General features: G+C 44.8%; 3 protein-coding genes across 4 annotated transcripts; 1 reads left to right on the top strand and 2 right to left on the bottom strand.

The window, feature by feature from the left end:
- On the bottom strand, positions 11,396–24,495 carry C13H20orf202 (chromosome 13 C20orf202 homolog). Its single transcript, XM_013968716.2, has 3 exons — positions 24,422–24,495; positions 14,256–14,430; positions 11,396–12,271 (listed from the first exon to the last, which is right to left on the bottom strand). Exons 1-3 carry the CDS (start codon positions 24,493–24,495, stop codon positions 12,038–12,040), a joined length of 483 nt encoding a protein of 160 aa, XP_013824170.2. The 3' UTR covers positions 11,396–12,037.
- TMEM74B (transmembrane protein 74B) lies at positions 25,576–30,605 on the top strand. The gene is made up of 2 exons (XM_018056895.1): positions 25,576–25,626; positions 29,444–30,605. Exon 2 carries the CDS (start codon positions 29,485–29,487, stop codon positions 30,184–30,186), a length of 702 nt encoding a protein of 233 aa, XP_017912384.1. The 5' UTR covers positions 25,576–25,626; positions 29,444–29,484; the 3' UTR covers positions 30,187–30,605.
- Positions 40,778–83,288, bottom strand: PSMF1 (proteasome inhibitor subunit 1). 2 transcript variants are annotated; one of them, XM_005688330.3, is made up of 7 exons: positions 82,995–83,288; positions 77,791–77,943; positions 76,176–76,258; positions 73,440–73,622; positions 46,033–46,086; positions 44,677–44,835; positions 40,778–44,148 (listed from the first exon to the last, which is right to left on the bottom strand). In XM_005688330.3, the coding sequence occupies exons 1-7, from the start codon at positions 83,121–83,123 to the stop codon at positions 44,097–44,099; spliced, it is 813 nt and encodes a 270-aa protein (XP_005688387.1). In that variant the 5' UTR covers positions 83,124–83,288; the 3' UTR covers positions 40,778–44,096. The 2 variants fall into 2 exon arrangements, with proteins under 2 accessions (XP_005688387.1, XP_005688388.1); XM_005688331.3 differs by lacking the exons at positions 40,778–44,148; positions 44,677–44,835; positions 46,033–46,086 and adding an exon at positions 51,438–52,224.

Raw genomic sequence — 144,179 nt, forward strand, 5'->3', positions numbered from 1 at the left:
CCACAGTGAATCTTCAGTTTCAGGGTCCTTGCTTGCCTGGGCCCCTCCAAGGTCCTGGGAGAACATAGCAATATGTTCAGCAGGGTATATGTTTTTATAAACATTGCAGAAGTAAGATATTTAACTATAATCCCTTAAGATCATTGTCTTTCAGTTCTCCCTCTGTCATAATATATTGCTCCAATGCAGTACTGGAAGGGTGCAGCTAAGGCAGAGCTGAGTTAGGTGTACATTAATTTAGACTCAGAGGTGTTACAGACTGAATGTCGTGTCCCCCGAAATTCATATGTTGAAATCCTAATCTCCTATGTGATAGTATTGAGAGATGGGGCACTTGGGAGGTAATTAGGTCATGAGGGCTCCATGTTGATGGGTTAATAATGTGGGATTAGTTCCCTTATAAAGGAAACCTTTCAACCTTTCTGCCATGTGAGGACACAACGAGAAGGCAGCTGTCTATGGAATAGGAAACAGGTTCTCATCAGACACTAAGTCTGCTGGCAACTCGATCCTGGACTTTCCAGCCTCCAGAACTGAGAGAAACAAATGTTTGTTGTTTAGCCACCCAGTCTGTGGCAGTTTGTCGTAGTGGCCCAAACAGATGAAGACAAGAACCATTTATATGGTTCGCAGTCCCTTTCATCTGCAGTTGGGTCACTGCTGTCCATCCCAGTGTAGGAATGGCTTCCAGGAATACTCCTATCGTCCCCTGTGCCAACTCGCCCTGCACTGTGACAGGAAGGCGGAGGGCCACAGGTTATAGTAGTGCCCAGCATCAGGGGTGTGTACCTAATGGGTGAGGAAGAGATTTGAAACACACAGTACCAGAGCTGGTCTATAGAAAATTCTGTTGATCATCAGATGTATTAAACTATATGCAGAGGATTTGGTTCCTAGCAAAGCCTGGTTAGGAAATGGCAACCCACTCCAGGAGTCACTTGCCTCCCTTGGGCCCATTTAAGATCATTGTCTTTCAAATTTCCTTCTGTCATAATATATTGCGCCTGGGAATTCCATGCGCAGAGGAGCCCAGTGGGGGTCCCAAAGAGTCGGACATGACTAAGCAGACACGCATGCATGCAAAGTCCAGGCAGTGTATCTGGCAGTGCAGCTTATACAATTATAAATGTCCTGCATGTTTTTTCCTCCTTTCTAATAGAAATGGAATGAGCTAAAAGATATCAAGTCCTGTGTTTGTAGGGATATGGAGAACTGTAAACAGCAAGCATAATATGTCTATGAGGAAATTTGAGTGTTTCATAATCTCATTGTGTTGGGTTATGCCTCACTTAACATTTTTGTCCTAGCAGTGTCTTACAAATGAAGTGACCTGTAGATCATAACAAAAGTGGTAGAGTAGGTCCTCCATATCCACAGGTTCTGCATCCATGGATTCAATCAACCTCAGCAAAATATTTGAAAAAAAATTCCAGAAATTTCCAAAAGCTAACAGCCATTCAGTGACAACTATTTACATAGCATTTACATTGTGTTAGATGCTATAAGTAATCTAGAGATTATTTAAAATATGGGGGTGTGTGAGTAGGTTATATGCAAATACTATGTCCCTTTACATAAAGGACCTGAGCATCTGTGGATTTTGGTATCTGCAGGGGAATAATTGCCCTGCAGATTGTTGTTCTTTAGTCGCTAAGTCGTGTCCAACTCTTTTGCGACCCCATGGACTGTACCTACTGGGCTCCTCTGTCCATGGGATTTCCCAGTGGGTTGCTATTTCCCCCGCAGATACCAAAGAGTATCTGTAATTCATTAAGAGGAATAGATACATTTCAAATCAAAGTAATGAATAGACTTGATTGTGCTAATCTAATTAATTAAAAGAAGAGAATTATAGGACTTCCTTAGTGGTACAGGGGATAGGAATCTGCCTCTGCCAATGCAGGGGAAACGGGCTCAATCCCTGTCTGGGAAGATTCCACATGGGTGAGACAAATTGCATGCCGAGAAGCAGCTAGGCCTGTGCACCACAACGACTGAGCCCACATACTGCAACCACTGAAGCTCATGTGCCTAAAACCTGTGCTCCACAAAAAGAGAAGCCACTGCAATGAGAAGGCTGCACACGGCCACAAACAGTAGCCCCTGCTTGGCACAGCTAGAGAAAGCCTGAGCACAGCAACGAAGACCCAGCGCAACCGGTTTAAAAAAAAAAAAGTGAATTATAGAAATACTTGGGGAAAGATTTGGGGAAAGATTCAAATTTCTCACTTATTTGACATGAAATACTGACATGGATGAAGATAATGTGGAATTCATATTATGCCACCACATGGGGATGCTGACAATAAAACTAGTTAATGGACTGTCAACTCAAAAAGTATTTAAGCTCAGTCACTATAAAAAGACTTATGTCTGTGTTTCCATTGCTGCCTTGCAAATGGCAATACTATCTTTCTAGGTTCCACACACATGCGTTAATATGCAGCATTTGACTCTCTTTCAGACTTACTTCACTCTCTGCAGTAGGTTCTAGGTTCATCTACCTCATTAGGACCGACTCAAATGCATTCATTTTTATAGCTGCAGGACAGCAGTGGAGACACAGACACAGAGAACAGATTTATGGACATAGTGTGGGAAGGAGAGGGTGAGACAAATTACAAGAATAGCATGAAAACATATACATGCCATATGTCAAATAGATAGCCACTGGGGATTTGCTGTGTGACACGTGGAGCTTAACCCATGCTCCTGACAACCTAGAGAGGTGGAATGGGGTGGGAGATGGGAGGGAGGCTCACGAGGGAGGGGACCTATGTATGCACGTGTGCATGCAAGTTTTTTTCAGTCATGTCCAGCTCTTTGCAACCCTTATGGACTGTAGCCTGCCAGGCTTCTCCCTCCATGGGATTCTCTAGGCAAGAATACTGGAGTGGGCTGCCGTACACTCTTCCAGGGGATCTTCCTGACCCAGGGATGGACCTTCAGCTCTTACTTGTCTCCTGCATTGGCAGCGGGTTCTCTGCCACTAGTGCCACCTGGGGCAGCCCCGACATATGTATACCTGTGGCCGATTCATGTTGATGTATGGCAGAAACCAGCACAATATTGTAAAGCAATTATCCTCCAATAAAAAAATTTTTTAAAGAGTTACAGCTCATGCATTAATGTTAAAGAAATTTAGAAGTTTTTTCTAATTTGACAATAATCCTAGGAACTTACATGGCATTAAGCTTTCCAACTTAGAGAAAATTGTTAAAACTACCCACCAAAAAAGTTAATCCTATAAAGACTGAATTGTTGTCTTTATTTATAGAAATTAATCATTATCTTATGACTATATGGTCAAAGAATATATAGAAAAAAGTTACAGAGGTATATTATGGCAGCTAATTGATTAAAATATTATGCTATATTTCCAGAGTTTATGATTTTATAATTTGCGTCAGTTTTTAAAATTTCATCATTTGCTGTTATTTCTTCCATGGTTATAAAAGAAAAACCCCCCTCTTTAATGTAATGCTGCGCTTATGACTTTTTATTCTTTTTCTTTACTCAAAGAATACCCTAAATTTTATAAGCTTCAGGCCATGTAAAACCTGTCTCTGTCCCTACCTAGACCTGTGTTCTTGCTCCCTATGTGGTAGCCATATATTAAATCCTTTCTGTGCCCATTGCTTGGGAAAGCACCTGGCACACCAGAAAACTACTTGTAGATAAATGAATGAAATTGGAATGCGAGCATGTCGACTGTAGGAAAACATGAATTTTATCCATTTAATTTTTTCCCTACATTCCCACATCCAGAACAGTGTCTGACACAGAGCAGATGCACCATAAGTATTTTTCTATTAAAAAAAAATTATTTATTTATTAAAAAGTATTTCTTTCTTTATTTGGCTGTGCTGGGTCATGGCTGTGACACTTGGGATCTTCAGCTGTGGCATGTGGGATCTAGATCCCTGACCAGGGATTGAACCCCGGCCCCTGCATTGGGAGTGCTAAGTCTTAGCCACTGGACCACCAGGGAAGTCCTTTCAATTTACTTATTTTTAATTGAAGGATAATTGCTTTAAGTATTGTGTTGGTTTCTACCAAATACAGTAAGTATTCTTTTAAATTAGTCCAGACCTGTTACCTGTTTTATTGCAGATAATGCTTCTTTTCCTTGTCTCTGGTTATTCCATTTACAAAGCACTTCCCCAAGGTCTCCCACAGCTCTGACAGGTGTCATTTTCATTTCAGAGTTAAGGTTCAGAGGAGGAGAAGTAACCTGCCACAGGTCATTCAGTCAGCGGCAGAGCTGAACCTAGATCTCCGCGCCGGAAAGCCTCGGTGTCCCCTCCCAGTATAACCCGTTCCACAGTAAGAAAACAGTGAAGGCAGTCCCACCACGCAGAGCAGGCTGGTTAACCGAAGAGTTACTCCACATGGACACCAGGTGGCGCCCATCCACCGAATAAGTCCTTTAGTCCTTGATAAGGAACGCAAAGAAAAAAAAAAAAAAAAGATCAGAAACCAAAGTTTGAACCACCAGTTTCATTTGCTTTCAACTGCCCGGCTTTTCCTTCATTGACCACCCGCTCTTTGGGTCTCAGCTTCCTTTCTGTCAAATGGGAATATCAACAGGTACTTCCTAGCCAGGTGATATGCAATGGTGCCCATGCATAGCTCATGTTCAATAAGCATGTGTCCTCGTTCTTCCGACAGGGCCTGTGGTAATCCCCGGCTGTACAAAATTCTTTTTAGCCGTGCACTTGGGCAGAGAATGGTTTCCAGTAGGAATGAGAAGGAAATTCCCTTTTGTTGATCCTCTACTGTGCTAGATGGAAAAGTGGCCCCTACATCCTAATCCCTGGAACCCATTAATGTTACTTTACATATCATATCTCCATTTTAGGAATGTAGGGCTTGGGTTTCAGTGGAACTAAGTGGCCCCAAATAACACATTGAGTAAATCTCAGATCTACCTTCTACCTGAGCAGAGCTCTGAGGGTGTCTTCGCCAAGGTGATTAATTTAAGGATCTTGAGATGAGGGATTATCCTGGATTATCAGGTGAGTGCTAAATGTAATCGCACATATCCTCAGTAAGGGGAAGGCAGAGAGAGATTGTTCACACACAGAGCAGAAGGCAGAGGTGTAGCTTCAAGCCCAAGAATGCCTGCAGCCACCAGAAGCCAGACAAGGTCGGGAACAGATTCTCCCCCAGAACTTCCACAGGGAGTGCAGTCTGGCACACATCTTGGTTTTGGTCCAGTGAAACAGGAGCGGGACTGTGACCAGGGGGCAGAGGAAGGGCAGAATTCCCATCTTATGAACTGGGTTCATGATTTGCTGGGAGTAAGAAAGGGGCTGCACTCCTGGGGGCACCCCGACTCTGGGTCTGCTCACCAACCATGGTGATTCCAGAGGGTGTTGTCTAAAGATGTCTTTGAGTTCCTTTCACACACACACACACACACAGACTGTCTTTCCTCAGACTCTGCCAGAAGGAGTGGCAGGGGAGAGGGGGACCCATGAACCCAAGATCTCTGCATCCTCTTTCCCACGGAACCCCTCCCTCCACTTCGTCTGATAGGAAGAGCACCATTGTGTTGTGGGTCAGAGTTCTGCTTAGGCAGAAGGTAGATCTGAGATTTACTCAATGTGTTACTTGGGGCCACTTAGTTCCACTGAAACCCAAGCCCTACGTTCCTAAAATGGAGATATGATTGACCCTTGCAGAGCTGCTGAGTGGGTTCAGGGCCACATCTTTACACTGTTTCGTATGGTGCTGGTAGAGTAGATGACTGATAATGAAAATGAAGAGCTTACATGGCATATATACAGCCCTTATTAGAAGACAGGCATGGCTGTAAACATTTTACACGTGTTAGCTCACTTTCACAACAACCTCAGAAGGTAGGTATATTGTCATTCCCATTCTATACATGATGAAACTGAAGCACAGAGAATTTAATGACTTGCCCAAGGGCACATCATTAGTAAGTGGAGTGCTGGAATTTGAGCGCTGGCAGTGAGGCTCCAGGCTGTACGGAGCCACTACACTGTCCTGAGCTAAAAAATGGTAGCTGTTATTATTTATTTTAATAGCTCAGATTGATGTGCCAGGACCATGCTGATTCACTGCATTTGCTCAATAGGTATGTGAGGTAATTAACTGTTGTGTCCGCACTTTCAGAGGAGCAAATGGAGGCAAGAAAAGTTATGTTATTTGCTTAAGGGCATAGGACTAATATATAGCAGACCTGGGATTCAAATCCAGGCATGCTGGTGTCACGGCCCTTACTCAATTACTGCATTATACTTCCCGTATATTGACAATGATGATGAAGGGGAGGAGGTAGAAGAAGAAGAGGCAGAGGAGAGAACAAACCTACCTTATACTAACCTGCTATGATGCGCTCAGATGTCAAAGGTTGAGCTGATCCAACAGATTCCCTTTCTATAGACTTCAATGTAGAGAAATAGCAGGACCATGAAATCTTTAGCAATGGAAGTGGATAAACAAAAAAAGGCAGAAAGAAATCCGGAAAGTAAAGCCCAAACATAGTTAAAGGAAGCCAAAGCCAGGAAGTGGGACAGATGGCAGAACAGCCCCTGGCCCTGGGTTCTCAGCCTTCCCTTGAGGGTTTGGGGCTGGTGGACACTCAGTTCCCCAACCCCAATTCAGAGGCTCCTTTCAGCAGGCCTAGGTGAGCCTGGGTGTCCCTGTTCCTAGAGTGCACCCTAGGAGCTTCTGGGGGATGATGGAGACTGATGAGGACCCACTCTGATGCGGTGAGGAAGCCAGTTGTTGAGAGAGAATAGAGAGTGTGTTTGTCACAGTGGTGCTTGCCAGACTGTCATCCACACCTCACATTTCCCAGCCAACTCCCTCCCCTGGCTGGGACACACCATGTGACTAATTCTAGCCAAGGGGCTATGGGCAAAAGGGACACGTGTCACCACCTGGTTAAAATGTGGAAGAGACAGTGTGTGACTCTCCAAATGCATCTTCCCTGCTGTAGCATCTGATGACATCGCAGATGATGGCTGGGTCCCTGAGCATGAGCACCTTCCCTGACACACACACCCTGCCCCCTACTGGAGTGTAGGACATGTAGTGTGAGCCAGGGAGGGACCATGGTTGGGTTGAGATTTTGAGATCTCAAGGTTGGTTTGTCATAGCAGCAGAACTGAACACACCTCTTAGGAACACGCTGAATGAAACACAGCAATGTTGGAGTGACACACGAACTCTTGTAGACCCAGACCTACCCTTCACCTCCTAGAGTTCCTCCTGTTGGGTTTTGATGAGATTCTGCTTATCATTCTGCCTGAGTTTATAATAAGCCCCACCTAGTCCTTGCAGCTGGTATACCACACTGGAAACCTATCCAGTCTTACACAGAGTGGTGGCTTTAAAGCACGTGTGCAAGTTTTTGATGCTCTTCCCATCAAGACATGGTCTAATTCTCTTCCCCTTGCATGTAAGCTGGGCTTGGTGCCTGGCTTCTCCTGCAAAGGATACAATGGACGTGACACTGTATGACCTCCAAGGCTGGGTCATCAAGGCTATTCAGCTTCCTCTTGACTCTTCAGATGCTCGTTCTTGGCACCAGCCACTATGCTATGAGGTAGCCCAGGCCACATGGAGTGTGCAGGGGTAGGTGTTCCAGCTGACAGTCTCAGCTAAGATCAGGTAACAGCCCACATCCACTGCCAGACATGTGAATAAGCCTTTGGGATGAATCAAGCTGGACACCATATGACTGCAGCCGCTTGAAGAGACCAAAAACAAGAGCTCCCCACCTGAGCCCAGTCCATCCCCAGAACCATGGGAAGTGTGATTTATTGCAATGATGAATGGTTGTTGCAATAATAAAATGATGCTGTTTTCAGTTTGGGAACATTTTGTTACACACCAGTATATAGCCAGAACACACTCTGCAAGATTTTCACACCTGGCCCAGGGCTGGATGCTAGTGGCAAGTAAAGACGAGCCTCTGATGCTTTCTGGTGAAATCACAGTGTGAGCCCTGAACTGCCTGTCCTGACAATAAGTATCACATCTTGTACTGTTGTTCTGCTCCTAATTTTTTAGCTTCTGACCTTGTCAGTCCTTTTCCCGTCTGTGCCCCCTTCTCTCCTCACCCTTGGATGCGAGGCTTGGGTGTATAGTCCTGTTTTGCTGCCTCAGCAGAGAAAACCCTAGATTTTCCTTCATGATCACGATCCCCAGGCTCTCTCTGGTGTGCACTGGCTGGCTTGGACAAACATGATCTGTAACCCTGACCTCTGGGAACCCACACTGAGGATGTCGTTTCCACTCCAATCCCCTTGTCCCCCAGCATCTGGGCTCAGTCTGAGTTTTTTCTGACCTGGGATCAGAAATTGAACATTGGTTCCGGAGCTGGGAATCTCAAAAACAACAAATACCCCAGGAGAGGGGAGGGCTTATCTTCCCAGATTAGTAGATAGGGGATTGGCAGATGGTTTTGGTTTGAGGGCCCAGCTGTGGGAAGATGGGAGAGGCAAAAGGGGCTAGTGGTTGGCATTGGGCATGGGAAGCAAATGTCATTGTTACTTTGAATGGTCAGGCAGATATTTCTCTTGATGATGGTTGCTAACAAGCTTGTCTATTTGTAATAGTCATAGTTTCACAAATCAATTTGTGATTATACAGTAATAATAATGTTATCATTTATTAGCCTTTACAATGCCAAGTGCTGTGTAAGGTGGGTTATATGCATTCTATTATACAATTATGTATATTAATCCCATGAGCTAGATACTATTTTTATCCCTCCTTTTATAAATGCGATAATTGAGTCTCAGAGAGGTTGAGTAACTCATCTAAGATCAAAAAGTAAGTAAATGGTGGAGCTGGAAATAAACTCAGGTTAACAACTATGTAAGTAGGAACATGCAAGTTAAGGTCACAATGTAACATCATTTTGCACTCAGTATATTGGCAAAAATTAAGAAGATTGATAATACCAATTGTTGGCAAGAATATGGAGCAACAGGAGCCCTTGGACACAGCTTGTGGGAGTGTAAGCGAATGCCCCACTTTGGAAAATGCATTTCCTGTAAACTTGAGTATTCACATACCTCCAGTTCAACTCTTTGCTGTATAGGTATCTGTCGCTTTTCTAAAGTTCACTTGACGCCATTTCACTTTTATGAGAGATCTACATTTGTAACTGTTTTTGTGAATTGAAAGAAAGCCCAAGTTGATTTTCACTTTTACAAAAATGAGTGAAAAGTGAAACTGATGTTCAGTGTTTGATCTGGGGCGAGCTGTTACAGAGGCAGCAAACACCCTGGGGAGGGACAGCAGGGGGCAGGGGTGACTGAGGCCACCAAGCTCCTTCCCCAAGAATTTCCCCAGAAATTGCACTTCTCCAGAAACTGCACTCAGCATCTCTGCACCAGGCCACCATAGCTTTGGTCTGGCTTTGACCTGAGTCTGTGCTTTATCTCAGTTTATCTCATTTTGTGCCTCTGTTAGCAAGATCTGTCTTAAGGTAACTGTTTTTTCACTTTACACAGTTTCAGCTTGTGAGATGTTTCATAGGAACACTTAACTTTTGGATAGCGGGGGAAACCTGTATATCCTAGGGGCACTGTGCTTATGTACATGAACAGACATGATCTCAAAGCATCGGTAATGATAGCCCAAAGTTGAAAACTGTGTCAGTCAGAGACAGGCAGGAGACAGAAACCACCCTAGTTATTTTAACAGAGAGAATTTAATATAGAGAATTGCTAACCAAGTATAAAGTTGTTAACTGGATGACCAAAAGGTTATAAAAAGATCTCTAAGATAGAATGAAAGCAGCATTTGCAGGAAGCATCTACCATACCCAGGCCTGAAGGAACAAAGAGAAGAGGCTGAGATGATCAAAACTGAAAAACATAAAGCAGAAGACGTGCAGTACTCCACTTCAGGTATCTGAGAAAGGAGGTGTGCTCAGCTGGGGCTCGAGTCTTGGAAAGAAGGGTGGGGCCAGGAGGGCAGGAACGCAGACTTCAGGGGAGGAGATTCTGGCTGGAGCTCTTGGCTCTGAAGTTGGGGTAAGTGTCCCATGGAGCTGAACCTAGAGAAGGGGTTGCTGACTGGTGCCACAGAAGGAATTGCTGCTGTGAGGTGAAGGAGCATTGCTGGGTGATGCTCATGGGAGCAGGAAGGCCACCAGAGAAGCTAAAGAGCAGAGGGATGGAGAAGCAAGTCTTTTCTCCCTCCTCCAGCCCTGCGGTGTCCCTCTAGCTCACCCTGCTTATTGGCAAAGTCTAACCAGCTCCAGCCCCAGCATTACAGAGCAGGTAATTTTAAAATTTATTTATTTTTTAACTGTGGCAAAATAGAACATAAGATAAATATCATTTTAACCATTTTAAGGTGTATAGTGGCATCAAGTACAGTCATGCTGTTATACCACCATCACCGTCATCCATCCACAGAACTTCTGTCATTTGGTAACACTGAAGCATGGCAACCCTTAAATGACTCCCTGCTCCCCAACTCCTGACAACCAGAACTACCTTCTGTCTCCATGAATTTGACTAGGTATCTCGTGTGAGTAGAATCATACTATATTTGTCCTTTTGAGACTGGCTTATTTCACTTAGCATTATGTCTTCAAGTTTCACCTGTGTTATAGCAGTGCTGAAATTCCTTCCATTCTAAGGCTGACTAATGTTCCATTGTATGTATGTGCCACATTTCGTTTATGCATTCAGTCATTGATAGAGTACAATTTTTCGTACCATCAAATACTGTATAGAAACAGCCCCAGGTTAGTCTGACTATAGACATTATATATATAATACAACCCTCCCCCACCGTTTGCCTCTTTATGCAATGGGTTTACTTTTTCACAGCCATTAAGAACAATATCCTAACAACATGCCAGAAGATTTTCAAAAACAAAAAAAGACTGAGGATAATTGGACTTAACACCAGGACTTTATTTTCACCTGTTGCATTTTAAAGTCTTTCTTATAGGCAGGTATAATTTTTCAAAGTTATGACTCCATCCCATACAATTGAGGGTTCTGCCACATCATACATCTTGTTGCCTGCCAAACAGGGTTGGCGTTGCTAACCCTGAATGAGGGAAAAACAATTATTTTTCTTGATTTCTCTTCTTTGTTTCTTTGACCATCTGGACCGTTTTGGTTGCAAATGAGGGGAACCCTGCTCAAATTAGCTTAAGCAAAAACAAACTGGTGCCTGAGTTCATAGGTGGTAGTGGTGGAATTTTCTGGTTTTTTGCTCTGGATAGACAACAGGAGTAACTCACAGAACTAGAGTCTGAAACCAGGGACTAAAGAGAGCCAGCACCCTTCTGGCCTGCCTGTCTCTTGAATGACCCTCTCTCTGCTTCTCTTTGATCAGCCTCTTTCTTTCCTAGTGCAGGCAGGTCTCTGTCACCTCACAGTAATCCTGGCCACTGGCAGCCCCAGCTTTGCAACTTCAGAAGAACAAGTATCAAGAGGGTAATGCCAGAGAAGGTTTGTGATTGGCTCTGTGGAGTCGCATGGGCTACCCATTGGGCCAATCATGTTGTTAGGGTGACGATGAACTGTAATTGGCCAAGCCTGGTCACATGCTGATCCCTATGGCCAGGGTGGTTGTAGGGCCTGTTGCTTTCAGATAAAGGGAAATAAAAGGCCTGAAAACAACCAGCAAGTCACTACATGGGGTTCTGTTTTTCACCATGGCAACACTGGATAAACACCCTGGCACACTGAGTTCTTTCTTTGTTTTAATAACCACCTTGTGAGAAATTCCCAAGAATAGGATTACTACCATGGTGCTGGCTGGAAGCCATATAACATGTTTCTGTTTCCCAAATGTATTCACATCTCTTAGCTTATTTTTGAAATACTGCTAAGTGACAGGAGAGGAAAGAGTGACACAGAGAAGCTGAGTGACAGTTCCAGGGACATAGAGTGAATGAGGGCATGGGTAAATCCAGAGCCTGGACTTCCTGACTCCCATTCCAGTGCTCTCTTTCAACAGCATCACAGTCAAAGTTTAGACTGGTTGGGGGAGGGTTAAAGTCAAGGTCGTCTCCCGCCTGTTAAGGGAGGGAACTTCGTCTGCTGTCTACCCCTTGAAGGAGATGGGCCGGGCGCCTGGAGGGAAAGGGTTGGCGGGCCCTGCCTTCAGAGCCTGCTCGAGCTCTGATGGGGGAGGTCCCGCTACTCGACCTGGCATCCTCCCAGGGGACACTCTCTGCGCGGAGCTCCTCCAGGACGCTGTGCAGGTGCCTCAGTGTAAGCAGGAGTCTCTGGTCTTGGTCCTGCATCTCAGCCTAGGAGAGAGAAGGAGCATGTGAGGCAGCGGCCAGAGCACTGGACATTTCCCAGAAAGACGTCTCCTTCACTGCCTAATCGGAGACAAGCCCACAGCCTCACAGAAGCCATGTTTTCACCGAAGCCTCCATTTCTTCATCTGCAAAGTGGAAAGGAAATTACTTGCCTTCCAAGGATCTCTCCCTTGTTTTAGCTCCCAGCAGGACTTTGGGGGCTTTATGATTCCAGAACTGGAGGAGGAGCACCAGACTTTCTTCCGTGGTAGTTGTTGGTGCTACTGATTTGTTCTCTCAGCTGCGTAGGGTGACGGACATGCTTCCCTGACAGTCAGCTGGGGCTCCTTGGCTGGGCTACAGAGGGGAGTCCTTGTGGAGTCATGCAAATTCCCAGTGACAGAGGTTAAAGCAAGCTTGACTGGGAACCTTACCAGTCAGGGACCAGTAAGTGCAGACTCAAAACTCATCTCTTGGCATCATGAGGAGGTGGGGGTTCATCTGGGCCTGGGAGGCCCCTCTACCTACAGGTCATTCCCCCTACCCCCACCTGTTCTTCCTCTTCATGGGTAGGAGAGAAGTACTTTATCAAATGAAAATCAGCACTTTGAGTTCAGATACTAAGCAGTCTTAATGTGGGGGTGCAGTGTTTAGGGGAGCACAAGGAGGGAGCAGCACACAGCCTATAATAAGCTGTAGCTCCTGCCACTGGAGTCCCCTGGACCCATGAGGATCCCTGCTGGGCCGGCCCCTCCCACCAAGCTGGGACAGGGCTGGGTCCCAGCTGGTCTGTTGCCTGGCAACCCAGGCAGGTCATTTTTGGACAATCCTTTCTGTCCCTGCATCCCACCCTCCCCCCAGCCAGAAGTAGAAGCTCACGTTTTTTTGTTCTATTTTTTAGTTTTTTAAGTTGTTGAATTGATCAGTCTCTTTTTAATGGCCCTCTTCTTCCTCTTCAGGATGATAAATTCTCCTAGGGTTGAAACTGGCGTTTTGAGATACAGACCTTGGGTGCCCTCTGGGGTTCCCCCAAACCACCTCCTTCTCTCTCTTGGCTAGTGTCCCCACATACTATGGGGGCATCCTTCTATTTTGGGGCTTGGAAGAAACATCGCAAGGAGAGATGTAAGACCTGGCTTCTTGAGCAGTTACTGAGGGACCAGGTAACGCTGTTTATAAGTTCAGGAGAGTTAGTGACCCACAGCGTGGACATTTCAGACAGGAAATGGGAGAGAGGAGTGAGTGGGGTGGATAAACTTCTCTCGGGCAGGGTGTAGATCCTCCTCCAGGCAGAGAATCCCACAGTGAGGAGAACCAGCTGCCAAGAGGGCTGCTGGCCTCTTTAGGACTTCTTTGTAAGTGGCATCCAGTTGGGTAAGACAAGGCATCTGCTGGAATAGTACTGGCCTTTGCCCCTGCACCTCTTCCCCTCACTCTCACCCCTCTGGGCTTGCACCGCCACATAAGCAGGAATGCTCCAGTGTTTGTGCAAGTGTCTGCTTTCTAGAAGGCCCTGGCTAAGACAGCTCTGGTGTACTCCATTTCCAGCTGAGCCGGGACTGTAAGGGCCAGGGTAGATGTGCCAAGCAAGCACGAAGTGAATTATACCATCTCCTCACCAAATTCTCACAATAACCCTTGTGATGTTAGTACGATTGTCATCCCCCTTTTACAACAAGGAGACTAAAGTTCAAAGCCATTTGCTAGAGGCCACAAGCCACAGAGCTGGGCACATACCAGATTCAGTGTAATTCTAAAACCCGTCTGGCAAGCGCTGCACCCAGAGCCTCCTATGTAGGCCACGACCTACTTATCCCAGCGCCTGGGGTGGCAACAGTGCACTGTGTGGCTCATCCCAGATGGGAGCCTGTGGGGCCCACACCCCAGCCTGCAGCTCTGCCCCACCCAGGGGGCACCTGGGAGGTAGGAACAGGGGACCTCGGAAGACATGGGGTGACGGTGTAAGGTACAAAGAAGTACAAAGCCTTACCAGCTCCTTTCTCAGCCACTCCAGGGTCTGCCCGAGACTCGAGGTTGGCTCCTCTGTTGTTTTCATCTCAGCTCCTCGGGAGAAACCTTGATGCGGAACAGCTCTGCTTATGGTCCTGAGGGACCTTAGACTTGGACAGTCCGGTTCTCTCCTTCGGGCCAGGATCGGGGTCTGGCTAAGTCACTGAGGATGGAGTTAATGAGAGCAGGAAGTGGCTCACGTTGAAAAATGTAGTTTTTTTTTTTTTTAAAGGGCTTCAGTACTTTGAACAGAGCAAGGAGGGAGGGAGGAGGAGGGAGATCATTGAGCTACAGGTGTCTCAGTGCCTGTGGGCTCCAGAATCCAAATCTGATGCCCACAGGATCACAGAAGCTTTAAAAGACAAAATTAATAATTATTGTGGAAATAGGTGTCCATACTTTTTGGCCATATTGTTTTCTGAGGGCCTGTTTTGTTCTAAATTATACATATATATGTATATATACACACACATACATATATATATATATAGATAAATAAAATCTCATTTGGGGGGGATACCACATCTGTGTCCCCGTCACCTTCCTCCCTCCCTTACCCATCTGTTGAGTCCATAGATAAGGGAAATGCTCATTTTCCAGAAGAAAGAAAGTCCCCTTTCTTCTGGATGCCCACACACCCCATTTCTAGCAAATGAGATCAAAACAGAAATTTGCTGTTAGGAAAATGTTACCTACCTGATAAGGAAAAATGTCAATGGTGCTCCTCCTTTACTCTTAATTTCTTCTACTTCCTTCTGCCTTGAATGTGGATGCGATGCCTGGAGCTACAGTAGCCATCTTGCAACCCTTAGATAAAGGCTCAAAAAACTGTAGAGGCACTGAAATCACTCAGTCACAGAATCACCAGTAGCATCTGCCTGTTTTATGAGAAGAACTCCAATTTTTAACTGGGCAAACACAGTCCTAATGGATACCCGTGAAGTGGGTATTCTTTAATTTTCCCTTTCAGCATATACTTATGAGTGCCTTCTGCTGCCGCAGCAGCTTAGTTGCTTCAGTTGTGTCTGACTCTGTGCGACCCCATGAACTGCAGCGTGCCAGACTCCTCTGTCCATGGGATTCTCTAGGCAAGAGTACTAGAGTGGGTTGCGTTCCCTTCTCCAGGGGATCTTCCTCACTCAGGGATTGAACCCAGGTCTCCTGCATGGCAGGAGCCACCAGGGAAGCCCTATTGAATGCCTACTGTGTGCCAAATTCTGCTGTAGGCAGATAGAGGAACAGAGCCCAAAATCAGAGAGAAAAAGGCTCTTCTTTCCTGGAGCTGACATCCTAATTGATGGAAACAACCAGGATCAAGTTAATATTATGCTGCCAGTGAATAGGATCTATTCTCACACAGGCTTTAATTTTATTCTATCCACTTGAGCTAGGAACTCCAAACTAAGAATTAACATAGTGATCACAGATAAGAAGCTGAGGTGACCAGAAAAACAAACTCAACCCATTTGGGAGGGACTTGCCTTCAACCTGGGCTACACGAGTTGTTCATAGATAAAGCCCCACTGAAGATGAACGCATAGTCCCAGATTACAAACACACAAGGAAATCATCCACCATAAGTGAGAGTCAGCAGGATTAGACCTCACTTCCCCAAGAATTTCACATAAGATAACAAAACAGTATTTTGACAAGAATTAAAACCATACAAAAGAATTTTAAAACCTAAGAAAAAAGACACTATTTAAAAAGGGGTATTAAAAAAAAAACTAAATAGAATTAATAGAAGTGAAAATTATGGGAACTATTTATAAGTTAAAGAAAAATCATGTTTATTCAAGTGTAGTTCCAAAAGATGGTTAGGGTGGGGGTACAGGACATAGGGAGGCAGACTGACACTCAGTAGGAGGAAAGGGTTGCTAAGAATTCTTCCAAGAAGTGGGCACTCAGTCAGTGGCACGTGAAAGCATAGCCCAGACAATCAAGGAAGCTGGAAAGGGGCTCCACTGGCTCTGAGATGAGACCTGAAGCATCCTTCCAAGTGTGACACTGACTGGGCAGGAAAGGGGGCTAGGCCACTGTATAAAAAACCAGGACACCTGGGTTCTAAGCCCGGGTTCTATCAAATTTTCTATGTGAGCTTGAGCCTCATAGTTTCCATTTTAAGCATAAGGGGGCTCAAAATAGTTACAAAAATGAGTTGTAAGAAACATCACATTTCTCATACCCTGCAGTTTACAGCTTGAGATGCATTCTGACTGCCACACACAGAGAAAATTTTATGGGTAATTTCTCCTAGCTGAGCTGTTACTCTTCAGAACCCAAGAGGATCCAAGAAACTCTTGTTTGCCACATTCACACCCCTTCTGAACACAGAGGCCAGAAATGATTGCTTCCAGGCAGGTCACCAGGCTTTGTGGCACTGGACCCTGTAATTATGGGACAGCTGCCTGGATTAGAAATGGGTGTCCCAAACCAAGGCATTTACCTGCGGACTGGACAGGAGGGAGATCCTTGGCTCATGGGTGATGGTGTAAAAGCAGTCATGTTCTGGGTGATGACCACATGATCCAATCAGGCCGTCTCTCAGAGAATTAGAATTTGATACAGTAAGTAGGGTTGGGTTGTCTCACAAGAATATTATGTAACAAAACTCTCCAAAACTCCATACCTTTAAACAGCACTTGTTTATTTTTGCTCTTGAGTTTGTGGTGTGGCTGGGGTGGGCTACACTGGGATTCAGATCTGCAGACCTGAGCCTGTGCCCTGGGTCCCTTGTCCTCCTCCTGGAATCATCAGGCTACTGGGGCAAGTTCTTCTCTTGGCAATGGCAGAGGATAAGAGAGCAGGTGGAATCGTGTGAGGCCTCTGAAGACTTAGGCTCTGAAAATCACACTGTCACTTTTGCTGTGTAAGCAAAGTGAGCCACACAGCCAAGCTCCAAATTAAGAGTATATTCTACCTATGAAGAGGTCGTGCCACATGTGTGGTAGAGTTAGGGAGGTATGACGAAGTGGAGGTGGGATTCTCTTCCAGAAGGAAGTTAGTTCAGAAAAGGGGCCACAGGCCCCAAGGGGCCCAATGAATTGGCAGCAGCAAGAGACCAGGGAGGACTAAAGAGACTTGAAGGGCAATTGAGGACAACCAACATTTATTGATCTCTGACACCAGACCAAACATCATGATGAGCCCTTGACAACACAACCCCATTTCATCCTCAGAACCTTATAACTGCCGTTTCCAAACTGAGAGCCAGGGCCCCCAGAGGCACTGCAGAAAGGTCAGAGACACTGCAAAATATTTTAAAATTTTGAGGGAAGCACGATAATATCTGTTGGATACTGGACAAACTACTATTATTAAGTTGTGTGAACCTAATGTAACAAACTACCGTTAGACATTTCTTTGGGCCTGGGGCACTGTGCAAAAATTACAGAGATGCCAATGATGCCGTGAGCTGAGAATGTTCGGGAACCTCTGCCTACGAGGTGAGTACCCTTGTTATCTGCATTTTATAGTTGATTAGAAAGTGAAAGTGAAGTCTCTCAGTCGTGTGTTATCTGTGTTTTATAGTTGATTTCTGCTAAGTCACTTCAGTCGTGTCTGACTCTGTGCGACCCCATAGACAGCAGCCCACCAGGCTCCCCCATCCCTGGGATTGTCCAGGCAAGAACACTGGAGTGGGTTGCCATTTCCTTCTCCAATGCATGAAAGTGAAAGTGAAAGTGAAGTCGCTCAGTCGTGTCCGACTCCTAGCGACCCCATGGACTGCAGCCTACCAGGCCCCTCCACCCATGGGATTCTCCAGGCAAGAGTACTGGAGTGGGGTACCATTGCCTTCTCCATTATAGTTGATTAAGAACCTATTATTAACCCCGTTTTACAGGTGAGGAAACTAAAGCTCAGAGAGGCATAGATTTTCCTAGGGTTACTCTGGCAAGTAGGCAACAGGATTGGAATTAGAATTCTCCTTGATCTGTGTGGGAGAGTCTTGCCTGTTGTGTTGCAGGGGTGGAGAGTCAGTAGGGGCTCGGGTTAGGCATCTGCTGCCGTGCTGGGCAGCCCAGTGGGCTCTGTGCCCAACACAGGAGTCGTGTTGATAGGAGTGCTTGGCAGTTAGAGCCTCTAATGCTCTGACCTTGACTTCTAGTGCCAACACCGAATTACCCTGGGAAGCCATGTCTTGTGGTTAACTTGTTTTGATGCACTTTCATTTATTTTTAATCCCTCTCTCATGCTCCTGGCTCAGAAGACATTTTATTTCATAGGCTTGGAAAGGCTTGGCACGTGGGGAGAAAAGGATATGGAGCCAGGAGGCCTAGAAAGGAAAGAACTTCAACTCCTCAGCGAGGGAAAATGTCCTCACCAGTTATCAAAGCCAGAATGGCCATCCACACATCATCCATGGGCAGCTGGTGACATGGCTTCCATGTGCCAGACCCTGCCCTGTACACCGGGAGCATAGCGGTGAGTAAGAAAGACCTCACATCTGACCTCACAGGACTCATGATCCAAGTAGCAAGAGAGTTCACTAGCAATCAAGTGGTTCAAAAGTCACACCACAAGCCTGGCATAGTTATGTGAATGAATGAATGAAAAAATGTGCAGATGAAGAAACCACGGCTCAAATGGAGATGTGAGTTACCCAAGCAAGTCAGCAGCTCGGGCAAAATTGCAGGTTGTTCCTCTGTATCCTTTCACACATGGCAAAAGTCTATTCCTAGACGCCCTTGCAGGGAAGTGTGGTCAGATGATTAAGTCCTGGTCAGTGGGATATGAATGGAAATGATGTGTGCAATTTCTGGGCTGTGCTCTGTAAAGGAGGGAGGAGGGTTCCTGCCCCTCCCCTGTTCCTCCTTCTGCTAACTGGAATATAATCGCAAGGACTAGAAATGGAGCAGCCATCTTGGACCATCAGGTGGAGGATGGCAGAGCAACAGCATAAAAAGAACCAGGGTCTCTAGTGACTGTGAAGCCACTGTGTCAGCCTTAACCACTGTGAATACTTTTAAATGAAAGAGAAATGAGCTCTGTTTTTTTTTACAGGAATTATCATTTTGGGTCTCCTTATTATAGGAGTCAAACCAATATCCTAAAAATATAGCCGCAGAGCTAGTGAGAGAAAGCAGGTTCCTTGATTTTCCCTACTCAGGTCCTTTCTATATATTTCATTCTCTTCCAAGTGTTTTCTTGTTTGTGACCTAATCTGCTCCTCACAACAGCTCTGTGAAGTCCATAGCAGGGAGAGGACTTCTGTGACGCTCGCTAGGCAGACAGGGAACCCACGATGCAAGAGTAGTAGCTGAGACACATGGGCAGAGTTATTTCCATCTCTTCGATGGGGCAAGTGGGCTCGGTGATGTCACTGATCTGTGCTTCTATGTCTGACTCCTAATCTAAGGCCCTATCCACCCTTGAGGTGGTCCGTCATTTATCCTGGGCACCTTAGCCCTCATTCCCACTTTGTGAAATATGAATGAGGTGGAAGTTTAGCAGAGAGAAGCTTCCACATTGTGAAAGCCCTTTAACCCACCTTTCCTGCCATGCAAGCACATGCTATTACAGCGGCCAGCGGGAGCATGGGGATGGAAGACCAGTTGACTTGAGGAGTCCCGACACCACCTCTTCCTCTGTGTTGTTTATCACCTTCCAGCAGGCCTTCCCTTCAAGCCTGACAGCAAGGCTGGTAATCCAAGCATTTGTCTGATGCCTGAGCCCTTATGCTGTGTTCACGGGTCCTGAACACACGCCCTGCACCTCTTGAGTCCTATAGCAAATGCTGCCAGGGCCCCACCATATCCCCCTGATATTCCTCTTCTCCATATGCGCAGGGCTTCCGACTGCAAAGCACATCTGACTCTCTGCTTAAGGAACATGCTTGACCTGGGCAGAGGACAGTGCTGGCAAATAGGTGTTATAGATAAATATCTTGCCTCCCTTGGCTCCCGGGTGGAACAAGACTCAGTCCAGCAGGACTGAGTCCCCAGCGTCAGCGGCAGCCATGTGCTCATCAGTGTTCCGGCAGTACACTGGAAGCCTTCCCTTCCATGTCTAACTCGCCTGCTCCTCTACTGTGCTTCCTGGACCACCTCCCAGATAGACCACTTGCCCTAAAATTCTTGTCTTGGGTTTGCTTCTCGGGGAACTCAACCTACGACAGGTCCCATCCACGTATGCCCTGTACACAGCCCTGTGTACCTCTTCTGTGCGTGAGCGTCCTGTATAGAATATATGAATATCCTATCCCTCCTGCCGTGTACACAGGCCCCCTGTGTACATGTATCCTACACACACCTGTCACATGCCCAGGTACCCAAGTCACAGCTCTGTGTCCACTTATATCAGGGAAGGAAGGCATTTGATCCTGATGAGGTGGTGGAGACTGAGAAAGCAGCGTGGAATGGTGGGAAAAGTGTAATTTCTCGGCCCCAACTAGCTTTGAGTGTGACTCTGAGGCAAGCTGCCCAGTTGATTTGAACCCCAATTCCCTCCTCCAGTGGATGAGTAGGAGGTAAAACTGAAAGTGGTGGGGAGAATAGGCATGCAGTCAGTCAGCCTCGGGACTTTGAGGTCCTCAAATCCATCTGGAAGTCAGAGGCCCTTGGTCTGGTTGTACTTCTGTTAATACTATCCCTCAGGGTGGCCACAGAGCACTCTCTTCTGTCTTTGGCACTCAGTTTTCTTAGACATAAAAAAGGGGATTGGGATTCCCCTGGCTTTTTAGCTATTAGAACTTGGTGCTTTCACCATGGTGTCCTGGGTTCAGTCCCTGGACAGGGAACTAAGATCCTGCAAACCATGAGGTGCAACCAGAAAAAAAAAGGTGGGGGGGAGGCGGTCAGGGGGAATAACAACAGCTCAGGAATTTTGCACATGCTCTGAAAATTATGACAGAACTCAGAACTGTGGTTATCAACACTGAGTCGGGGTCTGGATTTGAACCCCAGAAACATCGTAAACCGGTTGTATGACCTTGGGCAAGTTATTAATCATTCTTGCCTCCACTTCCTCATCTTAAAATAGAGAAAATAATAGCACCAGTGATCCATGCCTCTCAGTATTCATACACTTATGTAGACCTCCCCACCCTTGACTCTGGGCTGGCCTGTGAGCTTCCCTAAAGCAACAGAATGCAGCAGACGTGACATTGTGCCAATTTCTATGATTAACATCTTATATTAGTATGATAAGTTTGTTACAATTAATGAACTGATATTGATCTATTATTATTAGCTAAAGTCCATATTTTATTCAGATTTCCTTAGTATTTGCCTAATGCTCTTTTTTTCTGTTCCAGGATCTCATCCAGGACACCATATTATGTTTAGTCATCATACGTCTTTAAGGCTCCTCTAGGCTGTAACAGTTTCTCAAGACTCTTTGTGTTTGATGACCTTGACAGTTTTGAGGCCAGGTACTTCGTAAAACGTCCCTGTAAATGTTGGGATTTGTCTGATGTTTATCTCATGGTTAGACGGGGGTTATGAGTTTGAAGAGAGAGATCACAGAAGTAAATGGCCACTCTGATCACATCATATCCAGGATACCTACGATCAACATAATTTGACTGCTGAGGCTGACCTTGTTCACTTGGCCAAGGTAATCAGGTTTGTCAGTTTCTCCTTTTCAAAGTTATTTTCCACCCACACTTCCACATTGTACTCTCGGAAAGTCACTCTGCTCAGCCCACGTTTAAGGATTGGGGAGTTACGCACAGATAATAGAGAACAAACTAGTGGTTACCAAGAGGGAGAGGGGCAATACAGGAGTAAAGGACTGGGATATACAAACTTTTGTGTGTAAGATAGGCTACAAGGATGTACTGCACAAACTGAGGGAATATAGTCAATATTTCTTAATAACTATAAATGGAAAGTAATGTTTACAAATTTTATTTAAAAAATCTCTACATAGAATTCTTAAAAAAGAATTGGGAGTTATATTGCTCTTCCTTGAGGATGGAGTATTTGGAATTCTTCATCAGATTTATCTTTCCCCCATTTTTGCATGTATCATATTTTAGGTTAAAATTCAGTATTACTTTATTTATTTATTTTTGATCAGATTTTTCCAAGTTTGGCTGTTAGGAGCTCTTTCAGTCAACTCCTATGTCTTTTGACATACCCCCATCATTTTGTGTGTGTGTGTGTGTGTGTGTGTGTGTGTGTGTGTGTTGTTGGTTCCTTCTTTATTTTATGGCACTATTAGATGCTCCAGGCTTGTCTTGTATGTTTTCGGCTCCAGTCCTAGCATCAAACATTTTCCCCTGGTTCCCTTTATTGGAGAGGGGTATTAGAAACCAAGATTTGGGCAGTAGATGTGCTTGTTACTATGTAGTATCATGCAGCCAGGTCCTCTTAGCTGGTAGAGAAAGGAAATACAGTGGGTACTAACTTGTGTGTATACACAGTCACAGCTGTATATAAAATGTATCGTAAGTATGTAATCATCTGTATCAATATTATGCTAAACATGAATTTATACTAATATCTCCAACTCAAATCCATTACCATATGGATCATTGGAGGCTCCTCCTCGGGGTCATATTTTATCATTGCAGTGTTGCCAGGTAACGTAGTGACATACGTTTATCTGTTTCTAAGGAAACAGAGCTAGACAGTTAACCAAAGGTCAAATTCTCACACAGAAGAGGAAAAGTTTTCATTAACCCTTTATTCACATTGATCAATGACTCCCCACTGCTTTGGGGACAAAGAACCAACTGCTTGGCTTACAAGTATTTGCAGTGACCTGGCTTACTGATAGTCCAGCCTCATCTCCCATGTTGCTTATTGAGCCCTTCAGGGCAACCATCCTGTCCTCCATCAAGCCACCACACTCCCTTCTACCCCAGAGCCTTTGCCCATGCCATTCCCTCTGCTGGGCCTCATTTCCTTGCTGTCTTTTACCTGGCTGTCTCCTATTCATCTTTCCAGTCTCAGCTCAGCCCTCAATTCTGCAGGAGAAGCTGGAGCCATCCTGTCTCCCAAACAAGGTCAGCAACTTGCTGAAAGCTTGCAGAGTACCTTTTCTTTGTGGCAATGTTACCTTTGCTTATCCTTTCCTCTCACTAGAATAAGAACTTCTAGAAGGTAGGATGGGGATGGAGTTGTCTTGATTAATCAGTAGATAATAGGAGCTCAATAAATGCTCATTTTCTCCATTCTTTATTTGTTAAACGTTTATCAAAGGCCCCCTTTGTGTTGGCTCCTTTTCTAGCATCTGGGGATACAGCAAGAGGGAATAAGGCAAAGCCTCTGCCTCCTAACATTTATATTTTAGTGGTGATGACAATAAGGAAAGAAATAAGCAAATGTCAGAAGCTGATAAATGCTGTGGAGAAAAATTCAGAGTTAAGGAGTAATGGGTGCTGGGGTACTGCTAATCTTAAAAAGATGCCGTGGGAAGTTGTCTCTGAGAAGGTGACATTTGAGCAAGATGTGAAGGATATGAGGGCACATTCTGGGGGGTCTCAGGAAGAAGAGTGTCCCAGGCAGAAGAAACAGCAAAGGCAAAGGCTGAGGAAGGAAACTGTGAGCACTTTATAGGGAGTACTTCATCTGGTCCCATTACCCTTCAGTTCAGTTCAGTTCAGTTCACTTCAGTCGCTCAGTCATGCTTGATTCTTTGCGACCCCATGGACTGCAGCACGCCAGGCTTCCCTGTCCATCACCAATTTTCGGAGCTTGCTCAAACTCATGTCCATCGAGTCGGACATGGTGGGATGTTTTATAGGGAATATGTCGTCTAATCCCATTACCCTTACTGAGTCCATTACACAGATGAGGAAATAGCTCCAAGAGGGCCCCCTTCACACAAGAGTGCTGGAGCTGGGATTCCCTTGGGAGCCTGGTGCCACAGACAGCTCTCTTCTGAAGTCTCCCAACAATTGGCCTTTTCTGGTGGCTCAGATGGTAAAGAATCTGCCTGCAATGCAGGAGACCCAGCTTCAATCCCTGGGTCAGGAAGATTCCCTGGAGAAGGGAATAGCAACCACTCAGGTATTCTTGCCTGGAAAATCCCAAAGCTACCGTCCTTGGGGTTACGAAGGGTCGGATTTGACTGAGCAACTTAACAACAACAGGCCATGCCTCTGGAAGGCAGGAAGAGACTGAAGCCCTCCCACTCCTCCCAGCACTGGAAGTCCTGCCCAGGTCTCCATCATCCTAGCCTTAAAGGCCTGGGCACCTGGCTTCTGGGGCCACCTCTGTGTCCAAAGGATGGCACAGGCCTTTGGAGCAGGACAGGTCCAGCTCTACCATGACGCGGCTGAGGACTCAGGACCGTGCCTCTACTTCCGGACGGTTTACCTCTGCTGACCCCTCCAAAGCTCCTGGAGTCTGCATTTTCCTGATCCCACTGGCAGAGGCGAACATGGAGGCTCAGAGAGGTGGGAGGATTCCACCTGAGGCCACCAGAGTGAGCTGGTCACAGAGACTTCCAGTAAGCCGATGATCTTCAGTTCCAACTCCTCTCTGGGCTTGGCCTGGGCTCCCAAAGAAGGAGTGTCTCCTTAACTTTAGTGCACTAGGCATTTCACTTAATTGAAGTGAAGTGAAATTTAATTCACCTTAGTCTGAGCCCCAGAAGGAAAGAAACGGTGAAATGTGTCCCACTACCACCTGTCCACCCACTGCCACGCTGGGCTCTGGGAGCGTCGGTCTGGGGCCCTGGCCTCCAGGACCTACCAGTCTGAGGAAGGAGGCTGGCATTCAGTGAAAAGTACAACTCCCAGAGATAAGGACAATAATGCAGGCCAAGAGAACACAGCTGGAAGGGCCCCTGGGGCGAGGGAGCCTGTGGGGTTGCCGGGTGAGCTTCCCAGGGGTGGGGGCACTACAGGGGTTGGTTCATCAGAAGCTTTCTTTCCGCCTTCAGGTGGCGCCCTCGAGTCACGGAGCCGCACGCGCCGGAGAAGAGCATCCCGCCCTAAGGACCTCGGAGAGGACCCCGAGTCCCTCCAGCGGGCTGCGTGTGTGGGAGGGGCTGAGAAGCGGAGTAAGCGTGGGGACCCGGCGCAGTAGGGACTCCCCAGACGAGGGGCGAGGCCAGCGGCCGAGGGAGGGGTCTTCTTCAACACCCACCCCGCGCCCCGCCCCTGCGCCCGGGCCGGCTGGAGGCTTCGGTTCTGGGTACCCAGGTGCTGGGAAACCAGACCTGCCCCAAGGGGAAGCGGAGGAGGATGGAGCCGCGTCCCCCCACCCTCGCCCCAGTCTGTTACCGGCCTCCCAGTGCCTCCCGGAGCTGACTCCCGGCGCCCTCGCCGGCCGCGGGCGGAGCTCGAGCCGCGGCGCTCGGCGATCCCCGGCTCCCGCCCCTTCCCCGCGCCTCCCTCCCCGGAGCCTCCCTGGCGGTCCCAGCCGCCGCCGTACGGCCCCGCGAGGCGCGAGCAGGTACGTGCGCCTCGGCCGCGGCTCCGGGCCGGGCCCGGCTAGGAAGGGGGCGGGAGCCGAGGGCGAGAAGAGGAGGCGGCGGCCGGGCCCGCTCTCCCCCTGAGCTGCGCCGCAGCACCAACACCGGCTGCTGGAAGAAGGCGGGCGGGCGCCCGGGGAGGACGCGCCCTCCGCGTTGCCCGGAGGCGGCTCGGCGCCCTTGCCTTCCGCGTGGGGAGGTGGGGAGGTGAGGAGGGAGGATCGGCACAGGTAGGCACGCCAAGAGGGAACTGCTGCGGGCAGCGGGAGGCCGAGGACCCGAGGCGGAGAGGGGCGGCCGAGGAGAGCTAGCCTGACCTCGCGGCCGGGCCGAAGGACACGCGGCGAGGGAACCTGGGCGCACGCGGGTCCTCGCAGATCCCGGCTTCCCTGGGCCGCCTGGCCGCCTGGCTCCCGGCGCCGCTCGGCCCGGTCCGGCCTGGCCCGGCCCAACGGCGTTTGTGGTCAAGGGCAGGAGCAGGGGGGTGTGAGCTGCGGGATGGCGGGCGCGTGGGTACAGCGGGCAGCCGGGGTGCTGGAGCTTTCTGCTCGGAACTTTGGGTATCACAGCGTGGACGTATCTGAGCGCCCGAGGCTTTGTGTACAACTCGTGCGTGTGTCTGTCGACTGGGTTTTGTGAAGCTTACCCACGCCCGCTGTGCGTCTGTTTTCCCCGCGTGTTAGTGCACGCCACTGCGCGAGGTGCTGGACTTGGGCGGATCTTGGTGGATCTTAGCAGTTCTGAGAGTAGTAAACTCGTGTGTGTGTGTGTGTGTGTGTGTGTGTGACCAACTCTATCATTTCTTGGGGCGCGTGTGTGTGTCTGTGTGTGTGTGACCAGCTTTGTCCTTTCTTGGGGTGTGGATACCAATGTGGTGTATGGATCTCTGGTTATATTGTGTGGCTTCCAGTGTCTGTGGATGCTGCATATGGAAAAGGCCCCTGGGGGTCTGAGTGTGGGACCAAGGTGTACCTTTCAGGTCCTGTTGGGCTGCAAATGACATTGGAGTGTAACTGGTACAGCTGTGGGGTGTGAGCGGTGGACAACCAGCATCATTGTCAGCTTGTCTGTTTCTGCTTATGTTTTGAGTAATTGGGCATGCCCTTGTAACTGGTAGATATCTCTGAACCTGTGTGTCAGAGACATAGTAACTCTGTGTAAGAAGGAATCTTCTTTTCCTCCACTCTCTTCCTAACTCTGCTGGCATCCTAAGGAAAAAGTTTTGGCTTCCTGCCAGGTGAAAGAGCCCTACTCCAAGAATCTGAGTGTCCTTGGTTTCTTCTGGGATGTGGAGGCATCAATATGCTGGTCTGGGAAGAGAGTTCCTGGGCTCCTCCAGGGGCTGAGTTCTAGAGAAGATGCTGAAGATCTGGGTAGGGGACCACTTCTGGACACCAACTGGGCAGGAGTGGTCACTGCCAGTCCCTGTTACTGGCTGGGCACTCAGGAAAATGCGTTTGGTGCCAAAAGTAAAAAAAAGAAAAGCCAATGAACACACCTCTCCTCTTGGTTTACTGGAAAGTGGGAGCAGTTTGGCCAGAGCCTGTCCGGGAATAGGACTCCCCATCCTGTTGTGTGGGAAGGATTGTCTGCCTGAGCAGGTTGTGAAACCATTCCTGAGGACTGGCTGTGTTCCAAGCCTTGTTCAGGGGGCTGTGGACCCAGACGTATCCCTGACCTCAAGCTGCTCATGGTTGCTGTTCAACAGTGGCATAAAGTAGAGAGTCTACAAGTGTGGCCTGGAAGACCAGGGAAGGATGGCCAGATGATGCCACTGGCATGAGAGTGTGTGGGTTTTTAGGCTTTTAGGTGATAACAGTTCTTGGGGAACCTGTATTCAGCTCCTGACCCCCACATGTATGCCATAGGATCTTGGCTACATTTTGTAAAATGGAGATAGTAACACCTGCTCATGGGGCTTAGCAGGGCCCAGCAGAGAGTGTAGGTGCTCAGTAAACATTTTTAAAATTGGAACTCAGGCAGAAGGGACGTGGTGATCGAGATGGGTTGTAAGTGGAAACAGGCTTTGTACTCAGATGAAAGGCCCTGTGTGTGCTAAGAGGAGGTGTCTGATGCAAGTCCATGTTGGATGGAAGATCAGAAAGATCGAAAAACGTGCCTTCCCGCAGAGGCTCTTTGAATTTCATTCATTCATTCATTTCATTCATTTTCACTCCGTTCATTTGCTCATATCCTCTCTCTTTCCCACATACACACACACTGAACCAGGGAACTTTGGAGAATAAACTTGGGCACAGGGAAGCAGAGAAAGGTCTAGAATCCTGTGTTTGTGTGTGTAGACACCGTAGGGCATGTAAGGCAATCTGCATCTGGGGGTCTCTGTGCTGTGTGTGGACTTGGGTCTGGGATGTCTGTACCCACAGGGTGTGGGTGTGCCTGGGGACATGGTGGTCAGGAGTTTTACATGCCGGGGGGCCTGCTGGGGGCATACCAGAGCTGCTGGAGGGAGACTCCATCATCAGCTCCCGCTGTGTGGCTGTGAGGGAAAGAGGGCTGGGGTCGTCAGGTTCATCCATTTTGCAAGAGAAGCCAGGCATCTAAGGTTTAAAGTGTAGAATCTTTTGCTTTTTATATATTGGCAACTGCTTCACCAAAAAAAAAAAAAAACAAACAAAAAAACACCAGACCAGAAACATGAAAAAGCAAAACTCCTATGAGCCAAACATGGCCCATGGCCTGTAAGCTGGTTTCCTTTGGCACGTGTGCTGTCTGTGTGGGCAGGTGCTCAGGTACTTGGGTGGGATGTCTGTTCTGTGAGCAGAGAGCCCGCTTCCCTGCCCTTTCCCAGCTCCCCTTCTGCCACCCTCATCCAGGTCCTCCCATCTCTATTTATATAAAGGCATTTGGCCTTGACCTCAGTCATGGCTCTCAAATATGCTCTTCCTTCCTCTTTGCCCTCTCAGCCTCTATGCTTCCGCTACTCTACTGGGTTCTTCTCTGGACCCCTGGCCTCCAACTGTCCTCCTTCCCATCCTGACTGTCCTCCATGCAGCAGCCAGAGAGAGCTTTCCGAAACCCAGGGGGATGTTAACCCTCCCAGCCCCAACGCCTTGCCTCCCTGGCTCCTTGGCTTGGTTTTCAGAAAATTTAGAAAGCTAGTCCCAGCTGACCTCCAAGGCAACCCCTCTTCCTCTCCAAAATGCCCTTGTCCCGTCTTGCTGCTGGGGGATTTCCCACTTATCCTCTGAGATTTGGCTCAAATGCTACCAACTCCTAGAAGCTACCCTAACTTTCTCCTCTTTGTTCTTACAACCACCTTCATCTCCCCTTCCCCTGCCCCCAGATATCCTCATTTCATCACAACAGTGTCCATTAATTGAACTGGTGGGGGCCTTACATACTTTATTCTATGAAACAGAATCCTTACATCAACCCTATGAGGGAAGCATTTTGCTTATTCCCACTTAGCAGATCACAAAATTGAGTCTGGAAAGATCACCTCACTTGCCCAAGCTCAAGTGGTGATGCTGGGATTAGAACCTGATATCTACCCTATTGAAATTCCCTCCATCATAGTAATAGCTCATTGCCAGTACTTACTGAGAATTTACTATTCTGAGGACTTTAGTGGATTATCTCAATCCTCACATCAGCCCTTTTAAGTAGGAAGTAGTACTATTGCTGTCATTCAATAAACAGGGAAGCTGAGGCCCAGAGAGGATACGGGCATTGCCCAAAACCCACATGCCTAGTAGCAGGCCTTGTGTGATGTCTGGGGCCCGCAGGCTGTCAGTAGTAGAGGCTTGCTAAATTCCACTCTTCTGTTTTCTCTTCTAGCTACCAAGGGGCCAAGGGATGAGCTGGGGTCCGCCTTCCCAATGGCATCTCCTCCTGGTCTGGAACTGAAGACACTGAGCAATGGTCCCCAGGCTCCAAGGAGACCTGCATCTCTGGGTCCAGCAGCCTCACCCAGGGAGGGTGTGGAGAATGCCTGCTTCTCTTCAGAGGAACACGAGACCCATTTCCAGGACCCTGGGGATGCCAGACCAGGCCACTCCCCCAGCCCTCCTGGGGGCCTTGGCCCCTTGCAGCCCCGACCCCAGAGAGACGACGCGTCCCTGCATTCAGAAGAGGGGCCAGGCCTGGAGCCCGTGAGCCGCCCTGTGGATTACGGCTTCATCTCTGCTCTGGTTTTCCTGGTGAGCGGGATCCTCCTGGTAGTGACTGCATATGCCATCCCCCGCGAGGCTCGCGTGAACCCGGACACGGTGTCAGCGCGGGAGATGGAACGGCTGGAGATGTACTATGCGCGCCTGGGCTCGCACTTGGACAAGTGCATCATTGCAGGCTTGGGGCTGCTCACGGTGGGCGGCATGCTCTTGTCCGTGCTGCTGACGGTCTCCCTGTGCAAGGGCGAGCTGTACCGCCGGCCCGCCTTCGCCCCAGGCAGGGGCTCCAGGAAGACCTACGGCTCTATCAACCTGCGCATGAGACAGCTCCATGGGGACGGGGGCCAGGCCCTGGTGGAGAACGAGGTTGTCCAGGTCTCAGAGACCAGCCACGCTCTCCAGGGGTCTTAAGTAAGAGCCCACTCTGTCTGGCTGCTTCAGCTTCGGGGTGACCAGGCCCCCAAGGCTGGGGTTTTGGACCGAGCTCCACCGAGGGCCCTGTGGAAGGAGTCGTGGGTGCAGAAAGGGGAGCTTGGGGCCTGGTCCAGGCTTCACTTAGGAGAGCGGCCCCTCCGTCTGTTTTGTAGCCTGAGGTTTTGCATAAGGTTTTGTTTGAAGGATGGCTTCTGCTGCTAAAAATACAAAAGTCTGGAAACCGCTGCCCTTGGAGGATGAGGTTTCTTGGCATTTCTGTGGATTGAGAGCTGTTTGAAAGGCTGCCCATCCTGTTCCCCGTGCCTTGGGGAATTCCGGGAACTCTGCTGTCCTCATCAGCCACCTATGGGTGTTGGGTGACCTCGGAAGGACCCCTTGCAGCCCTGACTGTTGAAGGTGGGAGGTGGATTCATGATGAGGGGAGAAGTCATCCCTGGGATGACCTCTCCTCTCTAGGCCTCAGTCCCCCTGACTGTGATGTGAGAGGGGTGGCCCCTCCAGTTCTGCCCTAGGAATTCCCGTCTGGAACAGGAGCCCAGTGTCTGCATGTGGCCACTCCTTCCGGGGAGGAGAGTGTCAGCGTGTGCTGACCATTCTCCGTGCCATTTTTCTGACCAGGGCTGCCACCACTTACACAGTCAGCATCTCCCACGGTCCTTCTAAAGGAGCCCTTAAGTCCTCAGGTTAGGCTGGGCTAAATACAGTTTGTGACAGCCTGGTTTTGGTCTTGGTATCGAATTACCTGCAGTGACTAGCACAAGTTTTACAGTCATGTGCGCAGTTTTCACTAACTCCCTGGACAAGGGGCAGGGGGTCTTTCAAATAAGAAAGGGTGAGGGCTTTGCTATATTTCTGTGGACACAGTGTGGGCCTTCATTACCGCCCCTTCCCCAATAGTATGTCTCTTAGGCATCACCTTATGCTGGGAATGGGAAAGAAACTTTTTTTTTTAATGTTGAATTTGTAACCTTCCTTTCCCAACACCCCTAAGCAGCAAAGTGCAGCCCCAATTTACCTGGGGAAGAAATCAGGTACGCATTCTGGTGGCCTGGAAATTCTAGCCATCTTAATCACCGTTTGTTCTGTTTCTCTTAGTCAAATGTTTTCTAGGCTCCACCTAGACTGTCTTTAAACTACTGACAAGGAAAGGAAGTGGGTCCTAGTGGGCAAGGAGATAAAGGTGTTTGAGGACTAGGGGAGGGCATCATTCATTCTGAAAGGCTCTAGAGGGCTTTGAGAATATATACCTTCTAGGTCACTGGTTTGAAGACTCTAACGGGGTCATTTCAGTGAGCCCCCAAACCCCTGCAGGTTCTGTGTATTCCATCTCAGTTGGCCATGTGGGTTGCTCATCCTGATTCTTGGGGATGGGAGAGTGGGGTGGGCATGAGGCTAGAGCAGCCCTGACTATCTGTAACCTGAGCCCTCAGTCCGGTGAGCTGAACATCTGGATGGTGTAACATTATCGCTTCTATGACGGATCAAATATCTGCTCTGCTGGCAGGATTTTCCAGGAGCAGGGGGCTGAGGGAGGGCTAGAGAGGACAAAGGCTATGCATCTTGGCCTGTCAGATTCTGTTTCTGCTGTTCAAGAGGTGTGGTTTGAAAAGGACAAAGCCTCGAGATAGTGAAAGATTCACAAGTCAAGGCTCCAAGCGAGGAGTGGATGCACAAAGTGACAGGAGCCACGCTAGGTAGATGAGCTGAACATCCCAAATGATGGGCTCAGGCCTTTCAAATCTATAATGATAATAATAAAAATATCAATCCAAGCCAAATAGATTATTGTGACAGTGGGGGACTCTTTTTGAGACTAAACCTGTTGAATGGATACATCCAGGACCGTCACTTCCTATCAGTTTAAATGCCGTGAATTGTGTTTAGGGAGTAAATCTGTTAGAAAGTTAAATTCCAGGAACCTCAGGTTTTCTCTAAGCCAGAGAAGCCTGCTTTGCATCCTCATGCACTCTTTAGAAAATGTGTAAAATGGATGGAGGCAGTCATTTCTTTGTCAATGAGTTAAGGAAACTTAAGTGATGCCAAAAACATTTCCCCAAGATTGCAGCTGAGATGGCCCAGCCAGTGGATCAGAAACGGGGTCAGGAGGGAGCAGGGTGTAGGATGCTGAGAACTCTCTTTGCAGGTTTTTTTTGGTTGTAGCTACGAAGTGGCCCCTGGGGACCCTGTGGTGGCTGGAAGGTGCCCACCTGTAGGAACTGCATCTCCTACTTGAGAAGCTACTAGGGTCCCCAGACCTTGCTTTTCCTGGTATATGAGAACAGATACTGATTTTGGAGTCAGTAAAACCTGGGCTTCAGGGTCTACCATTTCCTGGCTGTGTGACCTTGAGCAAGGTATTGTACCTCTCTAAGTATCCTGAGTACTGTTGTCACTGTGAAGTGGGAGGAATGAAAGTTCATCCTCGGCCTCTCTTCAGAGAGAGGGAGGTTGGGAAAAATCAGAGATAAGCTGCAGGCCTGAGTGTATGAGGTTGTCTCCATGATCACTCTCCTTCCTCACCCTGGTTGGAGATGACTGGATTAGGCCTAAAACTTCAGAGTCAACCCTTCTGACTTTCTTCTCTCACCTCCCACCCTACTGATCAGCAGATTTCATTGGTTCCATCTCTGGAATCTGAGTCCTCAGTCGCAACTGCCCAGTCCAGGTTGCTCATTTGATTCCTCTCCTGCCCACTCTCCACCTCACCTCTTGTTCCACTCTGCAGCAAGGAGGATCCTTGTTGTTCAGTCTCTCAGTTGTGTCTGACTTGTTGTGACCCCATTGACTGCAGCACTCCAGGCTTCCCTGTCCTTCACCATCTCCTGGAGTTTGCTCAGACTCATATCTGTTGAGTCGGTGATGCCATCCAACCATCTCATCTGCTGTCATCCCCTTTCCTCCTGCCATCAATCTTTCCTAGCATCAGGGTCTTTTCCATTGAGTTGGCTCTTTTCATCAGGTGACCTGAGTGATGGAACTTCAGCTTCAGCATCAGTCCTTCCAGTGAATATTCAGGGTTGATTTCCTTTCAGATTGACTGGTTTGATCTACTTTGAGGGTCCTCTTCAAAAGTTAATTAAGTCAGGTTGCTCCTGCTCCAAACTGTCCTATGGCTCCCTCTTACTCTAGGCAAAAGCTACCATTCTCGCCAGTCAAGGATGCATTTACAAGGCCTCTCACTTGTGCAAGCTCCTTCCAAGGCCCTAAATCACAGTTATTTATAATTCTGATTTTTCCAAAAAGGATGACTCCCTAAATTTCATAGGCTTCAGGTCTAACCCTCATGGTGGCCTATGAAAGCACTACACAGTCTGGCCCCTGTGCTGCTCTGACCTTCTGTCCCATCCTAGCCTCTGCTCACTCCACTGCAGCTAGGCTCACTCCCTGCGGGCACATGCCCACCTCAGGGCCTTTGCACTTGCTGCTCCTTCTGCCTGGAAGGCAACCCTTCCCTGTGGGCCTTTGGGCGAATCATCCCACCTCTCTGGTGCTCCAGAGAGAGACTGGAAACATTCGCAACCAATCACCTTCTCTGGGGACTGAGGGGATCAGGAAACACAGAAGAGGGCTTTTCAAAGTTAAGACAGTGGTGCTGAGTCTAGAGAGTTTTGGAGGGGCAAGAGGAGGGAAAGGAAAGGAGGCATTATGAAGCCGCAGGAGGCAGGTTCTGTCTAAGGGATCTGTCTTGGAGGAAAGGGGAGCATCACTGGCACTGACAGAGTTAAGGAGATGCCCTCGGGTTGGGTATGTTGGTTTCTCCCAAAAGACTGGGCTCCTCCTGATATCCATGAGGAGGTGAGTTTCAGCTAAGGGAAGGAGAAGCTTGTTGAGATCTTGCCTGGGTTGGAATGGTAGGGAGCTCCTTGTCAGTGGAGGTATGTTAGCATTTACTGGTCGGGTGTTGGGTGTCTTCAGGGAGAAACATAGTGGAATTTGGGTAGGATTAGTCTTGAGGCTTCCAACCCCCTCTCCTTGGAGGAGAACCTGCGCCCCCGTGGCCAGAGCCTGGCTAAAGACAGTAGCAATGTTGGTCTTGCTGCATCCTCTTTTCTTTGGTCCCAACACCCTCTCCCCCAGATCAACCCTCTTCCTAGGTTGGGTTGGGTCCTGGAGCAGATGGGCAGGCCCAAGAGATATGTATGGTACAGAGGGTAGCAGGATTACTGCCTTCCTCCTCCCAGGGGACCAAGTCCTTCTGAGCTTTCTCCCTACTCCAGTCTTAGAGAGACTGGGGGGCAGAAGCCCTTATGGAGGGATGTCACTGAGGACCACCCATCACTTGAAGCATAAGGGCACTGGCTCTGGAGTCTGATTGCCTGGAGGCTTGTGTGCATGTGTGCCCAGTCGCTCAACCTTGTCCAGCTCTTGGTGACCCCATGACCTGTAGCCGGGCAAGAATCCTGGAGTGGGTTTCCATTTCCTGCTCCAGGAGATCTTCCTGACCCAGGACTTGAACCATGTCTCCTGCATTGCAGGTGGATTCTTTTACCGCTGAGCCACCAGGGAAGCCCGCCTGGATGCTTAGCTGATGCCTGATACCCCTGAGCCACAGTTTCCTCATCTGTTAAATGAAAGCACCTTCCCCATAAGGCATAGTGAGCAGTAAATGAGATATCCATAAAGCACTGAACATAAAGCCCGGCACTTAGTAATTCATTCAATAATGTTAACTATTCATTTGCTTGTTCATTCACACCTAATCTGTATTCTTCCCTGGGGGAGGTCCTATGGCCCCACGTGGACCCTGCCCTTGAGCTGGTCACAGATTGTCTGGAGAAACAGGACAGTGCACAGGGAGCTGTGTATTTGTGGCCAGGGGTGGAGAGTGCTGGCAGAGGAGGGATCCGATTAAGTTGAGATCAAGCCAACTTAATCTCCGGGTTCTGGGGGAAGGTTAGTGAGTGGAACGATCTTCTGGCAGGAAAGCTGGCCCCAGAGGAGCAGGGAGGACAGGGGAAGAAGGTGCCTGCCATGCCAACCTCTTCCTGGGTGGCAGGCATCTGAGACAATAATGACTTAGGGTAAAGGGTACTCAGGAAAGGCCATCTCTCTCCCCTTCCTGATTCTTCATTTCATCCCATCTCTCCCTATCTTCCTCTTTTTTTTTTTAAATTCTTCTGTGTTTACACCTCCTTTCACTAAAGCCATTCCTGGGGGTTACACCCACAGGTGTGTTACTACTATTGCTGACTCACCTGCCAGCCATCTGACTCTCCTCTTGAGAGTGTCTTCCCTCCTGTATCAAAGATGAAAGCAGGGGCCCAAATGCAAATGTCCATAGAGTTTGGCAGGTGACATTCACTAATAAAGCAGGTGGCAATCTACAGCAGTGGCAGGATTAAAGGGGTGTCTGTTTCAGCTGATTGGCTGTTGCCCTGATGGATGGGCTCAGGGTTTTCAGAGCTCCTGATTTTTCAAGAGCAGCTGGACATCTGGACATTTGCATGGGTAAAAAGGATTATCCCACTGCCTGAGAATTCTGACAGGCCAGAACTGAGGACAAAGGAGTGTCCAATGAGATGCCACCTGCTAGGGTCAGTCATCCACCCCCTCCTTGGCCCAGGGCTTACCAAGTCACTCAGAGAGATGGGGGCACCCTCAAGAAGCACTCTAGACTATCTCCCAGTTGGAGGCTCACTGAAATACAGTGCCTGCAGACCACTTGAGTGTTTCTCATCTAAGAGTCTTCATTCTTTCACAAAGGACTTATGTACCATTCTGTGCTAGGTTTTGAGGTATAGCACCAAACAGATGAAAGAAGTAAGGAGAGTATTCTTGAGTGGGCTTGACAAGTATATTCTGGGGCTCAGAATTAGTGTGAATGCGGAGATGAGGTCTGCTTCTGACCTGGAGAATTTCTGATGTGGGAGACCCATGGGAACAGCCCACGCTGGCTTGAAGGGTAGTGGGACTCAGGGAGGAAGAAGGGCAGCCCTGCAATCCCTCCCAGTGTTCTGAGGCTCTTGAAGGCAGGTGGAGGACCCTAGTGTTCCAGGGCTCCAAGAGTTGATGTATGCAGGTGAGGGGAGGCTGGAGCTGTGGGATGGTGCAGGTGGCTATGCAGCCCAGGATATTACCTCAAGGAGCAGATGGGCTGAGAACCTCTTATGGACTGAGAGAGACCCTCACTACTGAGAATCCTGGGTAAAGTTCTCAACGGCACCCCCCACCCCAATTTTGCATGTTGTCTACCAAAGACTCTAGCATCAAAAAGCAAAACCCCAATATGAATTAGAGTAAGAGTACCCCCCCCCACCCCATCACCATGGCTAGTGAAGAGACTCTTCATTTTTCTCCCTTCCTCCTCCCATCCCACCACAGAGGAGCAGCAAGTGTTCAAAAGAGGTCAGAGGAGAGACCTCTTGGAACTGGATGTAAGTTTAAATAGGACTGGACTGAGTTTGAAAATCAAAGTGACCATTCAGCTTTTGGTTGGATACTAGATGTTGAGATGAGAAAGGGGGATCTGACAGAGGTTAGTTGGATAAAACAAAACACTTCAAGTTTCTACATTTCAGTGAACCCATTATGTATTATACACATTAGACGATCAAATTTTAAATGAAATACAGTGTTCTTTCTGTGCCAGGCACTCTTCTAAGTCTTTGCATCTGCTAGTTCATTTAAACCTCACAACCATCTTGGAGAGTGGGTGCTATCATTAATTCCCTTTTACAGATGAGTAAGCTGAGGCACAGGCAGGCAAAGTGACTTTCCCAAGGTCAAAAACTAGTAAATAGCAGACTCAACTATGATAGTGTGCAGGCCAGCCAGGGCAGGTTTGCAGATCTGGGCTGTAGGCTGCCACTGAGGCTTGTCGTTTAGGTGCCAAGTGGGAAGCTCTGGGTGGGGTAAGAGGGGACAGTTGGGGCAGCAGCAAACTTGGACAGGCCCATGTCCTACTTAAATCATGGAATCTCATAGGTCAGCGGGATCTTTGAGGATCCTTAGAAGATCAAGTCCACCTTTACCCCCATTTTACTACTGGGGAAAACCAAGGGGAGAAGTGGGACTTGCCCAGGGGCCCCATGGCTCAGGCCCCCTCTCTTCTTCTTAGGGTTCTCATGTGAATTTATGTCATAGACATCAAGAAGCCTAGAGGATGACGCTGTGCTCCTGTGGTTCTAATCTGGAGAGGGGGAGGGCAGGGCTCCATCTTGTAGGCATAATACCTAGGATCATCCTTCCTGGGATGCCTGCCTGTCCCAGAGGAGGGCCATCCTGGACTGGGGAGCAGTCGACACTGGCCTACCCTGGCCCAAAGGCTTCCTCTGGCAGCTGTGCCTAGGTGGGCGCTGACCAGGGTGCTGATCCTGCATGGCCCCTTTCTCTTACAGCCTGGCTGAGGGGAGCAAAGGAAGAGGGAGGGACAATTTTTGGGGGTCATATTTTTGTCACTCAAAGAGACCAACATGACTGTTGGGGGTAATGTTTGATACGCAAGTTTGGGGCTAGGATTTCTTTGTGGTCTTTGTGGCAGAGTGGGGGTCACTCAACTGCTCTGGATATGCTTTTTCATCTGTCCAATGGGGAGACTAGCTCCTAACCTACCAAAGTCAAAAGGCTGGGGTGAGCATCATTTGGGGTCAGATGACAGAGCCCTGCACGGAGCCCAAGGCCAGAACTAGGCCAGTGAAGCCTCTCAGGAGGTCACCCTGACAGGCTTTGGGGCCTGTTCCTTCCTCTGTGGGATGGGGGTTGGGCTGGGTGCTTTCAGGTGCTGTGGCTGTAGGTGGAAGTGCTCAGAGACAGAGACTTTGCAATAGGTCTGACCTCGGAGTCTTGGGCCATCTTGGGAATTATGCAGCATTGTTCCTTTCTCATATCAGTCCTGACTTGTTTTCCGGCTTCAGGAGTGGATTTTGTCCATGCTCCTCCTCTGGACAAGATGTGGGGTCTAGGTATAGCAGTTCTACTAAAAAGAGCACCAGTTTTAGAACTAGGCTGTCTCGGGTCCTCATCACGGCTCTGCCACCCCTGACGGAACAAGCCCAGCACCACTTCGACTAAGCTGCTACCAGTGTTTACCTTGGGAATAGCCAGGTGTACTACACGAGACTAGGAGGAGTTTGGCACACTGAAGCCATCAGATAGTTATTCTCTTCATTGAATAGCAGCCCAAGGTTTCCTTCCTCTTGTTCATGAAGTGAAAGTCATTCAGTCATGTCTGACTCTTTGTAACCCCATGGACTGTAGCCTACCAGGCTCCTCTGTCCTTGGAATTATCCAGGCCAGAATATTGGAGTGGGTAGCTGCTCCCTTCTCCAGGGGATCTTCCCAACCCAGGAACTGAATCCAAGTCTCCTGCATTGCAGGTGGATTCTTTACCATCTGAGCCACCAGGGAAGCTCTCTTGTCCATGAACCCCCAGTCTTATCTACTCATATGGCTTCAGTAATGATAGCTGGTACCCACGGAGCTCCTGCTATCTGTTTGTAAGACACATTATTTGGTTGGGTCCTGCAACAATCCTGAAGGTAGATGTGATGCTCATTTTGCAGATAAAGACACACACCAGCAAAGGGAGGACTGGGAGTCATAACTACTCCTGCTTGATTCCAAGAACCCTGCTTGCCTTCTTGAGCAAATTACTGAAACTTCCCAAACCCTCTTTTTCTGGCCTGGAAAAAATGGGGATAGTATTTCCTTATATTAGATATGATGTATGCTATTTTACAAGGGTACACCCATATTTTTAAACATATGAAAAAAAAACACATTTTGAGTGATATAGGAGAAAGGAATGGAGAGGTTACAGGGGGTAACACAGAACAGTTAAAACGAGGAGGTGGTTGTATTAGTCATAGTACGTCATCAACCAAGACTGACAATTCTTTTCACCTGCTATCCAGGTAAAGGGAGAAGATATAAGGTTTGTACACTAGAGAGTTTCAGACTTTAAAGTGCACACAAACCACTTGGACAACTTGATAAAGTGCAGATTCTCATTTAATAGGCCTGGGTGGGGCCCGAGATTCCACATTTCTAACAAGTTTCTAGGTGATGCTGCTGGTTTGAGTAGCAAGGATGTGTATAGCCTTCCCTTCCTTTCTCAGGAATTCTCAAACAGGTCGGCCAGATGAATCACCTGAGGAACTTACAAAAAATGGACTTAAGGGCCCTTCCCTAGTGATCTGGATCCAGGTCTGGGTTGGGGCCCAAGATGTACTGTGTCCTTCAGGCAAGCATTTCAGGAGACTGGGAGGCTTGGGCAAGCTGGAGAAGCCTGGCTGTGGTGCTCATCTCTATCAAGGCCCGTGCTATAGGGATGTTAATACCCAGGAGACTGGCTTGTCAGACCTCTGTCCCAAACGTGCCTTCCTGGGACAGGCAGGAAAAGGGAAAAAGACCATTTCCCAGGCTCCTTTGCAGCTATGGTTTAAAAGTTGATGTAGGTTCCGACTATCAGATGCATGCAACCAAGCCTTGCACTTGGAACTGAGGTGAGAGGAAGTCGGGGAGGGGGGTCAAGGTGGCAGTACAAGGTGCATTTACTTTCTGGCACAGACCCAGGCAGTTGCTGGGTGGCTCTGGAGTTTCCTGATCCCCAGATCAAGACAATGATGCGATCTTGCTGCTGCTGCATCCAAACCTTCTTGTTTCAAAAAGCTAAAGTAGTTTCTGTTTCCTGCAGCCCTCCCTGTCTCTCCTCTTTCAGAACCCCGTCACCCAACACTCACCTTATGTGGCTAGTATGGAACCTGGCCTTTCCCACGGTCACCCAACGTCCGAGGCTGGGCCTTCCACCTCGTACCTGCCACCTAGCCCTGCCACTAGCGGGGCAAACCTCATGTTCAAACCCCTGTCAGGGCTGCTCTCTGCACCCTAGTATCCTTGGTCGCCTAGGTCTTGCCACTCCTCTATAGCCACCATCCTCACTGCCTGCCACACTCCTACTTGTGACCTAGCCTCTGGGTGAGGCTCAGGGCTCAGCACAGCTGGAGACTTAGGGTAGCCCAAGGACAAACGGGCTGGGGGCTTGGATGCCTGCCTTTGAATCTCTCTTTTGGTGCAAAAAGTCAACAGCGGGCCTTAAGAATGTAAGTTTTATATCAGACAAAGCTGAGGGTATTTATGTGAGGGATCTTTCATCTCCTTGGTGGTGGGACCTGTCTCATTGGAACTGCCCAAAGCAGTCAAGAGTACACGGTGACAGACAGTAACTGCTCCACAGGCTCTAAGTTTTCTTCTGTGAAGAGGCAAGGATCAGTAATAGAATGTCATTAATGAGTAGAAAAGGAAGCTATGAAGGAATCTGGATTTCAAAGAATGAGGTTCTTACAGGGCTTGCTACCTGATTTCTAACTGCATGTCAACAGGTACTAGCCATCCAGCACAGCAATATAAAATGTTTTGAACAGAATATCTGCTTGGAGTCAGGGTCTTGAGACCAGTGACCACCATGGAGGCTGACAGCTCACGACGAGCAGATAAATGCAATGCAGGGAAAAACACAGCTAGCTCTAAGAATCAGGAACAACACGAGGCAAGGAAGAAGAGATGGGGATGAGGAGACTGCCAGAGATGGTACACGTGGTCTGTGTCACTTCAAAAAACAAAGATTTAGAACTAGATGTTTATTTTACTTGTAAGCCGCTGGGTCAATACAAATTATTTCAAAACAAGCAAAAGTGGTACCATGAATCTCACCAGACCTGGAAAGGTCGTGGTAACTTCCCTACAGACAGGACCTTTCTCCTAAATCACATCCAGCCCTGAAACTTCCCCAAAAGTCAAAATGTAACTCCTCTGCGTCTCACCAGTCAGTCACCCCCAGGTGGCTATCACCAAAGCCAGAGTCTGCGGCCTCTGTCTTGTTTGACTTAGGTCAGAATTCCTTGTTTTTTTTTTAAAATAGAGGACACCACCACAATGAGATACCATTTCACACCCACTAGGATGCCTACACACAAGAAGACTAACAAGTACTGGCGAGGAGATGGGAGGAGCCAGGCCCCTTACACTCTGCTAATGGGAATGTCAATGGCACAGTCACTTTGGGAAACAGTCTGGCAGTTCCTCAAAAATTAAACATAGAGTTACCGTATGATCCCATAATTCCACTTCAAGAGAACGGAAAACATATGACCAAACAAAAACTTGTACATAAATGTTCATAGCAGCCTTATTCATAATAGCCATGAAGTTGGAACAACCTGTCCATCAACTGATAAATGGATAAGGGAAATGTGGAATATTATTCAGCCATTAAAAAAATGAATTACTGATACGCGCTACAGCACGGATGGACCCTGCAAACATTAACGGAAAGAAACCAAACGTGAAAGACCACATATTGTGTGATTCTATGTGTAAGGACTGTCCACAATAGGCCTATCTTTAGAGACAGAAAGAGACGAGTGGTTACTTGGGGCTGGGAGAAGGGAATGGAGAGTGACTGTTCATGGGTATGAGGTTTCTTTTTTGGATGATGAAATGTGCAGAACTCAGATATGGTGATGGATGCACAACACTGTGAATGTACTAAAAACACTGAATTGTACACTTTAAAATACATGGACTTTATGCATATGTGAACTGTATCTCAATAAAGCTGTTATTTTTAAAAAGGAGGAACAGGTTATTAAGCGCTGGTATTTCTAGGTTCCACAAAACATACACCTGAATCAATCCCTCTGGCTGCTTGGTGATTACTCATGGCTGGAAGGAGGGAAGTGGCCTAGATACACAACATGTACTGACAGGCTGACTCGGGAGTTCCTAAAGGTCCCATTCACCTCCCCACACATAACTAAGGCACAGTCTGCATTCCTCAGTGTCCTTGATGCAAGGCGTCCCACTCAAAAAATGACTGATTCTGCAGATGAATCACTGAAGTTTCTGTTTTCAGAAAACAGTATTATGCTTGACTGTCCTTTCCACTTTCACTATTAGAAAATCTAAGTGGTGAATTTATTGTTTTAATCTTGTCCTTTCCCTGAATCAGGGTCCTAAAAGTTATCCACTTCCCCTGCTTGTCTGATGTTCCTTTAAATGCTTCTTTTTATAATAAAGGATGCTTTTATGAGCAATCTGCCTCAAGTTCTTTTGGTAGAAGGTATGATCCAGCTTCCAAACAAAAACATCTCACCCATTTGCTGGCTCTTGGGGAAGATGTTCATTGATGACTGCATTGGCAGCTCTGCCTGACCTCTGGGTCTTTTTCCAGAGCAGAGCTGTTCTAAAAGCTTTACAGTGGTCTTTTACTAAATCAGTGCTTGAAACGCAGCCTGCCAGAAATGCCCAGGAAGCCCTAGCCTCCCCAGCTCCACCCAGGTGGCATCTTGGATTGACCCTGCGCATATATGCCTGTCTAGTTTACTTGTAACCCACTCTTGGGCACAGCAGACAGGCACTTCCAGGCTATATAGCACGTTAGCAGATGCCTTAGGAAGGCTCTGGTAGCTCTCTGCTGCTGCTGCTGCTGTTGCTGCTGCTGCTACGTCGCTTCAGTCATGTCTGAATCTGTGTGACCCCATAGACGGCAGCCCACCAGGCTCCCCTGTCCCTCCTCTGCCCACAAATAAATACTATCTCCTAATTTAGAGAAAGGAATCCAAGGAGCTGAAAAATGAAAGGCACCACCCATGGCTGAAATGGTAGCGGTGGAGTGAAAATGACTAGTGCCTTCATCTCTTGCCTCTGAGTCTGGTGCTCTAGGGTGCTCTTTCCAATCCAGCACATGGGTTCATCACTGACCACGTCTGTCAGGCCTCGGGCTGAAAAGGATCCGGAGAACACCAAAGGTCAGGTGGGCCTGGACACAGGGTACAGGCTTCCAGAGGCTGGGGCTCCCCGGGGGTGGAATGCCTTCCTGGGTTGTTTCCTGTATCACCAACTCCTCCATTCACCCTTCTCACACACTGGCTTCCAGAGGCCAGGCTCCCTGCTTGTCCCTAAGTCCAGCACTGCGCTGCTATGCTCATGTCGGGGCCTCACGGTGGGCGAGAGGCACAGAGTTGGAGACTCTGTAGGTAAGCACTACACAAAGCCTTTACCCTTCACTCTTTACCTTTTGCCCCAGTTACTAGGGATCATCGTGCATAGAAGCCGACACCAGGATGTCTTATAGCAAGAAAGGCACCTCGGATTTTGCAGGTGGGCACAATGGCCCTGGGAGGGGAAGGGACTTGCATAGGTCACTCAGTTAAGTTAGCGGTAAAAAAGAGATTAGCCTTTAGGTCTGCCCTGTTTATTCCTCTGTTCGTAGGCGGCCACTGCCCAGGCACGACAGACCCAGAGGACAGGCTCAGACAAGCAGAGCTGGAACGTCTTGCCCTTTCCAGAGATGCAGTCGTTCTGCAGTGCGCCTGGCCTTGTGGAGGTCATCCCTGCGGCCTATGGGGGTTCCAGCCACTCATTTTCATCCATGCAGCCAGACCATCTCAGTGGTATCAGGAGCGAGAGCAAGTCACGAAAAGAAGATGCCTAAGAGAATCCTTTAGCCCCTCAAAGATCCAAACTCTCAAGTCTCATACATGGAAGGAGTTGTGCAGTAAAGAAGAGTGGGAGACCGGCAACATGATTTCTGTATTGACATTTGGTTCTTAATAATAACATCCAAAATGGGTTCTGTTCTTATAGTGATGCAGCTGGAACTGCATCGGGTCAAGGGCATATGTTGCCGGAGTCTCCCCTGGGAAGCGGAGAGGAGCTGGTGGTGAGACACACACTGATTTCTCTTTGGGACCTATATGCAGCCGGGTGGAGAACTGCAGCAGGTGCCCTGGCTCTGGTAGGGGGTGGGGAGGCAATCCCAGCCGGCCTGCAAACACATGGACAGAGTCCTTTGTCCCCAGCCCGCAAGAAAATGGGTGCTGATGGGGCCCGCGATGGCAGCTCCAGGACAGTGGAGGGAAGGCTGGGACGTTACATTCTTGAGGCCTTCACAGGTACATGTCATCGTAGCCCGGTGGGGGCAGGTGGTCTGGGTTAGGTCTGGAATGGAAAGAAGGGCTGGTGAGTTGGGGTGATGAAGTGTCAGGGGCACACAGGTAGACAGGATCCTGCATGGAGGGAGCCTGCCTCCAGAATGATGTGGTGGTTTGTGGAGTTAAAGACCATGTGCTCTAGAGTTGGCCTGAATTCTGATTTTCCCATGTTGGACAAGTTACTTCATCACTACAGGCCTCAATTTCTGTCTCTGTGAAATATCTATCCATAAGTGCTGACATAAGAATTCACCGAGTTCCTGGCACATACAAGATGTCCAGTAAATGTGAATAGCAACCCCTCCTCTGAGTCCTCCTGGAGGGAAGCTGGGGAAGGGAGACACTGAGGAATGGGAAGCTCATGGAAGGCTTCAGGGAGCACCAGGCAGGGGCCTGGAGGAGGCTCCACTCTCTTGGTGGCAAGGCCTGGGACTACTGGCAATTCTGCGCTTGGTGTCAGATGCCTTTATCCCTGTAATGCTGAGCTGAGCCGCTATTGGGTCCTACCTCTCAGCATCCCTGAGTGAATACCTACCCAGATGGGCTGGTCCCAATGGGTCCAAAGGGGTCAAAGCGTGCTCCTGGGGGCACAGCGCCTGGAGGAAGCCGGTTTGGGAGTCCTGATGACGGGTCAATAAGTGCTCTTGGGAAGCCAGATCTCAGGGGATCCACAATCATGCCACCTCTCCGACACCTGAGGCAAGAAGGAATGATGGGTGAGCAGGTGTGGCAAGCAGCTGTTGGAGAAGAAGTGAAGGTGATGAGAATGTAGGTAAAAATGATTTGGATACCAACTCTGGATGGCTCACGCAGACGTGCGTGGATGGTTGCCTGAGTGCCAGCAGGAAGTGGGCAAGAGCAAGAACACACAAAAAGAGCAAGAACACACCTTTTCTGGCCATCATGGCCTGCGCTTTCAGCTCTACAAGCTCCAGGACCCCTGCCATGCCCTGCAGCCAAGGAAGGGGGCGCGATTTGATCAAGAACATGTGCCAGAACTTGTCAAGGCGAATGCAGAACCAACACAAGGCTCTTCCAGGCACAGCTTTAGGTCTAAGGGCTAATGAATTGAGACAATTTATAACACTAGCTTTTTGTGTGTGTGTGGTTTTCTTGAAGGGTCTCTGGGCATTCTATGACTTGATTGTCCAAGTCTGACTCTTGACAGTACCCATCCCTCATGGAGTTCTATGGATCTGACCTTATGGCTCAAACTAGGATGAATAAGAAGGTGATGTTACCCCAAACTTTGAGGTCAAAGTTTGAGCTTAACTTCAGCTCAAGCAGAAGTATTAAGTTAAAAAGTTAAGTTAAGCTTAATTGTTCAAGCTTAAGACTTACTTTCCCCACTGTCTAAAAATGAAACACTCAAGTTGGGGACACCCTTTGCAGCAGAGCTTAAAATCTAGAAGCACTGAGCAAAGACAGTGCAGTGCATAGCTGAGGCTATAACTCTGTTGGGGACTTCACAAGAACTACCCCAGAGTCTAGTGGGGATCAGTGACCCTCCCTTATCAAGTGCGGTCATGACCTCTGAAGAGCCCGCAACTGACCTCAGGTCTGTAACCCACTAGTGTGTTTTCCAGTCTTCACCTGATAGACTCCCCTCCCCCCCCCGGGGGTATCGTCCCACCAGGGCAAGCGGGGCCAGAAAACAACAGTGGAACTGCCCACTGGGCTTGCTCAGTTGCTCCCAACATTCAGAGCCCTCTTGCACTGCTCCAGGCATGGCAGAGCAGAACAGTGGCAGTGCTTCCTCAGCCACTCGGCAACAAATGCCTCCTTCACCCCAAAGGAAGACTGACAGAAAGTTCTAAAATTGGAAGATGAGCTGGGGCTGAAAGGCCACGAGACCAAGTCGTGTTGCTGCCACCTCCCCAGCAGTACTCACCCAAAGGGGTCTAGGTCCTCTCCCCCGACAGCAAACGGGCCCAGGGGATCACACCTGAAACAAACAAGGGACAATTACTGAAAGTCGCAGAGCAGCTTGGCGCCTGGGCTCCCAGAGGTCCAAAGCTGATGTCTGTGGGGACACATATGTACTTCCAGGCATGGAGGTGGGGAAGTCCCTGCCTAAGACCATAATACAAGGGGTATTTCAACGTGGTCCTTGGCATAGACTAACACTGAAAACATTACATATCACAGTAACGTGAAAAGAGCTGGACACAAAGCTAGAAACACGGAGGATTCCTAATGATGTAGAAAGATAAAAATATGAACAGTGGGAAACACATACATTTTATTTTATTCAAACCTTTCTCAGGTTCCTAAAGTCTGTACAAAGAATTAAGAACATTTAGACCAGAAAAATACTATTCTAATCCCAAACCAAAAGCTCAAATTTAAAAGCTTTCCAAGGATGGAGTGAGATGGGTGCTCATATACAGCTAGAACTGTTTCTCAACCTTTTTCTCATTATGGCCTCTGCATGAAATGTTAAAAGCAGATACTGTATATCAGTTTATGCACTGGAAACCACTGGATAGCCACAAAATTTCTAAGGTTTTTTCCACCCCCCACCAAGAACCAATTTTTCCCCACACTGAGACTGCAGGAGCCAGAAGCATAAATTAGTGCATGCTTTGTGGAAACCAAGTTTATACTAATACACACACACAGACATATACACACACAGACACAATGTAACTGCCTCTCAAGAGCCTTTTGTATCTTTACATTTCATGGTCTGATAATGTTATGCCTAGGTATCCATCATAAGGGATTCCATGTGGCTCAATGGTCAAGAATCTGTGGCCAATGTACGAGGATGGGGAAGATCCCCTAGAGAAGGAAATGGCAACCCACTCCAGTATTCTCGTCTGGGAAATCCCAGGACAGAGGAGTCTGGTGGGCTACAGGCCATGGGGTCACAAAAGAGTCACACATGGCTTAGTGACTCAACAACAAATCCATCTTAAAGAAATTCAAATATCGTCATACAGACTTTAACCAAGGGCACTGGATTGGTCACAAATGGGGACCAGTCAGGTAGATCGTGGAGCCATGGGAACAAATGTTCTTAGAATGTTTAAAAATGATGTGGAAAAGTGTTTATGTTCTAGCGTTCTAGTGTAGAGAAAAGGGGATTGTCAATAGCCTAGGAAAAATGTGTGTGTGTATAACAAAAAACAAGAAAGAAGCATAACTGAAAATAAAAACAGTGACAGTTATACCTGGGTGACACTTCCTCTTTATACTTTCCTACTTTTTCTATGAAGGATCTGGCTATGGATATAATGAAACAAAAAAGATCTGGTATTTGAAAGTATGCTTTGGAATCTACTTGGAGCCCTGGCAAGCAATACAAACCTGACAGTTCTGGGGCATGGCAGACCTCAGAAAAGCTTTGTAAATAGCAGTTAATCGAAGCTTATAGTAAGAAGCCATTAATTAAAGACCTGGGAAAAAATCCAAAAGTAGGTGCTTCTCCAGTCAGTTCTACCAATGAGCTGGAAAAGACATAGTGATTAGGCAGACATGGTTTCCAAGGGAAGCAATTTTTCCTGATGGAGGTTATTGTTTCCAAGCCATGGTTGATGGAGCTGGCAGTCAAACTTTCAGGTGGCCTCCCAATAACTTGCCTCACTGGTGAGACCAGGTGGTGCGGAGGGCAGGAAGCATTTTATCTGTCTCCACAAGCTGCCCCCTTACAGAGAGCAAACAGAACCAACTGTAACAATGACTTGGAGAAATGAGCCTTGATGCCTCCTGCAACATGGAGCCATCTCTATTTTTCTCTCTGAGGCCACAGAGCGTGAGGAGAGAAGAAATAACAACAGATAAGAAAGGCAGTTGCCAAGCCAACCCCAACAATTTGGGTACTTCAAATGGTCATGGTATATCCCTTAGGCTCGTACTCAACATAGTCTAACTGCAACACAAGCACCCTTCTGTGAGCTCTTCATATATACACCCAGAATCTATTATAAAATAGTCTCAGTCCTGAATGTGCTGAATGAGGCTCTCAGGATTAAAAAAAAAAAAAAGGTAATTTTGGTACAGTCTCTAGAATCAAGTCCCTAAAACTTCATCTGGTAATCAACTGAAGGAGAGTGTGAGTATGCTAAGTCACCTCAGCCACCTTTGACTCTTAGCTTGCCAGGCTCCTCTGTCCATGGGATTTTCCAGGCAGGAATACTGGAGTGGGGCGCATGCCCTCTTCTAGGGGATCTTCCTGACCCAGGGACTGAACCCACGTCTCTTATGTCTTCTGCACCAGCAGGCAGGCTCTTAAAGCTGAGCCACCTGGGAAACCCCTGACGGAGAATGCTGGTACGCTAAATGCTATAGGCACATCTGCCTGGCTGGGCCCACGGGACTGTCTAATGGGATTTGGGGGTGATCCTGACCACACATAATTTCCTCATTCTCTCCTTTGGTCTTAGATAAAAACAACTTGGCTCTCTTGGGCACACAAATCCTGCTGATGCCATTCTTGTGGCTGAGGTGGTCTAGTTAATAGAAAAAACCTCGGGACCCTAGGTGCGGGGCTGCCTGGCTGGTTGGCAGGAATCTGTCACAAAATCTTTGCACCTCAGTCTTTAAAAATGTAAAATCTAAGCAGTAAAGTCACAGGGTCTGCTGTGATGGTGAAACGTTGTATTGGACATGAACAGATTTGTTGACAGGAAAAGCCTGGAAGAATGGAATAACAGCAGCTGCTGATATTTACTGACAGCTTGCTTTGTGTCAGGCACCATGCTAAATTTAGTTTTTAAGATTTAATTCTGTGAATAGGTAATGCCTTCACCAGTTTCAAAATTCAAGACAATACATAGATTGAATTCAAAATTCAAAGGCTACATAGATCCATAATCTTGTGCTGAATGTGTTTTTGAATTCAGAATTTTTCATATTTTAGAAATATGTGTATACCAAACATGATTATGTAGCACCCTGTAAACAAAACCCTAAAATTTCTGCAAAATGAATAAGAATTCACATAAACTGAATATATAAGGAACTTCATGCCACTTCAGGTCACGTTGTGCTACCAAAAAAGGTTTGGCACTAATCTTATGAAAAAAACAAAACAAAACAGCAACACTTTTTTTCAGTGCTCTTTTGATTTCAGAGCTGTAGATAAAAGATTCTGGACCTGTACAAGTTAAAAAAAAATACCTCCCTCTTAGCCCTGTCCTCCAGCCTACCAGGTCTTCCCACAGACAACTACTAACATCAGCTTCTTGTATGTCCTTCCAAAGATACTTTGCATATATGAGCAAATATGCATCTCCTCTACTTTTCAAACAGATGGATGTGCAGAGTTCTTTATATACATTACCTTATTTCATCTTTGTAACAGCCCTCTGAGGCCATATACTTATTTTACAAATGAGGAAACTGAGGCTCAAAGTAGCAAGTGTTTTTACACAAGCCACATAGGTATAAGTAGCCAAGAATGTAAATTTTACACCAGGTTTGCCCAACTTCAAAAGCCATGTTCCTTTAATTGGTATGTTGAGACCATTTACATTTAATGTGATATGTTTATATTTAGGTCTGCCATTTACACTATTGCTTTTCCAATTGTTCCCTTTTTTCTTTCTTCTGTTTTCTCTCTTCATAATTCAACAGAAGGGGTAAAGAGTGGAAACAGTGACAGATTTTATTTTCTTGGGCTCCAAAATCACTGCGGATGGTGACTGCAGTCATGAAATTAAAAGACACTTGCTCCTTAGAAGGAAAGCTATGAAAACCTAGACAATGTATTAAAAAGCAGAGACAATACTGTACACTTACAAAGATCCACAGAGTTAAAATTATGGTTTTTCCATTAGTCATGAACAGATGTGAGAGTTGGACCATAAAGGCTAAGCACCAAAGAATTTATGCTTGTGAACTGTGGTGTCGGAGAAGACTCTTAAGAATCCCTTGGACTGCAAGGAGATCAAAACTGTCAATCCTAAAGGAAATCAACCCTGAATATTCATTGGAACGACAGATACTGAAGTTGAAGCTCCAATACTTTGGCTATCTGATGGGAAGAGCCAACTCTTTGGAAGAAACTCTGATGCTAGGAAAGATTGACGATGAGGATGACAGAGGATGAAATGGTTGGATGGCATCACTGACTCAATGCACAAGAGTTTGGGCAAACCCCAGGAGATAGTCGAGGACATGGGAGCCTGGCATGGCGAGGTCCATGGGGTTGCAAAGAGTCGGACACAACTTAGTGACTGAACAACAACAAATTAAACATATTCTAATTCTCTTGAACTAGAGAACAGCCTATTATAGTTATCTAAATATTTACTATTTTTATTGCTCTTCCTTTGTTCCTGATGTTCCAAGTTTCTATTTGATTTCCCTTCCTTTTTGTCTGAAGAACCTTCATTAGCAATTTCCTCTGAGAAAATCTGTTGACTATGAATTCTCTTAGTATCCTTTATACTAAGAATATCTTAAAATCCTTCAGAAGTAAGATGATGTATTTGTTGGATATAGAATTCTTGTTCTGACACTTCTTTTTTTCTCCATTTAATGATCAACTTATTTCTGGTTTTCTGATGAGAAATCCACAATCATTCAAAGTCTTTTTTAAAAAATATACATTTATTTATTTTAATTGGAGGTTACTTTACAATATTCTATTGGTTTTGCCATACATCATCATGAATCCGCCAGAGGTATATACGTGTTCCCCATCCTGAACCCCGCTCCCTCCTCCCTCCCCATACCATCCCTCTGGGTCATCCCAGTGCACCAGCCCCAAGCATCCAGTATCATGCATCGAACTTGGACTGGTGATTTGTTTCATATATGACATTATACATGTTTCAATGCCATTCTCCCAAATCATCCCACCCTCTCCCTCTCCCACAGAGTCCAAAAGACTGTTCTATACATCTGTGTCTCTTTTGCAAATTCTTATTCCACTATAAGCAACACATGTTTCTCTCTAGTTGCTTTCATGACTTTTTTTTCATTTTTAGCAATGTGATTATGTATGAGCATGAACTTCTTCGGGTTTATCCTGTTTAAGATTTGCTGAGCTTTTAAAATCTGTACGTTTATGTCTTTTGCCAAATCTGGGAGTTTTTAGCCATTATTTTCTTCAAATAATTTTTCTGTACTACACTCTTTCTCTTCTCCTTCTAAGACTCTCATGGTCCCAGTGTTAGATCTTTTATAATTGTTTCAGGTTTCTGAAACTGTTTAAAACATTTTTTCTCTCTGTTGTTCAGATAGGATAATTTCTATTGATCTATTTCCATACTTAATATTTCCTCTGTTTTCTCTACCTTGCTACTGATTCATCCAGTGAAGTTATTTTGATTATTGTATTTTTCATTTCTAAAATTCCCATTTGGTTATTCGTTGAATCTTGTTTTCAAGCTGAGATCTTCTATCATTCCATTTGTTTCAAGACTATTTGCCCTTACTTCTCTGAGCATTTTGTAACAGCTGCTTTATCTGTCAGCTAATTATTCCAACATTTGTGTCACCTTGGAATACTGGCGTCTGTTTTGTCTTTTTATGAGCTGAAATTTTCTTGATTCTTTGTAGTCCCCAACATTTTTAATATTTTGTTATGAGGTTTTAGGAGAATCCTGATATTGTTGTCTTAGCAGGCAATCAACCAGCTGGGTTTGGGATTCAAGCTCAGGTTTCAATGTCAGTTCTGTTTGCAAAGCCTTTGTAGTGCTATCTAGTTCTGTACCACATATGTGCTATCCAGTGGTCAGTCTGAGACCTGGCAGTGGGCAATACTACAGTTCTGTTCCCAAAGTTTTTGGTGTGCTATTTAAGAATCACATCCACTTAAGTACATTGTGCAGAGAAGGCCTGGAGTCCACAAACTTTACCGAGTTGCCTTCTGAACCCTTCCCTTTCTATGATCTATCACCTTGGTGGACAAGGAAATGGCAACCCACTCCAGTATTCTTGCTTGGAGAATTCCATGGACAGAGGAGTCCATGGGGTCACAAAGAGTCGGACACGACTGAGCGACTAACATATCTCCTTGGTACCTTCTAGGTCCTCGGGGCTTTTCTTTTGGTCCTCTGGCCAGAAAGCTGGGGCACTACTTACCTTGCTCTGCCATGTACCTCCCCTGACAGTGCCTATGTCCACATACCTGTATCAAGTGGAGGAAGAACAAAGAGAGGATAAAAAGCAGCAGTGGTTCACTTCATACTCTTGAAACAAGTCTTATTGGAAAGGAAGGGTCTTTTCCTTCAGTTTTAAGTGTTTTTGGACTGTCACATGTTGGGAATTTTTGGAAAAAAGGAAGAAAATACCTGGGAGATTTTCTTCCCACCCTCTCTAAGCACTAGACCCCATTCTCAGTACTTTAGCCAGAATGGAGAACTCTCCTGGAGTGCTTTCTTTCCATGCCAAGATCTAATTCTTCGTTTTGGGCTTCCTTGAGGCCAGTTTATTGGTATTTCGGCCTTTGATCTTCTCTCCCAATGTACCTGCTACTATTTTTCAGCATCCTCAAATAACTGCTCCATGCATTCTGTATAGCTGCAATCAATGGGAAAGTCAGGATGGAGTGTGCTTACTCCAGGACCAGAAGTTTCCAAACCCAGGCTTTTAACTGGTACATACCAGTTGTCTGCTTACCATACCAATATATTTGCTTTGAACACAGCTGCTGGTCTGCACTCATTGGTGACTACTGTGACTACCAGGCGTGAACACAAAGCTCTCCATCTGCACATCACACTTCTCTGGGAGTGCCGGCTGTGTTTTCACAGTACTTCCGGCAGTAGTTACCTGAAGATTTCTCGCCCCTGACCTCTGATTTGGTTTTCATGGCATTGTTTGAACCACCTAAGCCAGTTCTGTTCAAGTTGTTATGTGCACCTGAATCGGAGGGTGAATCCTGCTAAAATGCAGGTTTTAATTCAGAAGATCAGGAATGGGATTTGAGATGCTTCATTTTGTAAAAGCTCCCATGTGATCTGACATTGCTGGTCTGGGGACCTCAAATAGCTAGGCTGCTTCCCAGTGAGGATACAAGTTCAGCTGGGGAATCATGGTGATCGAGGTTTATGTACTTTGTCCTGCCAAATGTGGAAACTCAGGACTGGGAGATGCTGATAACTGTAGATAAGAACGTGTGTACAAGTAGAGCACCAGCTATGTGTTCTGAGCAAGCAGAGCACCACACCTTTCCCTTTCCTAATCCCAAGGATATTCTATGAGTTCAAAGGTGAATGGGAGATTGAGAATGGTTGGAAAATACTGCATTTAGGCTATGTGAACTAGATGGGCAAACAGTGGAAACAGTGTCAGACTTTATGGACTCCAAAATCACTGCAGATGGTGACTGCAGCCATGAAATTAAGACACTTACTCCTTGGAAGGAAAGTTATGACCAACCTAGACAGCATATTCAAAACCAGAGACATTACTTTGCCAACAAAGGTCTGTCTAGTCAAGGCTATGGTTTTTCCAGTGGTCATGTATGGATGTGAGAGTTGGACTGTGAAGAAAGCTGAGCGTCAAAGAATTGATGCTTTTGAACTGTGGTGTTGGAGATGACTCTTGAGAGTCCCTTGGACTGCAAGGAGATCCAACCAGTCCATTCTAAAGGAGATCAGTCCTGGGTGTTCTCTGGAAGGAATGATGCTAAAGCTGAAACTCCAATACTTTGGCCACCTCATGTGAAAGAGTTGACTCATTGGAAAAGACTCTGATGCTGGGAGGGACTGGGGGCAGGAGGAGAAGGGGACGACAGAGGATGAGATGGCTGGATGGCATCACTGACTCGATGGACGTGAGTTTGCGCGACAGAGTTGGTGATGGACAGGGAGGCCTGGTGTGCTGCAATTCATGGGGTCACAAAGAGTTGGACACGACTGAGTGACTGAACTGAAGAAAGATTTTTAAAAGAAAAATATGCATATTTCATACTAAAAATTGTAAGAAAAATGTTACCCATCATCTGACTCTAACACAATGATTATTTTTGCTTTTTCTTCCTAGTCTTCTTATGAGCATATTTTTATATGCTTACATGAAAATTGTAAGTACAATTATATCTGTTTTCCTCCATTTGCATCCTATATTTCTCATGTTGTTTGTCCTTGCTACTAAAATTTTTAATGACCAAACAATATTCACTGAAGTGAAGAAAATCTTTAAAATTCTTCTAATGTAGGCATTAGTATTGCTTCTGGTGTGTGTAATTATAAATAATGCTGTAGTTAGTAACTTTCATGTTCATGTTTTTTCCATGTTAGAAAAAAGTTAACTGTTATCCTTCGCCCATCCGACCAGTGTATGATGGGAACAGACAATTCGTTTCTCTGGATAAGAGACAGAAAGCACTTGTACCCAGGAGCTTCCACTATACCCAATTTAGATGATTTAGAAGGTGAGATCTGGGTCCTTTAAGTAGAAGAGATTTAGACAATATTTTCAGGCTGAGCTGACACAGTAATGGCACAAGAGTCCTCAGAACTCTAGGGAAGGGGTATTGTATTTTGCGTTTGGTAAAAATGGCCCCTTCTCAATCTTCCATAACTTATTAATCCCCAGAATCTGTGTGTGTGATAAGAAATCACCCCTACATTTGTTTTATGGCACAGAGGTCCTCAGAAATGGGGGATTATCTGGGTGGGCTAATCTAATCATATGGACCTTTGAAAGCAGAGAACTTTCTCTGGCTGGTGGCAGAAGAAAAGGTGGAAGGGAAGACTTGAAGCATGAGAACAATCTGGCACACTGCTGTTGGCTTTAACTATGCAGGCAGCCATGTGAGGAGAAATGCAAGAAGTTTAAGGAGATGAGAGAGAGGTCTCCAGTCAACAGCCAGCAAGGAATGAAGTAACAACAAAAACTGAAATTGGGTTCAGTTAAGTTTACAAATGTTATAAGGATGATGCCTTTCTAAATAATTTAAAAGAAAAAGGAGACTAACTCCAGCAATGAAAAGGATAGGCAAATGACATCAAAATAGAGGGAGCATGCTAATTAATACCATTTAGGAAGGCAACTGGGCAATGTGTATCAAAATCTTTAAAAAGAGGCTTAGTCCTTCAGCTCAGTTGAGTTCTGACTCAATCGTGTCTGACTCCTTGCAACCCCATGGACTGCAGCATACCAGGCTTCCCTGGCCATCACCATCTCCTGGAGTTTGCTCAAACTCATGTCCATCTAATTGGTGATGCCATCCAACCATCTCATGTTCTGTTGTCCCCTTCTCCCACCTTCAATCTTTCCCAGCATCAGGGTCTTTTCCAGTGAGTCAGCTCTTCCCATCAGGTGGCCAAAGTATTGGAGTTTCAGCTTCAACATCAGTCCTTCCAATGAACACTCAGGACTGATTTCCTTTAGGATGGACTGGTTGGATCTCCTTGCAGTCCAAGGGACTCTCAAGAGTCTTCTCCAGCACCACAATTCAAAAGCATCAATTATTTGGCACTCAGCTTTCATTATAGTCCAACTCTCACATCCATACGTGACTACTGGAAAAACCATAGCTTTGACTAGATGGACCTTTGTTGGCAAAGTGATGTCTCTGCTTTTTAATATGCTGTCTAAGTTGGGTCACAGTTTTTCTTCCAAGGAGCAAGTGTCTTTTAATTTCATAGCTGCAGTCACAATCTGCAGTGATTTTGGAGCTCCAAAATATAAAGTCTGTCACTGTTTCCACTGTTTCCATGGAATGGGACTGCATGCCATGATCTTCGTTTTTTGAATGTTGAGTTTTAAGCCAACTTTTTCACTCTCGTCTTTCACTTTCATCAAAAGGCTCTTTAGTTCTTCTTCACTTTCTGCCATAAGGGTGGTATCATCTGCATATCTGAGGTTATTGATGTTTCTCCCAGCCATCTTCATTCCAGCTTGTGCTTCATCTAGCCAAGCATTTCGCATGATGTACTCTGCATATAAATTAAATAAGCAAGGTGACAATATATAGCCTTGATGCACTCCTTTTCCAATTTGGAACCAGTCTGCTGTTCCATGTCCAGTTTAACTGTTACTTCTTGACCTGCATACAGACGTCTCAGGAGGCAGGTCAGGTGGTCTGGTATTCCCATCTCTTGAAGACTTTTCCACAGTTTGTTGTCATCCACACAGTCAAAGGCTTTGGCATGGTCAATAAAGCAGATGTTTTTCTGGAATTCTGTTGCTTTTTCGATGATCCAACGGATGTTGGCAATCTGATCTCTGGTTCCTCTGGTTTTTCTAAATCCATCTTGAACCTCTGGAAGTTCAAGGTTCATGCACTGTTGAAACCTGGCTTGGAGAATTTTGAGCATTACTTGGCTAGCATGTGAAATGAGTGCAATTGTGCAGTAGGTTGAACATTCTTAGGCACTGCCTTTCTTTGGGATGAAAACTGACCTTTTCCAGTCCTGTGGCCACTGCTGAGTTTTCCAAATTTGCTGGCATATTGAGTGCAGCACTTTCACAGCATCATCTTTTAGGATTTGAAATAGCTCAACTGGAATTCCATCACCTACACTAGCTTTGTTCATAGTGATGTTTCCTAAGGCCCACTTAACTTCACATTCCAGGATGTCTGGCTCTAGGTGAGTGATCACACCATTGTGGTTATCTTGGTCATGAAGATCTGTTTTGTATAGTTCTTCTGTGTATTCTGGGACTTCCCTGGCGGCTTAGATGGTAAAGCATCTGCCTACAATGTAGGAGACCTGAGTTCGATCCCTGGGTCGGGAAGATCCTTTGGAGAAGGGAATGGCAGCCCACTCCAGTACTCTTGCCTGGAAAATCCCATGGACGGAGGAGCTGGGAGGCTACAGTCCATGGGGTCACAAACAATTGGACATGACTTAACGACTTCACTATCACTTTCTGTGTATTCTTGCCACCTCTTCTTAATATCTTCTACTTCTGTTAGATCCATATCATTTCTATCCTTTAGCGTGCCCATCTTTGCATGAAATGTTCCCTTGGTATCTCTAATTTTCTTGAAGAGATCTCTAGTATTTCCCGTTCTATTGTTTTCCTCTATTTCTTTGCATTGATCACTGAGGAAGGCTTTCTTATATCTCCTTGCTATTCTTTGGAACTCTGCATTCAGATGGGTGTATCTTTCCTTTTCTCCTTTGCCTTTAGCTTCCCTTCTTTTCTCAGATATTTGTAAGGCCTCCTCAAATAACCATTTTGCCTTTCTGCATTTCTTTTTCTTGGGGATGGTATTGATCCCTGTCTCCTGTACAATGTCATGAATCTCTGTCCATAGTTCTTCAGGCAGTCTGTCTATCAGATCTAATCCCTTGAATCTATTTGTCACTTCCACTGTATAATCATAAGGGATGTGATTTAGGTCATGCCTGAATGGTCTAGAGGTCTTCCCTACTTTCTTCAATTTCAGTCTGAATTTGGCAATAAGGAGTTCATGATCTGAGCAATAGCCAGCTCTTGGTCTTGTTTTTGTTGACTGCATAGAGTTCTCTATCTTTGGCTGCAAAGAATATAATCAATCTGGTTTCAGTATTGACCATCTGGTGATGTCCATGTGTAGAGTCATCTCTTGTGTTGTTGGAAGAGGGTGCTTGCTAAGACCAGTGCATTCTCTTAGCAAAACTCTGTTAGCCTTTGCCCTGCTTCATTCTGTACTCCAAGGCCAAATTTGCCTGTTATTCCAGGCATCTCTTGACTTCCTACTTTTGCGTTCTAGTCCCCTATGATGAAAAGGACATCTTTTTTTGGTATCAGTTCCAGAAGGTCTTTTAGGTCTTCATAGAACCATTCATGTTCAGCTTCTTCAGCCTTACTGGTTGGGGCATAGACTTGGATTACTATGATATTGAATGGTTTGCCTTGGAAATGAACAAGAGATCATTCTGTCATTTCTGAGATTGCACTCAAGTACTGCCTTCTGGACTCTTTTGTTGATAATGAGGGATACTCCATTTCTTCTAAGGGATTCTTGACCACAGTAGTAGATATAACCATCATCTGAATTAAGTTCTCCCATTCCAGTCCATTTTAATTCTCTGATTCCGAAAATGTCAATGTTCATTCTTGCCATCTCCTGTTTGACCACTTCCAATTTGCCTTGATTCATGGACCTAACATTCCAGGTTCCTATGCAATATTGCTCTTTACAGGTTAGTCCTTAATGTAGTTAATTCTACTGCTGGGAATGCATGCTAAGAAAATTCAGAGCTGTGTTCTAAGTTGCATGAAAAACATGTTCCATAAAGCTATGGTAGCCTCAAATTAGAAATGACTTAGGCTAAAAAAAAGCCTCCTTGCATCATCCTGGTTTTTTCTTCCCATCATTAAGCAACCCATAAGCAAGTCCTGTAAAGTGTACTTCTAAATATATCCTAGATTATCCTTGTATCTGCCACCATCTACCACCATTATTTCTTGCCAGAGTGACTGTGTCAGCTCCTTACCTGATCTTATTTTTTCTATTCTTGTTCCTCTCTAATCCATTCTCTACAAAGGAGCCAGAGAAATTTAAAAAAAAAAAAAAAAAGGAAATGATATCAAGTCTCTCTCTTGCTAAACACACCTAGTGGCTTCCCACTGCTCCTGACTTTGACCCCAAGGTTCTACACAAACTGTCCTGTGCTTATCTCTACAGAGTCATCTCCTATCCCCATATCTCACCATGTTCCAACCATACCAGCTTTCTCTTTGTTCTTGGAATAATTCAAGCCAAGATAGTTTCTTCTGAAGCAATGGCTGATATAAGTGTCAAAAGGAGAAAATACTAAGGGCTGAATCCCATACCAATATTTATGAGCTGTTTCTTTGGGCAAGTTGATTAACCTGTGTCTGCTTTTTTTTTTCCAAAAAAATGGGATAACAAGAGCAGGTACCTCTCATTCTCTTGCTAATGAAGATTAAGAGAGACTATATTCTATACTTAGTGTAATAATAGCTTGGCACACAGTAAAGGCTTAATAAATATTAACTATGTAAGTTGACTTCCCTGGTGGCTCAGACGGTAATGCATCTGTCTATAATGCGGGAGACCCAGGTTCGATCCCTGGGTTGGGAAGATCCCCTGGAGAAGGAAATGGCAATCCACTCCAGGACTACTGCCTGGAAAATCCCATGGACAGGGGAGCCTGGTAGGCTACAGCCCATGGGGTCGCAAAGAGTTGGACACGACTGAGCGACTTCACTTCGATGTAAGTTGACATTCTAAGTGGGATTCCCTGGGCGGGGGAGGGGAATGGTTAAAAAGGTCCCAAATGAATCACTTTCTATCCAAAACATTTTGATGGCTCCCATTACCCCAGGATCAAAACCAGCTCCTTAGCACATAAGGTCCCTTGTGATGTGGTTCCCACATTCACCTATTCTCCCTTCACACACCAACACAAGTAATACATAACCCCTTGGTCACTCCCCTGCCTACACACACACACACACACACACAATGACAAGATGATTTCATAGCCCCATTTGTATCCATTTTTCTCGTGGCCACAAATACCAACTACTCCCAGTACTATAGAACTTTTATTAGTCCCTTAAAATTTAGTTCATCATGCATTATCTCAGTGAAGCCCTTCCTTCTATATCCTGTCCCAACTCAACCCTTCAGAATAATCACCCTTCTGTGAGCTTCAACAGACCTGAGACATACTTCTTTAATTGTTTTAGAAACACTTACGGTCTGGAATAAAAAGAGCAATCAGCCCTAATCAACTGTGAACTCCTTGAAGGTTGAGTCCCTATCCAATACTCTATTATTATAACACAACTTCTGTTCATGAATGACTGTGGTCAAGTTACTTACACATGAACATCAGTTTCACGTAAACTGTAAAAGGGGGGTAGCCCTTACCAATCTCATGGGGTTGAGAGAATTAAATAAGAGAATATGGATGAAATGCCTAGCAATTTCTGTAATAGTTGGCACTCTATATAGCAGTCATATAAATATTACTGAACCAGCTTTGCCATCCATGGGGGGAAAAAACCAAAAGGATCAAGATTACTTCCATTACAATGAAAAGAATGAGGGCAACTATTATTGTATCACAAGTAATGGAAAATGAAAATTATTAAGGTGGCACAGGTAGGGGATAATTCTTTTCCAAATATGGTGCTAGATCAACTGGATATCAATATGGTAAAACATGTATCTATCTCACAATACACATAAAAGTAATTTCAAATGGATTATCTTAATATAAAAGGTAAAACAACAAAGCTTCTAGAGTATATAAGAAATTCTACATGACCAGAGATAGGGCAAAATTTTCTCAAACAGGTCAAAAAAGCACCACATATAAAGGGAAGGTATTGATAAATCGAATTACATAAAATATTAAGAATGTTTTAATTAAAACAAACACCCTTAACAGAGTGCAAAGGCAAGCTACAGAAGGAAGACACTTGTAGTACATATGTCTGACAAAGGACTAAATCCAGACTATATAAGCAATGTCTACAAATCATAAGACGACAAGACAATCCAACAGAAAAACAAGCAAAAGATTTGAATAGACTCTTCACAAAAGAGTAAATTCATATGGGCTTGTAAACATTAAAAAAAAAAAGATATTAAAAATGTGGTCCATGGACCCCTGGTGGGTTCCTGAGACACTTCAGAGGGTCCATGAAGTCAAAACTATTTAATCTTAAAAACTATCTGCTTTCTTCACTGTGTTGATATTTTTACTAATGGTACAAAAGCAACGATGAGGACTTCCCTGGTGGTCCAGTGGTTGAGAATCCACATGTCTGTGCAGGGGACAGGGGTTCAATCCCTGATCTAGGAAGATTCCACATCCCTCAGGGCAACTAAACCCGTATGCTTCAACTCCTGAGCCTGTATGCCACAACCACTGAAGCCTACACACTCTAGAGCCCGTACTCTGCAACAAGAGATGCCACTGCAATGAGAAGCCTGTGCATAGCAAGGAAGAGCAGACCTCGCCACAACTAGAGAAAGCCCACTCGCAGCAACTAAAACCCAGTGCAGCCAAAAATAAACAAAAACACAAAATCAAAAGCATCAGTGAGTAGGAGTCATGGTAATCTGACTCACCAGCCACTCCAACTACACCCACCCCATCCATTTTCCCATCAAAATGTCCTTAAAGAAGTGGTAAAAAATTACCAAGGGTTCTAAAGTCTCAATCTTTGAGTACACTTCTTTTTAATATTCTGTGTGATGAAACAGGAAATATTCATAAAGCACTTTTGCTGCATGTAGAAATACAATGGCTGTCTCAAAGAGAAACTTGTGCAGCTAAGCTGCTAGTTAAAGTAGCCATTTTTTTCATGGAAAACTATTTTTACATAAAATGGCAAACCAATGTTATTCAGATTGAGCTACACAGTAGACACTTTCCTGAAAACCATGGAACCTGTTACTTCAAGGAAAATAACTGATAGTATATGTTGCCAATGATAAAATTCAAGCTTTCAAGAAAATTTGCAATTTGGAATTTGTTTTTACCACTAGGAGAAGGAAATTGCAACCTACTCCAGTGTTCTTGCCTGGAGAATCCCATAGACAGAGGAGTCTGGCAGGCTACAGTTCGTGGGGTGGCAAGAGTTGGACATGACTTAGCGACTAAACCACCACAACCATTCATCACTAACTTGATGGGTTCCCCATACAGATGCTGAGATTAGTAATACTCATGAATATGATTGTTTAGATATTGTGTAATAAAATGTGTCAATGTTTAGTGGATCAGCACATACCAGTGAACCAGCATTTTCCAAACAACCAATACATGATCTTCCAACAGCATGCACTGGTAAAAGATCCATTAAAAGGGCATGATAGACCAGTGGATTTTAATGTAATAACATACAAAAAGTTCACTGATATGAATTCAAATTTTACACTGGAACTAACCCTTTGTGAAAATTAATGAAGAGAAACCTAACTAAAATAGAATGAGGAGGCCACAAGGGAGAGCTTTCAAGTAGGTATCGCTGGACATCAGCAAAGACTCCAGCAAGAAAAGAGTATCTTCCATTTCCTGCAGGAAGTAACACTATCTTACTACTTTCAGTGGAGGAAGAAAGACTTCCTCAGTGCTGGTAATAGCTCAGCTAATGAGAGAGTGGCACAACTCAGCCAATGGAAAGCCATCACACTGTAAACTTCCAGTTTCTTCCAACAGACTTCTGATTTATAACAGCCCCGTGGAAGTGACAATTAGATTTAAGAGACTAGATCTGATAGACAGAGTGCCTGATGAACTTTGGACGGAGGTTCGTGACATTGCACAGGAGACAGGGATCAAGACCATCCCTAAGAAAAAGAAATGCAAAAAGGCAAAATGGCTGTCTGAGGAGGCTTTACAAATAGCTGTGAAAAGAAGACAAGCCAAAAGCAAAGGAGAAAAAGAAAGATATACCCATTTGAGTGCAGAGTTCCAAAAAATAGCAAGGAGAGATAAGAAAGCATTCCAGTGATCAGTGCAAAGAAATGGAGGAAAAGAAAAGAATGGGAAAGACCAGAGATCTCTTCAAGAAAATTAGAGATACCAAGGGAACATTTCATGCAAAGATGGGCTCGATAAAGGACAGAAATGGTATGAACCTAACAGAAGCAGAAGATATTAAGAAGAAGTGGCAAGAATACACAGAAGAATTGTACAAAAAAGATCTTTGTGACCCAGACAATCACAATGGTGTGATCACTCACCTAGAGCCAGACATCCTGGAATGTGAAGTCAAGAGGGCCTTAGGAAGCATCACTATGAGCAAACCTAGTGGAGGTGATGGAATTCCAGTGGACCTACTTTAAATCCTAAAAGATGATGCTGTGAAAGTGCTGCACTCAACATGCCAGAAAATCTGGAAAACTCAGTAGTGGCCACAGGACTGGAAAAGGTCAGTTTTCATTCTAATCCCAAAGAAAGGCAATGCCAAAGAATGCTCAAACTACCACACAACTGCACTCATCGCACACGCTAGTAACGTAATGCTCAAAATTTTCTCCAATCCAGGATTCAACACTATGTGAACCATGAACTTCCAGATGTTCAAGCTGGTTTTAGAAAAGGCAGAGGAACCAGAAATAAAACTGCCAACATCCGCCCGATCATCAAAAAACCAACAGAATTCAAGAAAAACATCTATTTCTGCTTAATTGACTATGCCAAAGCCTTTGACTGTGCAGATCACAACAAACTGTGGAAAATTCTTCAAGAGATGGGAATATCAGACCACCTGACCTGCCTCTTGAGAAATCTGTATGCAGGTCAAGAAGTAACAGTTAGAACTGGACATGGAACAACAGACTGGTTCCAAATAGGAAAAGGAGAAGGCTGTATATTGTTACTCTGCTTATTTAACTTCTGTGCAGAGTACATCATGAAAAATGCTGGGCTGGATGAAGCACAAGCTGGAATCAAGATTGCCGGGAGAAATATCAATAACCTCAGATATGCAGATGACACCACCATTATGGCAGAAAGCAAAGAAGAACTAAAGAGCCTCTTGATGAAAGTGAAAAGAGGAGAGTGAAAAAGTTGGCTTAAAGCTCAACATTCGAAAAACTAAGATCGTGGCATCCGGTCCTATCACTTCATGGCAAGTAGATGAGGAAACAGTGTAAACAGTGGCAGACTTTATTTTTGGGGGCTCCAAAATCACTGAAGATGGTGACTGCAGCCATGAAATTAAAAGATGCTTACTCCTTGGAAGAAAAGCGATGACCAACCTAGACAACACATTAAAAAGCAGAGATATTACTTTGCCAAAAAAGGTCTGTCTAATCAAGGCTATGGTTCTTCCAGTAGTCATGCATGGATGTGAGAGTTTGACTGTAAAGAAAGCTGAGCACCGAAGAATTGATTCTTTTGAACTGTGGTGCTGGAGACGACTCTTGAGAGTCCCTTGGACTGCAAGGAGATCCAACCAGTCCATCCTAAAGGAAATCAGTCCTGAGTGTTCAATGGAAGGACTGATGTTGAAGCTGAAACTCCAATACTTTGGCTACCTGATAGGAAGAGCTAACTCACTGGAAAAGACCCTGATGCTGGGAAAGACTGAAGGCGGTTGAAGGGGACAACAGAACATGAGATGGTTGGATGGCATCACCGACTCAATGGACATGAGTTTGGGTAAACTCCAGGAGTTAGGGATGGACAGGGAGACCTGGCGTACTGCAGTCCATGGGATCTCAAAGAGTTCAACACAACTGAACGACTAAACTGAACTACCAACTTCCCCTTATTCTCTATAAATGGGTCTGCCAGGTGGCTCAGCGGTAAAGAATTTGCCTTCAAAGCAGGAGACCCGGGTTCGATCCTTGGGTCAGGAAGATCCCCTGAAGAAGGGAATGGCTACCCACTCCAGTATTCTTGCCTGGAGAATTCCACGAACAGCAAAGCCTGGCAGGCTATGGTTCATGGGGTCACAAAAAGTCGGACACAACTGAGCAATTAACACTTTCACTTATTGTTTTAGGTTAACACCTTAAAGAAACTATCACTTACCAAATTTTGGTGTAATACAAAATAGAAGATGCACAATTATTTGAAAATTACTAAACTACTCCTCTCTTTTCCAACAACTTGTCTATGTTAAGGCTTAAACATAATCAGCTACAGACTAAATGCAGAAGCAGAAATGAGGATCTAGCTGACTTCTAGCCAGATGTTAAGAAGATCTGCAACAATGAAAACAATGCACTCTTCTCACTAAGTTTTTGATTTGGAAAGTATTTTCATAAAATTTGTTATTTAAGTTAACACACAAGAGGTTTATTATTTTTAGTGAATAAATGTATATTTAAATTTTAATTTATAATTAAAATAGTTTGGCTATAATTTATAATATAGTAAATACTGACAGATATAACTCAAACAAACAGATCTTTTGGGTTCCTAAGTAATTTGGGGGCATGCAAGGGAGTTCCTGAGACAAAAAAATTTGAGATCTGCCAGCATAGGAAATGTAACTTCAGGAAATAAAATTTTATTATACAGATGTTCATAGTTTAGTATTTAAAACAAAAAATTGGACATTTTTCAAATACCCAATGGAGACGAGGCATAGTATAGCATATATCAGCAGAACAAAATATCAGATACTAAAAAAAATACGTTTATTACTTTAGTAAATAAAACAAAATTTAAAAAAATGTGGAACACAAATATTGGGAATATTTTAAAAATATGTAAAGATACAGACTGATTGGGATTAAAAAATGAATTTTGAATGACATAAGAGCTTTATATGCAAGGGTTTAGGTTTAGCAAAGCTGGTTAAACACAGGAAAAATTGATTTTTCAAAACAGAGAACAAGATTTGGGGCATACAGTTTCCTGACTGAGGACAGATGGAGCAAAGGGAAATGGGTTAGAATCATAATGACAACAAAAAAAGTTAGGCTTAGAGTAAAAAAAAATTTCCCTCACAGATGGGCTGTTTTCAGTAATTCTTCCCAAGAGATCTCAGCAGAACAGACCTACTTTGCATCCTCAATTCTCCATTGTAATGGAATGTCGTCTCCCTCTATGCCAGCATCACACCAGCAAACCAGTATCCTCTGACAAGCTCTGGACACACGTGTCACCACACACTTACTGAAGCAAGACATCTCAACTTCAGTTTGGATTTGGAGGTTTCCAGGTGTGGGATAGGCAACATGGTACGGAAGCTGAGGGTGAGACACAAAACTGTATGCTATACAAGGGGGCAGAGGCTGTTGTTTCCTGCTCAGAACATAACACAAGGCTGTTCAGTGATAGGGTTAATTAACATCCTGCAGCAGTCCTCTGCTGACCCATTCTTCCCCTTCTTCCTGCCCTCAGGCCCTACCCTTAAATCTGGCATTCGTGGAAAAAAACAAAAAGGTGACAGTGTGAGTGCCTAGCTGCCCAACACATGGCAGTGATGGGGCTCTCACAAAGAAGTTGTCTTTATAGCCATCTGCGCTGTCAGTGGAAGGCAGCTTGCAATGGGTGGGCGTGGAGGCAGAAGGGGACTACAGAGCCAAGATCTGTCAATTCCCTAGTGGCTGACAAAAAGCCTCCTAAACATTCGCCTCCCCTTCCAGTTCAGTGTCCTGGTCCTGGAAGCGTAGCTTGCTTGAGAAAGATCTCACTGGTGGGAGAGGTAGGGGATACATTTTTCTCCATAATCAGTGTGCAGTCACTACACTGAACTTGTACACAAACCGATTACATGAACTAAAATGGAAGCATGCAATGTGGAAAGCATAAGCTTCTGAGTCCCACGTAGAGGCAAAGTCCAGTCCTCACCATCTTGGTTAGAATATTCTGGCAAGCTATGCTGCCTCTCCTCATCCATTGTCTCCCTCTCTGTAAAAGCAGGGATGCCACTGATTTCTACGTAGGACTGTCTGGAAGGTGAGCAACCATCAACGAAAACACTTGTGATGGCAGTCAACACATGGTGGACAGCCAAGAAATAGCAGTTTTTCCTACCCTAGGTTAAGCGGTGGCTACCATAAGGAACGTGTCCTCATGATGGAAACAATGTCCATAGAGGTCCTGGGCTTAAATGCAGTTGCCCAGCACACCCTCTGCGTCAACATTCTCACACCTAAGTGGCTCTACAAGCATCAAATCCTTTTCTCAGAGGAGTAGGCTATGTTATTTTAAAAACAATAAAAGAAGGTTCTCTCTTCTAGGGGACCATCTAGTCATTACACCTTCAGTATTGTTCTCATCTCTGCTTGCTACCTGAATAAGATCCATGGAGTATTTCTTGAACATCTACTATATTCTGAGCAATGAGCTCAATATGACATCTATCATCATATTCCTGAGACAAGTACAATAATTCCCAAGTTGCTCATGAGAAAACCAAGGCTAACTGTCCTCACTGAGACATGCAAAGCTACAAGGCCAGGGTTTGAAGCCAGCTGATCAAGCTGCAAAGCCTGTACTCCTAACTGCCATATGATACTCTCTCCTTGACAGGGGAGGTGGGTGAGGTGGCAGAAAGAAGGGAAAGAAGTCCCGCCTGCTAAAAGTGGTACACAGGAGTGATAAGCCTTGGCCCTCCGCCTCATCCCTTCCAATCCACCATGATCCTTAGCAAGGACACCACCACCCTCTATCAGTATTCTTCTAATGATTTCCAACTGTCCACTGGGGAGATTCAGGTACATCAGGTACACCTGGCATCAGGGTCCTTGCAAAACCTAGTCTTATCCTTCAGAGCTGTTATATCCCAGGTTTCTGACATGAACTCTTTCTCAAACCAAAATTCAAAGACAACTGCATGCTTTCAGATCTTGATGCCACTGGACTGCTGGTCTCAGAGCCTGGAACAACCTCCCCAGAAAGGAATCTGAGGAAATAATCCAGACACATGAAAAGGAAAAATGAAAAGGAGCCTGAGGAAAACTTCTCCTCTTCCCTATGAACACACAGCTCAGGCAGCAACCCTCAAGAAGCCTTTCCTAGGCCACCAATGGAGGATCTCTGTGCTAATCCCTGATAACCTGGCAGTTATATAAACTCTTATTCACCTGTCTCCCATACCAGAGGGACAGCACACGCCTCAAAAGTACGGGCCCAGGCCCAGGGATCTCTGAACCCAGAGGGAAACATTTGCTGGATAGAGAACTCATCAAAAATGTGCAAGATATAGGTCCAGGTGATAGAGATACAAAGGGTTGAAAAAGGAGGGTAAAGGGGATATGCACTTAAAAAACACCAATAATCTTGGAATTAGAGAAATATAACCACATGGTATGGACCTAACAGAAGCAGAAGATGTTAAGAAGAGGTAGCAAGAATACACAGAAGAACTATACAAAAGAGATCTTCACGACCCAGATAATCACGATGGTGTGATCACTCACCTAGAGCCAGACATCCTGGAATGGAAAGTCAAGTGGGCCTTAGGAAGCATCACTACAAACAAAGCTAGTGGAGGTGATGGAATTCCAGTGGACCTACTTCAAATCCTAAAAGATGATGTCATGAAAGTGTTACACTCAATATGCCAGCAAAGTTGGAAAACTCAGCAGTGGTCACAGGACTGGCAAAGGTCAGTTTTCATTCCATTCCCAAAGAAAGGCAATGCTGAAGAATGCTCAAACTACCACACAATTGCACTCATCTCACACGTCAGCAAAGTAATGCTCAAAATCCTCCAAGCCAGGCTTCAACAGTACATGAACCAAGAACTTCCATGGGTTCAAGCTGGTTTTAGAAAAGGCAGAGGAACCAGAGATCAAATTGCCAATATCCACTGGATCATCAAAAAAGCAAGAGAGTTCCAGAAAAACATCTATTTCTGCTTTATTGACTATGCGAAAGCCTTTGACTGTGTGGATCACAACAAACTGAAAAATTCTTCAAGAGATGGGAATACCAGACCACTTGACCTGCGTCTTGATAAATCTGTATGCAGGTCAAGAAGCAACGGTTAGAACTGGACATGGAACAACAGACTGGTTCCAAATAGGGAAAGGAGAAGGCTGTATATTGTTACTCTGCTTATTTAACTTCTGTGCAGAGTACATCATGAAAAATGCTGGAAGAAATGAAGCACAAGCTGGAATCAAGATTGCTGGGAGAAACATCAATAACCTCAGATATGCAGATGACACCACCGTTATGGCAGAAAGCAAAGAAGAACTAAAGAGCCTCTTGATGAAAGTGAAAGAGGAGAGTGAAAAGTTGGCTTAAACCTCAACATTCAGAAAACTAAGATCACGGCATCTGGTCCTATCACTTCATGGCAAATAGATGGGGAAACAGTGGAAACAGGGACAGACTTTCGTTTTTTGGGCTCCAAAATCACTGCAGATGGTGATCTCAGCCATGAAATTAAAAAAGACACTTGCTCCTTGGAAGAAAAGTTATGACCAACCTAGACTGTTTATTAAAAAGCAGAGACATTACTTTGTCCGTCTAGTCAAAGCTATGGTTTTTCCAGCAGTTATGGATGGATGTGAGAGTTGGACTATAAAGAAAGCTGAACACCAAAGAATTGATGCTTTTGAACTTTGGTGTTGGAGAAGACTCTTGAGAGTCCCTTGGATTGCAAGGAGATCCAACCAGTCCATCCTAAAGGAAATCAGTCCTGAATGTTCATTGGAAGGACTGATGCTGAAGCTGAAATTCCAATACTTTGGCCACCTGGTGCAAAGAGCTGACCCATTGGAAAAGACCCTGATGCTGGGAAAGATTGAAGGCGGGAGAAGGGGATGAGAGCATGAGATGGTTGGATGGCATCACCGACTCAATGGACATGAGTTTGGGTAAACTCTGGGAGTTGGTGATGGACAGGGAGGCCTGGCGTGCTTCAGTCCATGGAGTCGCAAAGAGTCAGACACGACTGAGCGACTGAACTGAACTGAACTGAACTGCATGGTAGTATCTTCAAGGATGGGGTGAATGCCAGTGCTAGCGGGCCAGGAGTTTTAGCCAACCAAAAAGAACATGAAGAGCAGGATGGGGCAGGGCTGGCTCTGTCTGCAGCAGGCCTGTGCTTGGCTGGCACTATTCCCAGACTCTATCCCCACCTTCTAGGCGTAGAACAATGCCTACATATTTCCAAATGCCTTTCGCAGCATTAAAATGCAGAGACATCACTGCTGACAAAGGTCTTTACAGTCAAAGCTATGGTTTTTCCAGTAGTCATGTATGGACCTGAGAGCTGGACCATAAAGAAAACTGAGTACCAAAGAACGGATATTTTCAAATCATAGTGCCAGAGAAAAGACTCTTGAGGGTCCCTTGATTGCAAGGACATTAAAACAGTCAATCCTAAAGGAAATCAATCCTGATTATTCACTGGAAGGACTGTTGCTGAAGCTCCAATACTTTGACCACCTGATATGAAGAGTCAACTCACTAGAAAAGACCTTGATACTGGCAAAGACTGAAGGCAAAAAAAGGAGGTGATGGCAGAGGATGTGATGGTTAGACAGCATCACCGACTCAATGGACATGAATTTGAGCAAACCCCAGGAGATAGTGGAGAACAGAGAAGCCTGGCATGGTGTAGTCCATGGGGTCACAAAGAGTCAGACACAACTCAAATGACTGAACAACAACAACATTGTTCTATTGACCTATGAGTCTGTCCATCTAATGTAGCTATATAATAAGCCTGAATACGGGGTATAGTGATCTTTATTTATTTTCAAAATTATTTTTAACTACTCCAAACTCCTTTGCCTTTCCATATAAATTATGGAATAATCTTGCTCTATCTTCAGAAGTTTTTGTTGGGATTTTGATAGGAATTGCATTAAACTACTGTATCAATTTGTGGAGTATTTGACATCTTTGGTGCAGTGGCAAAGAATCCACCTGCCAATGCAGGAGACACAAGAGATGTGGTTTCAATCCCCAGGTCGAGAAGATCCTCTGGAGTAGAAAATGGCAATCCACTCCAGTATTCTTACCTGGAAAATTCCATAGATGGAAGAGCCTGGAGGGCTACAATCCATGGGGTGGCAAAGAGTCGGACACGACTGAGCCACTAACACACAGAGTGTATCAATTTGTGGAGTATTTGACACTTTTACTGTGTTGTCTTCCATTCAGGAACATGTGATGTTTCTCCATTTATTTAGGTCTTCTTTGATTACAGTTTTCAGCATAAAAATCTGAAATGTTTTGTTAGATTTACACCTAAGTATTTTTTCAGTAGTTCTAAATGGTGGCCTGTGCTGTGCTTCAGCTGTGTCCGACTCTGCGACCCTATGGACTGCAGCCCCGCCAGGCTCCTCTGTCCACAGGGATTCTCCAGGCAAGAGTACTGGAGTGGGTTGCCATGCCCTCCTCCAGGGAATCTTCTAAACCCAGGGATCAAGCCCAGGTCTCCTACACTGTAGGTGGATTCTTTACCAGCTGAGCTAAAAGCTATTATATTGTATCTTAAACGTCTATTTCCATGTGTTTATTGCTAATACAGTGAAACATAGTTGACTTTTGGATACTGAGCTGGTATCCTACAACCTTACTAGGCTCAGAGTATTCTTTTTCTGGTAGATTCCTTGAGATTTTCCATGTAGACCATTATGTCAACTATGAATGTAAACTTTTATTTCTTCCTTTCTTATCTGCATGCCTTTTCTTTTTCTTGTCTTAATGTGGTGGCAACACTTTCAGTACTATGCTAAGTAAGACTTGTGAGAGAGGATATCCTTGCCTTGTTTCTTAGGGGGAAAGACTTCAGTTACTAATTTTAAATAAATTCCTTTTGCTAGTATAATGTTGGTCTCAAAAAATATTGTTTAGGGTATTATCAAACCACTCTCCAGTTGAAGGGAAAATACAAAATCTCAATCATGGGCTATTACTATCAGTTCTCTTATAGTCTGATCCTAGGAGCCTTATTTCGATTGCTATATATTCATGCTTCCAAATAAGACAAAGCTAGGACCTTTTAAAATTTTTTTGCAGCTTTACTGAGATATTTCATGTACCACAAAATTCGGCCAGTTAACATAGTGGTTTTTAGATTTTACAGAAAGTGCAACTACTCTAATTTTTGAATATTTTCTGCACCCTAAAAAAACACCCTGTACTCATCAGCAGTCATTCCCCATTCACGCTCTTTAATCCTTCCATCTCACCTCCTGGCAACCAAATAATCTATTTTCTGTTTCTGTGGATCTGCCTATTGTTGACATTTCACATAAATGGCTTTTTGCACTTAGCACAATGTTTTCAAGGTTCATATATGATGTAATGTGTATCAGTATCAGTACTTCATTTTCTATTGCTGAAATATTTCCCTGTATGCATATATCACATTTATCCATTCATCAGCTGATGGACATTTAGGTTGTTTCCACTTTTAGGCTATTATGAGTAACGCTGCTATGAACATTCTTGTACAAAAGTTCTACATGAAGACGTGCACAAACCAGTAGTTTATCATGGTAGTTTTGATTTCCGTTTTTTTCACATGTTTATGGGCCACCTGTACACCTTCCTTGAGGAAATGTCTATTCAAATCCTTTAACATTTTTGAAATTGGGTTGTCTTTTTATTACTGAAATGTAAAGTTCTCTACGTATCTACGTGTCTCTAGATACAAGTCTCTTGTCAGATATATGATTTGTAAATGCTGTCAAATTCAAGATAACCCCACATACAAGTGCATATCTTTTCTGGTTAATTATGCTCAGGCATCTACACAATGAAACAAACATTATCTTATCATTATTTACTATTTATTTCTCATTTATATTATATTTAATACTACCCCTTTTGAAATTGTGCATTTGGTAAGTTAGATTATCTATGAACTCCATTTTCAGAGAGTAAAGGAGATTTCAGAGAATATTTGTTTTGATATGGGAAGTAAATCTGAGAGAACTGAGAATTACTATCCACTTAATAAGATCTAAAAGTCTTCCCCAATTTGCCTGCTGTCTAGGGCTTATCCTTCAACCTTGTCAACATATTCTGGTTACGTCACAGCAGAGCACTGGGCTAGAGTGAGGACACCTGAACCCCCAGCTCCGGCTCTCTTTATTACTGGCTGGTGACCTTAGGCAAGTCATCTTAAATAAGGGGTTTAGATCAGACAAGCTGTTCCCAACCTTTCAAGACTTTTTATCAATTTCCACTCTGCCCACAGAAACCAGTATTTCCAAAAACTGTCAAAGAGACTTGCCAATTACTATTTATTATAGTAATAGAGTTCCCATTTAATTAATCAAAGGTATACAACTGTAACACAGTAGTATTAACAATGGCAGTTAATACTTATTGAGTGCTTATTATGGCTGCACAGTGAGCCCTCTCTTTCAACCCTGCCAAGCCCACCACTACTACCGTACTGTGGACTCCAAATTGGGAAGTGCCATCTCAGCTAGAGACTACGGCATCCCTGCTCCTTGTCTTCTCTCAGAGCAGAAGTCTCCAGTCTTAAATACTGCCATCCTAATCTGCAAAGATCTTAGATGTGACTTGTTCAGACCTCATGCTGTTTTGGAAAAGTTTTCACATTGTCAAAGAGATTGGGGGCTACAAAGAGGTAAAATGTAAAGAAAGGGAACACTGAGACAACATCCCCTCCAGGAACCTCCAGTAATTCTGCATCTTTGCATTTTGCCCCAAAGCCTGATTCAGAGTCCTGTACAAACAGCTCTGGAATGAATAACTGAACCAGCTGGGCAGCAACTCTGGAGTACTACACACATGCCTCAGAGGCACTGACCCTTTGGGGAGTGAGAGGCTCTGTGCAGCCTCTAAAATAAAGATGCAGGCAGCCTTAAGATACTGGGGTGACTAGCAGCAGTATAAGAACTCACTGCTCCACTCAGATCTCCACTTCCTATCTCCAAATACCAAGACTCTTGACAATTCTGTTGAAGAGATTTGGGGGGTCCAGAGAGGGGTCAAGCAGCAGGATAGTCATGGATAGAAGCCTTCTAGAGAAGCTGGGGCTGCCCTCTGTGGGCTGTGCACTCACCAGGTAGGCTGTCGGCTGGTATGTGGGTGTTGTGGTTGAATCCGGAGTGGGTCCACCTCTCTGGCAGTGGCAGGGGGAAACTCCCGGTGGGGACTTAGATTGGCTTTTTCCCACTGCTCATGAATAGGTGTAATAATCCCAGACACAATACGAGACCGAAGTTCCTCGCTGTTCTTGTAGACCCTGAAGAAAGGAGACGAGGCGTCAGCTGCTTTCTGCTGGTTGGCAACCCTGCGCACAGTATTTTGGTGGTGGTGGCGGCGGTGGTGGTGGCAGCGGCGACAATGGCGGCGACGGCCCTGATAGCGTTTGGACTGTTCGCAAGGGTGGGAACAGGCCGCCCGGCGGACCTGGGTAAGGGGGGCAATGGCCCGGCGTTGTCTCCGCGATTTGGGCCTAAGCTTCTTAGGCATCTGAGTTGCCCCTTTTCGTTTACCACCCCATTAGAAAGAGGTGAGGGTGTAGGGGCACAGGGCCTTGACTCCTCTGGGCCCACCCCACCCCACCCTGCCCTCAGCCTCATTGTGTGTTCATCACATGTCATGGGAAGAGTCATGGAAGGCAAAGGCTCCAATGGGAAGGATAACCAGGTTCCTGGTCCAAGTAGGCAGGGCTCTGGGGCTTAATGCCCAATCCTGTCACTAACTCAGGGGCCTTGGAAGGCTGTTCTAGGCCTCTTTTTCTCTGTCTGTGAAAGAAAAGCAATGTGAGCTATCACTGAAGTGTTAAGGCAGGCTGAGGTAGCAGGGAGTGAGCAGGACTCTATGGAGTTCCTAAAAATCTGTCATTTTAAAATGAGTCATATCCTGAGTCAAAAAACAAATCTTATAAACCAGGGACACAGAAAATAGACTAGTGGTTGCCAGTGGGAGGGTGGAAGAGGACCACACTGGGAGTTTGGGATTAGCAGATGCAAAGAATGAATAAACAAGAAGGGCCTACTGTGTAGCACAGGGAACTACATTCAATGCCTTGTGATAAACCGTAACGGAAAAGAATATGATACAGAATGTCTACATTGTATAACTGAGTCACTCTGCTATACAGCAATAATCAACACAATACTGTATATCAACTATATTTCAACAAAAAATAAATTAAGAAAAAAGTAAACTTCATAAATGTAAATCAAAATCTGAAGGAAATCAGACATCTTTACTGGAGAGAAAGGTGGCAGATACTGTCATAATCAAGCGACCAAACTGAACAAAATCTACAAGACAGATGTCATGAGCCTGACATGAAACACTTAGAAGAACATAGCCTCACTTACATAGAATTCTTGTTGAAAATGTCCAACCTGAATCAAATGATAAGGAAACAATCTGAATGTTCTATACAACAACTAACCTCAAGTCTTCAAAAATAGCAATGCTAAGAAAAATAAAAGTCTAGGAAACTTCTAGATTAAAGGTAATTGAAAAAACATGAAAATAAACACAATGTGTGATATTTGGCTGGGTTAAAAAAAAAAAAACACCTCAACTTGAAAACTAAAAGACTACCCAGAAAGGACACTACTTGGATGATTGCAGAAACCTGGACACTGACTTTGTACAAAATGACATTAATCTATCAAAACTAAGTTTCCCGAGTGTGATAACTGCCTTACGGTTATACACGAGGATGTCTACATAAGAACAAGGAGATACATGCTGAAATATTTAGGGCTTAAGGTTCATAAAGTCTGGAAATAATTCTCAGATGGCTCAAGAACAAAAAAGCATACAGAAGTAAGTAAATGCAGCAAAACATTAAAAACTGGTCAACGTAGGCAGTGGGTATATGGGTGTTCACTGTATTTTTTTGCAAACCCTCTTTTCTGAGGGGTTGCAAATTTCGAAATTAAAAGTCAAGATAATGAAAAGACAAGTTAGACTCCAAGAAAATATTTGCAAAACACATATAAGATTAATGACTGTTATCCAAAGTATAAAAGAACTCCTAAAACTCAACCTTAAGAAAGCAACTCAATTAAAAAATGGATCAAAGACCTGATCAGATACCTCACCAAAGAAAATGCAAAGACAACAAAAAAGCATATAAAAAGATATTCAACATCATATATCACCAGGGAACTGCAAATGAAAACAAAATAAGATACCGCTACACAGCTGTTAGAACAGCCAAAATCTCAAACACTGACAAGGAAGCAGACCAACAGGAACTCTCGTTTACTGTTGGTAGGAAAGCAGAATAGTATAGCTACTAAGGAAGATAGTGCAGCAGTTTCTTACAAAAGTAAACATACCCCAACACCACCAAGAAGGGAATCTGGGTGATAATGTGTGTTAGCACAGGTTCTCAACCATAACAAATGCACCACTCTGTTGCAGGATGCTGAGAGTGCGGGGCAAGAGGGAGGTCCCAGGGAACTCACTACACTTAGTGCTCAATTTTGCTGTGAACCTAAAACTGCTGTAAAAAATAAAGCCCATTAAAACAAAAAACTGGGGAATGGAGTGTACCAGAGTAGGTATACTTTATCCTAAGAGGTCACTGGCCTGGCCCCATCTCTACCCTGCAGACTTGTGGTCTATTGATTGCATCATTTTATTTCATAGGGCATTTTCCACATGAATCTTCTCTTAAAATAAATTAAAAACAGAAAGAACAGAGTGCCCAGGAGAGAAGGATCCTTCCGTTAACCTTCCTCCATTCTCTAGTCCATTCCTTATGTTTGGCCATTGGTTCTCTCTTCTTTTTTCCCAGGCAAAAGCCATCGCTTAGAAATACCTGTGGAAGTCAACCAGATGTTCTGAATCGATATAATCATTCAAGTTCAGGGTCAAATCTGACACTTGCTGTGAGCCATGTTCCTAGAAAAATGAAAACAGAAAATAAGAGACTGGGGTATTTCTGGTCTAATGAATGAGTAAGTGGGTGACTGGGGGGAGAAGAACAATTTTATATCCAACCTAAAGAAACACACATGGGCACCAAGAGACATATACAGGGACCGTTTGTAACAGATGAAATACACGTTGAGCATTTGGGGACAACTCTTGATTTAGGAATAATGCCTTTCTGAGGCAGAGCCCAGAAATACCTCCTTCCCAAGCTCTTTTGCAGCTTAAAATCAAACATGTGAATGCAGTCCCAAACAGATGCACAACTTCAACTTGGTGGTGAGTAACATGGATAAACAGGCTGAGGAAGGAGCAGACATCTTGCCATTATGGGCAGCAGCAGAGACACAGGGGCTACAACATCAGTGGCTCATGAGAAGGGGGCCCCTGGGTTGGCAGCCAGCCAGTACCTAATGCCCTGGGCTGACGGCAGCAGCACTGGTTTCCACAGCATGGTTTGGAGCAATGCCCTGGAAGCTCAGCCTTCGAACTGCCTCCCCAGCCCTTCTGACAACTCAGTTATCCCAGTTCTTTTAATAAACCCGACTATTCAAATGAACCTAAAGGGAGTCCGTTGTTTCAAACTAAGAACCTTGAGTGATATACGATGTAAGTGATCATCAAAAGGAAGAGGGGTAAATAAATTATTGTATTATGGAATACTACATCGTGGTTAAAATGAATAAGGCATAGTCATTTGCATTGCCATGTAAAGACCTTCAAGACATATCAAGGTAAAAATGCAAAGTGCAGAACACTACAGACTGCCTGATATCTTTATACGAATCCAGACAACCAGGCCAAATTTAGAGAGTCACTGCCCTCAGGGTGCTTACAGCGCATGTTATATAGACTACAGAACATTCTGCTATAGTGGCAGAATACAAAATATTACACCAAAGCAGAAAAGTAATTAACTAATTGCAAACCGTGTCAAGTACCAGGCAGGAAAATAAAATGACCAAGCAGAGGCATAATTTAGATCTTTCTGACAGACAAGAGGAAGCAGTCAGGACTGACTGAACTTTCTGAGTAAGTGAAAAGAAAACAAGAGGGAGTCAGTCAGGCTAAAGGGCTGTACCTGTGTGAGGCAGCAAAGGTGGAGAGGAAGAGCTTTCCAGGAGGGAAACCGAGAAGGATAAAGGCTTCGAGGCAGCAGAAAGCTGTGAGCCATGAACGTCTAAAGAACTAACAGCAGTCCCCCAGGGCTCCAGTAAGCTTTTTTTGTTTTCTCCCAAGTTGTCTCTGAATGAATCTACCTTAATTTACTTCACTGTTCCTTTGTGATGGCAAGCACTTCCTTTTACAATAATAAGGAGTAGGAGTAGACATCTTTGAACACAAAGCATTTCTACATTTAGGGTCCTGGCCTCAGAATAAAGTTCCAGAAGTAGGATCACTAGGTAAAGGCTTCACATACACCAAGGGCTCTTAAATGGGTTTCAAAAAGGCGATCCCAAGGTCCATTCCCAACATCAGATTCTTTGTGACTACAGTCTCACCAGCACATTGATGATCATGCTGTTCTCCACGGTGACAGCCTTCACGAGGAGCTTTCTGGACCCATCCTTGGACTCATACCGGAGGACATACAGGTCTTTATTACTGTTCCATTCCACTGGCAGCAGTTCTGATTTCTTATCACTGGGACCCGGCTGAGAAGACACCAGAGAGGAGAAAGATCATGACTTCAGATCTGAAAAAAGGAAATTACAGATAACCTAATCCTGTTCCCTCACTTTACAGATGAGGACATGGAGGTCGGGAGAAGTAAAACGTCCAAGGTCCAACAGCAAGTGAGAGATCTGTGGTCTCTGGACTCCAGCTCCAGTGTTTCTCCCTCACTGCTGACTGCCTTTGTGACACAGCACTGGAACCTGTTAAGAAGCTACAGTCTTGGTTGAATAATTTCCTCTCCATCTCCCTGCCAAGAATAAAGCCAGTCATCTCAAGGAATACCGTGAAATTCTAAAGACAGTGTCTCTCAAAGTTTGGAATTTCGGCCAACTGCAAAGGCATCATGAAAGTAGTGACTAAAAATAGATTCTAATGACACCTCTCCAGACTACTGTAGTGGTTTAACAAAAATTATGAACAACTTTCATACAAACACAAAATCTAGCATATGTACAAGATAAAAAAAGAATTATAAAATGGACAACTAGGTATCTACAACCAGCTGAAGACAAAGAACATGGCTTGAGTAGTGTACCCCTAATGAATCTCCCTCCTCTTCCCTTGTGGGTAGTCACTAGTCTGTATTTTTAAAAATTTCCTTACTTTTCCTTAGAGTTATGTTACTATATACAAATCCGAAAAATAAGTTGTTTCAAGTGTTTTTGAATTTTATCTAAATGGCATCATTTTTGTCATTTTCATTCAATACTGTTTTGAGAGTTATCCGTAACTATAGTTGACGCACAGTGCGTTCCATTGCTACGTAGTTCACAGCCACATCACTGCATGAACACGCTGCAAGTTACACTCACTTGATGGATATGCGGGGTGTTTCCAACTTATTTGTTATGCTATTAAAAATAACGCTGCTATGAACATTCTTGTACACAGAGTAGCTCACACATCCAGTAACATAGAAATGAACTTCTATAAAATATATCTAGGGGAAGAACGTTTAATTTATAAGATAAAGTCAAACTGTTTCCCAAAGTATGGATTTACACTCTCATGAGCAATGTATCAAAGTTCTTGTCTCAAGTGGTCAGCAACATTGCTACTGTCCAAGTTAAAATATTTTTGCCAACCAAATGGATGTAAAAATGCATCACTGGGAGTTGTGATGTCCTCCTTTCTTAAAAGAAAAACAAACAAACCCGAGGACTTTCCTTTTACACACTAATGTTTGTGACACAGTTCTCAAACTATTTCTATAGAAAAACCCAAAACCTGATTTCCAGGTGGGAAAATATTTCTTAAACAAGGTCCACAAAAGAAAAAAAATGCTATCTTTGACACTGCTCATAATTTAAAGCTTCCGATCAATAACCGCTACTACTAACGAAGTGAACAGGCAGCCACAGGCTAGGATGAGCTATGTGCCGTGGCTGCAAATGAAAAGGAATGAATAACTAGTACAAAAAGGGAATGCCTGAAAAATGAACAATAAAAATTGGCAATTCACTTGAAAACCTGGCAAAAGGTCAGAGCAGCTAACCCTGTATAAAGGGCTGTTCAACTTGACTAGCGTTCAGAGATACCAGGATCCACCCATCCGACTGCTGTTATCCATTTTTCTATTTTTTGCCAGGCGTTTGTGTGGGTGTAAGCAGAATGGCAACCTCTAAGTCCTGCTGGAGACTGTTGACATTCACACAACCCCCTCTGGAGAGCAATTTGGTAATATTTAGTGCCATCAGATAAGCCAATTACCCCATGACCCAAAACCTCCACTCTTAAAAGAAATTCTGTACACAGAGGCACAGGGAATATGACAAGGGCTTGATGGGGTCACCAAAGCGGAGGCAAATTGCACAATATGCCTACAGTACAGCAGTGAGAAGAAACAACTAGATCTAATTGCAGTATTATAGGTAAAAATAAACAACATGACAAAGAAACTTTTTTAAAAAATGAGATTTACAGCTGGGTAGCACTTATGTAAAAAGAATAATTAAAACACATAAAAAAAAACCCTCCATATTATTTTCATGGATGTATATGTCTATAGCTAAACACAGAGCAAGTGGACTGGGAAGATCTGTATTCATGAGACTATAGTGGGAAGGAGTGGGACCAAAGATGAAAAACAACAACAAAACACAAATGTCTAGGAACACAAACCTCACAGGTATCAAGGACAACAGGAAGCCAAGAATCGAGACTGTGGGCCTCTCCTCTCTGGTAACCTCTAGGCCTCAGAAATCAAGAGGAAAGCAGTGCCGAGCAAAATTCAAGATGTTGCAACTGGCCTGGTTTCAAAACTGGCTGAATGACAAGGAAACTCACAGGCCTGAAGCAGGGAAATGAAAGTGATAGAAAACAAAAGTGAAACTTATCAGCCAACTCCGCTTAAGAAAGAGAAATTATCCCCTCACCCCTAGCTGTGTAAATTTCCTGTAACACGTGTAGTGTCCCGGATTTATGGTTTACTTTGGAAGCCAAGAATTTGATAATATGACTTGTCTTTGTTGTATCAAGGGCCTCTGAATTTATATTTATACTCTCCATGTACAGCATTCAACCCACCAGAATTTCTTCTTGGAATATATATAACTGGGCCTGCTCACTGCCCCGTAACATCTGGCTTCCAGAGCAAGAGACACTACTGGGGTCTGGCGGGGCTGATACCTCTCACTGCAGCAGAACCAGTGTTCCCCAGATCAGTGCCTGCCCTGATACGGGAAAACAGGTGGGACTGAAAAGAGACTGGCCTTGGTGATATCAAATCAAACATGGCATTCAACTGCCTTCTAGACCAGGACATCAATATCAGACCTCCCAAAGAGCTACAACTGGAAAGTAGCCAAAGTACATAGTTGTGTAGTTTAACTGGCTTGGATGAAAACAATCTAAGAGCTAAGAGGGGGCTATGGCAACCCACTCCAGTATTCTTGCCTGGGGTATCCCATGGACAGAGCGGCCCAGCAGGCTACAGTCCATGGGGTAGCTGAGTCGGACATGACTTAACAACTAAACAACAAGAGGGAGCTGAGACTTGCCCAAGGTCATGGTAAGTCAGGTGCAGAGCTGGGTTTGGCATTCAGAGCTCCTGGTTGCCTGTGTTATGGCTAAAGATGCCCACCTCACAAAGTAAAAATAGCTGTCCCCTTAGGCAAAATCCTGGGGCTGGAAGTATTCTTTAATGGAGGTGAGTCCATCCCAGCATCCCTGGGCTAAAATGCGTCTCAAAAAGATCATTTCAGGCATTTTTCTCTTTTGTCATAATCTTGAGATTCCCACAACAAAACACTAAATCCTCGAACTCAAGCCTATGGCCATCTCTATTCCCTGGCCACCTAAACCACCTGACAGAGCTATAAAGTTCTTACGAGGTGTGGTGCTGACTTCAAGAGAGAAATCCAAACTCAATACTAAATTTTTGATTGAAAATGCATTGTTCTTCTAATCAAGTTTTATGTACACAATTTTCCTGAACCAGAGAATATAGAACCAAAGAGAAAAGGAGACAATTTAGCTTTCTATTTAACTGTCAACATAGTAAATGATCAAGTACACAATTTTAGGACATTCCTCTCTCTCTTATCACCCCTAGAAGGGTGGGAAGCAGGAGGCTGCTGCTTCAGACAAACATTCTCTGAACTTTGCAAACACTGCTGGTCTCAGCTGAGTCTGCTGGCCCCATGCTGGAAAACTAAAACCTCTCTTGAACAAACTAATAGGAAAGATGCTCCTCCAAAAGGCTTCTACTCTGAATGAAAGTAAACACAGAAGTGAGAGGAGGACAAGCACAACCTGAGCCCCAGAAGCATTTAAGGGCAGAGAGAAGCAGAAATACACCATGCTCTAGTGTGCAACACAAACACCCATCCCCCAGGGGCACATGCTTGACCTAACACTGGGGTGGACAGATGGACAGTGGGCAATGCTTTCCAGAGCCCCATCTGCACTCTCCTGGGGCCTCCCCCAAGAGGTCTGGAGCCTGCAACTTTTTCTGTTTTGCATAAACTCAACATGTGGCAAGGTAAACAGTGTGCACCTCTGAGATTCAGTCAGGGATCTTTTTTTTAGACCAAATCATGTTCTTTCTTAAAACCTGGAAGCCTGGAGTACACGACAGGGGAAAGGTGGCGGTTAAGAGCAGGCAATGATCCACACGGACTGAGGTCTCTAAGCTGTCAAAGTGTCTCCGCTGACAGGATTTGTGCAGGAAGGTGTCCAAGTCAGTGCTCACAGGAAGCTGATGTGTACTATGACAGTGCGAGGGAGAGTCGCAGGGAAGGGGCAGGGAAGATGGGAGAATGCTACAGCAAAGAATCAAGTGAGGCAGGCTGGCCCCAGCAGTCCTGGGGCTCTGTGGGGCCTGCAACAAGGCCCCCAGCTGTAAGAGGCAGAGTCTGAGAATGAGCAGGAGAGGCTGCTACTGTAGGGACAGCTATGGTGAAGGAAAGTTTACTTGGCCTTCACACCCAGGATGCATGTGGGTGCATGTTGGGGAGGCAGTTGTTGGCCTGGAGCCTGAGTTCAAGACGACAACGGTGAGTGGGCAGCACGGGGCCCTGCAGTATAGAGTGAAGGGTGTCGAGCCCTCTGCTCTTGACTGGAGCTGAGTCCAAGCGCTCCCCTATACTGGTGTCCCTCTATATGGCGCTTGGATCCAGGTGAACGCTCCAGTACAGTAGGAGGGTGGTACTGAATACAGCCCTCTCCCCACCCAGCTGCTTGTGAAGGAGTTCGGTGGGGTTCGGGTAGGTGAGGAGTGCTCAAGGGAGCTCATTATCCCTGTCTCGGTGCCAGAGGGCGCAGTCTCAGCCTGGGAGAACGCCAGCGGGTGCTGGAGGGGGTTTCTGACCAAGGGTTTTCAAATCATGTTGTGCCAGCTAGAATGCAACAGTAGAGCACCTCCCTGAGCCGCAGACTACAGGTACCAAAGGTGTCATGAGCGTCAGGGCCCGGACCTGCGAAGGGGGAAGGTCGGGCACTCTGGACCAGGCCTCTGGTCTCCGGATTCGGGCAGAAGACGCCTCCCGCCTCCACAACGGTCCCATGCCACCCTGGCTCCGTGGCGTACCTGGTCGCCGGCACCCAAGCCGTAGTAGCCGTGCGTGACCACCTCCCAGTGCAGGAAGCAGACAAGCGCGTCCTGCGCGCAGGTGATGGCCGGCGCAGCCGACGCGAACAGTACCTCCAAGCCAGCCATGGGCGACCCTGGCTTCTGCGGGCGGAGAAAAGGAGGAAGAAAGTGCGGTGAGCCGACAGGGCCCTCACAATACTCCTGACTCTTCGCTACTCCGCAGGTTGTGGTCTAATGTCAACCTGCGCGACCAAAATGGAGACACCCAGGGGCGGAGGTGTGGCCACCGGAAGTAACTTCCAACTCCCGCGCTCCCTTACGAGAGCGCCCGGCTGGAAACAGAAGGAAGACACTTAAAGGTTCCGCCAGGCAGAACATGGGCAGGGCAGGACCCCTGGGAGCGAGGTCTTTCAAAGCTGGGATCTCCATCTTCTCTGTAGGTGGTAGGTGTGCTATACGTAGGTTGTGGCATCGTTGAAGAGAGGCTACCTTTGTTTTGAGTCACAGACTTCTGCAAAATAGGGTGGGCGTATGCTGGTAGGAGAAGAGATTACGAAATAAGATTAAAACATATTCGTAGAAATAGTCGGCACTTAATGCAGTGCTTGCTCCATGGAACGTTATTGTAAATGTTTTACTTGTATTAATTTATTTAATCCTCAAGACTCAACCCTATAAAGTTGGTATTTGATAGCTCCATTTGGCAAATGGGTAAACAGACACATGGGGCTTCCCAGGTGGCTCAGTGGTGAAGAATCTGCCTACCAAGCAGGAGAGGCAGGTTCTATCCCTCGGTCCGGAATATTCCCTGGAGAAGGAAATGGTAACCCACTCCAGTATTCTTGCCTGGGAAATCCTATGGACACAGGTGTCTGGTAGGCTACAGTCCATGGGTTCGCAAAAGAGTAGAACACAATTTAGGGACTACACAACAGAAACAAACACACACAGAAGAGTGTATTTGACCAAGATGAGTGAACAGTAGAGATGGTACTGCAATCTAGCAGTCTGGCTCGTTGGATATTAATTATTTATTGTGTGCTGGATCCTGGGTGAAAAACTTCATATCACTCTATCAAATGTTTTATGAAATATGTTCCATTATCATTCCCATTTTGCAAATTTAGCTCAGATGGAAAAGAATCTGCCTGCAATGCGGGAGGCCTGGGTTCCATCCCTGGGTTGGGAATGTCCCCTGGAGAAAGGAATGGCAACCCACTCCAGTGTTCCTGCCTGAAAAATCCCATGGACAGAGGAGCCTGGCGAGCCACAGTCCACCGGGGTCTCAAAGAGTTGGACACAACTGAGAGACTAACACTTTGATTTTTCACTTGGAGAATGGAACCTGCTTCCCCCAAGAAGATGCAACAGCTGACTGCAGAGCTGATCTACTTCCAAATGTCAGTCATTTATTTGACTGTCTTCTTCCTGATTTGTACCACTTACTGTTTTTACTCAGATAAATTTAGTTTTCCGGTCCCAGTCACCACCCTCCTGCAAGCCACCATCATCCCCCACTTGAATGTCTGCACCAACCACTAAATTGCCTTACTCCATCTCTGACTCCTGAAAGTCTGTTCTGTACTCTGCAACTAGAGATCCTGTTAGAATACACAGCAGATCACATCTCTCCTCTGCTTGAAACCTCCTGGGATTCCCATCACACTCAAAAGAAAAGTAAGTCCTTCCCCTTGGTCTGCAGGAACCATCATCTGGTCTGCGTTCCCCACCCTCACCTCTCTCTCAGACATTAACTCCTTCAACTCCCCTCTCATCCTCTGCACTGCTGACTGTAGTAACCTTGACTTCCCTCACCTTTCACACCCACATCTGATCCGACTTCACCCTCAGAATGTATTCTGAATCTAATCCCTTCCTCCCACCTCCACTGCCTCCCCCTGGACTGCTCTTTCCCCAAACAGCTACATGGTTTATGCCTTCATTTTAGGTGACTCCTTCCCTCACCTCCTCTCAGCCTCAGCAGAGGGCTTCCCTGACATCCCAGCTAAATAACATCCTATCTTAACCCCTTTATTGTTCAGTCACTCAGTCATATCTGACTCTTTGCAACCCCATGGACTGAAACATGCCAGGCTTCCCTGTCCATCACCATCTCTTGGAGCTTGCTGAAACTCATGTCCATTAAGTTGGTGATGCCATCCAACCGTCTCGTCCTCTGTTGTCCCCTTCTCCTCCTGCCTTCTATCTTTTCCAGCATCAAAGTCTTTTCCAATGAGTCAGCTCTTCATATCAGGTGGCCAAAATACTGGAGCTTTAGCTTCAGCACCAGTTCTTCCAATGAATATTCAGGGTTGATTTCCTTTAGAATTGACTGGTTTGATCTCCTTGCAGTCCAAGGGACACTTAAGTCTTCTTCAATACCACAGTTGGATAGCATCGATTGTTTGGCATTCAGCCATCTTTATGGTCCAACTCTCACATCCATTCATGACTACTGGAAAAACCATAGCTTTGACTATACAGACCTTTGTCAGCAAAGTAATGTCTCTGCTTCTTAATATGCTGTCTAGTTTTGTCATAGCTTTATCTTAATCCCTTACCTTGCTGTCTTTCCTGCAAAGCATTAATCATAACCTGACACTATGCTAAATATTTATTTCCTTAATAATTTGACTACTGGCTTACCACTAAACTGTGACAAGGGAGAAGGGACCACGTCTGTCTAGTGCACAGGTGTACTTTAATGCTTCCCTGGTTCAATATATACTTATTGTAATGAATGAATGAATGAATGGTGAATGAATGAAATATTGGCCTGGGCTCAGCCCAGTGGGGCCAATTTCACCCTTTTGAAATCCACTACCCATTTTGTTAGCTGGCCCAGTACTTCTCCAAATTTTGTGTTCTTGGGGTTCCCCTGGGATGCCCAGGTTCTTGAATCCCATTTGCAGAGATTCTGGTTGAACATGTCTGAGGCAGAGAGCAGGTAGGTCAAACACACATTGGGTGGTGCTAAAATCACTGCAGATGGTGATTGCAGCCATGAAAGTAAAAGACGCTTACTCCTTGGAAGGAAAGTTATGACCAACCTAGATAGCATGTCGAAAAGCAGAGACATTACTTTGCCAACAAAGGTCCATCTAGTCAAGGGTATGGTTTTTCCAGTAGTCATGTATGGATGTGAGAGTTGGACTGTGAAGAAAGCTGAGCACTGAAGAATTGATGCTTTTGAACTGTGGTGTTGGAAAACACTCTCGAGAGTCCCTTGGACTGCAAGGAGATCCAGCCAGTCCATTCTAAAGGAGATCTGCCCTGGGATTTCTTTGGAAGGAATGATGCTAAAGCTGAAACTTCAGTACTTTGGCCACTTCATTCAAAGAGTTGACTCATTGGAAAAGACTGATGCTGGGAGGGATTTGGGGCAGGAGGAGAAGGGGACAACAGAGGATGAGATGGCTGGATGGCATCACCGACTCGATGGACGTGAGTCTGAGTGAACTCCGGGAGATGGTGATGGACAGGGAGGCCTGGCGCGCTGCAGTTCATGGGGTCGTGAAGAGTCGGACATGACTGAGTGACTGAGCTGAACTGAACTGAAAGCTGATGACCACGGAACTCCTGACGTGTATTGGCGGTGCTGCCAGTGACGTAAGCTACTTGCCCTCTGCACTGAGAAAGTTTGCACTTGCAAGCTTCCTACTTTTGCTTACTGTATCCCTTCTGCAGTGTCCTTCCCCATTACTGAAAATTCTCACCTATTCATTCATTCACTGATTCACAAAACCTCCATAGGCTGGATCACCATGAATAGTGATGGAAGCTGTGCACTGCACAAAAGTAGCAGCCCCATTCCTAAGTGTCTACTATGAGTCAGGCCCAGATAACCAAGCCTTAATTCCTGCCTTTATGGAGCTCACTGTCTAGTGGTTAAAAAAATGGCAGAGATAACCCAGTGTGAAAACTACCATGAGAGGGACACTTGGAGGACTGTACCAGGCAGCTGGTACTGTGTGATTGGCTGGTCACTGTTGCATGAGTAAGACCTTCCCCCATCTCCTCTGCTCACAGTCAGTTACTCTCTGAGGTAGCCTCAGTGGGGTGCCGAAGGGTGGGCATGGACAGTGAGATCTATTATGTTCAGTGGGGAAGAGAATTTTATCACTGAAGTTGGTTAGAGTGACTGGTTCATGGTGATAAGAAAAGTAGACTGCTTGTTGGTCCATTATATTACTGCTTTCAAGTGTTTTAAAGGCAAAGTCCCCACCACCTCCACCATTGCCTGAACCTGGGCAGGTGGCTCCCCTTCGTTTGGCCATTGCTTTGCATACAATTGGTTACAGCTCACAGAAGTTTGTTTCCTTGTGATACATCATCCCTGTTAGCATGGGTTCCTGCAGAAGCCAGCCTGAGATGAGGATTTGAGTGGTTTATTGGGGAGCTGATTCCAGGAAATAGCAGTTAGGGAGTAGAGAAGTGAGACAGGGAATGGAAGGGAGCCAATGTATGTTATGTGCTCATGCCAGAATGCTACCTATGGGCACCTGAAGCTCAGTCCTGCCAGGCAACTCTGGGAAGCAGTGTAGGACATGTCTCAGAGTTGTTTCAGTTGAAGGCGAGGCAACCGGAGTGTTTTGTTCACTCACTCCGGTCTGCCACAGTTCAAGGTCTGTGGGCCAGCAGCCAGCATGGAGTAGGCACTAGCATCTGGATACCGAAAGAATGAAGTGAGCTCTGTCTCTTGCACTAGGCTCGGAATCCCTTGAGACCAGAATTGTCTTCCATTCACACTGGATCCTGGGGTCCTCCAGGGTCCTCCATGAATGGGAGCAAATGGGGGAATCCTCTGGGGCTGAAGGTTGTCTGTGCCATGCCCCCAGTCCATCTAGCGTTCTGTGGACTTACCGCCATCAACAAGAGTCTCAGTTGTCTCTGTGAGGCTTATGAGTGGCTGAGGAGGAAGGCTGGTAGAAGGTGCCTCCCTGGCTGGGCCCCCACTGCCTGGGTTGTTCAGAGTCCATGCCAGAGATCAGGACCCAGGATGATGGAAGAACATGGCAAGCTGATGCACCCACCAGTTCTTGGTTGCCAAGTGACAGCAATGTGCATATTCCAAGTTCCTTGGAAACTATCTCCCTGGAAACTGTGAAAAAGTGAGCTGAGAAGCAGGATCCAGATGAACAGTGAGGTGGAATCATTCACCACTGGAATCCTGCCCTTTTAGCCTAACATCAGTCCAACCACTACCCCTCCTCCAGGAAGCCCTCCACAATTGATACAATTCATTAGTATCTGATCTTCCCATTTGTCTTGTCAATGGGGTGCCCAGCATATTTGACACCCAGAGGCGATAATTTTTTAAGAATATATGTATTATATAATTTTAATATAACTGTTAGTTTTTTGAAAGTTTTTTATTGTGGTAAAATATATATAACAAAATTTAGTTATCTTAATGATTTAGAAGTATATGGTTCAGTGGTATTAAATACATACATACGGTTGTGCAATCACCAACATTCATCTTCAGAACTCATTTCATTTTGCAAAACTTAAAACTTTGTACCCATTAAACATGAACTCCCCATCTTCCCCTCTTGCCAGTCCCTGGCAATCACCATTCTACTTTCGGTCTCAAAGGATTTGACTACTCTAGATACCTCATTTAAGTGGAATCATATAGTATTGTCTTTTTGTAACTGGCTTATTTCACAGCTAAGTATCTTCAAGATTGATCCATATTATAGCATGTGTCAGAATTTCCTTCCTTTTAAAGGCTGAATAAAATTCCATATGTATATATATATATATGTATATATCTATTAATATGTCACATATATGGGATTCCAGGTTACTTAGTGGTAAAGAATCTGCCTGCCAAGTAGGAGATGCTAATTTAATCCCTGGGTTGGGAAAATCCCCTGGAGAAATAAATGGCAACCTGCTCTAGTATTCTTGCCTGGAAAACCCCGTGGACAGAGGAGCCTGGCAGCCTACAGTCTGTGAGTTTGTAGAGTCAGACACAACTTAGCAACTAAACAACAACAAATGACAGATATATATCTATATATCTGTTTACATATCTATCTATCTATACAATGGAATGTCTTTTATCTATTACATTTTGCTTATCTACTCCTCTGTTGGTGGACAATTGGGTTGCTTCCACCTTTTGGCTATTATGAACCATGTTTCTATGAACATGTGTGTACAATTATTTCTTCAAGACCTTGATTTCAGTTGTTTTGAATATATACCCAGAAGTAGAATTCTTGAACCAATGGTAATTTTATTTCTCATTTTATGAGGAATCACCATACTGTTTTCCGCCGGGGCTGTAACATTTCACATTCCCACCATACACAACGGTTTACATTTCTCCACATTTTCGCCAACATTTGTTATTTTCTATTTTGTTGTTGATAGTGGCCATGCTAATGGGTATGAACTGATATCCCTTTATGGTTTTGATTTGCCTTTCCCTGGATGTGAGAGCTGGACTGTGAAGAAGGCTGAGCGCCGAAGAATTGATGATTTTGAACTGTGATGTTGGAGAAGACTCTTGGGAGTCCCTTGGACTGCAAGGAGATCCAACCAGTCCATTCTGAAGGAGATCAGCCCTGGGATTTCTTTGGAAGGAATGATGCTAGGGCTGAAACTCCAGTACTTTGGCCATCTCATGCGAAGAGTTGACTCATTGGAAAAGACTCTGATGCTGGGAGGGATTGGGGGCAGGAGGAGAAGGGGATGACAGAGGATGAGATGGCTGGATGGCATCACTGACTCGATGGACGTGAGTCTGAGTGAACTCCGGGAGTTGGTGATGGACAGAGAGGCCTGGTGTGCTGCGATTCATGGGGTCGCAAAGAGTTGGACACAACTGAGCGACTGAACTGAACTGAATGATTAGCAATGTTGAGCATCAATTCATGTGCTTATAGGCCATTTGTTTATCTCCTTTGAAGAACTGTCTGTGCAAGTCCTTTGCCCATTTTTGGATTAGATTGTTTTGGGATAGACTTTGTTGTTTAGAGCAGTTTCAGATTCACATCAGAAATTGAAAGGAAGTTATAGAAATTTCCTATATACTCTCTCCCTCAACACATGCACAGCCCCTCCCTTTATCAATATCCCCCAAAGAATGGTACATTTTTTACAGCTGGTGAACTTACATTGACACATCATTATCACCACAGTTCTTAGTTTACATCAGGGTTCATTCTTGGTGTTGTACATTCTGTAGGTTTGAACAAACGAATAATGACATGTTTCTGCCATCATGGATTCATACAGAGTAATTTCACTGCCTTAAAAATCCTTTTCCCTCCACCTATTTATCACTCCCTCCTTCTTAATCCTTGGTAACCACCATTCTTTTTACTTCTTCATAGTTTGCCTTTTCCAAACTGTTACACATACAGTATGTAGTCTTTTCAGACTGGCTTCTTTCACTTAGTAATACACATTTACAGTTCTCCCATGTATTTTCATGGCTGAGAGCTTGGTGGGTTTTTTTTTTGTTTGTTTGTTCATTTTTTTGTTTGTCTGTTTTTGTTCTTAGCATTGCATTACATCCTACTCCTAGAGGGTTAAATGGCAACCCACTCCAGTATTCTTGCCAGGAAAATCCTATGGACAGAGGAGCCTGGTGGGCAAAGTCTGTAGGGTTGCAAAGAGTCAGATGTGACTGAGCAACTGAGCACGCACATAACATTCCACTATCCAGATGCACCTCTTTACCCATTCACTTACTGAAGGACATCTTGGTTGTTTCCGAGTTTAAGCAAGTGTAAGTAAAGCTGCTATCAACATACATGTGCAGGCATTTGTGTGACCGTAAGTTTTCAGCTTCTTTGGGTAAATACCATGGACCATAATTCCTGGATTTGCATGGTAAGAGTATGTGCAGTTTTGTAAGAAGCTGCCAAACTGTCTTCCAAAATAACTGTACCATTTTGCATCCCCACCAGCAATGAGTCCGTGTTGCTTCATATTCTCACCAGCATTTATGTTGTCAGTGTTTGGACTTTTGGCCATTCTAATAGGTGTGTAGTAATAGCTCATTGTTTTCATTTGCATTTCTCTGATCACGTATGATGTGTAGTATCTTTCCATATGCTAATTTGCCATTTGTATATCTTCTATGATGAGGTATCTGTTCAGGTCTTTGGCCCAATTTTTAATTACGTTGGTTGTTTTCTTATTGTTGAACAACTCATTGTTAAGAATTCTGTTTATTTTGGATTAAAGTCCTTTATCAGATAGGACTTTTGCAAATTCTTTCCCCGTTTATGGCTTGTCATTTTATTCTCTTGACTGTGTTTAGCAGAGCAGACTTCTAAAATTTTAATGAAGTTCAGCTTGTTGGTTCTTTCTTTCATGAATTGTGCCTTTGGTGTTGTATCTAAAAAGTCATCACCAGACCCCAGGTTGTCTACATAACATCTCCTACATTGTCTTTTAGAAGTTTTATAGTTTCGCATTTTACGTTTAGGTCTGTGATTCCTTTTGAGTTAATTTTTGTGAAAGATGTAAGGCCTGCGTCCAGATTCTTTTGTTTGTTTGCATGTGTGTATCTAAGTGTTCCATCACTGTTTGTTAAAAAGACTATCATTCTTCCATTACATCACCTTTACTTCTTTGTGAAAGATCAGCTGACTGTATCTATTTGGATTCATTTCTAGGCTCTCTGCTATGTTCCATTGATCTCTTTGTCAGTTCTTTCACCAGTACCACACTGTCCTGATTACTGTAGCTTTATAGTAAGTCTTGAAGTCAGGTAATTGATCTCCTTCAATATCGTGTTCACTATTCTGGATTTTTTGCCTCTCTACATAAACTTTGGAATAAGTTGATATCCACAAAATAACTTGTTGTGGTTTTGATTGGGACTGCACTGAATCCATAGATCAACTTTGAAAGACCTGACATCTTAATACTATTGAGTCTTCCTAATCTGTGAATATGGAATATCTCGCTATTTAGTTCTTTGATTTCTTTCATCAAAGTTGTTGTAGTTTCCCTCACATAGATCTTGAATTGAGATTTTGTGTCTGTGGTGTGTGTGTGTGTGTGTCTAGTAGAGTTTTAAAAGTTCTTTATGTATTCTGGGTATTAATCCCTTATCAGATGTATAATTTGCAAATATTTTTCTCTCATTCTGTGGGTTGCTTTTTACTCTATTGATCGAGTTTTAGGATGTACAAAAGTTTTAAATTTTCATCAAGCCCAATTTGTTTATTTATATTTTGTTGTTGCCTGTGCTTTTGGTATCAGATCCAGGAAATCACTGCCAAATTTAATATCATGTAGCTTTTACCCTGTTTTATTCTAAGAGTTTTATAGTTTTAGATCTCACATTTAGGGCTTTGGTCCATTTTGAGTTAAGTTTGGTGTTTGGTGTGAGATAGGGATTCATCTTCATTCTTCTGCATATGGGTATCCAATTTTCTTGGCACCATCATTTGTTGTAAAGAGTGTCCTTTCCCTGTGAATGGTCTTGGCACCCTTGTCAAAAATCACTTAACTGTATATGCAAGGGTTAATTTCTGGGCTCTTATTTCTGTTCCATTGGTCTATGTGTCTGTCCTTTATACCAGTACTACACTCTTTTGATTACTGTGGTAGCTTTGTAGTAATTTTTGAAATCAGAAGTGTGAGCTCTGCAGTGAAGCATTAAAGTAATAATCACTTGAGATAACCAGTAAAAATTACTTTCCTGATTCATTCTTTTTTTCATGAAAGTATAACTTGTATCTAACAGGTCTTCTCTGATAGCTCAGTGGGAAAGAATCTACCTGCAATGCAAGAGATGTGGGTTTAATCCCTGGGTTGGGAAGATCCCCTGGAGAAGAAAATGGCCTCTCACTCCAGTATTCTTGCCTGGAAAATGCCATGGACAGGAACCTTGTGGCTACAGTCAACGGGGTTGCAAAACAGTGGGACACAACTTAGCAACTAAACAACAACAACAAAACTTACCATAGTACAAATCCTTCTTTTTAGTGTATAGTTCTATGTTTTGACAAATGTATACAATCCTGTAACCACCACATGGTCTAGATATTTCTAGAAAGCAGAGATTTAAAAAAAAAATCTTTATGGAAGTATAATTTGCATACAATAAAATTACCGATTCAATTGTACACTTCAATAGGTTTTGAAAAATGTATAAACCAGTGTAACCACCATGATAGTCAAGATATAGCGCATTTGTGTTACTCCAAAAAGTTTGCTCATGCCCCTCTGCAATTGATCTCTCCAACCTCTTGCTCATTTGACTACTGATCTGTTTTCTATCTCTACAGATTAATTTGGCCCTTCTTAAAATTTCATCAAAAAGAATGTCAGTTAGGGATCCTGGGAAGCAGCTCTCAGGATGGAGTTAGCAGTGCTAGAGATTTATTGCAGAGAAGGCTTATGAAAGAGAAAGGGGAGCAAAAGCAGGAGTAGCTGAGAAGGATTTTCATTCCATGATGCAGGTCTGACACCTGTGAAAGAAGAGGGGGAAGAAATGAAAATTGTGCAGGAGGAGCCTCAGGTTTTGGTGCAGTTCTGAGTAAATCTCAGCCGGCTAAGAACACAGATTCCCGTAGAATCCCACATGGGGCAGAAGCAGTCAAGCACCCCTTTGCACTCCCTCAGCGACCTGTCACTGGGAAAATTGCCATGAAGAGCGTGGCCTCAGCATTATCCCAAGGGAGCTACAGCTATGGGCTGTCGGAAAACTTCACAGGTGATTGGCAATTTCTTTCTTGAAGAGAGACTGGTACCCTTCCATGGCTGACGCATAAAACATACACTCTTTTTTGCCTGGTTTTTAATCTGTCATCCTAGTGTCTGAGGTTCATCTGTGTGTGTCAGTTCCTTCCTTTTTATTTCTGAATAATATTCTGATCTATGGCTGTATCACAGTTTATCTTACTGATGGACATTTGGGTTATTTCCAGTTCGGGGTAATTGTGAATAATGCTGCTATTAACGTTCATGTACTTGGGGCAACTCTGGGAGACAGTAAGGGACAGGGAGGCCTGGTGCCCTGCAGTCCATGGGGTCAGAAAGAGTCAGACACAACTTAGTGACTGAACAGCAATAACAATGCAGGTCTTGGTTGGACATATGCTTTCATTTGTCTTGGGTACATTGTTAGAGTGGGATTGCTGGGTCATATGGTAGTAGTGTATGTTATAAGAAACTGTCAAGGTAGCTGTGCTATAGTTGACTCCAAGGACCATGAATGAGAGCCCTAGTTACTCCACATCCAGCTGGAATGGATCTGATATGAAAAATTGGGGGCTTACAAAGCCATTGGGTGCATTGAAATGTAAAGATCAGGCTGGAGGTAGCTTTCAGAGAGTCTGGAAGTGGCAGCTGCCTCCTGTCCTGAGGCTGTGTTCAGAGAAAAGCCTGCAGAGGTGTCTGCAAAATCGAATCCTAAAACTCTTGATTCTGCTGCTGCTGTTGGAGAAGCAGTAACGTGCCTTTGCTGCCTCTCATTGTCTGAAGCTAAGCTGGAACTCTGATGGCAAGTCAGCACAGAATTTTTGTGTATGCATGTGTGTGTGTGAGTGTGTGTAGAACAGGAATGGTACTGAGGCTTTAACAGATAAATTGGCCAATGAGTATTCTCTCATTTAATTCTCATAGCTCTTTAAGGTAGAAACTATTATGATCTTCATTTTTTAAAAGAAAAGTAAGGCTAAGCAGGGCTTCTCTGGTGGTTCAGTGGGTAAAGAATCCGTCTGCAATGCAGTAGATGCAAGAGGCACACACATTCTATCCCCAGGTTGGGAAGATCCCCTGGAGGAGGGCATGGCAACCCACTCCAGTATTCTTGCCTGGAGAATCCCATGGACAGGGGAGCCTGGTGGGCTACAGTCCATAGAGTTGCAAAGAGGCAGACACGACTGAAGCAATTGAACACACATGCACAAGGCACAGCAAGTTTGTACAGTTGCTTCTAAGTGTGGACACAGTCAGGATTTGCACCAAAGGTATGTCTGCATGGTACACCAGCACATGGCTGTGCCTGCGGATAGCATCACAAGGGCTTGCAAGCAAGTTTGTGTTCCAAGGTCTACACAGTAAAGTGTGAGAAAACTGTGACTAAGTTTTTCAGGCCTCAGCTGAAGGCAGGAAAGGCGGAGAATAGGGGAAAGGGGTTCAAACTGGGAGCAGAGAAATGGCCTAGGCCCTCCAACCGAGGGACACATGGAGGGTCCATGCACAGACAAGGGAAGCCACAAGGGGGCGCCTGGGCCTACCCAAAAGTCCACCAAAGACAGCCATGCAGAGTAAGGTATACATCTTCATCCTGATTCTTTCTACTTGGAGGTTCAGAGGAGCCCTAGATCGGAGACACCAAAGCAGGCTTTGTCTACAGTGTAGTCAGAGTTTTCTTGTATGGAAATACCTGCTTTTAGCTGTAGGCATTGCTGACTTCAGAGAGACATAGTCCTCAGGGACCCAAGTCCCGGGGGCACAGAGAATCTGCTCTGCTGTTTCTGAAGCCATCCCCCACTTCTCTTAGCAGACATCTTCACATTCATCTTTTCATAGATTTGGTCCTTGATCCTTCCCCCTACTCACTACCCAACCGTGTCCAGCTCCATCCCCAAAGTCCCATCAGGTACTTGCCCCACCTTGGTCAGGCAGGTGGGGATGGGTGACCAGCCTCACCCTGAAAGGCCAAAGCTTTTCTTGATATTTCTGTAGCTAGAACATCAGTTTTTGGAGCACAGGGATTTGTGTCTGTTTGGTTCACTGCTGTATCTCTACCTCTTAGAACGTTACCTTGCACACATAGTAGATGTCCTACTAGTTGAATTGAGTGAATTAATGAATGCATAGAGTAGGGGAAAGTGTCCAGGTCTTGGAGTCAGGCAACTTGGTTTATATCTCAACCTCACTGCTCACTCTATGCAATTTTGGGCAAATGACTTCTCAAATTGTCAGATAGTGGCTACAGTGGTCTCTCCCCAAGGGTTGTTGGGAGGATTCCTGGAGATGATGTCACCAAAGTGCCTTCCACAGTGGCACGTGGCAGGGGCTCCTAAGTGATGGCTCATTATTTGAGATAATGAGGCCTTGGGAAATACCACTGTTTACTGAGGACTTACCATGTGTCTGGCACTTGACTTACATTATCTAATTATCTTAACTACTTCATGAGAGGTTAACTAGCTGAGAGAGAGGTTAAATAACTTGCCCAGGTCACACACTGGTTGAGAAGAAAACCTTGGGCTTGAGTCTAGGTCTTGGAGACCTAGTATGAAGCCTGCAGCATGCAAAGTTGGACTTCCTGGGTTCCAGTCCAGGCTCAAGCACTTGCAAACTGTTTGACCATGGGTGGTCTTCTCAGGGGAGATTAGGAAGGGACAGAGTGGGCCACCACATAGGCCTGGACTGTTCTTTAGGATCTGGAGGGGCCAAAGGCACAGCCAGCTGTAGTGCTGCAGCCTCATTCCCTAGAGTGACTTGCCGCAGGCTCTGAGAGCTGCCCTGTTTCCACAGCACCGCCTGGCCCCTGTCACTTGCACCAGAACATTTCCAAATATATCTCTTGGACTCTACCTGGAGCTGGATTCACAGTCTAGTCAAGGAGGCAGGACACACAAACAGCTCTAGAAGGAAAAATTGTTGGCCTTAGCCGTGTGAAGTGAAAAGTGAAAGTGTTAGTTGCTCAGGCATGTCCGACTCTTTGTGACCCCATGGACTATAGCCTGCCAGGCTCTTCTGTGATTAAGATTCTCCAGGCAAGAATACTGGAGTGGATTGCCATTCCCTTCTCCAGGGGATTTTTCCAACCCAGGGATCAAACCTGGGTCTCCTGCATTACAGGCAAATTCTCTACCCTCTCAGCCACCAGGGAAGCCCCTGACTGTGTAACCTTGGCTAAGTTGCTTTGCCTGTCTGAGCCCTAATTTCCTCATTCATAAACTGCAGAGTGACAAGTAGCATCCTGTATGACGATTATCTAGAAAATACACTTGATTATCTTGAAAATACACTTGAACTGTGGTGTTGGAGAAGACTCTTGAGAGTTCCTTGGACAGCAAGGAGATCAAACCAGTCAATCGTAACAGAAATCAACCCTGAATATTCATTGGAAGGACTAGTGCTGAAGCTGAAGCTCCAATACTTTGTCCACCTGGTGTGAAGAACCAACTCACTGGAAAAGACTGATGCTGGGAAAGACTGAAGGCAGGAGGAGAATGGGGCAACAGAGGATGAGATCGTAGGATGGCATCACTGACTCAATGGGCATGAGTTTGAGCAAACTTGGGGAGATAGTGAAGGACAGGGAAGCCTGGCGTGCTGCAGTTCATGGGGTCGCAAAGAGTCAGACACGACTTAGCGACTGAACAACAAGGGCTCCAGCGCTGTTCTTTGGGGGAGTTACCACCTGCCGAGGGACTGTTTGGGTCAAGCCCCTGCTATTCGTTGTGCTCCTCGTTTCATCCTACTGACGACCCAATACAAGAGAAACCATTCTAACCTTTGATTCAGGAACCACAAAGGTGTTGGTACTTGCCCAAAATCACCCTGAAATTAAGTGAAGCCTGGGTTAAAACCCAGTTACTCTGGTCTTGCAAGCCCTGGGGTTTTGTTGAATGTCTATATGACTCTCGGTGGGTCTCCTCCCCTTGCTGGCCTCAGTCTGCCCATCTTTCCAGGACAGTTGCATCAGCTGACCTCTGAATGACATCTCACATTCCCTCTACTGTCTGGAGCACTCCACAGCTGTTGAGCTGGCCAGGCCAGAGCAAATCTGGGAATGGCCTGGTGGGCAGTTGGCGTAGGTGTGGCAGGTCAGAGAGACTGGCTATCAGGAGCATGGCAGGGATGAGGTCCAGCCTCCAGCCACAAACCTCAGCCTGTCCGGAAGCACCATAGTTTCCACCTTGCTCTCAAGGCCTGGTGGAAAGGGCTGGCCCAGCTTAACAAGGAAAAAAGAAAAGATATTTCCCAATGGCTGGGTTAAACCCCAGATGGCAAGGATGGGAAAGATGGGGCATAGGCCATTTCCTTCTGAATGAGGGTGTTTCCTCTGCCTTATCCAAGGCCCCGCGGCCATCCTGCACACAGCATCTTTGTGTGTGCAAAGATCTTAGAGCATCTTTGTGTCAACTGCAGCCACAAGGCAGGTTGTCCTGCTTTGGGTCATGGCTCCAGTTCATTGGACTCTATAGCAAGTGCTTCCGTGGGGCTAAGGGAGGGGCCCTTACCTTTGAAGAGTTCAGCTGTCAAGTCTTCATCAAAGGCTGTAATGCTTAGGAATGCTTAATTTGCAAAGGAAGGAAAACTCAAATTAGTTGAGACAAAAAAAAACCCCAAACAAAACAATTTCTTGGCTTATGTAACAAAATCATCTGTCCCGGGCGGGGGGAGGGAATGAAATGGGGAGGGGGAAATTTGGATAAGAGTGAGGCTGGCTTATTTTAACTACAGAGGACAGGGAGAGGTCTCACTGACAAGGGATATTTGAGCACAGACCTGAAGGAGGTGAGAGAGTAGGCCAGGGGGATAGACCAGACAGCAAGTGCAAAGGCCCTGAGGTGGGAATGTGCCTAACATGTGTGTTCAGAGCCCAGGGAGAGAAGGGAGAGATGGGAGGTGAGGTCAGAGGCATTGCCTAAAGCCAAATATTAGGAAGAGACTTTGAAAATTTTTTAAAAAGAGAGTTCTTTATTCCATGGCCTAACAGAAGAGTCTTCCCTGGCAGAGAAAGCTTTTTCTGCGGTCACCTAAAGCCCCTCGGCAACTAGGCTGGGCCAGAGAAGTCTTGTGACAGCTGCGCACACTGTCTATAGCAGGAGCACCCAGGCCTGCCTCCCGACTAGGACTCATAGCTTCATCTGAGTGTCTAGTGGGCACCCCAGGCTTGGGGAAAACCTCAAATCTTGAGAGAGAATATAGAAGACAATCAGCCAACCACTTCATTTTATATACGGGGAAACTGAGACACAGAAAGCAACTGGTGCACCCAGGGTCACACAATGGAACAGAAGCAAAACTGGGACTTGAAATCAGCCTTCCTAACTCCACATCTCAATTCTAACTCCTAACGTCTCAATCCTGGGGGGTACGAAATAGCCTTGTGGGCTTGCCAGCCCTAGAGTTAACCTCTGCATTCGGATCCTGGCTCCGCCAGTTGTCTGTGTGGCCTGGGGCTAGTGGCTTTACCTCTCTGTGCCTCAGATTTCTCATTTGTAAAATTGAGGTAATGATAATAACAATACCTGCCTCTTAGGATTGGGGCAAAAGATAAGGCGGTATCTGCCAAAGGTTTAGAGAAGTGAAAATGATGGAGTAGGGCTTCCAAAAATTCTTCTATAAAAGGAGGCGAAAAAATTGTCAAAATCAATGTTTTCCAGAATTCTTGAAACTAAATACCTGCAGCAATCAAGAAATAACTGATTCAAAATAGGGCAAAATCTTATCAAAAACACTGATATTTGTGGCATTTTAACCTGCCCTCTTCCCCATTTTTCCACCCCCAACTCTGTGGTTGACTTGAAATCCAGCAGCCTAGCAGCCACCAGAGGGAAGAGAGTAGAGGGAACTTCTTTTCAAAGCCTCATTCCAGGCTGTTTCATTAGTTGGCCTGTCTGGTGTTTCCCTGGAAGACCGCACTTGCAAGACTGTTTTTATTTGAATTGACTAGGAGCTCACCCAACACAAAAAGTCTTTTCCTTGGAGGCGTTTCTCAAAAATATTTAGAGGCAATTGTTTAACTCTGGGGCTGCCTGAGGTTATGGATAGCATTTGGGGAAAACAATCAGCTAACCAAAAGCCCTTAAAGGAAAAGCTGGAGACTGAAATGTCCATAGGGGCTATGAAAAGCTCTGCTATATTCCAGGGAATCTAGACGGTCATGCGAATGTGTAGACTGTGTGTATGCCCGGAGCTGTGCAAATGCACAGGAAAAAAATCAGCTTTAAAAAGGACAACACACACAAACAAACATTTCACAAGAGAATATTCAAGTGGTAAATACGGCACACGAAAAGATGCTCAGGCTCACTGGTCATCAGGGAAGCAAAATTTTCAGCCTCAATGAGAAACCTCTACACGCTCACCAAGATGGTTAAAAAGGAAAGATCTGACACTGCCAAGTACAGACAAGGGTGTGGAACGACTGAAACTTTTACACATATTGGTTTAAAATCCGTACATCCGCTTTTGAAAACTGACAGTGTCTAGTAAGCCAGATATATGCCCACCTTATGGCCAGCAATTTCACTCTCAGGTTTATACTCTATAGAAATTAGTCCAAATGAGCACCAGAAAATATACAAAAAGGGTTTGTATAATTACCTGTAATAGCCCCAAACTGGGAACAATTCAACGTCCGTTGCCAGTGCAATGAATATGTAAATTGTGGTATGTTTTTAAGTAGAAAGCTAAAGAGCTATAAAAATGAATAGTTTTTACTTTATGTGACAAGATGGATGAGTCTCACAACATAATTTTCAGTGAAAGAAGACAGACACAATAGATACATACTGCATGATCCTGTGTATAAATATAAACCAGGCAAAGCAAATCCATGTTGTTTGAAGTTATAATGAAGGATACTGTTTGGAGCAGGGAAGGGAGAATGACTGGGAGGGACCATGGGGATGACAGTTAATTACACGTTACGTTCACTTTGTATGTGTCATACTGTATGTAAGTTATACTTGAATAAAAGGGCTTATTTTCAAAGGTGGGTAAATGATAGTACCTGATATTATGGGGAATAAATTATAACAATAACAATAAACTGGCCAACACTATTGAACTCTATTTCAGCCAAGCACTGAGGAAATGCCTGGCCAAAGTGTCTTAAGGATTAAAATGTTGAAACATTTCCAAGTACTTTTCCCCTTTCCCTTTTGTTGTACCTAAACTTCCCCACAGGCAGCCAGAGGCATTTATTTGCCTTCAGGGGTCAGAATTGTAACGGCAGAAGCTCAAGGGGAAAAGTTGATGTTCAGCCTTGGACTCTCAAAATAGGAATTCTATCCCTCAAAACAGGAATAGATTTGCTCTTAAGAAAGGAGAGTCTTGAAAGCCCAAGTTATTTAAGGAGAAACAAGTTGTTCTCAATTCCTAGGTTTCATCAATATGTGAAAAGCCTAACCTTGACCTGATGGGTAGGAAGATGGATCTTGACCATCTTAGATAAGTTGTTTAGGGATGACCCTTCTGCCTAGGAAGGAAGATGAGGGAAGAGAGAGAAGTCAGGGAGAAAGAAGTAGAGAGAGGAAGCAAGATTCCTGGGAGCTTCTTTTATTCACACCACACACACACAAACACACACACACACACACACACACACACACACACGATGGGCTGCTGCAAGGTGGGCTGCTGTCAAATGTCCAGAGTGGCAAAGAAATCAGTTAGAGAAAGCAAAGACTCCATTGTTTGTGTGTATATGCTCCCTGTGGTAGTCTAACAACCTGCACACATGCTCTTGTTTCATCCTCATATCAAACTGACTGCTGCTGCTGCTCCTAAGTCGCTTCAGTCGTGTCCGACTCTGTGCGACCCCATAGACGGCAGCCCACCAGGCTCCGCCATCCCTGGGATTCTCCAGGCAAGAACACTGGAGTGGGTTGCCATTTCCTTCTCCAATGCGTGAAAGTGAAAGTGAAAGTGAAGTCGCTCAGTCGTATCCGACTCTTAGCGACCCCATCGACTGCAGCCTACCAGGCTCCTCCTTCCATGGGATTTTCCAGGCAAGAGTACTGGATTGGGGTGCCATTGCCTTCTCCAATCAAACTGATTAGGTAGGCACTATTATCACCCCATTGACCACATGTGGAAACTGAGATAGAAAGAGTGATGTGCTCGCTCAAGGCCATAACCTGACTGCAGAATGTTGTTCTTTGCTGTGATGCTGCGCTATTCCTACAGCACTGAAGGCAATAACTAATATGTTAAAAGGTATTATTGTTACTGTCTTCCCAGTCCTTCTTCCCAAATGAATTACAGAGGCTGCTGCAATTAGAAATCAGGAGACTTGAGGTCTAGAAAAGCATAATTCAACCGCTAGCTAACTATAAGCCCTTGAGTGAAGGGACAACTATATTGCTGATAGCCCAGCGTTTCCTGCCTGCTATCCTGTCTGCTCCTTGCAGGGGCTTCTTTGGAAAGGATGGGTTGGGAGGTGTCACTACCGTCCTGCCTTGAAGAAAAGGAAACTGAGGGACTCAAATGGTTTGTCACAGGCTACTTAGCAGGTCAGTGAAAATGTTTGCGATGTTGTCATTGCTCCTTCCTGGGCCTCAATGTCTCCATCTCTAAAGAAAGGAGAGAAAGGCACTCAGATTGGATAATTTCAAAAGTCTGACACCTGGCTTAAAGTTTCTGGATTACAAAAAAAAAAGAGAAGGGATGGGGGAGAAAAACAGAGGAATGAAAGAGGACGAGATACAGAGTGTTAAAGGGGTGGCTTAGATTTCAGCTTTTATTTTTTTAGGTCATAACGAGCAAAGATTCAAACCAGATGTTGTCCTGGTGACTCGCAGTAGCCGAGAGTGGAGCTGTGCTGTGATAATACCACATTAGCTTGAAGCCACATATCTATCAACAGCCCCAGTCAGAGCAAAGCCATTGGCATTTGCAAGGACCGTGTCCCCCACACTTGAGTTCCGTGTTTGGAAGAACCTCAGACCCCAAATGGGTTGTCTGAACTGTTCCAGGAAGAGCCTGTTCTTCAGAGGCTGTCCAGCCCCCATCTCCCATCACACCTCTGAGGAGAGCCTCACTCAGAGGGCAAGGCTGGGACCCCAGTCACTCACTTGGCAGCACATTTGAAGCAGGCTGGGAGGCAGGGGCAGCAGAGAGGAGCCAGGCTCCGCAGGGGCTGATGGAGCATGGCCCAACAGCCCACAGGATCACAGGCCACATTGTTATTACTTTTTAATTAAAATGGCGTCTTTCCCCCTTATTACAAAAGCCGTGTTTGTTTACTTTAGCAAAATTAGACAGGCCAGACCAGGAAAGGAGAAAAAAAATGAAAAACAACCTATGACCTAGAGAAAGCCATTGTTCATGCCCTGGTGTATTCAGGGGTCACAGAATAAATGCACAGGGGGCCAGGCAGTTAATGTAAATGTGAATCATATGGTATTAAAATGAATAGAGATGTTTGAATCAAGTGGTATTGAAATCAGTATAAAGATATGAGGGTGAAATCAATTTATATGGGAATTAATATAAGGATTTCCCTGGTGGTCCAGTGATTAAGATTCTATGCTCCCAATGCAGTGCACATGGGTTCAATCCCTGGTCAGGGAACTAAGATCCCACATACTGCACTGATGGCCTAAAAACAAAACAGAAAATTCACATAAATATGTGAACTGTGATGTTAAGAATATCGGCAATGTTTGAATCTATGGAGTAGTTGAGAGTATGCGGCCAGTCTGAGGACATTCAAAAGTCAAAGAAATTTTTAAATACTGACTGAGGCTTCAGGAGTCACCAGTTTAAAACTCCTGCTGCGTATCTTTCTAGACCTTTCTCTCTCTCAAATATATATATATATATATATATATATGTATGTATATATAAATATGTAGATAGGAGGAAAGGGTCAAGGTGGCAGAGTTGTAGGATGTGGGGCTCACCTCCTCTTATGAATAAATATGTAGATATATGAAGATATACAATATATACACGTACACCCCTATGCACAAGAAACACACATACCTCCACGTACATCTAGTAGAATTTCATGTGGATACTCACGGTAATATTCAGACAAAAGTGGAAATGATTGGGCTGAAGGACTAGCAATTCCACCCTTCTCCCCACCTTCTCACCCTAACAGAAGCCCCTAAATAATTCCAGGCAACACAGGAATCTGCTTTGAAAACTATTCCCGTGGTTCCTAGTCTTCAGTATTTAGTGAACTAGGAAATCTCACCTTTGAAAAATTAGGGAAGCCTGATCTCAGGCATCAAGTGCAGCAGGCATGGCTAGCTCTCAGCAGTCATTTCCTACCACCCAACCCTCCTTGTTTCTTGCTTTTCTTTAAGGAAGCTGTGTACCCTGTCCTGGCAGTTAATCATCATTAGTAAATCCAACACGGAATTCCATTTCCTTTTGCCAGATTCTTGATTTCCTAGACTGTCTTGCAACTAAGGGTGACCCTGGGACCTAATTTAGCCAATGAAACATAAGAGGAAGTCTGCTGGGGCTTCCCAGGTGGTGCTAGTGGTAAAGAACCCATCTGCCAATGCAGGAGATGTAGGAGATATGGGTTCAATCCCTGGGTTGGGAAGATTCCCTTGGAGGAGGGCATGGCCACCCACTCCAGTATTCTTGCCTGGAGAATCCCATGGACAGAGGAGCCTTGTGGGCTATAGTCCATAGGGTCTCAAAGAACTGGACATGACTAAAGCAACTTAGAACACATACAAATGCTGGAGACTTCTAGGAAATTTTTGCTTTCGTGTAGAAAGGAAAATGTCACGACACCATCTCATACCCAACTCTTCCTACCTTTGAACATGAATACCTTGCCAAGAGTAGTGGCAGCCTTCTCGGAATCATGAGGGAAAGGGTAAGAAAATCAGAGATCCCTACTTGCCCAGCGTTGGTAAGCACTTCCCCAGTGGTTGCTACTTCTAGATTTCTTTTTCACACTGAAAAAAAAAAAAAACGCCCCTACATGTTTATGCCTCCGTTAATTGGATTTTTTTGTTATGCGCAGCTTAGAAAGAAAAAAGTTAATATCCCTTCTCATCATTAAGCCAAAGAAGTAGAAAGGAGATAATGTTACACACACAAAAAAAGTTTAATGAACATCTTGTTGTTGTCTCTGTTTTTCTGATTTTGCCATAGACTAGTAACTACTTTTTCACGGAGCAGCCTTGGCCCGTGGACAGATGTCTGGCAATTGTTGATCTTTACCACAGCAGCAAGTCTAATGACTAAAGAAGGATCCATCATCAGACTTCCAGTCATCAGATATACCACCCTCCTATTTTTGGATATTCAGTTCATTTCCAGTTATTTCCTATCTAAAGAGTGTTGCAATAAACATCCTTGAAGCTCAATCTTCCCTCACCTTGACTGGTTTTCTTAGGATAAGTCCCTAGAAGCAGAACTTCCAGGTTAAAGAATATGCATGTTTTAGGCTTTTGCTCATATCGCCCAGCTGTCTTCAAGAAAGAAAACAAGTTTTATGGTTACTTCTCCACAGATGTTTCACAAAACTTAATAGAATGAGTCACCCCAAGATCCTTCCTGAACTGCTCTTTGGGTCAAGGTGGTTTGAGTTAGCCACGTTCTGCCCCTACAACCTGTGCCACCTCCATCCCTCTTGAGATCAAATTCACTTGCTTCTTTACAAGTTGTCACTGCCCATCTTACATCCTCCCAAGTTCTCCCTCAGCTCCCCAGAGCTAGAGAAATAAAGGCAGGGCTCTGGTCAGTTTCAGACATGGGGCTGTGCCATCAGGGCCTGCGGGTCCCCACCCCCCCCAGCCTCACCACTTACCTTTCTCTGGCACATCAGCATGCAGAGCTATTTGCTATCCTGCAACCACATTGTGAGGAGCTTCCCTGGTGTGGCTCAGTGGTAAAGAATCCACTTGCAAAGCAGGAGATGCAGGTTTGATCCCTGGGTTGGGAGGATCCCTTGGAGAAGAGCATGGCAACCCACTCCAGCCTTCTTGCCTGGGAAGCCCCAGAGGAGCCTGGCAGGCTACAGTCCATGGGGTCACAAGGGTCAGACATGATTTAGCAACTAAACCACCACCAAAAATCACATTATGAGTTATTGCACTTCTGTGCTTTGCACATGACATTCCATCACTGGAAAAGCCTTTCTAGCTAACTTATGCTCTTCTGTCAAAATTCAGCTCAAACATCCCTGCTATCAGGAAGCCTCCTTGACCTCCTCCTTCTGGACAAAGGCCAGTGCTGGGACTCCCACACTCCCTATAATGCTTTCTCCTGTAATGTCCTGGTAACACTCTGTAGCTACAGCTGGTCCCCCTAGCTACAGCATTTCCTCACCAGATGGTTAGGTCCCTAGAGGAAGAGAAAGAGAGAACCCCTTTAGGGGGAAGCCTGGTCCACTTCTCTGCTGTCTGTGCACAGAAACCCTGACCACTCTACAAGCCCTTGCTGAAAGACCTCAACACCCCCCACCCCCCAGCCCTGCCATAAATCTTCCCAGGTAGCCTCAGAGCCCCATTGGCTCCCTTAGTACCTGGCTCATTTGGCCTTGCCCCTGAGGAGACAGTTGCCAGAGAGCAAGGCCCTGAATCATGCCTGGCTTTTGTCACTGTCTCAATCCACTTGGACTCCAGTAACAAAACCCCATGGACTGGGCGGCTACTGTATCTCTCATAGTTCTGGAAGCTGGAAAGTTCAAGATCAAGGTACTAACAGATTCAGTGTATGGTGAGGGCCCTGTTCTAGGCTTGCAGACGGCTGCCTTCTTGCTGTACTCTCACATGGTGGGGCGGTGAGGTGTCTCTGGTCTCTTTCTCTTTTTGCAAGAGCACTGTTCCCTTCCTGCAGTCTCTCCCATCATGACCTCCCCTAAACCTACCTCCTCCCAAAGGCCCCACCTTCAAATACTGTCACACTGGGGATTAGGGCTTCAACATATGAATTTCAGAGGCATATGCAAACATTCAGTACACAGCACCACTGACAAGTTGTGTGACCACAGGCACATCCTTCTCTCACAGTACGATCACCCCTTTTGCACAAGGAAGGGAATGGAAAGGAAATTTTCAATCAGTAAACTTTAAAGGAGACATAGTTTGGGACTCTATCCTGCCCTGAACCTAAAACTTTCCCTTTCTTCTGGCTGGTTTCCTCTTCTTCCAATCCAGGAGGGCTGGGGTGGAGCACTGGACCCAAGCCAATCTGACTTGGACATTTCCTGGACACAATGATTGGTTACAGTATGTGGGCATGTGACCTGAGAGCCAATTAGAGTGGATCCCAAACCGCTGCTGGGATTGCTACTGTCGCTGCTTTGTGCGGCTGTAGAATCCACAAGTTGGAGCTGCCTGGGTTGCCAGAGAATGGAATTTACACAGATGGATCAAGAGAGAGGCAAGATTCTGGTGACACTGTGTGAGCCCTGTATCCAAACTCTTCTGGATGATTCGATTCTCTCTCCCCTGCCCTTTTCTCCATTTTCTCCTCCCCTTCTTTATTTTCCTGCCCTCTGCCTCTCTTCTCCCACCTCCCCAGCTCCTGAGCACCTTGCGCTAGTTACTGCCCCCACATACTACACTTGTAGACCTTTGCGTTTCAGGCTCAGGTTGGTCCCAGGTTGTACCCAGCTGCAGCTTTGACTCCAGCAGGGAACTGGGTGCTCAGAGGCACTGTGAGGAACAGGCTGCAGAGGGCACATGGATGGTGCAGAGAGACTGGACAAGAGGCAGTGTTCTTAGAACCCTCCATGAGAATTTCTTTGTCCTGGGTTCAAGGTTCAGCCTTATTAGCAGCTGAGGAGCTTGCCCCATGCCAGCTCTGCACACTCTTCACAGCACTTGGGGAGGGAGAAGGCTTCCTCCCTATCTGTCCCCTTTGTTTATTCTTGAGACAGTTCAAGGTCAGCACCAGACAGTGCAGGGAGAATGAAAGGGCATGGTCTCCATTATGGTTGTAATATCATTCTTGTGATGTTGACTGGCAGGAAGAACAAAGGCCATCTGTGTCATCTCCTCGTCCAAGCCTGGGCTCATTGTCTCTTCCTGGGACCATTGTCCCTCGATGCTTGTGCTGCGTGCAGCTTCTAATCTGGCCTCCAAAGCACCAACAGTGTGCTTTGCCTGAAATGTGCGGTGTTCAGGTCACTTCACAAATTGAAGTCGTGCGTTAGTTGTATACTGCCACATAAGCAATTGCAAAAGAAAGAGGCTTAAAGTAAAGATTTACTAACTGTGGTCCTCAGGCCAAGTCTGGCCCACTGCTTGTTTTGGTAAATCAAGTTTTATTGGAACACAGCCACACTTATTCATTTATGTATGATTTATGTATGACCTGCTGCTACTGCTGCTAAGTTGCTTCAGTCGTATCTGACTCTATGCAACCCCATAGATGGCCTTCTACCAGGCTCTCCCGTCTCTGGGATTCTCCAGGCAAGAACACTGGAGTGGGTTGCCATTTCCTTCTCCAATGCATGAAAGTGAAAAGTGAAAGTGAAGTCGCTCAGTCGTCTGTATGACCTAGGGGTACTTTTTTCAGACTTGAATAGTTTTAACAGAGATTATATGGTCTGTACAGATTGAAATATTTACTGTGAAAGTGAAAGTGTTAGTCGCTCAGTCGTGTCCGACTGTTTGCAACCCCATGGACGGCAGCCCGCCAGTTTCTCCTCTGTCCATGGAGTTCTCCAGGCTAGAATACTGGAATGGGTGGCCATTCCCTTCTCCAGGGGATCTTCCTGACCCAGGGATCAAATCCAGGTCTCCTGCATTAGTGAAAGTTGCTCAGTCATGTCCGACTCTTTGTGACCCCCTATACAGTCCATGGAATTCTCCAGCCCAGAATACTAGAGTGGGTAGCCTTTCCCTTCTCTAGGGGATCTTCCCAACCCAGGAATCAAACCCAGGCCTCCCACATTGCAGGCGGATTCTTTACCAGCTGAGCCACACGGGAAGCATTACCTGGTCCTTTATAGATAAAGTTTGTCAACCCTTGGGTTACACAACAACAGTCACAACAATAATCATCTGTGATCTCTCATGGTTTCTATGGGTCAGGAATTTTGGAGCAGGCCAGCCAGCTCTGTCTTACAGTCTTTCATGAGGGTCCAGTTGGGTATTGGCAGGAGCTTCACTCACCTGAAGCTTGACTAGGGCTGAAGGACTCTCTTCCAAGCAGTTTTCCTTCTGTGGCTGTCCAGTGGCTGGAGGCTGAGAGCCTCAGTACCTCTTTCCATGGGTCTCAAAGGAGGATGGCTTGAGTGTCCTCATGGCTTGGCTGCTGCCCCCAGAGTGAGTGATTCAAGTGAGCAAGATGGAATCTCAGTGCTTTTGTGAGCTAGCTTCAGAAACCACACACTGTCAGGTCTACCATTTCCTACTGATTGCAGAGGCCAGCCCTGATTCAATGGAGGAAAGATGACACAAGAGAATAAATACCAGAAGGTGGGGCCATTGGGGTCATCTTAGAGGTTGGCTATTGTATGGAGGATGCAAACTCATGCTCTTTACATCAATATTTTTAAATTTGAAGATTTCATAAAATATCTAAAGTATCCCACATTTCCACATGAAACAATAGGACAGCAGTGACCAACAACTGCCCTCTTTGCATAAAATGTGATTCTTTTGAGTTTGTCACATTCCCTTCTGTTCTTTGTTAATCCCTGACAGGGAAATTAAATTTTAATTAATGATTGCCCTTTGACTGTTTCCTTACTGGAAATAAAGTCTTCTCTTCAACCTTATATGTATTAAAAGATGGCAAAGGAAAAGATGTATTAAGAAGGTGTCCCAGTTTAAGAATTAGAGGGACTGACTCTTTGTGATACCAGGGAAGTCCCTCCTCAAGGTGGCCTTCCCCAACTCCCCACAGTGAAGACACTTCTTCCATTCTTCATTGAGTGAACATTATTTAGTTCTTGGTGCTCTATTCTCAGGCTTCCCAGGTGGCTCAGTGGTAAAAGAATCTGCCTGCCAATGCTGGAGACCTAGGCTTGATCCCTAGATCAGGAAGATCCCCTGGAGAAGGGAATGGCAACCCACTCCAGTAATCTTGCCTGAGAAATCCTATGGACAGATGAGCCTGGCGGGCTACAGTCCATGGGGTCGTAAAAGAGTTCGATATGGCTAAGCGACTGAGGTCAACACACACTCTATTCTCAAAGCCATTAATTTTATTTATTTACCTGTTTATGGTGTGCCTCCTCCACTGAATAACAAGCTTAGGACCATGGGGCTCAGCTTGGTGTCTGACATGAAGATATTAAAAATGAACGAATGACCAATGAAATTTGCACATTGGTGCTTAGCAATGGTGCCTGGTGCAGAGCATGAGCCTGCATGAATGAATGAGCAAACAGCCCTTGGACAACTCATCCATCTCTGACCATATTCACAAATATCCTCTCCCAAGCCACAGCACAACTCAAGAGGAGGCAGAAGGCCCAATGCAAGGAGCTTTTGCTGCTGCTTTTTTGTTTTTCCTCCCTGATGCAAAATCTCCTGTGACCATTTAAAGCCAGGAAGCAAAATCAAAGGGCCCTGAATTCAAAGGACACTAATTACCTTTCAAAGAGTTCCCCTTGGCTTTAGCCACACAATTCCCGTCAGAGGCTGTGGGAGTTTGTGGTTCCTGTGCTGGGCTTTGATACTTAGACGGATTAATGGGGCTTGATTAAACCACAAATGTCAGGAAGTATGGAGGGCAGCTCAGGATGCTGGCCCCCTCCATCCTGGGAGTGGGATAGTCACTGACCTCCCCTCCCCCCACTGGACTTGAGCTGCTGATGAAGGTGCTGAGGGGGTAGGCACCTTCTTCCCCCTATACTCAAAGGTACCACTGTCATGCTTAGGATGATGGTCATTTACACAGAAAGGACTGATATGCTAATAAGAATTTCGTTCTGCATTTCATTAAAGCATTCCTCAAAGGAGGTGCAATAAGAATCCTGTCCACTGATTTTCTGTGGCCTGATGTTTAAAAAGCAATGTCTTCAACTCCACAACAGCAGGATTGATAATAATTGATAATTGATAATAGTGACAATAGAAACCAGTTCACTGAGCACCTACCTTAGTACGAGTGGAGCTTGTTGTTTTATTAGAGACTTCCCTGGTGGCTCAGACGGTAAAGCGTCTGTCTACAATGCAAGAGACCTGGGTTCGATCCCTGGGTTGGGAAGATTGCCTGAAGAAGGAAATGGCAACCCATTCCAGTACTCTTGCCTCGAAAATCCCATGGACGGAGGAGCTTGGTGCAGGCTACTATCCATGGGGTCCCAAAGAGTCGGGCAGAATGGAGCTTGTTGTTTTATTAATATGCTGTTGATCTCATTTAATCCTCGTACCTCACTGAGGGGAGGCAGGGGCTCTCATTAGCTCCATTTTACAGATGAAGAAACTGATGCTCAGAGAGGTGGAGCCACCTGCCTAAGGTCACACAGCATAGAAATGAGAGGCCAGAAATTAGCCCTAGGTCTTTCCCACCTTGTGGCTCAGCTGGTAAAGAATCTGCCGGTAATGTGGGAGACCTGGCTTCGATCCCTGGGTTGGGAAGATCCCCTGGAGAAGGGAAAGGCTACCCACTCCAGTATTCTGGCCTGGAGAATTCCATGGACTGTTATAGCCCATGGGATTGCAAAGAATTAGACATGACTGAAATATCAATAACCTCAGATATGCAGATGACACCACCCTTATGGCAGAAAGTGAAGAGGAACTAAAAAGCCTTTTGATGAAAGTGAAAGAGGAGAGTGAAAAAGTTGGCTTAAAGCTCAACATTCAGAAAACGAAGATCATGGCATCCGGCCTCATCACTTCATGAGAAATAGATGGGGAAACAGTGGAAACAGCATCAGACTTTATTTTTGGGGGCTCCAAGATCACTGCAGATGGTGACTGCAGCCATGAAATTAAAAGATGCTTGCTCCTTGGAAGAAAAGCTATGACCAATCTAGATAGCATATGCAAAAGCAGAGACATTACTTTGCCGACTAAGGTCCATCTAGTCAAGGCTATGGTTTTTCCAATAGTCATGTATGCATGTGAGAGTTGGACTGTGAAGAAGGCTGAGTGCCGAAGAATTGATGCTTTTGAACTGTGATGTTGGAGAAGACTCTTGACAGTCCCTTGGACTGCAAGGAGATCCAACCAGTCCATTCTGAAGATCAGCCCTGGGATTTCTTTGGAAGGAATGATGCTAAAGCTGAAACTCCAATACTTTGGCCGCCTCATGCGAAGAGTTGACTCATTGGAAAAGACTCTGATGCTGGGAGGTATTGGGGGCAAGAGGAGAAGGGGACGACAGAGGATGAGATGGCTGGATGGCATCACCGACTTGATGGATGTGAATCTGAGTGAATTCTGGGAGTTGGTGATGGACACAGAGGCCTGGCATGCTGCGATTCATGGGGTCACAAAGAGTTAGACACGACTGAGCGACTGAACTGAACTGAGTGACTGAACTGAACTGAGTGACTTTCACTTTCCCACCTCGGAACCCAAATTCCTCTACCCTGTCTGCATCTTTTGGTAAATTCCGAGGGTGCATTCCTCTGATATTCTAGGAGGAATGATTTTGTGGAAAACAAAGGCAGTAAGACAGAAGAAATATTGGAGAAATCTGTGGTAGAGCCTCATTAGTTTGTGCACTGACCCTGGGCCTGACTTCCACACCATTTTAATAGGATGACCATTTTATTAAGGTTGATGAAATTTCCCAGAAGCCTCCTCCCTAACAGAGTCATCTAGCATCTCCAGAATTTTGTCTGATCCCTTGCCTTAACTGGTACTACTTTCTGTCAGAAAGTTTTTCAGCTGGGAGTAGCTAGATCTCACTTCAGCAAGGAAGACACTGTGGGTTTGCTCACCCCACATCATCCCCAACCCTTCTTTTCCTTCCTTCACTAAAGAGGTTCAGTTCAGTCGCTCAGTTGTGTCTGACTCTTTGCGACCCCATGAACCACAGCACACCAGGCCTCCCTGTCCATCACCAACTGTTGGTGTCTACCCAAACCCATGTCCATTGAGTCGGTGATGCCATCCAACCATCTCATCGTCTGTCGTCCCCTTCTCCTCCTGCCCTCAATCTTTCCTAACATCAGGGTCTTTTCAAATAAGTCAGCTTTTTGCATCAGGTAGCCAAAGTATTGGAGTTTCAGCTTCAACATCAGTCCTGCCAATGAACACCCAGGACTGATCTCCTTTAGAATGGACTGGTTGGATCTCCTTGCAGTCCAAGGGACTCTCAAGAGTGTTTTCCAACACCACAGTTCAAAAGCATCAGTTCTTCGGTGCTCAGCTTTCTTTATAGTCCAACTCTCACATCCATACATGACCACTAGATAAACCATAGCCTTGACTAGACGGACCTTTGTTGACAAAAATGTCTCTGCTTTTTAACATGCTGTCTAGGTTGGTCATAACTTTCCTTCCAAGGAGTAAGCGTCTTTTAATTTCATGGCTGCAATCAACATCTGCAGTGATTGTGGAGCCAGAAAAATAAAGTCAGCCACTGTTTCCACATCTATTTGCTTGAAGGGACGGGACCAGATGCCATGATCTTTGTTTTCTGAATGTTGAGCTTTAAGCCAACTTTTTCACTCTCCTCTTTCTCTTTTATCAAGAGGCTCTTTAGTTGGAAGACCCAAATAACCACTTAGCTAATCTCCCTTCCTGCCAGAGGTGCCCCCATGACCTATTCTGGCCAGTGAGACATATGCGGAAACCTCCTGGGGGCTTCTGGGAAATCTCTACTTTCCCCTAGAGGAGGGGAAGACATGGCTTGTAGCAGCCTTCCCCACTTCTTCCTCCTGCCTGGAATATGATGTGACATCTAATCTGTGGCAGCCATTCTGTGTTCAGAGGCAAAGGCCAAGAGAATCACAGACATTGCTAAGCCATCAAACCAACGCTAGGCACTGCTTAGCTCTAGACTTTTTGAAAGTGAGAATAATAAAACTCCTGTTTACTTAAGCTCCTGTTAACTAGATTTTCTGTGGCTTGAAACCAAAAACATCTTAATGAGTAGAGTCTTTCATCCTATTAAGGATGATGAAATTTCCCAGAAACCCCCTCCCTAACAGATTCATCTCACATCTCCAAAATTTCATCCAGTGTCTCCTCCTATACTAAATGCTGGTCAGGAGAAAGGAACCAAAGTTGTCAACTTAGATTAGTGGTTCTTACACTTGAAAATACATCTGTATCTTACTAGGAAGACTTGCTGACACTGAGACAGGTGGACCCTGTCCCTGGAGTCTTTGATTCTGTATGTCTAAGGGTGTGTGAGAGTTTACATCTTAGGAAAATATTCTACTCCACTAACTATTCATATAAAGTCAGAGAGAGTTCACTATGAAGAAAAGTAGTCAAAGGAAGGCTTTCTGGAGGACAGACCATGAGCTAAGCCTCAAAGAAGGCTTAAAGATGGAGAGGAGATGGAAGGCTATGAGGAGCATGAAGGGGCATGGTCAGGAGTAAGGTGGAGAGGACAGGATTCAGTGGATACTGAAGCATCACCAAATAGCTCCAGAGCTGGGAGCTAAGTTTGGAGCCAGGAAGAAGTTAGTTGGTTAAGAGCTCAGTCTTTGTTTCCAGACCTAGATACAAGCCTTGCTTCCACCATTTTTTCTTTTTTTTCCACTGTGGTTTCTCCGAGCAAGTCAGTTTGTCTCTCTAAGCCTTTGCTTTCTCAGCTGTAGAATGGGAATAATGTTGCCTCTCTCAAAGAGGCTGTTATAGCATTTAAATGATATCATACATGTAAAGCACCTCATGCTTACTACCTAATAGCAAGCAGAAAAAAATCAATTTGAGAATAACCTGTGTCCCAGACTCTCATGATACATTAAATGGCAGGTTCTATCATGAAGTGATTTTGGGAAACACTGAGTTAATGAAGTTTTCCTTATTGCCGGACTTTACAGTCTTTAGTATCCTAAAATGAGGGATGGGCCATTGTGGAAGACAATGACATTTCTTCAAACTTGTTTAAAAATAAAAGATTGGTTCAAGATGGTGGAGTAGAAGGATGTGCGCTCATCTCCTGTGAGAGCTCTGAAATCGCAGCTAGTGAACAGCCATCAACAGCAGGAGGACGCTGGAACCCACCGAAAAAGACTGCGCATGTCCAAAGACAAAGGAGAAGCCACAATAAGACGGTAGAAGGGGCGCAATCATGATAAAATTGAATCCTAAACCCGCCGGGTGGGTGATCCAAAAACTGGGCAAAAATAACACCAAAGAGGTTCTCCCACTGCTGTGAAAGTTCTGAGCCCCACATCAGGCTTTCCAGCCTGGGGATCTGGCAAAGTGACAGAAATCTCCAGGGAATCTGACTTTGAAGGGCAGCAAGATTTGATAGCAGGACTTCCACAGGACTGGGAGATATAGAGACCCCACTCTTGGAGGGCACAGACAAAATCTTTTGTGCACTAGGACCCAGGGGAAAGGAGCAGTGGCCTCTCAGGAGACCGAACCAGACTTACATGCATGTGTTAGAGGGATGCCTGCAGAGGCCTGGAGCCACAGTGGCTAACTGCAGAGACAAGGGGACTGGCAGCAGCAGTCCTGCGCTTGGTGAGAGCCCTTTTGGAGGTCATCATTAGCCCTACCATCAGTCAGTCAGTTAGTTGCTCAGTTGTGTCCGACTCTTTGTGACCCTATGGACTGTAGCATGCCAGGCCTCCCTGTCTATCACCAACTCCCAGAGCTTGCTGTAACTCATGTCCATCGAGTTGGTGATGCAATCCAACTATCTCATCCTCTGTTGTTCCCTTCTCCTCTCACCTTCAATCTTTCCCAGCATCAGGGTCTTTTCCAATGAGTCAGTTCTTTGCATCAGATGACCAAAGTATTGGAGTTTCAGCTTCAGCATCAGTCCTTCCAATGAACATTCAGGACTTATTTCCTTTAGGATGGACTGATTGGATCTCCTTGCAGTCCAAGGGACTCTCAAGAGTCTTCTCCAACACCACAGTTCAAAAGCATCAATTCTTCAATGCTCAGCCTTCTCTGTGGTCCAACTCTCACATCCATACATGACTACTGGAAAAACAATAGCACTGACTAGATGGACGTTTGTTGGCAACATGTCTCTGCTTCCTAATATGCTGTCTAGGTTGGTCATAGCTTTTCTTCCAAGGAGCAAGCATCTTTTAATTTCATGGCTGTAGTCACCATCTGTAGTGATCTTGGAGCCCCTCAAAATAAAGTCTCTCACTGTTTCCCCATTTATTTGTCATGAAGTGATTGGACCGGATGTCATGATCTTAGTTTTCCGAATGTTGAGCTTTAAGCCAACTTTTTCACTCTCCTCTTTCACTTTCATCAAGAGACGCTTTAGTTCTTCTTTCCTTTCTGCCATAAGGTGGTGTCATTTGCATATCTGAGGTTATTGATATTTCTCCCAGCAATCTTGATTCCAGCTTGTGCTTCATCCAGCCCAGAATTTCACATGATGTATTCTGCATATAAGTTAAATTAGCAGGGTGACAGTATACAGTCTTGACGTATTCCTTTCCCTATTTGGAACTAGTCTGTTGTTCCATGTCCAGTTCTAACTGTTGCTTCTTGACCTGCATACAGATTTCTCAGGAGGTGGGCCGGTGGCCTGATATTACCATCTCTTTCAGAATTTTCCACAATTTCTTGTGATCCACACAGTCAAAGGCTTTGGCCTAGTCAATAAAGCAGAAGTAGATATTTTTCTGGAATTATCTTGCCTTTTTGATGATCCAGTGGATGTTGGCAATTTGATATCTGGTTCCTCGGCTTTTTCTAAATCCAGCTTGAACATCAGGGAGTTCATGGTTCATATTGCTGAAGCCTGGGTTGGAGAATTTTGAGCATTACTTTACTAGCATGTGAGATGAGTGCAATTGTGTGGTAGGTTGAACATTCTTTGGCATTGCCTTTCTTTGGGATTGGAATGAAAACTGACCTTTTCCAGTCCTGTGGCCACTGCTGAGTTTTCCAAGTTTGCTGGCATATTGAGTGCAGCACTTTCACAGCATCATCTTTCAGGATTTGAAATAGCTCCCCTGGAATTCCATCACCTCCACTAGGATGTTCTTAGGATGCTTCCTAAGGCCCACCTGACCACATTCCAGGATGTTTGGCTGTAGGTGAGTGATCACACCACTGTGGTTATCTGGGTCATGAAAATCTCTTTTGTATAGTTCTTCTGTGTATTCTTGCCACCTCTTCTTAATATCTTCTACTTCTGTTAGATCCATGCCATTTCTGTCCTTTAGTGTGCTCATCTTTGCATGAAATGTTCCCTTGGTATCTCTAATTTTCTTGAAGAGATCTCTAGTCTTTCCCATTCTCTTGTTTTCCTCTATTTCTTTGCACTGATCACTGAGGAAGGCTTTCTCCTTGTATTCTTTGGAACTCTGCATTCAGAAGGGTATATCTTTTTTTTTCTCCTTTGTCTTTAGCTTCTCTTCTTTTCTCAGCTATTTGTAAGGCCTCTCAGACAACCATTTTGCCTTTCTGTATTTCTTTTCTCTGGGGATGGTCTTGATCCCTGCCTCCTGTACAATGTCACAAACCTCTGTCCATAGTTCTTCACGTACTCTATCAGATCTAATCCTTTGAATCTCTTTGTCACTTCCACTGTATAATCATAAGGGATTTGATTTAGGTCATACTTGAATGGTCTAGTGGTTTTCCCTACTTTCTTCAATTTAAGTCTGAATTTGGCAATAGGGAGTTCATGATCTGAGTCACAGTCAGCTCCCGGTCTTGTTTTTGCTGACTATATAGAGCTTCTCTATCTTTGGCTGCAAAGAATATAATCAATCTGATTTTGGTATTGACTACCTGGTGATATCCATGTGTAGAGTTGTCTCTTGTGTTGTTGGAAGAGGGTGTTTGCTATAACCAGTGTGTTCTGTTGGCAAAACTGTTAGCCTTTGCCCTGCTTCATTTTGTACTTCAAGGCCCAATTTGCCTGTTATTCAGGTATCTCTTGACTTCCTACTTTTGCATTCCAGTCCCCTATAATGAAAAGGACATCTTTAGTGGGTGTTAGTTCCAGAAGGTCTTGTAGGTTTTCAAAGAACTGTTCAACTTCAGCTTTTTCAGCATTACTGTTTGGGGCATAGAGTTGGATTACTGTGACATTGAATGGTTTGCCTTGGAAACAAACAGATCATTCCGTTGTTTTTGAGATTGCATCCAAGTATCGTATTTCAGACTCTTTTGTTGACTATGAAGGCTACTCCATTTCTTCTAAGGGATTCAGTTCACTGATTCCTAAAATGTCAATGTTCACTCTTGCCATCTCCTGTTTGACCACTTCCAATTTACCTTGATTCATGAACCTAATACTCCAGGTTCCTATGCAATGTTGTTCTTTACAGCATCGGACTTTACTTCCATCACCAGTCACATCCACAACTGGGTGTTGTTTTTGCTCTGGCTCCATCTCTCATTCTTTCTGGAGCTATTTCTCCACTGTTCTTCAGTAGCATATTGGGCACCTACCAACCCAGGGAATTATCTTTCAGTTTCCTATCATTTTGCCTTTTTTTACTGTTCTCAAGGCAAGAATACTGAAGTGGTTTGTCATTCCCTTCTCCAGTGGACCACGTTTTGTCAGAACTCTCCACCATGACCAGTCCGTCTTGGGTGGCCCTACACAGCATGGCTCATAGTTTCATTGAATTAGACAAGGCTGTAGTCCTTGTGATCAGATTGGTTAGTTTTCTGTGATTGTGGTTTTCATTTCTGTCTGGCCTGTGATGGAGAAGGATAAGAGGCTTATGGAAGCTTCCTGATGGGAGAGATTGACTGAGGGGGGAACTGGGTCTTGTTCTGATGGGCGGTGCCCGCTCAGTAAATCTTTAATCCAGTTTTCTGTTGATGGGTGGAGCTGTGTTCCCTCCCTATTGTTTGACCTGAGGCCAAACTATGGTGGAGGTAATGAAGATAATGGTGACCTCCTTCAAAAGGTCCTGTGCCCTGCCCCACTCCGTGCTCCTGACCCTGCAACAGGCTGCTGCTGACCCACGCCTCTGCTGGAGACTCCTGGACACTCATGGGCAGGTTGAGTCAGTCTCTTGTGCGGCCACTGCTCCTTTCTCCTGGGTCCTGGTGTGCACAAGGTTTTATTTGCGCCTCCAAGTGTCTGTTTCCCCAGTCTTGTGTAAATTCTGGCGGTTCTATGGTGGGATTAATGGCGACCTCCACCAAGAGGGCTTATGCCATAATCAGGTCTGCCGTACCCAGAGCCTGTGCCCTGCGGCAGGCCACTGCCGACCCATACCTCTGCAAGAGACACTCAAACACTCAAAGGCAGGTCTGGCTTAGTCTCTGTGGGTTCTCCTGGTGTGCACAAGGTTTTAACTGAGCCCTCCAAGTGTCTCTGGCAGGTATAGGGTTTGATTCTAAATGGGATTTCGCCCTTCCTACCATCTTGTTGGGGCTTCTCCTTTTCCCTTGGACGTGGGGGTATCTATTTTAGGTGAGATCCAACATTCTCCTGTCAATGGTTGTTCAGCAGTGAGTTGTAATTTTGGAGTTCTTGAAGAAGATGAGCGCACATCCTTCTATTCCACCACCCTCAGTGTTGGGCTATTAGCCTACCGTAACAATGGCACTTCACTCCAGTACTCTTGCCTGGAAAATCCCATGGATGGAGAAGCCTGGTGGGCTGCAGTCCATGGGGTCGCTAAGAGTCAGACACAACTGAGTGACTTCACTTTCACTTTTCACTTCCATGCATTGGAGAAGGAAATGGCAACCCACTCCAGTATTCTTGCCTGGAGAATCCCAGGGACGGCGGAGCCTGGTGGGCTGCTGTCTATGGGGTCACACAGAGTTGGACACGACTGAAGCGACTTAGCAGCAGCAGCCCTGCTCTCCAGAGCAAGACCCAGTTTTTCCCACAGCCAATCTCTCCCATCAGGAAGCTTACACTAGCCTCTTAGCCTCATCCACCAGAGGGCAGACTGAAGAAGCAAGAAGAACTGCAATCCCACAGCCTCCAGAAGGAAAACCACAATCACCAAAACTTAATCAAAATGAACAGGCAGAGAGGGTTATCTGCCAGGTGAAGGAAAAAGATAAAACTCCAGAAAAACGACTAAAGGAAGTGGCGATAGGCAACCTTCCAGAAAAAGAATTCAAAATAATGATGGTGAAGATAGCACTAGTGGTAAAGAACCTGCAGGAGATATAAGGGGTGCAGGTTCAACCCCTGGGTTTGGAAGATCCCCTGGAGGAGGAAATAGCAACCCACCCCAGTATTCTTGCCTGAAGAATCCCGTGGACAGGGGAGCCTGCTGGGTTATGGTCCGTAGGGTCACAAAGAGTCAGACACGATTGAAGTGACTTAACACACAAGCACACACAAAGATGATCCAGGATCTCAGAAAAAGAATGGGGAAGATGCAAGAAATATTTGCCAGACTTGTTTAAAAATATAAACCTTGTAAATATTTGGGGGGGTGGGAAATGCTTCTGTTTATTAGAATAATGAGAAACTAATGTAAAGCGTCAATGTACTACTTATAAAAGGTAAGTATACTACTTATAAAATTTATACTACTTATAAAATTCATACTCTAACAAAGAATGAGAAATTTTTTTATCAATTCATTGGTTATATTTCTGTATCAGTCAGCTTCTCTAAGTTGTGCTGCGGTAACAAATGTCACATCTCACAGGTTTACAACAACCAATGTTTATTTCTCGTGCATCCTACACCCAGGATTGGCTGCAGCTCTCTCCACATCACCTTCCTTCTAGGACCCAGCTGGGTCCTTTCTGGGACCCAGTGACCCTATTGGGATACCTGGTGGAAGGGGGGAAAACCTATGGTGGAAACATGGGTGGTTCTTAAAGCGCCTGCTCGGAAGTGCCATGACATCACTCAAGCTCACAGATCTTTGGCCAGAGTAAGTCATGCGGCCAGGCCTGATGTCAATGGCACAGAAAGTATAATCCTCTTACCGGAGAGAGAACTTTGTGAGGCTAAAGCATACCATGCCAGGCAGCTGCCACCTGGCTCTCATGAAGTGCCCACTCTCTGGATACTCTGGGAACCCGAGCACATGCTGTGAGAAGCCTGGGCCACATGGAGAAGCCACGTGGAGGCACTTGCTCCAGTGGACAGTCCCAGCCTTTGAGTCACCCCTGCCCAGGCAGCAGCAGAGAAGCCTCCAGATGATTGTAGCCCTGGCTGTTTGAATCTTCCCAGCTGAAGCCCCAGACACCGTGGAGCAGAGTCAAGCTGTCCCCGCAGTGCCCTGTCTAGACTTTCGACACAAAGAATCCATGAAATTAATAAAATGGTGGCTTTACGTCACTCAATTTGGAATTACTTGTTACGTGGAAATATTAACTAGAAAATGGTGCTTTAAAAAATTTTTTGATTCCATTACCAACATTAAAAATGGGAAGATTTCACGTACAAACTTGGGATTTGGCTTTTAAAGTGAACTCAGAAAATCTGGCCACATTGACATGCCTGATGGGGAAAAAATTGGTCAGAGTTGCCCTCTTGAGAAGGGGTATAGCTATCCTGTCTACCTTGGCCTCTGCCTGGCTGTATTTGCTTGTTTAGGTCCCTTGCCTGGTCCCAGCAAGCCTGTGGGTGTGCTGGCCCTGGGACTGAATTATCTTATCGCCTTGGTTGGGGGAGGGGGAGCACTGCCATCATTTCAGGACCTTTACCTTTCCCTGATGGCTGGGACATCCCTGACCTCTGTGGGCATTCCCTTTTTGTCTCATAAATCCACCAAACCAGGCAGGGTTCTGCCCTTTTGTCTGCTCAGAAAACCATTTATGTGAAATAAAAACCAGGCAGGGGCTGGGGGTGGTGATGGCTGTGTCTGGAGTTCGCCTGTCCTGTAAACAATTTCCTGGTGATAATCTTTCCAATTATCCCTCCAAGCTGGAACCGCTATGTGAAATCAAGCTGGGTGCCCTTGGTTTATCCTGTACATCTTGGAATCATTAAGATCCAGCTTTATATTTCAGGGTGAGCTGTCCAGAGCCACCAAGGCCAGGATTTCCAAGATCCTTGATACAGACACAGAGAATCACAGTCTCTATAATAGAGACTTAGAAACAAATGGAGGGCAGATTATAGAATCTTATACCCATCAAGACTCTAAAAAGTCTATCTTAACACCAAGGATAGAAAAGTCAGGTACAAATTCCAGGAACTATAACTTTATTTTTCCTTGCACAAACTTAATTTATTATTAACAGCTTCCATTCATACATGTGGGAGAGAATTAATTATTATTTATTCAACAAATGTTTATCAAGGGCCTCTATGTACTAGGTATTTTCTTTTTTTTCACAGGGTGAGAATATAGCCATGACATATCAGATTAAAACTTCCTATACCATGAAGTTTCATCTGCATCCCAGTGGGAGAGAGAGATGAAAAATGAAACAAACAAAAAAAACAAATATATGATAGAATGTCGTAAGTGTTGTTAAGTGCTCTAATGAAAAATTCAGCAGAGAGAAGGCAAAAGTAGTGATGGAGAGGGAGTGTTATTTTATCGAGGGTGGTCAGAGAAAGTGTCCTGATGAGGTGACCTTCATTCAGAGACCTGGAAGACGTGAGGGAGTGAGGTTTATGAAGACTCAGAGAAGAAGGGTCCATCTGGGTGAGGAAATGGAGAGTGCAAAGGCCCTGAGGCTGGACTGGAGTATGCTTGGCCTGTCCTGGGAGAAACAGTGGGGCAAACGGGATGTCTGGGCAGAGGTAGGAGAAAGGAGGAGGAGCAGAGACAGAGGTTGAAATCTCCATTTAATAGTCTTCTTCCCTGCTGGGTTATGTCCAGATCTACAGGGCATCACACAGTCCCTGGATGGAGGGGGCATCTTGTATATCTAGTCCTGCAATCAGGACTAGCTGCCTGCTCCTGCTATGCCTTCCTCATTTGATTTTTAGCTGAGCCTATTGGCTTCTGTTGCCTCACAGCTGCCACCGTCAGGTGTCTGGCTCACCTGGATTCTCTGATCTGCGTAAATCTGCAGAAAGTTACTCAGCGGTGTCTACCTAGGCACCTCATGCAGAATTTTTCAGCTCCTGAACTGGCCCAAGAAGGAAGAATCTAGCTGGGGACTCAGCCACTGTCTGTCTTTTTTTTTTCTCACCTTGACATCTCCTTGAAGGGATCGAAGGCAGATGTAGAGGGTGGAAGCAGGAGAGGATCTAGTTTTTGTGAAGTCTAAAGTTTATGTCATTTTGGATGATCCTCTTTAAGAAAAAGAAAAGAAAATTATGAATATACATTTAGGTATAAATGTGAATGTTTATTTGGAATGAGAGACGAAAATGAAAATAAACCACAAAATTTGAAAAGCTGACAAATACCACAAGCAATACAAGATCAAGAAAAATAACACACTATGGGCTTCCCTGGTAGCTTAGATGGTAAAGAATTCACTTGCAATGCAGAAGATCTGAGTTCGATCCCTGGGTTGGGAAGGTGCCCCTGGAGAAGGGAACAGCTACCCACTCTAGTATTCTGGCCTGGAGAATTCCATGGACTGTATAATCCATGGGGTCGCAAAGAGTCGGACACAACTGAGCGCCTTTCACTCACTCACTCATCTCTATTAACTGTCTGATGTCCCCTATAATACTTTTCCCCTTCATTTTTGGAGAAGATTTTTATAGCAGAAGCCAAGAGAATAAGAAGGAAGTGGGTAACATATTTAAAATGCTGAAAGAAAAGAACTGTCAACTCAGAATTCTGTATATAGCAAAAATGCCCTTCAGGAATGAAGGTGAAATTAAAAAGTCAGTGTCAGGTGAAAGAAAACTAAGAGAACCCATAGCCAGCAAGCCACCTACTCTAAGAAGAAGTGCTAAAGGACCTTCTCCTGATAGAAGATACAGAAGGGAACTTGGAAGATCAGACAGGAAGAAGGAGCAACACAATTGCTAATAACAGGTCATAGAATGGCAAACATGTGAGTAAAATACAAGGGACTATTCTTTTTCTCTTGCATTCTTTAAAATATATTTGAAAGCTACAAGTGAAAATTTGCCTGAACACTATCTGGTGGAAATTTCAGTATATGTAGATGTAATACATAAGACAATTATAACATAAAGAGAGGAGAGTGAACAGACATATCTGAAGGTGAAGTGTCTACATTTCCCTTGAAGTCATAAAACATTAACTCCAAATGATTGTGACAAGTATCAACGTCAGCTGCAATCAGTGGAGCAGCCTCTAAACGTAATTATACAATGAGAGATAGTAAATACACAATAGGTAAATTAAAGTGGAATACTAAAACATGTTCAAATAACCCCTCAAAACCAGAAAGGAAGAACAGTGGAATGAAATGGAATGGAATGGAAAATAGAGGGAACAACCAGAAAACAATAAAAACTTTAAAAACCCAAACATATCAATAACAAGTACATTAAATATAAATGGTCTAAATTTACTATTAATAATCAAAAGTAAAAAATGGTCAAAATAGATTTTTTAAAATGACCCAACTATGTGTTGTCTAAAAGAAATTTACTTTAAATATGATTACATAGGCAGGTTAAAATTGAAAGGATGAAAATTATATACCATACGAGCACTAGTTACAGAGTGACTACATTAATATCAAAGTGAATTTCTGAGCCAAGAAAATCACTAGGGGTAAAAAGAAACATTAAATAATGATAAATAGATCTATCCACTAAGAAGGACAAACAATTTTAAAGTGTGCATGTATGCATCCAGAAAAAGAGCTTTAAAATATAGAAAGCATACAGACAGAACTGAAAGATGAAATAGACAAATCCATAATTATTGTTGAAGGCTTCAATACAGCTTCCTCAGTAATCTATAGAATTTGTAAACATAAAATCAACAAGGGTATAGAATGAACACCATTAAACAACTATAATTAACTGGCTTTTATAGACTACTTTACCCAACAGCAGTAACAAATGCATATTCTTTTTAAGTGCATATGGAATTTTCCCTAAAACAGACTTTATCCTGCATGAGGAAACAGGACAAATATAAAATGCATGCGAAAGCCATCAGTTATTGTTTTAAGATGTGCTGGCACATAAAGCCTTTGAATCTTAGAAACACAAACACAGACTCTTTGAAAATAAAGTTTCATTGACTAGCATTTGAACCCGAAAAGTATGTAACAAAAAAATACTAGATTCTTAACAATTTTAAAAGCATACAATCAGAATAATTGCTTAATAAATTTGTAGAATCTTGGAAAAACTGGAATGTTAGATACGTAAAGGAAATCTAATCTAGTGATTTCAAAATTGAGGTCCCAGAAGATAGTACTATTTCAAAAAGCTGAAAAGATATTTCACCTTATTAAATTCAGTTTAATTAAGAAATAAAAATCTTTCAGGATTTGGACCTGTAGAGAAAAAAATAAAAAGAGTCCCTCAGGGTGAAAAGGCTGAAGAGTTGATAACTATAGTCTGACAACATCATTATCTTACAAGCAGCAAAAGGGACAAAAGTGATGCAAGCAATTTCATTACTGTGGAAGGTGGCATTACTGGTCCCAGTCCCTAACCTCTCCCTGTATTTATGCCATTTGCCTTTCCTCCTACAAAAGAGGAGGTTAGCTACACTAAGCTATGTAACAAACACATGAGCTACAGTAATCAGTCATTCAAGCAACTGAGGTTTGGGGTGGTTGTTATATACCAACTACTGTGAGTGCCGAAGAACTGATGCTTTTGAACTGTGGTGTTGGAGAAGACTCTTGAGAGTCCCTTGGACTGCAAGGAGATCCAACCAGTCCATTCTGAAAGAGATCAGCCCTGGGATTTCTTTGGAAGGACTGATGCTAGGCTGAAACTCCAATACTTTGGCCACCTCATGCAAAGAGTTGACTCATTGGAAAAGACTCTGATGCTGGGAGGGATTGGGGGCAGGAGGAGAAGGGGACGACAGAGGATGAGATGGCTGGATGGCATCACCTGCTTGATGGACACGAGTTTGGGTGAACTCTGGGAGTTGCTGATGGACAGGGAGTCCTGGCGTGCTGCAACTCATGGGGTTGCAAAGAGTCGGACATGACTGAGCGACTGAACTGAACTGAACTGACTGAAACAGGGAAAGGAGTTAATGGCACCAGTGAATTCCTTCTCCAGTTCTTTCCCCACTGTGTCAATTCCCATTCAAGTGCGGATGCAGCACCATGGGTGTACCCAAGGGGATCTAGGCAGGATTCAGGCAGAACTCTGAAGCACTGAATCACACAGAGGGAGTGTTATTCCATTTCTAAGTCTTCATTAGTCCTTCCGATATCTTTAAAAAAGAAAGTCTCAGGAGGCAGTACGCCTCCAGCACCTCTCTAACACTTGCTGATCATTTTCTAAACAAAGAGAGAACATGCCTTAGGTTCACATTTTTCAAGTAAGCAAGAATATCTAGCAAGAATTTCATATGTTATTCAGTTACAGTGTTTACTTTTATAGATACTTTCTAGTCATAACAAGGGATGAAATTGAAAATGTTAGTCGCTCAGTCATGTCCGACTCTTTGCGACCCCGTGGACTGTAGTCTACCAGGTTCCTCTGTCCATGGAATTCTCCAGGCAAGAATAATGGAACAGGTAGCCACTTCCTTCTCCAGGGGATCTTCCCAACCCAGGGATGAAACCTGGGTCTCCTGCATTGCAGATGGATTCTTTACCATCTGAGCCACCAGGGAAATGTAACAAGGGATAGATGCTTGCTTTTCTATTTATAGTTGTGATGTGATTAGAACTGCCTTATGACCCAGCAATCCCACTTCTGGGAATACACACCAAGGAAACCAGAATTGAAAGAGACACGTGTACCCCAGTGTTCATTGCAGCACTGTCTATAATAGCCAGGACATGGAAGCAACCTAGATGTCCATCAGCAGATGAATGGATAAGAAAGCTGTGGTACATATACACAATGGGAGTATTACTCAGCCATTAAAATGAATACATTTGAATCAGTTCTAATGAGGTGGATGAAACTGGAGCCAATTATACAGAGTGAAGTAAGCCAGAAAGAAAAACACCAATACAGTATACTAATGCATATATATGGAATTTAGAAAGATAGTAATGATAACCCTGTATGTGAGACAGCAAAAGAGACACAGATGTATAGAACAGTTTTTTGGACTCTGTGGGAGAGGAAAAGGGTAGGATGATTTCAGAGTGTCATTGAAACATGTATAATTTCAAATATGAAATGAATCACCAGTCCAGGTTCGATGCATGATTCAGGATGCTTGGGGCTGGTGCACTGGGATGACCCAGAGGGATGGTACGGGGACGGGGGTGGGAGAGGGGTTCAGGATGCAGAACACATGTACACCCACGGCAGATTCATGTTGATGTATGGCAAAACCAATACAATATTGTAAAGTAATTAGCATCCAGTTAAAATAAATTTATATATTTTTTAAAGTAAATAAATAAATAAATTTAAAGTATATCTTCAGTATATCTTCTTATGTGCATTTTAAAATAGATATTTACACAAAGAAAAGTGGAATCTAAAGAAAAATATGGAGTCAATGGAAGTGTAGATGTTGTGGATCTGGCCAAAATCATACCATGGTGATAGAAAACCTCAGAATTGTGTCCCACTGTGGCAGAAGGCACATCTGGGCAGTTCAGTGGGATGATGAACTTGGCGAAGTAGGAATTGTTTGAAACAAACATCATAAGGTCATGGGTCTGTCTAGGATGGCCCTGCCAAAGCTCTCTTCTAGAATTCATATTTTGATGCTGATTCATTTTATGTGATGACTCTGATCTGTGACTTGGATGCAGGGGCAGGGAGCGGAGGGCAGCTCTCCTCAGCTCTCGGTGTGACCTTGGCTGGATCCCTTGCCCTTTCTGGGTTTGATTCAGTGGGCCAATACCTGTATCTAAGAAAAGTAAGTGACATGAGATTAATTTGCAGTGTGGGCTCAAACTTCACTGGGAAAAAAACTTACTCATGTCAACCTGCTCTCCCTCTCTTCCCAGTTTCATTTGGAGATTTCTCCCCATCTGGTTTTGAAACAGGCTGATAAGGGGCTCTCAAAACAGTCGTGAAAGTCAAAGAAACTTTCTTGAAGTAAAAAAATATTTTTTGAAATTATATATTGAAAGAGAACATAAATACTTGACAATATTGACCTCAACTGACCAAGACATGTTCCAGGAAAATTCCTAGACTTTAAAGAAAAATAAAGAAAACTTGGATACCTATGCAAAAAAAAAGGAGTCATTACATAAATAAATAACATAGGCTTGTCATCATAATTTTTTTAAACACCACTTTATGGTCAAATGAAACAGAGCAACATATTTAAGATACCAGAGGAAAGAAAATGATAAATAAGGTTTTTATATCCATCAAAACTGATTTCCAAATACAAAGGACACAACTGTTATCAACACACAGGAACTTGGGAGATATTGTTTCCATGAGTCTTTCCTGAAGAATCTATTAGACAATGAGCTTCAGACAGCAAAAATGAACATGCTATCTTTGTATGCCGAAAGTCTTCTTTTCCCTTTGATTCCTGGAGGAGATTTGCTGAGTCAAAGGGTATGCAAGTGCAAATACTGGTGATGTATTGCTACCTTTTTCCTCAGTGATGCTATATCAATTTTCATTCCTATTAACAAGGTATGAGATGCTCATTTCCCCATACCATTGCCAGACTTAGCTGGTTAACCATTTCTGAAATGATTAAGTTTTCTTTTCAACTTTTATTGGTAGCCAATTTCTTTAAGGCCTTGTCTTTTTTTTTTTTTAATTTTTACTTTATTTTGCTTTATAATACTATATTGGTTTTGCCATACATTGACATGAATCAGCCACTGGTGTACATGAGTTCCCAATCCTGAACCCCCCTCCCATAAGTCCTTATCTTTGCAATCCTAGTTTTCTTTTCTTTAAATATAAGAAACTTTATATGGAAATAAAAATGATTATGGTAAAGAGATGTCAAAATAAAGACTGGTGGTGAGCATTAATATACACTTTTTTGCAGAACCAAGATTAGGTGATGGTTAAAAAGGGGAGAATAAATTATTAAAAAGATTTAAGACATTCTAGGAATCAGCGAACTAAAATGGACTGGAATCAGTGAATTTAACTCAGATGACCATTATATCTACTACTGCGGGCAGGAACCCCTTAGAAGAAATGGAGTAGCCATCATGGTCAACAAAAGAGTCCAAAATGCAGTACTTGGAAGCAATCTCAAAAATGGCAGAATGATCTCTGTTGGTTTCCAAGGCAAACCATTCTATATCACAGTAATCCAAGTCTATGCCCCAACCAGTAATGCTGAAGTAGCTGAAGTTGGACGATTCTATGAAGACCTACAAGACCTTTTAGAACTAACACCCAAAAAAGATGTCCTTTTCATTATAGCGGACTAGAATGCAAAAGTAGGAAGTCAAGAAACTCCTGGAGTAACAGGCAAATTTGGCCTTGGAATACAGAATGAAGCAGGGCAAAGGCTAATAGAGTTTTGCCAAGAGAACGCACATAGCAAACACCTTCTTCCAACAATACAAGAGAAGACTCTACACATGGACATCACCAGATAGTCAATACCGAAATCAGATTGATTATATTCTTTGCAGCCAAAGATGGAGAAGCTCTATACAGTCAGCAAAAACAAGACCGGGAGCTGACTGTGGCTCAGATCATGAACTCCTTATTGTCAAATTCAGACTTAAATTGAAGAAAGTAGGGAAAACCACTAGACCATTCAGGTATGACCTAAATCAAATCCCTTGTGATTATACAGTGGAAGTGAGAAATAGATTTAAGGGGCTAGATCTGGTAGATAGAGTGCCTGATGAACTATGGAATGAGGTTCGTGACATTGTACAGGAGACAGGGATCAAGACCATCCCTATGGAAAAGAAATGCAAAAAAGCAAAATGGCTGTCTGGGGAGGCTTTACAAATAGCTGTGAAAACAGAAGCGAAAAGCAAAGGAGAAAAGGAAAGATATAAGCATCTGAATGCAGAGCTCCAAAGAATAGCAAGAAGAGATAAGAAAGCCTTCTTCAGCGATCAATGCAAAGAAATAGAGGAAAACAACAGAATGGGAAAGACTAGAGATCTCTTCAAGAAAATTAGAGATACCAAGGGAACGTTTCATGCAAAGATGGGCTCAATAAAGGACAGAAATGAAATGGACCTAACAGAAGCAGAAGATATTAAGAAGAGGTGGCAAGAATACACAAAAGAACTGTACAAAAAAGATCTTCAAGACCCAGATAATCACGATGGTGTGACCACTCACCTAGAGCCAGACATCCTGCAATGTGAAGTCAAGTGGGCCTTAGAAAGTATCACTACAAACAAAGCTAGTGAAGGTGATGGAATTCCAATTGAGCTATTTCAAATCCTAAAAGATGATGCTGTGAAAGTGCTGCACTCAATATGCCAGCAAATTTGGGAAACAGCAGTGGCCACAGGACTGGAAAAGGTCAGTTTTCATTCCAGTTTCAAAGAAAGGCAATGCCAAAGAATGCTCAAACGACTGCACAATTGCACTCATCTCACACGCTAGTAAAGTCATGCTCAAAATTCTCCAAGCCAGGCTTCAGCAATACGTGAACTGTGAACTTCCAGATGTTCAAGCTGGTTTTAGAAAAGACAGAGGAACCAGAGATCAAATTGCCAACATCTGCTGGATCATGGAAAAAGCAAGAGAGTTCCAGAAAAACATCTATTTCTGCTTTATTGACTATGCCAAAGCCTTTGACTGTGTGGATCACAACAAACTGTGGAAAATTCCTAAAGAGATGGGAATATCAGACCACTTGACCTGCCTCTTGAGAAATCTGTATGCAGGTCAGGAAGCAAAAGTTAGAACTGGACATAGAAAAACAGACTGGTTCCAAATAGGAAAAGGAGAAGGCTGTATATTGTTACTCTGCTTATTTAACTTATATGCAGAGTACATCATGAGAAACGCTGGGCTGGAAGAAGCACAAGCGGGAATCAAGATTGCCGGGAGAAATATCAATAACCTCAGATATGCAGATGACACCAACCTTATGGCAGAAAGTGAAGAGGAACTAAGAAGCCTCTTGATGAAAGTGAAAGAGGAGAGTGAAAAAGTTGGCTTAAAGCTCAACACTCAGAAAACAAAGACCATGGCATCTGGTCCCATCACTTCATGAGAAATAGATGAAACAGTGAAAACAGTGTCAGATTTTATTTTTCTGGGCTCCAAAATCACTGCAGATGGTGACTGCAGCCATGAAATTAAAAGACGCTTACTACTTGGAAGGAAAGTTGTGACCAACCTAGATAGCATATTCAAAAGCAGAGACATTACTTTGCCAACAAAGGTCCGTCTAGTCAAGGCTATGGTTTTTCCAGTAGTCATGTATGCATGTGAGAGTTGGACTGTGAAGAAGGCTGAGCGCCGAAGAATTGATGCTTTTGAACTGTGGTGTTGGAGAAGACTCTTGACAGTCCCTTGGACTGCAAGGAGATCCAACCAGTCCATTCTGAAGGAGATCAGTCCTGGGTGTTCTTCGGAAGGACTGATGCTAAAGCTGAAACTCCAGTACTTTGGCCACCTCATGCAAAGAGTTGACTCATTGGAAAAGACTCTGATGCTGGGAGGGATTGGGGGCAGGAGGAGAAGGGGACGACAGAGGATGAGATGGCTGGATGGCATCACTGACTCAATGGACATGAGTTTGAGTGAACTCTGGGTGATAGTGTTGGACAGGGAGACCTGGGGTGCTTCGATTCACGGGGTTGCAAAGTGTCGGACACAACTGAGTGACTGAACTGAACTGAACTGAAATTAAACTTAAAAATGAGACAAGAAATGAGATCATCTATGGAAAAATTTTAAATCTCTTCTCAGTAATCATAATTAATGGTAATAGTGTTAGTATTATTAATCTAAGATTGTGTGTATAGCATGGGATCAAGAAAATGACTAATTATGGACTATTGCTATCATCCTCTGTGACATTAAGAGCTAGCATTCTCGGTGCATAAGAAAAAAGATACAAATATATTATAAAGAAGTTGAATAAACAACCTGAGTTTTAACTTAGAATTGAAAGTTCCAGTATTAACTCATGAGCTACTATACATATTAATACATATATTACAGCTCTGACCACTGACAAGGTCTAGAAATAACGACCAGCCCAGTAGCACTGAGCGTTCCTAGCATTCTGATTGAGATTTTAAACTACCATTTTCCATGAAAAGGAACCAGGACTCCTTGGTGAGATGGCTGTTCTGGATGTGAGGTCAGAATGAGGACAAGAAAAGCCAGGAATATTTTGTCATATACATAGACGTTTTACTACATATAAAACTAAGGGATATATGTCAAAATGATCCAAGGGCCAACTTGAAGAGGTTCTTACTGACCAAAAATGAGACAATCTGAGGGTCAATTAGGATAAAAATACAATGGATGGAAAATCATAAACCATATGGTGACTGCAGCCTTAAAATTAAAAGACAGTCTCTCCGTGGAAGAAAAGCTATGACAAACTTAATGCTTTAAAAAGCAGATACATTACTGTGCCAACAAAAGTCCATATAGTCAAAGCTATGGTTTTTCCAGTAGTCATGTACGGATATGAAAGTTGAACCATAAAGAAGGGTGAGTGCCGAAGAAATAGATGCTTTCGAACTGTGGTGCTGGAGAAGACTCTTGAGAGTCCCTTGGACAGCAAAGAGATCAAACCAGTCAATCCTAAAGGAAATCAACCTGGAATATTTACTGGAAAGGCTGATGCTGAAGCTGAAGCTCCAATCCTTTCGCCACCTGATGCAAAGAGCTGACTCATTGGAAAAGACCCTGATGTTGGGAAAGATTGAAGGCAGGATGAGAAAGGGAGGACAGATGATGAGATGGTTGGATGGCATCATCGACTCAATGGACATGAGTTTGAGCAATTTCTGAGAGATGGTGAAGGGCAGGGAAGACTGGTGTGCTGCAGTCCATGGGGTAACAAAGAGTTGGATATGACTGAACAACTGAACAACAACAGCAACAACAAATACTTAAATCCACAACATAAGTGCAAAGGCCCTGTGGCAGGAGCATATTTGTGCGTTTCAAATATTTCCCATAAGTTTCTCAGAACCACCCAGCAGACCTACTGGGTATTGTCTCGAGCCCCAGCAACTCATTTGGTTCCAATTTTGATGATTTGCAGCACCTGGTGCTGGGGCAGGGCTGCCCTCTGGAATTGTTGACACCTTGTAAATCTGTCCCTTTTAAGCAGCACCATGTGGATATGCTTTAGCACAGCTACGATTGCGGTTTTGTTTTTAATTAGAGGAAGCCCCCTGGGGGATTAACTATGTGCTAGCAAAGGCAGTTAGACATCTTTCTGCAGAGTGCTTGTAACTAAGGATACACTCAAGCTGCTGGGAGAGGCTGGTGCAACTAGAGTCACCTAGGAAGGGCAGGGCTGCTAATGTAGCCAGGGCATATGAAGATCCCCATCAACTGGAAGTGACTGCCAGTTCTTTCTTCCAGGATGAAGTTCCAAAGTTGGCAGCAGTCCTATGGAAGGGGATATCAGAACTGCTTACCTCAGTCAATGGGGAGACCAAGACAAGACAATCTTAGAGTACCTTTAGGTAAGTAAGTGTTGGTCTCTCATGGACTGAGGAGCCTGGTGTGCTGTGCTTAGTCGCTCAGTCGTATCTGACTCTTTGCGACCCTATGAACCGTAGCCCGCCAGGCTCCTCTGTCCAAGGAATTCTCCAGGCAAGAATACTGGAGTGGGTTGCCGTTCCCTTCTCCAGGGTATCTTCCCAACCCAGGGATTGAACCTGGGTCTCCTGCATTGTAGGCAGATTCTTTTCTGTCTGGGCTACCAGGGAAGCCTTCAAATCATTCTTGGAACATGTATTGAATTCCCACTCAGAGTCAGTGTCTGTGCACACACCAGAACACCAGTAGAAAGAGTATATAAACTATGGACACTGCTCTCAAGGAACTTATAGGCATTTATACATTTTGTTTGTACATTCTATTTCTCTAGTAAAAGTAATTCTGAGCTACCAAGATGGAGACTTGAGATCTAATCTCTGATTCAGATAGTTTCTTGGGTGGAAGCATGGGAAATGACCCTGGGTAGTTCATGGGCTCTAAGAGTTGCCAGACCTTCCTTTCTCCTTCCCCTCATTTCTCTCTCTCTGTCCTCCCATCTTCCCCTTCAGTATTCCTTTCTCGAATATTTTTAGAGCAGCCACTAAGTATCATTCCCTCTTCTGGACACTGAGCCTCTAGTCTTGAACAACACAGACATGGTTCCTGCCCTCACAGAGATCATAGACTAGTTGGAAAAACTATGAACCAGTAAATTTACAAATCAAACAAGTGCAGACTTACAGGGCCTAAGAAAGATATGAAGTATGATGGGGAAGGTATGGCCAAGATGGTGGAGTAGGAAGACCCTGAGCTTACCTCCTCCAACAGTTGCACCAATATTACAACTATTTACAGAGCAACTATCGATAAGAATGACCTGGAGGCCTGCAGAAAAGATTTCCCACAGCTAAAGACATGAAAAGAAAGGCAAAAAAGCAAAATGGCTGTCTGGAGAGGCCTTACAAATAGCTGTGAAAAGAAGAGAGGTGAAAAGCAAAGGAGAAAAGGAAAGATACAAGCATCTGAATGCAGAGTTCCAAAGAATAGCAAGAAGAGATAAGAAAGCCTTTTTCAGCGATCAATGCAAAGAAATAGAGGAAAACAACAGAATGGGAAAGACTAGAGATCTCTTCAAGAAAATTAGAGATACCAAGGGAACATTTCACGCAAAGATGGGCGTGATAAAGGACAGAAATGGTCTGGACCTAACAGAAGCAGAAGATATTAAGAAGAGGTGGCAAGAATACATGGAAGAACTGTACGAAAAAGATCTCCACGACCCAGATAATCATGACGGTGTGATCACTAATCTAGAGCCAGACATCTTGGAATGTGAAGTCAAGTGGGCCTTAGAAAGCATCACTATGAACAAAGCTAGTGGAGGTGATGGAATTCCAGTTGAACTGTTTCAAATCCTGAAAGATGATGCTGTGAAAGTGCTGCACTCAATATGCCAGCAAAATTGGGAAACTCAGCAGTGGCCACAGGACTGGAAAAGGTCAGTTTTAATTCCAGTTCCAAAGAAAGGCAATGCCAAAGAATGCTCAAACGACTGCACAATTGCACTCATCTCACACGCTAGTAAAGTCATGCTCAAAATTCTCCAAGCCAGGCTTCAGCAATACGTGAACTGTGAAGTCCCTGATGTTCAAGCTGGTTTTAGAAAAGGCAGAGGAACCAGAGATCAAATTGCCAACATCCGCTGGATCATGGAAAAAGCAAGAGAATTCCAGGAAAACATCTATTTCTGCTTTATTGACTATGCCAAAGCCTTTGACTGTGTGGATCACAATAAACTGTGGAAAATTCTTCAAGAGATGGGAATACCAGACCACTTGACCTGTCTCTTGAGAAATCTGTATGCAGGTCAAGATGCAACAGTTAGAACTGGACATGGAACAACAGACTGGTTTCAAATAGGAAAAGGAGTATGTCAAGGCTGTATATTGTCAACCTGCTTATTTAACTTCTATGCAGGGTACATCATGAGAAACGCTGAACTGGAAGAAACACAAGCTGGAATCAAGATTGCTGGGAGAAATATCAATAACCTCAGATATGCAGATGATACCACCCTTATGGCAGAAAGTGAAGAGGAACGAAAAAGCCTCTTGATGAAAGTGAAAGAGGAGAGTGAAAAAGTTGGCTTAAAGCTCAACATTCAGAAAACGAAGATCATGGCATCCAGTCCCATCACTTAATGGGAAATAGATGGGGAAACAGTGGAAACAGTGTCAGACTTTATTTTTTTGGGCTCCAAAATCACTGCAGATGGTGACTGCAGCCATGAAATTAAAAGACGTTTACTCCTTGGAAGGAAAGTTATGACCAACCTAGATAGTATGTACATTACTTTGCTGACTAAGGTCCATCTAGTCAAGGCTATGGTTTTTCCTGTGGTCATGTATGGATGTGAGAGTTGGACTGTGAAGAAGGCTGAGCACCGAAGAATTGATGCTTTTGAACTGTGGTGTTGGAGAAGACTCTTGACAGTCCCTTGGACTGCAAGGAGATCCAACCAGTCCATTTTGAAGGAGATCAACCCTGGGATTTCTTTGGAAGGAATGAAGCTAAAGCTGAAACTCCAATACTTTGGCCACCTCATGGGAAGAGTTGACTCATTGGAAAAGACTCGGATGCTGGGAGGGATTGAGGGCAGGTGGAGAAGGGGACAACCGAGGATGAGATGGCTGGATGGCATCACGGACTCGATGGACATGAGTCTGAGTGAACTCTGGGAGATGGTGATGGACAGGGAGGCCTGGCGTGCCGTGATTCATGGGGTCGCAAAGAGTCGGACACGACTGAGCGACTGAACTGAACTGAACTGAAAGACATGAAAAAGGAACCACAACAAGACAGGTGGCAGAGGCAGATATGTGGTATAGTTCAGTTCAGTTCAGTCACTCAGTCATGTCCAACTCTTTGTGACCCCATGAATCGCAGCACACCAAGCCTCCCTGTCCATCACCAACTCCTGGAGTCCACCCAAACCCATGTCCATTGAGTTAGTGATGCCATCCAACCATCTCATCCTCTGTCATCCCCTTCTCCTCCTGCCTTCAATCTTTCCAGTATCAGGGTCTTTTCAAATGAATCAGCCCTTCGCATCAGGTGGCCAAAGTATTGGAGTTTCAGGTTCAATATCAGTCCTGCCAATGAACACTCAGGACTGATTTCCTTTAGGATAGACTGGTCGGATCTCCTTGCAGTCCAAGGGACTCTCAAGAGTCGTCTCCAACACCACAGTTCAAAAGCATCAATTCTTTGGCACTCAGCTTTCTTTATAGTCCAACTCTCAAGGCAATGGCACCCCAGTCCAGTACTCTTGCCTGGAAAATCCCATGGACAGAGGAGCCTGGTGGGCTGCAGTCCGTGGGGTCGCTAAGGGTCGGGCACGACTGAGCGACTTCACTTTCCCTTTTCACTTTCATGCATTGGAGAAGGAAATGGCAACCCACTCCAGTGTTCTTGCCTGGAGAATCCCAGGGAAGAGGGAGCCTGGTGGGCTTCCGTCTATGAGGTCGCACAGAGTCGGACACGACTGATGCGACTTAGCAGCAGCAGCAGCAGCACATCCATACATGACTACTGGAAAAACCATAGCCTTAACTAGATGGACTTTTGTTGTCAAAGTAATGTCTCTGCTTTTTAATATGCTGTCTAGGTTGGTCATAACTTTCCTTCCACGAGTAAGCATCTTTTAAAATCACTGCAGTCACCATCTGCAGTGATTTTGGAGCCCCAAAATATAAAGTCAGCCACTCTTTCTACTGTTTCCCCATCTATTTCCCATGAAGTGATGGGACTGGATGCCATGATCTTTGTTTTCTGAATATTGAGCTTTAAGCCAACTTTTTCACTCTTCTCTTTCACTTTCATGAAGAGGCTTCTTAGTTCCTCTTCACTTTCTGCCATAAGGGTGGTGTCATCCACATATCTGAGGTTATTGATATTTCTCCCGGCAATCTTGATTCCAGCTTGTGCTTCTTCCAGCCCAGCGTTTCTCATGATGTACTCTGCATAGAAGTTAAATAAGCAGGTTGACAATATACAGCCTTGACGTACTCCTTTTCCTATTTGGAACCAGTCTGTTATTCCATGTCCAGTTCTAACTGTTGCTTATAGTTAAGACCCACACTTCTTGGTAGGCAACTCAAAACTGGGAGGATAATCACAGTTGCAATGTTTTCCCAAAGGAGCAAGGGGTCCAAGTCCCTTATAGAGCTCCCGACCTAGACCATGCACTAGGAAGATGAGCCCCACATTATGTCTTGATTTGAAGGCCAGTAGGAATCCCAGGGACAGAGGAGCTTGGTAGGAGGCCGTCCATGGGGTTGCACAGAGTCAGACACAACTGAAGCGACTTAGCAGCAGCAGCAGCAGAGCTTGTGTGGGGCTTCCCAGGTTGCACTAGTGGTAAAGAACCTTCCCACCAAAGGAGACCTAAGATATGACGGTTTGATCCCTGGAGGATCAAACCAGGAAGATCCCCTGGAGGAGGGCATGGCAACCCACTCCAGTATTCTTGCCTGGAGAGTCCCCATGGACAGAGGAGAGGAGCCTGGTGGGCTATAATCCATAGGGTCACACAGAGTCGGACACCACTGAAGTGACTTGATATGCACGCATGCAAAGATTGTGTATAGGGAAGTCACGGGGCTTTAGGAAGCAGAGACTCCATTCTTAGAGGGTGCATGCAAAATCTCACCTGCTCTGAGACCCTGTACAGAGGCAGTAATTTAAAAGGAGCCAAGACCAGACTCACTGGTTGATCTTAGAGACTCACTGGTTGATCTTAGAGACTCACCGGCTGATCTTAGAGACTCACCTGGAGAGGCAGGAAGCATCTGAGACTCCCCCTGGGGACATAGACACTGGTGGTAGCCGTTTGGGGGAGTTCGTTCTACCATGACGACACTGGTGCTTGGAAGCACCATTTTGGAGTCCTCTCGCTAGCCTATTGGTGCCAGGGCCTTACCTGCTCACCACTCTGACCAGCCAGCCATGCAGGGACACTGCCCTGTTCATAACTACCTGACAACAGCTGTGGAGACCCCACGGGTAACTCAGCCAACCACCCAGGGACTTGGCCCTGCCCACTGGTAGGCAAGTAGCCTCCACACGAGGCAGGGCCTGGGCGCCAACCAGGCCAACAGATAGCCCTACCTGTGACCACAGTAGTCAGCCCTGCCACAACAAAGGGCCCATGCAGCCCATGTGGGGGCACCTCTACAGCATACAGCTCTGGTGACTAGGTGGAGAATGCTATTGGGCTGCGTAAGAGGTCTCCAAACAAGTCCACTCCTGCACAACTGGGAAATGTAACCAACCTACCTAAAGCACCGAAATAAAACGAGAGTAAAAGGAAAGATGAGGCAACAGAATATGTTTCAAATGAAGGAACAGGATAAAATCCCAGAAGAAGAGCAACACAAAGTGTGCCTAAGCAGTCTATTTGATAAAGAGTTCAAGCTAAATAGCGCTTCCTGTGTAGCTCAGTCTGTAAAGAATCTGCCTGTAGTGCAGGAGACCCAGGTTTGATCCCTGGGTTGGGGAGAACCCACTCCAATATTCTTACTTGGAAAATCCCATGGACAGAGGAGCCTGGGGGGCTGCAGTACATGGGGTCGCAAAGAGTCGGGCATGACTGAGTGACTAACATTTCAAGGTAATTAGCATAAAGCTGCTTAATGAACTCAGAAAAAGAATGAATGAACACCATGAGAGGTTTAACAGAGAGCTAGAAAACATAAGAATCAAACAGAGCTGAAGAATACAATAATTGACATTTTAAAATACTCTAGATCAACAGTAGATTAGATAATACAGAGGAACAGATCAGCAACCTGGTAGACAAAGCAGTGGAAAACAACCAAGCTGAACAGAAAAAATGAGAAAGAGAAAAATGAGATTAGTTTAAGAGACCTCTAGAACAATATCTGCATTATAGGGACCCTAGAAGGAAAAGAGAAAGGGGCAGAGAGCTTATTAAAGACCTATTGTATAGCATAAGAAACTCTACTGAATATTTTGTAATAACCTATATGGGAAAAGAATCTGAAAAAGAATGGATATATGTATAAAAAAATGAAAGTGAAATCGCTCAGTTGTGTCCGACTCTTTGTGACCCCATGGACTGTAGCCTGGCAGGCTCCTCCATCCATGGGATTTCCCAGGCAAGAATATTGGAGTGGGTTGCCATTTCCTACTCCAGAGGATCTTCCTAACCCAGGGATCAGACCCAGGTCTCCCGCATCGCAGGCAGACTTTACCATCTGAGCCACCAGGGATATATGTACAACTGAATCCCTTTGCTATACACCTGAAACTAATACAACATTGTAAATCAACTATAATATAAAATAAAAATTAAATTTAAAAAGTGGGCAGAGGACATTTTCTCAAAGAAGGCATACAGGTAACCAACAGCACATGAAAAGATGCTCACCATCACTAATCATCAAGGAAATGCAAGTCAAAACCACAGTGAGATATCATCTCACACCTGTTGGAATGGCTGTTACCAATAGGAAAACAAATATATGTTGGTGAGCATGTGGGAAAAAAGGGAACCCTTGCGCTTTGTTGGTGGGAATGTAAATGGGTATAGCCACTCTGGAAAACACTGTGGCATTTAATTAAAAAAATTTAAAAATAGAACTACCATATGATCTAGTAATTCCACTTTTGGATATTTTCCCAAAGAAAACCGAAACATTAATTCCAAAAGATACATGCACCCCTATGTTCATTGTAGCACTATTTACAATGGCCAAGATACGGAAACAGTGTAAGTGTCCATCAACAGATGAATAGATAGAGATGTAGTATATATACACAAGGTAATATTATCAGCCATAAAAGTTGTGAAATCTTGCTAGTTGTGACAAAATAGATGGACCCTGAGGTATTATGCTGACAAATAAGACAGAGAAAGACAAATACTGTTTGATTTCACATAGAGGTGAAATCTAAAATGCAAAACAAATGAACAAACACAACAAAACAGAAAGAGACTCACAGATATACAGGACAAATGGGATTGTCAGGGGGAGTATGGAGGGAGGATTAAAAGATGGGAAGAGGCAATTATGTGTGGTAATGAATGACAATTAACTTGATTGTGGTGATCATGTCCCAATATATATTTATACGAAACCCTCACATTGCACACCTTAAATATACAGTTTTTGTCAGTTATACCTCAATAAAGCCAAAAAAGACTTCAAAAAGGAAAATAATAATTGACGAGTCAGGGCTATTCTTCCTGGAGATGTGATGCCTAGACCTGAATAATGAGAAGAAGCTGGCTAAACAGAGACCCAGGGAAATCCAAGCCCAGGTGAATGGAACCACAAATGCAAGAAATGACTGTATGCATTTAAGGAACAGAAGGAAGGCCAGTATAGTCGGAGCCCCTAAGCCAGGGAAAGAATGGTTGAGAAGGGCACAGGAGCTGATATTTTATGTCAAAGGAAAGGGAAGTTTTGCAGGACTATAAATAGGGAATGTCTCGTGGTCTGGTTTATGATTTTCGGAGATTATTCTGACTGCTATGGGGAGAGTGCATTGGTGAGGGAGTAAAGAGAAGTAGGATGCTGCAAAGATCACTCAGGGAAGAGTTGATAGCATCCCGACCGAGGTGTCAGCAGTCAGGTGGAGAAAGAGGAGAAGTGAAGGTGAAAGGTAAAACCAGCAGGGTATGCTGAAAGATTGCCCTTAGGGACCTGGAGGGGAAAGAGATATTAAGGGTAACTTCAAGATTTTTAGCCTGAACAATTAGAGAGATACAGTTGCCATCTGCTGAGACGGAGAAGACAGAAAAGTAGCATATTTGGAAGTAAAGACTTAGACTTCCACTTTGGATGTGTTACACTGAGACATCTGTGACTCAACCAAGTGGAGATTTTGCATGAGTAATTGTGTCGGTTGGGCTGAAACTCAAGGACAAGTCTGGGAAAGGGAAATGAATCTGGGAGTCATCCACATTTAGGTAGTATTCAGATCAACAGTTCTCAACTTTGGGTGCACCCAAGGAGGTTTACACACTCCAGATGCCCAAAATATAATACAGTCCACTAAAATCAGAATCTCTATGGGGTTGGGACCCTGGAATCAGTATTTTCAGACTCCCCAGGTGATTCCAATATGAAGCCAAGGCTGAGAACCAAGGCTCTGAACACTGGCTGAGACAAAATGGTTCTCCAGGTGTGGTCCCAGGATCAGCATCATCACCATCACCTGGAACTCAGAAATACAAACACTTAGGTTTCACCCCAGACCTACAGAATCTGTAAGGGGAGAGACCCAGTGACCTGTGTGTTGACAAGCCCATCAGGTAAGGCTGATCCAAGCTAGGATTTGAGAAGCCCTGGGACAGACGGGGAGGAGATTGGGTGGAGGTGGGGGTAAAAGGAGAAGAGCTCGCATGTGAGTCCTGAGTCAGTCTGCATTTAGAAGCCAGGTGGAGGAGAAGCAGCCAGGCCTGCTAGACTACAGAAGCCTGGGTAGGATCATATATCAAGGAGAGAGCAATCAACTGGTCAATAAAATACCATGAATGCTGAGGCAGATTCAAATAAATGTAACAGCAAGAAAATGAGCATGAAACTTGGCAGCATGGCAACCCCGGGTGGTTTAGCAGAGGCTGTTTTGGCCGAATTGAAGAGGTCACCAGAGGAGGAGACAGGCTCTTGGGTCAGGCACTCAGCATGGTCTTGGGGACCTGGGCTGTGCTTGTGTGTATGCTCGGTTGCTTACTCGTGTCCAACCCCTTACAACCCCCTGGACTGTAGCCTGCCATGCTTGTCTATGGAGTTTTTCAGGTAAGAATGCTGGAGCGGGTTGTCATTTTCCTCCTCCAGGAGATCTTCCCGACCCAGGGATCAAACCCATGTCTCCTGAGTCTCCTGCATTGGCAGGCAGAGTCTTTACCACTAGTGCCACTTAGGAAGGGCTGTGCTTAGTATTAGCTTTTCTCTCCATCTTTGAAACGTCTGTTGTCAAACAAATGGAAAGTATTATTGTTCTCTTCCATTACTGATTTCTCTTAATAGGTCATGAATAGCAACAAAAGTAGATTGTGTCCTCGGGACTTCTCTGGCAGTCTAGTGGTTAAGATAGCTTCCAGTGTGAGGGGTGCAAGTTCAATCCCTGGTCAGGGAACTAAGATGCCACATCCTATGTGGTATGGCCAGAAAGTATTTACTTTTAAAGCAGGCTGTGCCCTTCAGAGTGCTACCAGCAAATCTAAGGTTTCACAAAAACCCTGAGGTAGGAAGATATACATTGTGGATTGATTCCAGGAACCAGTTCTTACCTCCTCTTCCTTTGCTGCCTCCCACAAGGGAGGCTGAAGATAAAAGTCTAATGCTGGCATACCCGCTTCCCTTACCTACTAGAGTGGTCATGTGGTCCGTGTCTGCCCAGTGGGTTCTAAGGGTAAGCTGCTGAGTGGGTTCTGGCAAGGCTGTTTTGTTTCCTGATGAGATAGACAAGCATGTGAACAGAATTCACAGATGCCAACCCTCCTTTCAAAGCTTTCTTCTAAATGCTTAGAGCCATGGCAGTCATCTTGCCACCATGAGGCAACAGCTTGTGGACAAAAGGCAAATGGTTGATAGACGATGGACTGGAAATAGAATGGACAGAGTGAGAAGGGGAGAGGAGAGTTGGAGCAACTGTGAATGAACACTTGGGTCCTTAATCACATTACTGTGTGGGGTAACTGACCCTGGAGCTTCCTGCTTCTGGGCTTTTTGTTTGTCAGGTATTGTTTAAGCAACTATTACTTGGGGTTTCTGATGTTTGCAGCTGAGAGAATTCTCACCTGATAGAGTAAAGTATTTTTATCTGTTTTCAGCAGAAGGGAAAATGGAGGAATGAAAAGGAGACAGGGTTTCCCAGGAATGAAAAGGAGAGCTCAGGCTACATGTAGCTTCCTGGCCTCACCTAACCATGCCTGTTCCCAGAGTCAAGGCTGGTGTCCATGCAGATCTCTTGGCACAGATCCAATAACTCTTTAAAGAAGCAATTTCTCAGTTGAGATCTGAGTGGGTTGGGGGAAGAAAGAGTACTTCAGGTAAAAGGTACAGTGTGTTGAAAAGGCTGAAAGGCTGCGAAGGGCTGAAGGTTAGAGCAGTTGGCCTTGAGCATGGTGGGCCAGTGAGGAAGGGTCATGGGATGAAGTTGGAGGGGCTGTCACTCACCAGAAAGATGTCATGGTAGATTATATTATTGTTCCTAATTTCTCACCTTTTCCAATACCCATCCCTTTCCCACATGACCAAAAAATGTCACAAGAGCACACACAGTGGCTCCTCGTTCTTTTTGACTGCACTGGGGCATCAGCAATCATTATGCGCTTTCCTTCTACGGAGTTTTCTATCAACGGTCTCTCAGGCGGTCTCAAAGACTTAGCTTCACATTTCAAAGAGCTAACCACGCAAAACAACTTTTTTCAAGGGCTCCTACTCTCTAGACCTTAGTTTTGGCCATTCTGACCTCCCCCTCTTAATAGTGGTCACTGAGACTAATCCTAGAAGGCCTAAAGAAGGCAGAGTGCCTCGGTGTCAACCCCATCAGGGTGGCTTCTTGGACAGAAGTCAAGCCTTGTTGGAGTAGCTTGCATCTGGTGAATGAGTGGGACAGGGGTAAAGGTCCAGATGCCTGGACCTCTTTGGGGCAGTTGGAAGGGCCATTCTTGCTCCCAATTTCCTCACCAGGCTGCTGAAGGCTCTGCTGGACCTGCTGCTCTGCCCTGCTTCCTCCTCTTTCCTTCCATAGATGATGACTCTTAAAAAAAAAAATCACCTTCTACTCCAAAATCTTACCCTTTGCCTGCATAGACCACCTCTGCCCATGCCACACTAGTTCTGATTCCTGGAGGTCAGGTGTTGCTTTCTCCACCTCTCCTTC

Source organism: Capra hircus, chromosome 13 (genome assembly GCF_001704415.2).
Source record: "Capra hircus breed San Clemente chromosome 13, ASM170441v1, whole genome shotgun sequence".
Lineage (NCBI taxonomy): Eukaryota > Metazoa > Chordata > Mammalia > Artiodactyla > Bovidae > Capra > Capra hircus.

Bases quoted from the DNA above. Each gene is read 5' to 3' on its own strand.
- C13H20orf202 (XM_013968716.2), bottom strand. From the start codon at position 24,495: ATGGTAGAGCTGGACCTGTCCTGCTCCAAAGGCCTGTGCCATCCTTTG. The intron at 14,431-24,421 runs GTGCCCAGGCCT...TCAGTGACTTAG, and splicing joins GAGGTGGCCCCAGAAGCCAG to CCAGACCCCGATCCTGGCCC. The intron at 12,272-14,255 runs GTAAGGCTTTGT...TCTCTCTCCTAG, and splicing joins AGTGGCTGAGAAAGGAGCTG to GCTGAGATGCAGGACCAAGA.
- TMEM74B (XM_018056895.1), top strand. From the start codon at position 29,485: ATGGCATCTCCTCCTGGTCTGGAACTGAAGACACTGAGCAATGGTCCC.
- PSMF1 (XM_005688330.3), bottom strand. From the start codon at position 83,123: ATGGCTGGCTTGGAGGTACTGTTCGCGTCGGCTGCGCCGGCCATCACC. The intron at 73,623-76,175 runs GTATTTCTAAGC...TCCTTTCTTCAG, and splicing joins CATCTGGTTGACTTCCACAG to GGTCTACAAGAACAGCGAGG. The intron at 44,149-44,676 runs GTAGGTATTCAC...TTTCCATTCCAG, and splicing joins ATTGGGACCAGCCCATCTGG to ACCTAACCCAGACCACCTGC.